The 121,896-nt window shown below is 42.3% G+C and overlaps 4 protein-coding genes across 5 annotated transcripts in view; 2 read left to right on the plus strand and 2 right to left on the minus strand.

Moving 5' to 3' along the window:
- Nucleotides 1-3,061, plus strand: part of LOC128834413 (GTP cyclohydrolase 1-like) — an 11,702-nt gene extending 8,641 nt beyond the window's left edge. The window contains exons 3-5 of the mRNA XM_054023124.1: nt 931-986; nt 2,116-2,147; nt 2,973-3,061. Of these exons, the coding sequence (XP_053879099.1) occupies nt 931-986; nt 2,116-2,147; nt 2,973-3,061 (177 nt within the window). The remainder of the gene's footprint in view (nt 1-930; nt 987-2,115; nt 2,148-2,972) is intronic.
- Nucleotides 3,062-21,495: 18,434 nt separating this feature from the next.
- CRIPT (CXXC repeat containing interactor of PDZ3 domain) lies at nt 21,496-28,963 on the minus strand. The gene is made up of 5 exons (XM_054024573.1): nt 28,845-28,963; nt 28,309-28,374; nt 25,885-25,939; nt 24,339-24,442; nt 21,496-21,969 (listed from the first exon to the last, which is right to left on the minus strand). The coding sequence occupies exons 1-5, from the start codon at nt 28,858-28,860 to the stop codon at nt 21,905-21,907; spliced, it is 306 nt and encodes a 101-aa protein (XP_053880548.1). The 5' UTR covers nt 28,861-28,963; the 3' UTR covers nt 21,496-21,904.
- A 147-nt stretch (nt 28,964-29,110) lies between these two features.
- PIGF (phosphatidylinositol glycan anchor biosynthesis class F) lies at nt 29,111-73,440 on the plus strand. The gene is made up of 6 exons (XM_054024570.1): nt 29,111-29,197; nt 30,511-30,761; nt 32,414-32,505; nt 33,715-33,831; nt 55,362-55,470; nt 73,101-73,440. The coding sequence occupies exons 2-6, from the start codon at nt 30,534-30,536 to the stop codon at nt 73,212-73,214; spliced, it is 660 nt and encodes a 219-aa protein (XP_053880545.1). The 5' UTR covers nt 29,111-29,197; nt 30,511-30,533; the 3' UTR covers nt 73,215-73,440.
- Nucleotides 73,441-73,535: 95 nt separating this feature from the next.
- On the minus strand, nt 73,536-105,431 carry RHOQ (ras homolog family member Q). Of its 2 annotated transcripts, none has more exons than XM_054024571.1 (5): nt 104,860-105,431; nt 104,214-104,272; nt 77,885-78,049; nt 74,419-74,514; nt 73,536-73,788 (listed from the first exon to the last, which is right to left on the minus strand). In XM_054024571.1, the coding sequence occupies exons 1-5, from the start codon at nt 104,999-105,001 to the stop codon at nt 73,633-73,635; spliced, it is 618 nt and encodes a 205-aa protein (XP_053880546.1). In that variant the 5' UTR covers nt 105,002-105,431; the 3' UTR covers nt 73,536-73,632. The 2 variants fall into 2 exon arrangements, with proteins under 2 accessions (XP_053880546.1, XP_053880547.1); XM_054024572.1 differs by having other exon boundaries at nt 73,667-73,784.
- Nucleotides 105,432-121,896: the final 16,465 nt, after the last annotated feature.

Below are 121,896 nucleotides of genomic sequence, written 5' to 3' on the forward strand. Positions count from 1 at the left end.
ATTAAATAAATAAATAAATAAATAGTTCCATGTATCTTACTCCTGCCTCTTCCCAGCTCCATCTTCCTCCCTTCCACATTGCTTTTTCTCCTGTAACAATCTCCTTCTTTCCTTTCTCCAGTTTCTCTCTCTCTCTCTCTCTCAATAAACCTCCTCTCCTACTTGCTGCTTTCCCCTCTCGTGCCTCTCTCCGACACTTTTTCCATGAAGACTGATAATTCTTGAGAGCTCAAACTGTTTGGAATGTACAACAACATGAACGACTGTCTTCTTCCTGACCAGTAAATCTACTTGCTCTACATATGCCCATAAGCTACACAGCATCTAAACCAGGGGTTCTCAAACTGGGGGTCGGGACCCCTCAGGGGGTTGCCAGGTTATTACATGGGGGGTCGCGAGCTGTCAACCTCAACCCCAAACCCCACTTTGCTTCCAGCATTTATAATGGTGTTATAAGTTAAAACACTTTTTATATATTTAAGGGGGGGGTCACACTCAGAGGCTTGCTATGTGAAAGGGGGTCACCAGTAAAAAAGTTTGAGAGCCAATGATCTATACATATGCACCTTTTCCATCTACTACATGGTGCAGGTCTGACATCACAGGGCACTTTGTCTGCATTAAGGATCCAGTCCTGCTCCCATTAAAAGCAGCACTGAAACTCCCATTGACATCACTAGAGGAAAGATCAGGCCTGAAGCCGGCAGGTTTAGGTTCTGGGAGCCCTGATCCTGCAATTTCCACTGGAGTGGGCAGACTGCTATGAATGTGGAGACCCATTGACTAGGCTAGGGCTCCTCACAGACACAGTCATGACTGTGCATTGTACATTGCACCTCAGAGCCCTGAGTTTATACAGACCTTCAACTTTCCTGCAGAATCAGGTGTGTAGTAATCATTCAGCACTTAGATTCCTGTTCATATTTGCAGGTACATATTGGATACTTACCTGTAAAGAAAGTGGTTGGACTAAGCAAGCTTGCAAGGTAAGTGCATCTATGCAATGCTATAGTGATGTGAAGGTGTAAAGGCCAAACCCTGTTCTCAGTGCACAGCCCAAGTGAGGATGCCATGTACTGGGATGCTCTGCAGAGAGAAAGAGACAGGAATACTTCCCCTGAGATGTATGATAGCAACAAAGTTATTGCCCCCCAACCACTGAGACCCCTCAATCTGTGCATACAGAGCACTCCTCATCACTGCTAATAGAAGGGGGCTAGTGGGAGAACGTTCTCTTTGAGGGGCTGTCAGTTTTGGCACTGCCTCTCCACTTGGGACTGAAACAGCCTTGTGGGCATGCTGCAGTGCTTCGGCATTGCTTCTCAGGAAGGAAGGGCTTAACCGTGGCTAAGGATTGGTGTGAATAGTTCAGCTAAGAACCAATGGCTGGCAGTTTTATGTTTATTGGCAGCTGCTGCAAGTGGTGCTGCCTTAGCTTTTGGGTTTAATTTATTTGTTTTATATATCAGGGTTGCCTGCAGTTTTCAGATATCTGCCTCTTTTTGTATAGGAACATTTTTTATAAATGAAATTCACTTTTCTACTTAACAGGCTGAGTTTGTTAAGTAAAAGTTGACGGCCTATACATCTTAAAAGTTCTGATGTCAATAGGCAGACTATAATTAAGTGTCTAGTAGTAGCCCTGTTATAATCTATGATCGTGTCTTCTGCATTCTGAGCACCAGCATGTTAATGATCGATCAGAGGCTGCTTTACAAATGTGACACACAGGCTGATAATCCACAGATTGAAAATAGATTATAATGTGGTTAAATAAGATCTTTTTGAGGCAGTACTTAATTTAAAAAAATGTTTTCTATAAGAGATTCTAAATCCATATATAAGGTACTTTGGTTAAAATAAGTGGTACAAAGTAGAATATATTAATACTCAATATATAAGGTATTCTAAAATGGACTGAATATCAGCTATATGTAAATCACATTACATACTGTAATGTAAAATCACTTATACTACATTATATTTAGCCTTCTAAATAGCCAAGATAACATCCTACTTTAACACCTGTGATACCCAGAAAGTCTATTAAGCTCAACTGAAATTGTGTTTAAATCAGGAGGAAATATTTATTATTCTTACATTTTCCCCCCCCAGAATTGTTGAAATCTTTAGTCGAAGACTGCAAGGTGTGTATCCTTTCTACAATATCTCTCTGTTCTGCTGGACTATATTTCAGCTAGATGATGCCCAACTGAAGAAAGTACTTAAGTGTATGCCTAATTTTAATTATGGCACTAGTTCTGTTGAAGTAAACGTATTTAAAGTAAGACATAGACCTAAGTACTCTCCTGAACTGGGACCATAATCAGTGTGGCATATTTGTTAAAGCTGTCAAGGGACCAAGCAGAAAACATCAAACTAAAGCAGCCTGATCCTACACGTCAACAGTATATTGACTTTATTGGAAGCTTGAGGCGTCTAGTCCTAAGTCCAGAACCTTGGTATTTACAATTCAACAGCTGGGTCGGTATAATGGGGAAGTTATGCATATGAAATAAGAAATGTGTTGGGGGCCCTTTTTCTGAAAGAATGAGGAAGTGTACTCGGTGCATAGGCCACCTCTGATAAGTAGCCAAGGAGGACAGCAGTCTCTGCAGTGTGCGGAAAACTGACTTTGGATAATGTGTTTCACAGGGAGTGAGGGCGGTTTTGTTAACTATTAAAAATCCTGCGGGCAATCAAGGTGGATAAATATTTGCTCACTGGATAAAGAACAGATTTCAGGGCTCCAAAGTTGTCATTCCAGCACTTTTTACAAGCACTAAATTCACATTGAAAAAATAATTAAAAAAAAACATTTTTAGCACAGGGGCTCATTTTATTTTAGTTAGCCAGTGGGAGAATTTGATGGACTGTATTTAGAGCACATTAGGAATGTATTTTCTTTGAGTTTGCAAGGAGTACCAAGAGTGGCAATTACATATAGAAAAATCATACTGTTCTCTTTCCAGTTCAAGAGCGGCTTACCAGACAGATCGCTCTGGCAATTACTGAGGCTCTGAAACCTGCCGGAGTGGCTGTGATTGTAGAAGCATCTTAAGTAATTCATTAGTGTTAGTCCCATTAAAGTCAACCTCTAAGAACAGTTACCACACTATCTGAAATGTCATCGTTACCTAAACAGACTTGAGAGAGTTGCGTTTCAGTTCCTACCACAGACTTCCTGAAGGACCTTAGACAAGTCATTTAATCTCTCTAGCTCAGTTCCCCATCTGTAAAATGAGGATCCTGATATCACTGCTCTTCACTGGGCACATCAGGATGCCTTCACTAGTAACTGTGAGGTATTCAGATGCCACGATGATGGGGCCATTTAAGTACCTGGATAGATAACTTCTATATTACAGTACTTCACATACTAGCTGATCAGAAATGGTGACCTCTGTCAACATCATCCTTTCTCACACACTCCAACAAATGCTGCAGGGTATGTATGGGTAACTTAGCTTGAAGTGACCATGTAGGGTATAAAAGTAGGGTATACAGATTTTGGCACATATTCCACTGTATGTCACTTTGTGTGCTCAAATTGGTACAAGTCTTAGTAGTTTTTTCAGGCTTACCCCAAAAATTGTCCAAGTGTATTCTAACATGTGGACCAGTCACATCTGGCACCAATACATTTAGGATATGTCTACCCTGCAGTTAAACACCTGTGACTGGCCCATGTCAGCTGACTCGGGCTTGAGGGGCTTGGGTTAAGGGGCTGTTTAATGGCAGAGGAGACATTTTGGCTTGGACTGGAGCATAAGCTCTGGGACCCTCCCTCTTCATGGGGTCCCCAAGCCTGAACATCTACACTGCAATTTTAGAGCCCCGTAGCCCTAGTCCCATGAGCCTGAGTCAGCTCACACAGGCTGGCCATGGGTGTTTAATTACAGGGTACACATACCTTTATTGGCCTGGTTTGTGCTGTTCTGCAGGGCAAAATTGGTGAACGTAGACAGAATAGTTCAAACACGATCTGCTTAAGCTTCCTGTAAATATTTAATCATTTATTTCAACTTCAGTCACTATGTATGGTTGTAAACAAACAACCCCCCTCACTAAATGTTGTTTTGAAATACTACAACATTTAAAGAAAATAGAATTCAAGAATGATTCTCCTATCAATAGTTCTGAGTGAACTCCCAATAATATTTGGACATGCTTTAATTAATCAGAGGCATTACTTGTCACACAGTGTATTGCTGATTATCATAATGGTAATTAGATCCAGTTATCCCAGTGTGCTGGTTATTAACATATTAAACTAAGGTTGGCTATTTAACTAATTACCTTGTAGGCACATGTGCATGGTTATGCGAGGGGTTCAGAAAATGAACAGCAGGACTGTCACCAGCACCATGCTCGGAGTCTTGCGAGAAGATCCAAAAACCAGAGAGGAATTTCTTACACTGATCAAGAATTAAATGGAAACAGCTTCCCACTCACTGTTTGTTGGCTCTAACAGTAAAACCAATTGCCAGAAACTAATTACTGTGTGTGATGCAGGACTGTTTGTAGAGTCTGTGTTTAGAAATAGCTGTGTGACAGCTTGGTTCTCACTAATGCCTTGTAATGTCATAAAATATGTGGGAGAGAATGAATGTGCCTAAATCACAATTACTGAACTGAAAAGAGATTAGCTGTTTCCCAATGCTAACCGTAGAGTGCTATGGAAAGGTGTTGCTAGATGGGAGCTAAAACAAGCCACCACCCCCTCAAAAAAAAAACAAAAAACAAAAAAAACCAAACAAGCCGCCACAGGAAGGTGAAATTAAGCACAAAAATCCTGTGGCCTTTATGACTCAATCTTCAGCCTCTTTGTGTTCCTGGTATTAGACAAAGGGGGCAGAAAGCCAGCAAATCTCCCCAACTGGGGATTCATCTGGTGTAAGGGGATGTCTGGGAGGCATGGAACTGTTGTAATCTGATCCTACACCATCCTCTTCTCTCATGCGCCCTACCCTTGGGGCCAGAAGTATTGCCAGATGGGAAGGGGCACAACCACTGTGCTCACCAATTCCTATCTGGTGAATGGCCTTTGGGGGCCATAGCCAGCTGGGTGTAGCATGGAGTAGCAGAGAGCCCAAGGCCTGGCTGATCCCCACAGCCACCATTAGGGATATGAATGGGAGGCAGACAGTACCCATGGATGTGCCACACAATAGTGTTTCATTAGATCTTAGTGACCCATTAGTGCTGCATAATATCCCAATACCTCTCACCCACCACAAAGATCTGTTGTTTATGGCTAAGTCCCAGTTCAGCTCACTCTAAACCTTGCTTTGATCCCTTCTGAAGAAAAAGCAGGAGATGATATGGTACTAGGATTGTTCCTTAAGGTTATGATACAATTTTTGATACCATAATCTGAGTCAAGAATTGTCTCTGGGATTGAGTAGTTTTTCAGATCCCCATGCACAGATAAAAGATCAGCTCTTTTTAAACTGCAGTGTATGTATAATGCTGGAGAGCTGAATTCTTATAAAGGCTTGTTATTAACCCTGCAATGGAACTGACATTTGTTTTGATAGTAAGCCTCATAGCATTACTTAAACCAGTCAGAACAAAGATGTAGCTATGGAATTTCCTCCTGGAGATCATAAATATAGAACACTAGAGGGCCATTTTCTGCTACCCTTACTGTGCAGTTAGTTCCTTTCATTTCAATGGGACCACTCGTGGAGTGAGGCATTACTACTCAACCTGAGTAGGGTTAGCAGAATGTGGCCATAACAGCGTTTTAAATAAAGGCTTGTTTTCTTTAAATGCTTTGTCCCCCATCAGACTGGTGCTCGATTTTTAATATCTACTTTTCAGTGTTGGAATAATATCATTTTACAGACACTTAAGCAGATTTTTACCAAAAAAATCCCAGGTTTTACAGCAAGTATTTATTTTCTGATTTTCACCCTACTTTTGTATCATTCAAATTATTTATATAATATAGTATTATATTATATATAAAAAACCAACCCTGGTTTTATTAGGAAAATACAATCCATTGCATGAGATATATGTATTACGATAATACATTAGTCTGTATGTATATGTAAACCTGCCTGTTGAAGTAAGGCTATGTATTAGTTTAGAAGATACACACAATCAACAAACAGGCACGCATGCAAGCTCTGAAGTGCATGTGCATGTGAACATACTGATGAATCTCACGTCCACCACAAACATTTCAAGCTGTTAGCAGATAACAGTTTAAAAATTTGACAGACTAAAATAAATATCCACCAAAATAAACCTTGATATTTACCCAGAAAAATTAAGTTTTTTTGCACCAATTTTCATCTGTTTTTGTTGTTGTAGTAAAAGACTGATCAATTCCCGGGAAAAAATAAATAAAATAAAAACCAAAAAGGGCCCTACAGATACTATTTTTCAAGCAAATGTATTTTGAGATACATCTGTGTATATCCTAAATGTACTGTAATGATATCATACTATCCTCATGCCAAATCAACTTGGGAATGTGCATTAAAAGCAGTATGTGTCTGAGTAAATGTGAGCAGTAAATTAAACGGATAAGTATTGGTTTTATAAATGAAATGTTCAATAGAGACAAACATTTTGTAGCTCACTCTATTCAAAAGTAAATGTTGAACAGTCTTAGAGAAGAAGGTTTTATATCAATAAGAGCTGCATAACTTAGTGTTCAATAGTGGTGCTAAAACATATATATGAGTGTTTTGTGGAAATTGCATTAATGCATTTTAAAAAAAATCTTTTGGCAGATAGTTATATTTTAGGTATATTTTATTAGCCTTTTGCTTTGTTACATGGGGATTGTGGGGGCAAACTCTTATATGTCCTATTCTCACATGTCGTTGTAGCTGTGTTGGATCTGGAAGTTAGCAAGACAAGGTGGGGAGGCCATATCTTTTACTGGACCATCTTCTGTTGGTGAGAGAGACAAGCTTTTGAGCTTACACAGAGTTTTTCTTCAGGTCTGGGCAGAACTGTGCGAGCTCGAAATCTTGCCTCTCTCACCAACTGAAGATGGTCCAGTTAGAGATATGACCTCCTCCATCTTCTCTCTTTATTCTCACATATCAGACTTGTTATTTTTAGGGCTGTCAATCACAGTTAACTCTAGCGATTAACTCAGAACAAATTAACTCGATTAAAAATTAATTGTGATAATTGCACTGTTAAACAATAGAATATCAATTTAAAATTATTATAAATATTTTGGATGTTTTTCTACATTTTCAAATATTGATTTCAATTACAACAGAATACAAAGTATACAGTGCTCACTTTGTTATTTTTGATTAAATATTTGCACTGTAATAATGATAAACAAAAAATCATATTTTTCAATTCACCTCATACAAGTACTGTAGTGCAATCTCTTTATCATGGAAGTGCAACTTAAAAACAATTCTGCATTTGTGTTACATAACTGCATTCAAAAATAAAACAAAGTCCACGCAGTCCTACTTCTTGTTCAGCCGATCACTAAGACAGACAAGTTTGTTTACATTTCCGGGATCCTACTTGTAATTTTCCACCCAGTAATGCACTTCCATGATAAAAAAATTGCACTACAGTACTTGTAAAAGGTGAATTGAAAAATGATTGCTTTTGTTTCTTTTTTACAGTGCAAATATTTGTAATAAAAAGGTGAGCACTATACACTTTATTCCGTTTAGTAATTGAAATCAATATATTTGAAAATATCCAAATTTATTTAAATAAATGGTATTCTATTGTTTAACGGTGCGATTAAAACTGCGATTAATTGCAATTTTTTAAATCTCGTGATTAATCATGATTTTTTTTAAATAGTTTGACGGCCCTAGTTATTTTGCATTAACAGAAAGCAGAGACGTGTTTATCTAGCAGTCTAGGAGCCATGAATTTTCCATGAGTTTTAATCCCAAAGGAAGATGCTAACTTCCTTTGTAGCCTTGGACAAGTCACTGTGCCTCAGGTTCCCTTTCTGTAAAATGGATTGAATGCTACCTTGCAGTGGTGTTGTGAGGATAAGTTAATGTTTGCAAAGTGCTCTGAAGATGAAAATAGTCAGTGCTGAGTGTTACTGTTGTTATGCTCTACTCCCTCAATTTGAGCCCTGATTTTACATTACAAATAGAACAGAAAAATAGGAAACAAAATACAGCTAGTGCACATGGTAATGTAGGATGGAAATTAAAAAGAAAAAAAAAAACAGCAAACACCTCAAATCCAGCAGTGTGTGATATTTATGCTAAAATATGGGTAACCCATAAATTCAGATCCAAATGATCCTGCAGTATTGGGGGTCTACATTTCAAATGATCTGATACTTTCTAAATATTTTCATAAATACAGAAGCCTAATGATTACCCCCCCCTTTAAATACACCGGCCCCCAATTCCATGGTTTTGAAGGTCATCACCTTCATCTAATCTTTCTAGAGATCAAAATGAAGTGGGTAATTAACACAGGGGTTTTTAAATGATTTTATGTACTTTATAATATTAGTATGTTTGGTTTTGGTTTTTAACCTGAGCTCAATAGTCAAAAAATGTTTTCAATTTTATAATGTATGTAACATTTTTAAAAAAGATTAATATACACTACATCTACCATAATGCTGAGTTGTCTACTTCTTTTCTATGCAGCTATCACTGTCTTTAGTCAAAGCCCAGTGTTAACACGTGTTTCTCACCCAGCTGCTGAGAAAGCAGTGATAATGAAAAATTTGGATTTGATTAAAAGAAGCAAAGTGGAGTACTATAAGGCTAAGATTTTTGTCATGGTGATTTTTAGTAAATGCACGGGCAATGAACAAAAATTCAAGGAAGCCATGATCTTCCATGATTTTTGCTGCTGCAGCTACATGGTTTCCCCTGCCACCGTGGTGGCTGGGAGCTGTGGGGTTCCCCTTCTGCCCACAGCAGCTGGAAGCTGCAGGGTGACCATATCTCCCAGGGAGAAAATGGGACACCCTCAGCTGCTCGCCCAAGGCACTCACTTTTCTCCCCCCACTCCCTGTCAGGCTGTCGCTTGGCGCTGCAACCCTGAGGAGATCCCCCTCAGGATGCTGTCGCCCGTTGCTGGAACCCTGCCAGCACAGCCACTGGGGCTGAAGCCAGGGCCGGCTCTAGCTTTTTTGCTGCCCCAAGCAGCAAAAAAAAAGCGCAGCCCCCCCCCCCCCAGCCGAGTGCCGCGCCGCCCCAGCCGAGCGCCCCCCCCGCCCAGCGCCGCGCGCCGGAGGCCCCCCCCCCCGCGCCGAGCGCCACGCCCCGCGACACCCCCCCCCCGCCGAGCACCATGCCGCCGGATCCCGCCCCCGCCCAGCGCCGCCGGAACCCCCCTCCAGCGCCGCGCCTGTGCCGCACCCACACCGAGCGCTGCGCACCGGAACCCCCCCCCCCGAGTGCCGAGCCCCGCGCTGCCCCCCCCCGCCGAGCGCCGTGCTGCCGGAGCCCGCCCCCGCCGAGCGCCGCCGGAGCGCCCCCACCCCCCACGGAATGCCGCACCGCGCTCCCCCCACCGCCCCTTACCAGGTGCCACCCCAAGCATGTGCTGAAGCAGATGTCACGGATTCTGTGACTTCCATGACCTCTGTGACATAAACGTAGCCGTAGCCTTAACCATAAGCAATGTGACAAGAGTGAAGCCTCTCTCACAATACCCCTTATGGTGGCCTCATCTATGGGGAAAGTGGGCTTCAGAGGTTCACCCACCACAATTCCCCATACAGACTACCACTTGTAATGCCACACATCATCAGCAGTAGTCATCAAACCTGGGACCTCTGCATCTTAAAGTATGAGCTACTGCAGCCTGAGATAAAAGCCTCATCTCTGGTATCTCATGAGGCAGGCTGAGACCTTCTCTATGTGGCCCAGCCGTCATTAGAGCCAAACACCACACTGAATGCATGTGAGGTACACATACACATTGAATAGGAAAGCTGGTGTAACAGGATGCTGCTCTTGGGGAGAGTGAGCAGTTGTACAACAGCAGTGTCTGTGATCTCTCTGAGGGGAAGGCGTGAACCAGCTTGAAAAAGGGCCACCCTACTAAAGCACTGCAATGAGTTAAAAATATCTCATGATGGGTGACATCACAGGCTGCTGACAAACTGAATGAAAGCAAAATGGACACTTTTTCTAGCTCTATCCATCACCAGAAGATAATTAGTCTTCAACAAGAAATTGTCTCTGTTCCATACCCACCTCTGAAAGCAGACTGTTAGGGATTTACGACACCGTCTTCCAAACTTTGGAAATCTGAGCTCTCTTTCAATCACACCCCTTGCAGCCCTGACATGTGTCATTAGAGATCTATCCATGTCAATTTATACATCTTCCACACTTGCTCCCCCAATTAGCCCTTCATACATTCCTAGGGGAGTGTGCACCACACTTAAGAAAGGAGATCTATAATCAGCATTTGCTAATGTGTTTTGATGAGAACTGATATAGTTAGCTATATTCAGGGCCGGCTCCAGGGTTTTGGCCACCCCAAGCAGTCACAAAAATTAAAAAAAAAATAAAAAAAAAAAAGCCGCGATCGCGATCTGCGGCGGCAATTCGGCAGAAGGTCCTTCGCTCCTAGCGGGAGTGAGGGACCGTCCGCCGAATTGCCGCCGAATAGCTGGACCTGCCGCCCCTGTCCGGAGTGGCCGCCCCAAGCACCAGCTTGCCAAGCTGGTGCCTGGAGCCGGCCCTGGCTATATTGACATTTTATCATCCTATCTGAGCTAGCATGCATTGGAAGAATGGGGCAATTACACCTCAGAGCTATTGTTTCATGCTCTCTGCAAACTCGGGCACACATCGCTGAATGGTAACACTCACTTTGTATTTTGAGGACTTTCTCTGCAACTGTAACAACTGCAGATTAACTTTAAACAAAGGTAAAAGCTGAGACTCTGGCGAATAGCTGAGAGATCTATACTGTATACCCTATAGGGGAACGTCCCATACTGTAGAAAACAATGATTTAGGAAACTGGTGGAAGCCAAGTGTTGCAGCTGCCCTACCACCACTTTCTCAATAAAGTTCCCTAAAAAGAGAGGTTTGAGACAGGAGAGTAATTAGCAATGGTCCTTGTTTTTTATTCTATTTATTATTTAGATGAATAAAAAGATAACCAGGTAGGGCCAGAGTCTGATACTGTAATACTTTAGGGTTCAACCCAAACCAGTAAGGGGTATCATTGCCTGCCCTGTGACTCTGGCTGCCTTCAATGCTATGCTACTGTGGCTCACAGTTTTGACATCAAAAGCTTGTAAACAAGCATGCAGGTCACAGGCTAGCTTCCACTGCCCAGTTACATTTTGAAGAGTGACCCCAACTCCCTCCCAGTTCTGAATTTGCCCAAACTCATCTGCCAACGTGACAATCTGCGGAGGTTCCCAGAATTGTGTTACCATATTACTCTCTCAGCCTCAGCATGTGACAGTTCCCTGACACAGTAACTTATCTGCCTAGCCAGCAAACTCTGCAGGACTCTGTCAGTCCAAACCTTGCCTTGTAGGTAACAAACAGTGAACCCTAACACCCGAGCTTCCCAGAGATGTCTACTTGCAGTGTTCAGCCCTTTCCTGGAACACTCCCAGAAGTTAGTTGCTCCTTTAGAGAGACAATACACTGTAGCTCGTTAATTTAACGTGGGTTTGACAAACACTGTCATATCAATCACAGCACTGCACTGGTTTATAGCAGGGGTAGCCAAACTTACTGGTCCTCCAAGCTGCATATGATAATCTTAAGAAGTTCAAGAGCTAGGCGTGTCTGCCAGGGCTCGGGGCTTCTGCCTTGCAGCAGGGTGGTGGGGCTCAGGGCTGAAGCCTCAGACCCCTCTCCCAGTCTGATAGGCTGGGGAGGGGCTCCCCACATGGGAGGGCCTGCAAGCTGCACTATAACTGTAAAAGAGCCACATGTGGCTCATGAGACACGGTTTGGCCACCCCTGGTTTATAGTAAAAGGACAAGGTGATACCAAGTATCAAGAATAAAGATAGATGTTCAAGGATTACCCCAACAGAGTGCATGGCATCCACCAGCCCCATGTGGGAAATCAAATTAAAATGTTATTTGAAAGAGTCCTAGCTTCTCCAGTGAGGCACACTAAGGCTCACATGCCTATTCATGCATCCGAAGAAGTGGGTATTCATCCACGAAAGCTCATGCTCCTATACATCTGTTAGTCTATAAGGTGCCACAGGACTCTCTGCTGCTTTCACAGATCCAGACTAACACGGCTACCCCTTTGATACATGCCTATTCATGCGCCTAATGGATTACACCAAATGTCTGTTCTCACTTTCTGGTGACAAAGAAGAAGAGGGCAGCATTATATTTACAGGAGATAAACAAACTTGTTTGTCTGAGCGATTGGCTGAACGAGAAGTAGGACTGAGTGGACTTGCAAGCTTTAAAATTTTACATTTTTTTTTTGAGTGCAGTTATTTTTGTACATAATTCTACATTTGTAAGTTCAACTTTCATGATAAAGAGATTGCACTACAGTACTTGTATTAGGTGAATTGAAAAATACCATTTCTTTTGTTTATCATTTTTACAGTGCATATATTTGTAATAAAAATAATAATATAAAGTAAGCACTGTGCACTTTGTATTCTGTGTTGTAATTGAAATCAATATATTTGAAAATGTAGAAAACATCCAAAAATATTTAAATAAATGGGATTCTATTACTCTTTTTAATTGCGCAACAGCCCTAGACCCAATGACTGAACAGTAACATCCCCCAAAAATCTGAATCCTCACTGTTTTGTCAGTCTCCAAAAGTAAATCAAGGAAACAGGCCCATCTCTGGCAAAGAAAACCTTACAGAAGTGAAGAAAAACCCTGACTTAAGTCCAGGGAAGCTGATGACACTCCAGTTCTGATCCCATCCCCAAAAATCAGATTCTAAGTGTTCTCATCAGTGGAGGTTGGGTCCCAAACTAAAACATTACCATGGAGAATATAAAATGCTGAGCCAACATAGAAGAGCCTTCATGCAGACACTGAAGTCACCCAGAAATAGTCTTGGTGACAAAAACACAGTCTATTGTAAATGGTTTTTATTAAATAAACTTCTACCCACACAAGACTACAGTATTAGAACCTTGTATCAGAATAAACTTAGAACTGTTATCACTTAAGTGATCCAGTTGCAATACAAAGGTTTGAAACATTAGTAATACCTGTAAGTTTGCTGTGGAGTTCCACAGATTGACTGTGCATTGTGAAGAAATATTTCCTTTTGTTTGTTTAATTTTAATTTGCCTATTAATTTCATTTGGTGACTCCTAGTTCTTGTGTTATGAGGAGTAAATAACAATTCCTTTTTTACTTCCTCCATACCAGTCACGATTAAGGCTGTGAATCATTCACGGAGGTCCCAGCTTCCGTGACTTTCCGTGACCTCTGTGAACAGGGGCGGTTCTAGCTTTTTTGCCGCCCCAAGCACGGCAGGCAGGATGCCTTCAGCGGCATGCCTGCGGGAGGTCCCCGGTCCCGCAGATTCAGCGGCATGTCCGCCAGTCTCGCAGCTTCGGCGTACCCGCCGCCGAATCCGCAGGACCAGCAGACTTCCCGCAGGCATGCTGCCGAAGGCTGCCTGACTGCCGCACTCACAGCGACCGGCAGGGCGCCCCCCGCAGCTTTCTGCCCCAGGCACGCACTTGCTGCTCTGGTACCTGGAGCTGCCGCTGTCTGTGAATTTTGCAGTGCTGGTGTGGCTGATCTCAGGACCACCTGGAGCGGCAGCAGTGAGGCCCCTGGGCCACCACTCCCACCTGGAGTGGTGGCGGCTCCCGGGCCACCCCCCTGCTTGAGTGGCGGCAGGACCCTGGGCTGTCCCCCCCCCGTATTAGGGGGCCCCAGGCCATCCCTAGCTGCAGTGGGGCCCTGGGCTCCTCCTCCTCCCCCAGCAGCAGTCTTCAGGAGTACTCCCCTCCCAGCAGGTAAGATTTAGTCACTGGTATTTTTAGTAAAAGTCGTGGACAGGTCACAGGGCTGTGACTTTCTTTTTTAATTGTTCATGACTTTTACTAAAAATACCCATGACTTAGCCTTAGTCATGATTTTATAGGCCTCTATCATATCCCCCCTTAGTCGTCTCTTTTCCAAGCTGAAAAGTCCCAATCTTATTAATCTCGCCTCATACAGAAGCTGTTCCATACCCCTAATAATTTTTGTTGCCCTTTTCTGAACCTTTTCCAATTCCAATACATCTTTTTAGAGATGGAGCGACCATATCTGCACACAGTATTCAAGATGTAGTTATACCATGCATTTATATAACGGCAATAGGCTATTTTCTGTCTTATTATTATGTAGCATGCTGTCCTGCCACAGAACAGTTCAGTGGCAGGGGAAGTGATTCCTTCATCTAGTCTGTGAAGTGCTTTGAGCCCCTTTGGGATGAAAGAATGGTCATGGCTTGCAGCTAACATGCATGTGAAGGAACTAGAATGCACTGTGGATTGAGTAAGGACACTTCCATTAACATTTTCTATTAGGGTATCATTTGGTTAACTCATGTGTGCAGAGCAACACTTCTTGCATTATAGCTTATCCTTTCTTTTCTCCCACTAATCTCTATCAAGCCATGATTTACACTTTGCTCAAAAGTAGCTCTATCAAGTGATCATGGAGTACACAAGTAGCAGAAACCATATAGAAATTCAGCAGCACTGGAGAAAGCACTAATCCCACTAAATCTGTCAATACAATTCTCTTATATAACCTTAGGGAATTATATGGTAGGCTGATCATCTCTGGAAAGAGTACATTAAAAACAAACAGCAAAATCCCATTACCGGTGTTCTTTTATTCTCCATTGCACAATATGCTAAGAAAAAAAGAATCTTAATATTCAAAAACTGTTTGTATTGAATGGTTTCATTATCTTTAACCTCTTCATTGCCTACATGGAGTTAGTGCATCTCTCCTTGATGCTTGGGACCTTTTTCTCCTTGATCCTAGGGACTCCTAATTTACATTATTATTTGTTGACTGTGCCCTAGCTGCTGTGTGGCACATACAGGAGACATGGCCTTGCCCTGAGGAGCTTACAGTTATAAGTAGATAATGAATAGATACTATTCAGAACAAAGCACTGGTTGATCATAAAGTGGATTTATCACATATCACTGTCAGTTTTTCCATTTACTAATAAACAGCTGCACCTCCTTAAATTCTTTGCACAAGAATTATGTTTTTAAGAGAAATTGGAAAGTCGACGTTTGGAATACCAAGAAGCTAGTCACTTCTGTGAACAAACCTGTCAATGTGGGGGTCTGTAGATGGAACACTCTATGAAGATCCACTTACGGAAACGGACACATTTCAGTGAAACAGAGGAAGTTCAAAATGCACTACATCAGAAGATCAAAGTCAGAATAGTGAGGGTGTGATTAGTTAGATTTTTGGGCTCAAATGAAGGGTGGATGCAATAGGAGAGTTTTGCAATAAAGTTCAGGCCAAAGAATAGGGATGGGGGAAAAAATGAAGGAGGATAAAGACATGAGAGCTAGGGAAAAAGGCAAGCACTCTAACTTCAAAAGATTAGGCTACTACAGAGTCGGACCATTATTAGGAAATGCTACAAAACTTTTATCTTCAAAAATGCCGTTCCACCATAAGAAAGGCATTCACAACACGGACCCCTTCCCCAAACCTCTACCAACAAAACAAATATTAAAAAATCCTACCCACAGCAGAGTTTTCACGCTGAGAAGGGGAAGTGCCAGACACATCATGAAGTCTATTAGGAACTTTGCTACTGATTTTATGTAGAAAACACTCAGATACTACAGTGGTAGGCCACTGTGTAAATCTCTAAAATAGATAAGGAAGAAATGTGTAGAACATTGGCAAAATCAACGGGATCAAGGGTGGGGCTATTATAAGGAGTAGATATTGGTAAAATCAGAAAGGTGGAGTAGGGGGAAGAACAAAGGCTGGTAAAAGGGAATGGAGTGTGTGGGTGCAACGAGGAAATGAAGAAGAATCAGGAGTGGAGCAAATAGCAGGAAAGATTGGCTTTGAAAAGAATCCCCACACTCCTCAATACGTCAAACCAGAACAACAAGGATTGAACAAAACTGAAATGACACTGAAGATACTAAACCTTCTCCAGTAAACGAAGGCACTGGGCCACACGATGGTTAAAGGCAGTGTGCTCAAGTGGTTAGAGAAGGGGAGTGGAGCTCAGGACTCCTGGATTTTGTTCCTAGCTTGGACTCTGTGTGACCTGTCTGTGCTTCAGTTTCCCATTTGTAAAAGACCTTATCTATCTCAAAGGGCTGTTGAGGCTAAAGAACTTTGAGAAGCTCAATAACAGCTGCCATGCAAGCACCAGTTATTTAGTGCAATACAGCATTGCATACATGCAGTACAAAAGAGGAATACCCCCTACTTATCCTGAGATGTGTATTACCCACACAGCAGCATATTGTTCGGATGTCAGTATGTTTAGAGATATAGTCATAAAACAGATACAAACACAGTAAAACACTTTAAAAATAAGAATAATCATAGTGATTCTTAAGTGGGTAGCAAAAGAAATCTTAAGTACATTCAACACCAGCATTTACAGAATGCAAAAAACATTCACTTTGTATGACTGAGCAAAAAGCTATGGACAATCACATTTTGGAAGTAAAGATGGGTAAATATTAGGAAGACAAAAGAGGGTATTTATGTAGTGTAATGAAAAACACCCATTTAGTACATATCCACAGAATCCAGGAGTTGAGTCCATCAACTTAAGTCCCAAACTAGTTGGAAATCAAAACACATGTGGAGCAGGTTAATTTGGAAACATACTTCACACATTCTGATCCAATTGAAAGAAAAAAGGTGGGAATCACATTTCTACACATGGGAAATCCTACCATTGCCTTGCAGACTGGTTTATAAATACCAGAGTACACCAAACTGTAGGGTTTAACTTAATATGTACAAACTGGTTTTTGCAATAATTTTTGAAGTGCTTCTTTATTAGCATAAAGCTCATTTGTTCAAATACACATGTGACCGGGGTCCTCGTGGGGAGCCAGCTGTGGTCACTCAATTAGGGTGAACTGCAAAGAATGGAGGGTCCTGTGGCACCTTTGAGACTAACAGAAGTACTGGGAGAAGCTTTCGTGGGTAAGAACCTCACTTCTTCAGATGCAGGTACCTGCCTCTGGAGATTTCCATTACTTGCATCTGAAGAAGTGAGGTTCTTACCCACAAAAGCTTATGCTCCCAGTACTTCTGTTAGTCTCAAAGGTGCCACAGGACCCTCTGTTGCTTTTTACAGATTCAGACTAACACGGCTACCCCTCTGATACTTGCAAAGAATGGGGCAGCCAATCCCCAAAAAGCTAGTCGATATTTCAATACTTATATTTACCAAGCCAGCATAAAACAGCTTCTTTATTACCTCACTGGTTACTCAGAAGTCCAAGGAACGCAGTTCCCTTAAAGTGATCCAGTCTCAGGCTTCCATCCAGGTACCTAAGTCAAATATGATGATTTCTGAAAATCTTATTTCATCATATAAAAGAAAAGGTTCTACCAATCCCAAAGGATCGGACACATTACCTCCCAGGTTAATGAATGTTTCAGATCTTACCCAAATACACGCTACAGCCAATTCTTATTAACTAAACTAAATGTTATTAAAAAAACGAGAGAGAGAGTATGGTTAAAAGATCAATATACATACAGACATGAGTTCAATTCATTGAGGTTCAGATTCATAGGATAGATGGTGAGCTTTGTGGTTGCAAAGAGTTCTTTCATAAATCATTCATAGGTTATAGTCCAATGTCCAAATCTCATATTCAGGGCATACCAGCATAACTGGGACCTCAGTCTTGCGACTCAAACTTCCCCTGATGACGCCTAAGCAGATCTGAGATGACAGAATCAGGACCCAAAGATCTTTTATACAATTTCATGTCTTTTGACAAGTTGGAGTTCAAAAGGTAATTAACATGACTTTGAAGGAGGTCCATCACCCGTACTTAGCTACAGAATGAACATAAGGCCATTTGCTTGTTCCTCCACCCATTCACAGTACATTTCAAAGAGAGATGAATACTGAGCTACCCCGTGTTTACAATTCATTTAAATGATAGGATATTTTTTTGACCTCTGAATTATCAGAATACAGCACAGACAGGGACTGTTGATTACATTGTTGATCCTACTCAAACATATATAAATACACAAAAACACAAACATCATCTCCCCACATGTCTTTTGAGGGTTATTTATTTTGCAGGATGTTTAACACTTTCTAGCCATGCGTCACAACGCAGTATAAATCCAGTTTAATTCTTTCATGTGATTAGAATTACTCGGTTTGCAAGTCCAACTCCTAACACCGAGGAATCATGTGTGTAATCAGATCTCATCAGCACACTGAACAGGACACATTGAGGAATATAGCAATAATATAGAAATACCTTTTAACCTGGGGACAACACAGAAAATAAGAATTATATTACTAGAACTGGAAAAGGTACAGCCAGTAACAGGCATGTGAGCCAGAACAGACTAACTGAACAATCTGTTTTCAGACAGAAAACTGGAAATGAGCATCCTATAATCTCCTCTTGCTGTAGGAGCGTAATGTCTCTTAACATCATTGATTTTATCTCATCAAAGTAAACGATTCCCATTTATGCTATGTGAAAGAGTTGACTCACCGCAGCATGTGCCTCCACATAGCTGGGCAGGTGTAATAGCTTTTCCCACTCTAATACCCACTGCTGACAGTCACTCCAGTCCTGTAGAGTTTTCTTCTCACACCTCAGCCTTCTGGCCAGGTCACCTTTTAATCCCACCCTCCTGGAGTAAGAAAAGCACATCTAAAAGTCCAAAAAACAACCCAAGAGATCCTGCTGCCCCTTTCTGGGCTATTCCTCAGCCCATCCTTGAGGTGCTATCCTCAGCCTCACTCTGGGCTCAGTAGTCCTTGTATGCCCCTTCCTCAGGACTGATGGGGGAACCTAGTTTCATCCTTTCCTCTGGATCCAGGGACCCTATATTAAACAGCTAGGTCTGCTTTCAGATGCGCTACTGTATCCCTAGGCCACTTCCTATCTCTGAGTCCCTCATGGGGCTTCTCCACTCATTCTAGTCTTTCCTCTAGTTCACAGGTCTTTGGCTTCTCGATAGGTCCTGCCAACTCCTGCTCTCTCTTGAGTGGAACAAAAACCCTCACGACTGTCTCTCTTATCCTTGCCCCCTTTCCGGGGCCTTCATAGGGATTCCATCCCTATAGCCTTTTTCCATCAGCTTTCCCCAGAGAAGGAAATCCTCTTTACTGGGTCTCTTTCTTGGATTTCACCTGTAGCATTCACTGATTTCTTTTATGAAGACCCACCTCCCCTCCAGCTGGATCTAACAACAAATCAAACCTGACAAATCCTCTAGGTGCAGCAAAGTGGGCTGAGATATCAGACTCCTGTTAACCCTTCATTCACCTCTGTAGGGCAGATACTGCATCGCATCCTAGTTTTCAGAATATGCCACTTTAGCTTCTGCTCTAACAGTGAGCAGAGAAAACATACATTTCCTGACATACAGTACAAGATTTTTTTTTCAAGTTAGAGACTTATGTGCTGGAGTTGGTTACACAGAAAAAGGTGTTTCCTTATCTACCCTTAGTCTGAACTTTTAAATGGGTGAAACTTTTGACTAGGGTATGAAATGGGAGGTACTTTGAGTGTTACCCAATTAAAAAGATGCATCGTAGGTGTCTTAATGGACTTGATTTTACACTGTTCTTCCATTGGGCCCCATTTTCTTCTGGTGTAAATCAGCAGAGCTCCGCTGAATTTAATAACCATGCTTTTACCAGGCTTTCCCTAAAACAGGGAGATGGAAGATCCAAGACTGCCTCCAAAGAAAGTCAAGGCATGGCTTGGCAGAGGCAACGGAAGAAATTTAAAGAAATTACTGTGCCTATAAGATCTTGTGAATGCCAGTCTTTTCCCCATCAGTTTTTGATGACACATCGGTTCTGTGCAAACAAGGCAAACAGAAGTTTTAAAACTGTCATGTTAGTTTAATTTTTCTCTTGCTGTCACAACTATTACTGAAACAACTTCATGACTCACCCAAGAAATACTGCTAACTGTTGGTGGTGATATTTCCTGATGGGAGGTGGAGAAAACTGAGCTATGGATAAGAAGCTGAATATGAGTCAACAGTGTGCCCTTGTTGCCAAGAAAGCTAATGGCATATTGGGCTGCATTAGTAGGAACATTGCCAGAAGATCAACGGAAGTGATTATTCCCCTCTATTCAGCCACATCTGGAGTACTGGGTCCAGTTTTGTGCCCCCCACTACAGGAAGGATGTGGACAAATTGGAGCGAGTCTGGCAGAAGGCAACTAAAATGATTGGGGAGGTCGGGCACATGACTTATGAGGAGAGGCTGAGGGAACTGGGCTTATTTAGTCTGCAGAAGAGAAGAGTGAGGGGGGATTTGATAGCAGCCTTCAACTACCTGAAGGGGGGTTCCAAAGTGGATGGAGTTAGGCTGTTCTCAGTGGTGGCAGATGACAGAACAAGGAGCAATGGTCTCAACTTGCAGTGGGGGAGGTCTAGGTTGGATATTAGGAAAAACTATTTCACTAGGAGGGTGGTGAAGCACTGGAATGGGTTACCTTGGGAGGTGGTGGAATCTCCATCCTTAGAGGTTTTTATGGCCCGGCTTGACAAAGCCTTGGCTGGGATGATTTAGTTGGGGTGGGTCCTGCTTTGAGCAGGGATTTGGACTAGATGACTTCATGAGGTCGCTTCCAACCCTAATCTTCTATGATTAGCCACAGGCCAGTAAGAATACTATAATAAGGAAGAGCACCAGCCAAAGTTCGGACCTGTGTGCTCACGTTTACAAACATACCATTTCTAGATTCTCTCTCTCAAATAAGCACTCTCCTTCCCAGGAAAGTGGATGTACAGCTTCAGTCCCTCCTACTCAGTTTGTGAAGGTCACTTTTCATAGTTCTATTGAAGCATTTATAGTAGCACAGCATTCAAGAACCTTAGTTCCAAAATAGCTGTTTAAGACCACACTCCAGCTACAGTAGGACATGAAGAATATCAGGGGACTAGCATTAAGATTCATTTTATTGTCTTGAGCAAGTAGACATCCCTGTGCAAAATGGATGTAATAACTAATCTCAAAGAAGAGACTTGATAAGATATTCTAAAGCATTCTGCTATCTAACCTCAGCTGTAAAGGTAACGTTAATTAAAGTAAATTGGCAGTTATTTATTTAAATTACCGGTAGTAATGTGTTGAGTTTATTTTTTATTTAGCATTCAAATAATTTGTTGTAATTTGACCAACATTACTCCAGTTAATAAACCAATGAGAAGTCTCAACAAGAATGAAGTGTTGTTTATACCTACACAGCAACATTCCTCAGTGCAGGGCAAAACTGTAACCATTCATTTTTGAATGTGGAAAGTTACACATACATAAAGTTATCAGAAAATAAAGTAAATGAAAACTGAACAGAAACAACAACTTTAATGAGTTGACATGATCTCATATTTTAAGCATTTACAAAATGTTTACATTATTATGTAAGCGGTCGAGTCAAAACAGCGGACTAGCAGGAATACAAAGTCTGAGAATCTGAGATATGATGGTGGTAGTTTCGATCTGAACACTAAGTAGACATCTCATTGCAATTCAGTACTATATCAATATGTGTAAAACCATTATTTTTAAACATCAGTAAGTTCAGTGCTAAAATAATAAAACTCAGATCTCTTGGACTTCTGTTCAAATGTGTCTTTCAGTTTTTTCTTCAGACACATATTACTCTCTAATAATATTCACAAGCTATTTTAGATTAGAAGTTAAACTGTACAAAGATTTTCAGAAACACGTGCATAAAATCCTCACTTAACATAATTAGACAGATGTTTGTTTGTAGTTCTTGGTATCCAAGACTTTTTTCCCACACATTGAGCAGATGCCTAAAAATGAAAAATAAGGTGTTCAAGTCATATTAAGAGTCTTTTTTGGGTAAATTTCTTTTCAACAATTTTCGTGGCTGTAAGTCTTTATAAAGTGTGTCTCTTCCAAAAAGTTGTCAAACAGAAAAAGTTGACAGATGAGTAGAATGAGCTCTCATTCTCAAGTTGTTTGTGTACTCTCTTGATTTTTATAAGAAATGGCAAATCATGCAGTAGTGATATTATGTCTGCTAAAGGAGTTTATTTCTCAATGATACAGCTACACTATGGATAAATCACTAACATTTAAAATATTAACATATATAACTAATATAATTAGGGCTGTCAAACAATTAAAAATAATTGCAATTAATCATGAGATTAAAAATAGTCGTGATTAATCGCAGTTTTAATTGCACTGTTAGAAAATAATAGAAAACCAATTTAAATTTATTATAAATATTTTTGGTTGTTTCTCTCCATTTTCAAATATATTGATTTAAAGTACAACACAGAATACAAAATGTACAGTGCTCACTTTACATTATTTTTTATTACAAATATTTGCACTGTAAAAAAAGATATAAAAGAAATAGTATTTTGCAATTCACCTCATACAAGTATTGTAGTGCCTACAAGTCGAAGCATGAAGGGTCATACCAGTGTTTAGCATATCTGGCATGTAAATACCTTGCAACGCCAGCTACAACAGTGTCATGCAAACACCTGTTCTCACTTTCAAAGGACATTGTAAGAAAGAAGCAGGCAGCATTAACTCCCATAAATGTAAACAAATTCGTTTGTCTTAGTAAAAACTACGAGGAGTCCTTGTGGCACCTTAGAGACTAACAAATTTATTTGGGCATAAGCTTTCCTGGGATATAACCCACTTCATCACATGCATGGAGTGGAAAATACAGTAAGCAGGTATAAATATACAGTGAAAAGATGGGAGTTGCCTTACCTAGTGGGGGGTCAGTGCTAACGAGGCCAATTCGATTTGGCCCATTCCCAACAGTTGACAAGAAGAGGTGAATATCCACTACAAATTCTGCACTTTCACAATAAAAAGTTTGCACTACAGTATTTGTATCGGGTGAATTGAAACATACTACTTTTTGTTTATCTTTTTTGCAAATAATTATAATACAAAATAATATAGAGTGAGCACTGTACACTTTATATTCTGTGTTGTAATTGAAATCAATATATTTGAAAATATCTAAAAATATTTATCATATATTTAAATTGGTATTCTATTATTGCTTAACAGTGTGATTAAAACTGTGATTAATCATGACTTTTTTTAAATCTAGTATATTTGTTTTGCGTTAATCACTGGCAAAACTGCGATTACTTGACAGCCTTTAATATAATTGAAGGTCTGCTGTAAACCAATAAGAGCTAGGAAGTTTAGAGTCAGGAATGGAGCATCAACTGACCCCTGTGTGTGCCCAGCTCAACGGTATGGAAAAACTATTGTATATACCATAATGGATGCATTACAATAGTCTGCTTCTTTGTGCTGCAGATTTGATCTTTAACTTTTACTTCTCAGTTTCAGCTTAGTGCAAGTTTCGTTTACAATGGACCAAGTACTTGTATAACTGGGCCAATAAGTCTCCTTCAATAAAATTTGCATTATACTTCTACTGATTGTGGCATATGGTTGCTCCATCTGATTGCCACAAATTGCAACTGGGTTCATGGGAAGTCAGAGTCAGCCATAAAGACAGCCATTGACATCTGCTCTTCAAGAACCACCATCACTCAATTCTCTCACAAACTGGGTTCCCCTCTCTTCCTGAGGCCTTGTGAGGCTTGTATGCTACAGGCACCTAAAGATTATATTTAATAGTCTTACGCCAAAAGAAGTTAAGTAAAATTTGAGACTATATGGGAAAACTGCAGCAATGGTTGGAAATTGAAGCTGGACAAATTCAGACTGGAAATAAGATGTACATTTCTAACAGTAAGGTTAATTAACCATTGGTACACTTTAACAATGGTCATGGTGGATCCTCCTTCACTGGGAATTTTTAAATTAGGACTGCATATATGCTCTGGGGAATTTTGGGGTGGAAGTTTATGACCTGCATTATATAGGAAGTCAAACTAGACGATCATTATGGTCCCTTCTTGGCCTTAGAATCTATGAATCTCTAAATAAATTTCAAACACAATCACATTATTTTATATTAAGAGAGATCATGAAGTTGCTCAGCAACAGCAACCTTCAATAACAGTTTTCCATAAACCTACCAAGGTAAGTTTGAATTGTTCTTCAGCTCTACTATTTCTGATGCCTAAAATTAAAACAAGTGGAGTTCCATTTGTGCACTAAATTCAAGCTGGATGGGGAAGGAAAAGTCAAACTACATAAATCTCACCTTTTTTATAAGCACATCCCTGGCAGTAGTGAGACCCTGGCTGATGAACAGAACTCTTACAAATCCGGCATATTGAAAATTTGTTCTTCCCGTAAGGATCAAATCTAGGATGAAAAAATAAAATATTCCACACATTAGACGTTCATGTAAAAGTCATAGGAGAAAATACTCCCATCCGCCTCATCATGATAACTGCAAAATCATTGAACTTAGAGTGACTATGAACAGACAATGTAGAAAGACTATGGCCGAGGAGAGAGACATTCAAAGAGTCCTAAGGCCAAATATGGCATATGGAAGCTAATAATATGGCCCACTGCACACCCCTGCAGTGTGTCGACAAACCTGATTAAATGCAAGTCTTTATTTGTAAACTATTAATGATAGAATATTTTGCACTTCCACACCTTTCATCTAATGGTCTCTAAGCACTTTGCAAATAGTGAATTAAGCCTCAAAACTCCTGTGAGGCCAACAACTATCACACTATTTTACAAGTGGATAAAGAGGCACTCAGCGGTTTCTCAGTGACTCATGGTCTCACAGAAAGTTGTCAGACGCAATAACACAGGGTTGGGCAAACTACGGCCCATGAGCTGTTTTAAGCCGGCCCACGAGCCGCACCACATGGTTTGGCTCTGCTCCAGCCAGGGCGCTGGGCCGGACCACGCGGCTTGACCCCGCTTTGGCTGGGGTGCAGGGTCACGGGCCGCACCACGCAGCTCCCGGAAGCTGCGGCATGGCCCCTCTCCGGCTCCTACGCGCTCCAATGGGAGCTGCAGGGGTAGTGCCTGCGGATGGGTCAGCGTGCACAGCCGCCTGGCCGCGCCTCCACGTAGGAGCCGGAGAAGGGACATGCCACTGCTTCCGGGAGCTGTTTGAGGTAAACGCCGCTTGGAGCCTGCACCCCCTGAGCCTCTCCCCATGCCCCAACCCCCTGCCCCAGCCCTAATCCCCCTCCCACCCTCCAAACCCCTCGGTCCCAGCCCAGAGCACCCTCCTACACCCCAAACTCCTCATCCCTAGTCCCACCCCAGAGCCCACACCCCCTTCCACACCCCAACCCCAATTTTGTGAGCATTCATGACCCACCATACAATTTCTATTCCCTGATGTGGCCCTCGGGCCAAAAAGTTTGCCCACCCTTGCTATAACAGAACCCAGATCTCCCAATTCCTAAACAATATCAAACCCTTCCTCTCCAAATCTAAAAGAAGACATTAGTGCACAACTATGCAGATATATGAAAATTTAGGGCGGACTTAAGCATTGCAAAGTTTGGGCAGTTGTACTGCTATGTTCTCCTTAGAACAGAGCAATACAAGACGAGTCTGAAGATGCATACGTTTGTTTACAAATATTTATAGCATCATAATATTGCATGGTCCTTGCCTCAAATAGCTTCCATTCTGTCAGACAAATAGAAAGAGAATTGTATATCAGTTTTAAAAACTACTCAGAAATACATGAAACAAGTTTTGGCCCCAGAACAAACTTTATGAGACCTTTATTCTTATGTGAGTAAAATTAAAATTGCAATACTAACCTTGCCTTCTTTGAAGTCAGTGCCTTATTTTCATTTAGTTTTCGTCCGCCACTTTCTTTATAGAGGAAAGATAAACCAATGTACTGACTAATATCAAAGTCATTTGTAAAAAGTTTATTTAATAAATTAAAAAAAAAAAAAGACACACCCATATGCCCCCCCCAGACTTGATCAAATAAGGGGGAAAAGTTCATTCAAAACAAGAGCCCAGGAACGTCATAAGTCTTGAAAATCCAATAGAACACACATTGAGTTCTCATATTACTTAGTCATATTACTACTACTATACACTAAATGTAGCAGAGGTGCAATATATTATAAACAATGAAAAGTTATCTACAGGACATGAACAGTTGTGACTAACGTAAGACTCAGTTCAATCAGCTTGCCTGGAGACAGTGTATTAAAACATAACTCTTAGAGCAGGGGTGGGCAAACTTTTTGGCCTGAAGGCCGCATCGGGTTTTGTAAATTGTATGGAGAGCTGATTAGGGAAGCTGTGCCTCCCCAAATAGCCAGGCACGGCCAGGCCCCTGCCCCCTATCCCCCCCTTCTTCTCGCCCCCTGAAGGCCCCCCCCCCCCCGGGACTCCTGCCCCATCCAACCCCACCCCCTGTTCCCTAATGGCCCCCTGGGACTCCTGCCCCATCCACCACCCCCCTTCCTGTCCCCAGAACACCCACCTCTGACTGCCCCCCCACCACCCCATCCAGGAAGGAGGGGGGCTCCTTCCTGACTGCACCCTGCACCCCCTGCCCCCATTCAACCCCCCGTTCCCCACCTTCTGACCGCCCCGACCCCATCCACACTCCTGCCCCCGACCACCACCCCGAACTCCCCTGCCCTCTATCCAACCCCCCCGCTCTGTCCCCTGACTGCTCCCCGCCACCCCATCCAACCCCCCTCCTTCCTGACTGCCTCCCAGAAGCCCTGCCCCCATTCAACCCCCCTGTTGACTGCCCTCTGACCGCCCTGACCGCTATCCACACCCCAAACTCCCCTGCTCCCTATCCAACCCCCCCTGCTCCCTGCCCCTTACCACGGTGCCTGGAGCACTGGTGGCTGGCGGCGCTACAGGTGTGCCGCCCAGCTGGAACCAGCCACGCCACCGCGCAGCACAGAGCACCGGGTCAGGCTGGGCTCTGCAGCTGCGCTGCCCGGACGCCCAGAGCATTGCGCCAGCGGTGCGATGCGCTGAGACTGCGGGGGAGAGGGAACAGCGGCAGAGGGGCTGGTGACTAGCCTCCTGGGCCATGAGCTCCAGGGCCGGGCAGGAGGGTCCCACGGGCCATAGTTTGCCCACCTCTGTCTTAGAGGATGCATACTCAATATTTTGTACATTTACAGAAACTTCCATTTGAGAATCTCTACAAACCATAATTTGGCCTCAATATATGAATTCTCATTTCCATTGTACAGTTAATTTGATACAGGTTTTGGTCAAGGAGGAAAAAATGGGAAAAGGTCTAGTTCCTTTTCCTATTGACTTAAAAGAATTGGTATGTAAAGCCACAGGTGGATGGAGTATAGCACTGCACAGAGCTCACTGCACAATTGAGTCTTAGTTACTTGCCCAATATTAGACAGAAAGTCTGTGACAGAGCTGGAAATGGAACCAAGGGTTTCTGACTCCCACTTCTGTGCCTTAACCACCAGGCAGTCCTTTCCTTTCTCTCTTCCTTCCAAAAGGATGAGCAGTCATATTTAACTACACTCCAATACCCCATTTTAAATCTACTGTTTGTTAGTTTGGTGTTCAGGTTCCATTTAGCTGCTAAATATGTAATAGTTCAATATAAAATAAAACGTGTTTAATACTTATAAATAGCCAAGAATTACTAAGTGAAATACTGATCACGACTATTAGCCTGAAGGTGGGTGCAAAGTAAAATGTTGAGGGTGAGTAGACTAAAGCAAATAAATGGGCAGAAAAAAATGAATATAGGGTACCCCAAGGGTTAAGATGTGAGATGACAGGACCTCTTAGTCCATGTTGACACACATCATTATTTCGTACTGCAATATAGTAGAAACACATACAGCACCACCGAAAATCGAAGTAGTTATATTCCCAATAGAATGAATTATCAGGGGAAAGAATCTGACTTTATCTCCACTAACTTAAATTTTTAATTTAAATTAAAAAAAAAAATTTCTATCTCCTAGAACTGGAAGGGACCTTGGAAAGGTCATCAAGTCCAGCCCCCTGCCTTCACTAGCAGGACCAAGTACTGATTTTTGCCCCTGATCCCTAAGTGGCCCCCTCAAGGATTGAACTTACAACTCTGAGTTTAGCAGGCCAATGCTCAAACCACTGAGCTATCCTCCCCCCCAGAAGTGGGAGACCAGATTATCTACTGACATCTCTTTGTGTTATAAGAACATAAAATCTTCCTCAATTAAGTAACACTTTCAATGCAGTACCTGTAGTGTTTCTTGCTCCATCCTTCCATGTGTCAGGTGTAATCACAGTGCCAAGTTTCTTCTCACCTATAACAGAACATACAGCGGGGGGGGGGAGGAGAACGAGACCTAGTTTTCATTAAGGCCTCTAAGCAAATGCTGCTGATTACTACAAATGTCATTAACTATGTATTTCTGGAGCCAGTGCTCAGCAAGCTCCCTGTCAGGAGCCGGGCTGTGCTTGGTTCCCTTCGCGAGAGAGGCCTGTTCACGCACAGAAGCGATGACACAGGATCAGGACATAAGGCGAGAGCGGGGAGAGCCAAGAGGCGGTGGCGCGAACCTCGAAGGGGCGCCAAGGAACTGGTGCTCCACACAACCCGGGGCAGCTCAGCCCAGAGCTATGCCCGTCTCGGGCCGCACCTACCAGCCGGGGAGATGAGGCCCAGCCCGGAAGGGAGACCTGCCCCCGCGGGCCTATCCCCTGCTCAGAGGACGGGGAGGGGGAGGGGGAGGGGGAGGGGCTGCCCCAGGGCCCGGCGCCCGCGGGGACTCACACTTCTCGCAGACCATGCTGAGGCCGAACCGCGCGCCAGGCTCCGCTGCCGGGCAGCCGCAGGGAGACAGCAGCTGTACAAACGTAAACAAACCGCCGCTATCCGCTTCCGCTTCCGGCCTCCGCCTCGCCCTGCCCCCTGGACCCAGCCAACTGGTTTGCCCCAATCACATAGCAAGTTAGCCTGATTGGTCGCCACCACTTGTCAATCTCAGCCCTTGTTTCCACGGCATTGAGCAACGCGCGCCGCGCGGCCACCTACGCAGAGACTAGAGCAAAGGGGCAGGTGAGCTCCGTGGTCTCTGACCTCACGTTCGGCGTCGCCCCGCCCACTGCCTCATGGGTGAGACTCAGGTAAGAAGAAGAACGGCCTTACCTCCACCGGGCTTCTCCTCCCGCTGCTCCCCCCACTGCCTCCCCCCGCCGGCTTCTCCTCCCGCTGCTTCCCCCCCCCCCCCGGCCCCGGCCAGGCAGCTCCCCCACTGGTCTCCCTCCCCCCGCCAGGCAGCTCCCCCACTGGTCTCCCTCCCCCGGCAGGCTGCTGCTCCCCCACCTGACTCCTTTCTTCCGTAGGCTGCTCCTCCCGCTGCTGACCAAATTCGGGGATGAATCCTGGTCACGTGCCGGCTGAGGCACGTTGCACATAGGCTAAGACGAAGGCAGGTCATGGCATTTTGCTCCTCTGCAAATTGTCTGATGGCACAAAGCCTGCGGTGCAGACTGTCACTGCCTGGGGATGCAAACATCAGCAGGGCCCTTGCGTCAGATGTTGTAGCAGGAAACATTATCACAATCCGTTGCCAATTACAGGTTACGAAGAATAATATTAAGCAGGAACCCTTCCCCTCCCCAGTGTATCTTACAAGAGTGAGTAATTGTTTTGTCTTGGCAAACAAAACCAGGATTCCCCATATATCTGAGAAAATCAGGAGAGGGTGGGCTGAAGAGTTAGCTTCTTGAGTTTCTTTGTGGTTGTATGTAGTAAAGGTTAAATCTTAGTTATTTGAATGCCCTGCCTCTCAAACAGTTACAAATTTAGGTTGACTAGAAGTGGATAGTTAAGGTTGAAAATTGCATCTGCTCTTTAAAGGGTTTCCATCAATTTATAATTTATATATATTTTTCCATGGCCCCATGTTTTAACACTGTAAATTATGAAAGCAAATATTTTTTCAAATCTGCTTTTTGTTTTTTGTGCTGTTTGTTTACTTTTTGTTTACTCTGTGTGCTTTTGTTCACATGGAGAATGAAAATGCTGAGTTTCATTTTGTTTGTGTGTATTTTCTCTTTGTGCTCAACATGGGAACCAGTATATCACAGTGTTGTTGCAAACACTTCAGAGTTCAGAGTAATGTTTATATATAAAAAAATCAAAAATGTTTCTATTAGTTGTCTCAAAATCAAATTAATCAGCAGTGAATCAGCATCATCTAGGCTGTGTGAGTATTCAGTTCAGCTAGCTTTTGAACCATTGGGTAACCAATTTTAAAGTATTTTATTCTGAAACTTTTTTGGAATGAAACATCATGATTGCTCCTAAACTGAGTTTTCTGTTTTAGAACAGCACATAATTTATCTTGCTATGCATTCTAACCAGGAAAAATATTTTTCCTCCCTCTTAAAGTTTTCAATAATTAACTACAATAATGTTGTTTGCTTTATTGTAGGTGGATATTCAAGATAGAACACCATGAAAGATACAGAAATAAAGAGACTGCTGTCTGCCCACATTGTCTCTGTTTTGTCCATTATCCTAACAACTATTGTTCCACCTCTCTTCTTGGAGAACTTCTCAGTTTTGGGAACACACCTTATCTGGTTGTGCATCTGTTCTATTTGTGTAACTACTGTAAATATAATCTTGTATATAATACTTAAACCAAATCCATCTTCTAAGAGAATTTCATTTGCTCACAAGGTAAGACTTCGTATAGTTAGCTTAATGCTAGTAGCTTTGAGGGAGGATTGACTATCTTTTTACTGAAGGAATCAGCTAGGAAAGTGAAAGGACAAAATACATTCAAGTGCTTTGTTGTCAAATCTTGGCCTTTGTAAATGCTCTGAGTAAGTGTGTAGTAGGGATAAGGAGGTGCTGCTTCCGTTGTATAAGGCGCTGGTGAGACCTCATTTGGAGTACTGTGTGCAGTTCTGGTCTCCCATGTTTAAAAAAGATGAACTTAAATTGGAACGGGTGCAGAGAAGGGCCACTAGGATGATCAGAGGAATGGAAAACCTGTCGTATGAAAGGAGACTGGAGGAGCTCGGATTGTTTAGTCTGACAAAACGAAGGTTAAGGGGGGATATGATTGCTCTCTTTAAATATATCAGAGGGATAAATACAAGGGAGGGAGAGGAATTATTCCAGCTTAGTACTAATGTGGACACAAGAACGAATGGATATAAACTGGCCGTGGGGAAGTTTAGGCTTGAAATTAGACGAAGGTTTCTGACCGTCAGAGGGGTGAAATATTGGAATGGCCTTCTGAGGGAAACGGTGGGGGCGAGGGACCTGTCGGGTTTTAAGATTAAGTTAGACAAGTTTATGGAGGGAATGGTTTAATGGTAAAACATATTAGCTGAGGAATACCAAGCAATGGTAGGCAAACAGTATAATGGCTAACAAGGGTTAGGCTGGAGACTCTTGCCTACATGCTCGGGGTCTTACTGATCGCCATATTTGGGGTCGGGAAAGAATTTTCCTCCAGGGTAGATTGGCTGAGGCCCTGGAGGTTTTTCGCCTTCCTCCGCAGGATGGGGCAGGGATCTCTAGCAGGAGGGTTCTCTGCCAATTGAAGTCACTAAGACACAGGATTTGGGGACTTCATCAGCAGAGTCAAGGAAAGGGTAGGGACGGTTTTGTGGCCTGCAGCATGCAGGGGGTCAGACCAGATGATCATAATGGTCCCTTCTGACCTTAAAGTCTATGAGTCTATGAGTATTACCTTTTGAAATGAGACCTGTAGTTTTTATTGTCAGGAGGGGGTCGCAGTCCAATGAAGTTTGAGAAACCCCTATTACAGGATTGTAGAAAGTTAGATACCCATTTCTGAAAGTGGCACTGTCCTCTTGAAATCTAGTCAGTTTTAAAATGTAGTTGGAGTCAAATATAGTTTTATATACTATGATGTCTGAGTCTCTCTGCCAGTTTTTAAAATATTTTGTTTATTTTTTAATCTTCCGTGGTACTTTGTGGAAGATGCATTCCAATAAAAGAAGCATACAACGCAAAGGTGCACGGGAAACAAACTGGGAAACTTTTTTTTTTTCATGTTTTCCTTCTCAGTTATAGTCATTGTAGGTGTTATTTGTAATAGTACTACAGTAGGTAAAACACATTTTCAAACTGAAGTGTGATTTTATTTTTTTAAGCTGATAGTGCTTTAAAACATTAAACACAGGAAAACTTGTATATTAAATGATTAGTTTCAACCGTAGCACAGTGTAATAACTTCATTGACATGTTTCCAAGGCAGGCATAGTGGAACACTGTTGATAAAATGAAGAATATATATTGCTTAATGTACTATTTATAGAGCATTATCCTGATATTTTAGTGTTATTTTTTTTTAGGTAACCAAATTTCTAAAATGCTGTGTATTCTTCTTCATATCATGTATACTGTTTCACGGAATTATCGTTCTTTACGGAGCACCACTAATAGAGTAAGTCTGAAAACCCTATCTTCACCTAAAAGCTGTAAAGCTCCTTTCAAATATTGGTTAAAAGGCTTTGGATTAAATTCTGACCCAAACGAAGTTAATGGCAAAATTCCCATTGATTTCAATAGAGGCAGGACCTCACCCATTGTCTGTATACATTTTGAGGCAGGCACTAGTAGGAATTAAAAACAGACGGCTGACCACTTGCCTTTTAGTATGTGCTCATTCTGTTTTATAATCTACATGGAAAAATGATTTAAAAAAAAAATAAAAAAAACTGCATGGGAAAGTTGCAGTACAGTAGAACCTCAAAGTTACAAATACTTCGGGAATGGAGGTTGTTCTTGACTCTGAAATGTTCATAAGTCTGAACAAAACATTATGGTTCTTTCAAAAGTTTACAACTGAACACTGACTTAATACAGCTTTGAAGCTTTACTATGCAGAAGAAAAGGGCAGCTTTTAACCATTTTAATTTAAACAAAACAAGCAAAGAAACAGTTTCTTTACCGTGTCAACTTTGTTTTGTTAACGTTCCCTTTATTTTTTTAGTAGTTTATGTTAAACACAGTACAGTACTGTATTTTGCCTTTTTTTAGGGAGGGGGGGTCTTTTCTGCTGCTGATTGCATACTTCCGGTTCCAAATGAGGTATGTGGTTGACTCGTCAGTTCGTAACTCTGAGGTTCTACTGTAGTTGTATAAATGTCCCATGTTCTGCTGTCTTTTCCTATCATATTAGCATTTGGGATGTAAGTTATAGAGGGAAACCTGCTTTGCATCTGTCATGGCTGCTGTTTGGAAGTGGCATTGAGATGCTGAGTAATGACATCATCATGCAGGTAAAGCTCGTTATCTGCTTCCACAGTCAAACTAGAAAGATGAAAGGTTTGGGAAAGTAAAAAAAATCAGTGGATACTTTAGTTCAAAAGTGACTATCTGTACAAATTACCAGTGTGTCTGTTAAAGTTGTACAGGACCCAAATATTTAAGATCATTTACTACATTTTTTAGTTTGTTTATGGGGCTATCTGGGGATATTGTATTCCTTTCACTTTATTCCTAAAGGCTGAACAGAAGAAACTGCTCTTGCTAGATTAGTTTTAAGAAGGTGTGCACATTTTCTAATGGAGCTGGCATTTTTTTTTTTAAACTTTAGACTCATTGCTCTTAATCTTTTTTAGTTAATTTTGTTATATCCCTCCTTTTATAGGTCAGTGCTTGAGACATTTCTGTTTGCAGTACTCCTATCTACATTTACTACTTTACACTGCTTGTGTATGCTGGGACCAAACATCCAAGCATGGATAAGGGTATTCAGTAAAAATGGGTAAGTTTTCATTTTCCTCCTTACAATATAAACAGATATGATTGCAATAAAAACAACGAGGAGTCCGGTGGCACATTGAAGACTAAGGTTTATTTGGGCATAAGCTTTTGTGGGTAAAAAACCCACTTCTTCAGATGCATGGAATGAGAATTACAGATTCAGGCATAAATATATATTGGCACATGAAGAGAAGGGAGTTACCTTACAAGTGGAGAACCAATGTTGAAGGCCAATTCAGTCAGGGTGCATGTGGTATACTCCCAATGTTGAAGGCCAATTCAGTCAGGGTGCATGTGGTATACTCCCAATAATTGATGAGGAGGTGTCAACACCAAGAGAGGGAAAATTGCTTCTGTAGTGAGCCAGCCACTCCCAGTCTCTAGTCAAGCCCAAATTGATGGTGTTAAGTTTGCAAACGAATTGTAGCTCTGCAGTTTGTTTTTGAAGTTTTTTTGTTGAAGAATGGCTACTTTTAAATCTGTTATTGAATGTCCAGGGAGATTGAAGTGTTCTCCTACTGGCTTTCGTATGTTACCATTCCTAATATCGGATTTGTGTCCATTTATCCTTTTACGTAGAGACTGTCCAGTTTGGCTAATGTTCATGGCAGAGGAGCATTGCCAGCACATGATGGCATATATCACATTAGTAGATGTGCAGGTGAATGAGCCTCTGATGGTGTGGCTGGTGTGGTTGGGTCTTATTATGGTGTCGCTATAGTAGATATGGGACTGAGAAGGCAACGGGGTTTGTTACAGGGATTGCTTCCTGGGTTAGTGTTTCTGTGGTGTGGTGTGTAGTTGCTCGTGAGTATTTGTCTGTAAGTGAGGATTGGCCTCCCTCCCAAGGCCTGTGAGGGTGGGAGATCGTTTTCCAGGATAGGTTGTAGATTGTTGATGATGCACTGGAGAGGTTTTAACTGGGGGCTTTACGTGATGGCCAGTGGTATTCTGTTATTTTCCTTGTTTTGCCTATCCTGTAGTAGGTGACTTCTGGGTACCTGTCTCGCTCTGTCAATCTGTTTCCTCACTTCCCCAGGTGGGTATTATAGTTTTAAGAATGCTTGATAGAGATCTTGTAAATGTTTGTCTCTGTCTGAGGGATTGGAGCAAATGCGGTTGTATCTTAGAGCTTGGCTGTAGACAATGGATCATGTGATGTGTCCTGGTTGGAAGCTGGAGGCATATAGGTAAGTATAGCGGTCAGTAGGTTTTCGGTATAGGGTGGTGTTTATATGACCATCACTTATTTGCACTGTAGTGTCCAGGAAGTGGATCTCGTATGTGGACTGTTTCAGGCTGAGGTTGATGATGGGGTGGAAATTGTTGAAATCCAGGTGGAATTCTTCAAGGGCCTCCTTTCCGTGGGTCCACATGATGAAGATGTTATCAATGTAGTGTAAGTAGAGGAGGAGTACTAGGGGACAAGAGCTGAGGAAGCGCTGTTCTAAGTCAGTCATAAAAATGTTGGCATACTGTGGGGCCATACGGGTACCCATAGCAGTACAGCTGACTTGAAGGTATAAGTTGTCCCCTAATCTGAAATTGTTGTGGGTGAGGACAAAGTCACAAAGCTCAGCCACCAGGTGTGTTGTGGCCTCATCAGGAATACTGTTCCTGACACCTTGTAGTCCATCCTCGTGTGGAATATTGGTGTAAAGAGCTTCTACATCCATGGTGGCCAGGATGGTGTTTTCAGGAAGATCACCAATGCATTGTAGTTTCCTCAGGAAGTCAGTGGTGTCTCAAACATAGCTAGGAGTGCTGGTAGCTTAGGGTCTGAGGAGAGAGTCCAAATAGCCAGATAATCCTGCTGTAAGAGTGCCAATGCCTGAGATGATAGGGTGTCCAGAATTTCCAGGTTTATGGATCTTGGGTAGCAGATAGAATACCCCTGGCCGGGGCTCTAGGGGTGTGTCCGTGTAGATTTGTTCCCATGCAGTAGCAGAGAGTTTCATAAGCAGATGGTGTAGTTTCTTTTGGTACTCCTCAGTGGGATCAGAGGATAGTGGCCTGTAGAATGTGGTGTTGGAGTGTTGCCTGGCAACCTCCTGTTCATAATCTGATCTGTTCATTATGACTACAGCACCTCCTTTGTCAGCTCCTTTGATTACAATGTCTGAGTTGTTTCTGAGGCTGTGAATGGCGTTGCGTTCTGTACAGCTGAGGTTATGAGGCAAGTGATGCTGTTTGTTCACTATTTCAGCCAGTGCACATCTGCGGAAGCACTCTATGTAGAAGTCCAGTCTATCATTTTGACCATCAGGAGGAGTCCACGCAGAGTTCTTCTTCTAGTGTTGGTAGGAGGGCTCCTGTAGGTCAGTGCTCTGTTCAGTGGTGTGTTGAAAATATTCCTTGAGTCGGAGACGGCGAAAGTAGGCTTCCAGATCACCGCAGAACTGTATCATGTTCGTGGGGGTGGTGGGGCAGAAAGAGTCCCTGAGATAAGACAGACTCCTCTGCCAGGCTAAGTTTGTGGTTGGCTAGATTAACAATATTGTTGGGTGAGTTAAGGGTACCACTGTTGTAGCCCCCTGTGGCATGTAGGAGTTTAGATAGTTTACTGTCCTTTCTTTTTCCTCTGTAGAGAAGTAAAGTGTGCATTGTAAATGGCTTGTCTTGATTTTGTAAAGTTCAATCACGTGGAAGTTTGTGTGGAAGTTGGGGTTTTGCTCCAATCCCTCAGACAGACAAACACCAACAAGAGCTCTATCAAGCATTCTTAAAACTACAATACCCACGTGGGGAAGTGAGGAAACAGATTGACAGAGCGAGACGTGTACCCAGAAGTCACCTACTACAGGATAGGCAAAACAAGGAAAATAACAGAATACCACTGGCCATCACGCAACGATCTACAACCTATCCTGGAAAACGATCTCCCACCCTCACAGGCCTTGGGAGGCAGGCCAATCCTCACTTACAGACAAATACTCACGAGCAACTACACACCACACCACAGAAACACTAACCCAGGAAGCAATCCCTGTAACAAACCCCATTGCCTTCTCAGTCCCATATCTACTCTAGCGACACCATAATAAGACCCAATAATAACCAATAACTTCAATTAGAAGTTGGAGACATTGACATTTAAAAACTGCAAACGCGATAGTAGTAATTCTTTTTTTATTATGTATATCATACTATAGGTCTAGAAGGTTAGAGTCTGATCACACTTGTTTTTACGTTTAAGTGAATCACTAGTGACTTAAGTGGAGTTATGTCTGATTTATACCAGTGTAGAGAAGATCAAAATTAAGCATACTGTGTGTAATAGTTACATGTAATGACCTTTATATTAGCATATAAGCTGTGCATGGGCTTTGGTAGTCATTAATCATACTTTACAGGTCAGTTGCATAGGGCATTTTCTCCTTTCACTCTAAAGAGTAGAGGGAAACAGAAATTAAACCTCTGAAAGATTTAATAAAAGTTATTGAGTATTTTTAGTCAAAATAAAGTAAGGCTAAGTACTAAAATATTGTCAATCCACCCCATTGTGCTGGGTGGTTTTAGCTCGCCAAATGGTAGGTGAGTTTGTGACACACATTCTACAATGATTTCCTCAGTTCTACTAGGTTAGATTTCAGCTTGAACTCAGTTCCATTCTTTTCTAGGATTCAGTTTAGCTTTTTAATGTTGTTTTGAACATAATTATTTGTATGGCTGTACTATGCTTTAGGAGGCAGGCTTGTCTTGTCTTGGCATTTCCACTTGGAGAGACCACACTCCCTTCATCTCTTTTTCAGTGTCACAACATTTTAAAGTAAAATACATGTTTCATTCAACATAATGCAGCTGATTTGACTCATTATCTACTGGGTGCAAATCCATTGCAAAGAACTACTGTAGTAATCTTGTAGTCATCTAGTATCTCAATGATTTTCCTTTCTGGAAATTAATTGCTTAGTTTTTAATTTATTAACTGGAACCATGCTCGCAGGAGTGAGGTGGAAGTCAGGGGGACATGAGCTGAGGGAGGGGCTGATTGTGTGTGCATTGTGTTCCCAGATTGATTTATTGGGTTTACCATGTGGAGTGAGGAGTGGGTGATTTGATGGTGAGGGAGAATGGAGTGGGGAAGGACTCCCTCCTTTTTTTTTTTTTTAAAGGCAAAAAAGTTTGCCTTAAAGTTTTAGTATGTTGAGTTGTGGGGGAGGGGAAAGGGAGAGAATTTTGTACATAGTAGGAATGTATTTTAGAACAGGGAGCGGTAATCTTTTCATTGAGTTCATTGGATCAGGCTCAATAACTGTGATCTTATTTTTGTAACCCTCATCCACCTGTGTGTTTTTTAAAAATCAATAAACCAAGCTCTGTAGAAGGTGCATGTGTTTGTAATGAAAATGCTATAATTAATATTCTATTGCAATGACAAAAAAAAGCTTGAAATTAGAAAGCTATTAAAGTCTAGCTTAATGAATACAAATATCTATCCTGAAAAGGATTAGAGTTGTGTTATGCATTCATATTGCCAAATTATTCACTTTGGAGCTTTGTGAAATCTTTCCACTATTTTAGTATATACTCTGGTTTCTCTTCAAATCGTATAAATCTTTCTCCTAAAACAAAGATCCAGATGTGAATATCTTTTCACATAACTATTGTAACATCATGTTCAATATGCCCCACCATAGGGCTGAAAGGGCTTTTCAAGTGGACTACTTATCGCATGTAACCCTTTATATCCTATTGGTATAGTTACAGATGAGTCAACCCCTTACTTCTTACATAGTTGAACCTGATCCTGCAAGATTTGTAATGTTTCTTTGAGTGCTGGGCACCCTCAGTTCCCATTAGTATCGCTTGCAGAGGCATTCACCACTTTGCAAGATCACTTGTGAATTAAGTTATTATGACATCAGTTTTTAATTTAATGTGTCTCCTTTTAAAAGAATGTTTGCCCTTTTGTAATGACTTACATAATTTTTGAAGCCACATAGATCAGATCTGTGTATTATAAAATAATCAAAATTTGCTGCAGAATTTTCCATTGTGCAGAATTTTCCATTGTGTAGTGCACAGAGAAGAATTGTGGACATAATGTTCTCAAATAAAAATGTGACATTGGATTGTAAGTGTCAAATCTACAGTTTAAAATTGTGTAAAAACAACTTTTGTTAGTTTAGCCTTCTAGGATTTGATTTAAAATTGAACATAAATTGATACTTTAAGAGTTGGAACACTTAAGTGTTAGCACAATATTTATAGTATACATATGCATGGGATCTCTTTGAGATACACCTCTACCCCGATATAACGCTGTCCTCAGGAGTCAAAAAAATCTTACCGCATTATAGGTGAAACCGCGTTATAGCGAACTTGATCTGCCGGAGCGTGCAGCCCCGCTCGCTCGGAGCGCTGCTTTACCGCGTTATATCCGAATTCGTGTTATATCAGGTCACGTTATATCGGGGTAGAGGTGTATGTAAATAAGTTACTGTATTTTACTTCATGGCATCCTGTGCCAAATTTTAAGTAAACCCTAATCTGAGCTCCAGTTTTCTCTAATTCTGCATCCAAAGAATGGGTTGCCTAAGCCAGTTGCTTCTGGACTCTGTGTGTAGTGTGACAGCTAGTATTGCAGCTAATGTCACTAAACTAATCGCATGCTATCATATGCTGTCACAAGCTGATAGTGGGAAAGAAGACCTTTTTACAGTTTATCAGCATTAAAGGAGGTGGGGAAACTGCTATTTAAAAGGCTTTTCGGTAATTGTTGGCTAAAATAGCAGCCTGAGTAAAAGACTTTAGAAATCAGCTAGCAATTGCTGATTTTTACTGCTCCTGTTTGAGTCTTTGTTTCAAGCCACTAGTCTGACTGATCATGTTGAAAATCCCTAGCTGGCATTAGTTGCATTAACATCTGATACTGTACTATAGAAAATGAATTGAGAGAGAGTGATTTTATTTGGTGTTGATTCTGAAAACCGAAGTATTTAGTTTCCTGTAATATGTAACTTAATTATTCAGTTATGGTGTCATATGTTCTTGAGACTTTAAAGTGTCTTTTATGCAGAAGTGCTACATTAGAGCATGCCAAAACTAGAATTGCACATGAACATTCTACTCTAAGGTGGGATCCCCTGCCTACGAAAAGTGCAGCTGCACACCATGGGAGCAGACAGCCTCACCCAGAATTGCAGGGAGAGAGCTGGGCCAGACTCATCCTGTTAGCCCCTACTCCTGACCCACCCAGCTCATGGCCACAGTGGCCCATCCCTCTCTGGGGGCACTACATGGGGAAAAAGCTTACCCCACCCTCTGGGTGAAGGAACAGGGTCAAGTTGCCCTAGACTCTAGCACATAGCGATTATCATGGTGGGTGGGAAATGAGCCACTGGAGCTTTCTTATACTGCCAGCTGATGTAGTTAGTCTCTAGCTCAACTGTGCTGCAGGTCCAGGAATTGAACCCTACTGATGATGTGAGGTTGTTACTGTTGCACGTAATAGAATTTGTATTTATTTTTCCTTTTAAAATGAGGAAATTGCATACAGAAACCTCGTTAAAATACATTTAGGCTGTAGAGTCAAACATTGAAAAAAGTTAGGAAATGCCAGACTATAGATTGCCTATGCAACCTTAACTCTGCCCCTTGTCTGTATCATAGAAGATTAGGGTTGGAAGAGACCTCAGGAGGTCATCTAGTCCAGCCCTCTGCTCAAAGCAGGACCAATTCCCAACTAAATCATCCCAGCCAGGGCTTTGTCAAGCTGGGCCTTAAAAACCTCTAAGAATGGAGATTGCACTGTGTGATTGTATACTATGTCCTCCCCAGGACCCTGACTACTCATTCAGCGTATAGGATAAAAGATCCTCAGGGAATGAGTCTGCTATTCAAAATCTTTATTCAGTTATTGGCCCGTGCCTGCCTTACTGCACACCATCCAAAGCCAGCAATGAATACAGAATTATTCATTCCTTATGGTCTTTTCTAAAGCACTCATCACCCTGATATCTGAGTGTCTCACAGACATTAGTGAATTTGTTTCCACTTCAAGATAACAGAGTGGCAGAGCCAGACTTGGAACTCAAGATCTCCTGATTCCCAACCTTGTGCTCATTTCTTCAGACCACACTGCTTTACAGCCAGAGGTGCTGCAATACATAACTCCTGTCGACTTCAGATGCCTTTGCAAGTGCTCAGCACTTCAGCAGGTTATGCCCCGGTGTCTCAAGTTGGGTAACCAGAAATTGGGGAACATGCACTTACTGTCCACTTGTCAATTTTAGTTTTAAGCGACTTGCTGAGCATCACATGGTATCTATGTCGCAGAGGCAGGGATAGAACTGAGGTCCCAGTAGGGTGTTCACCTGCCTTAAGCAGAAGATCATCTTCCCTCTTACTGCAGTTCTCTACTTACCTCCCCGCTTCTGCAGAAAATGAGGCAAGGATCCTACAATCTCATTCACTACATAACCTTAATTCATTCCATGAGTGCCTTCCATCCTGTGTACTGAATGAGGCAGGAATCTTGTGGAAAAAATACATGATCATGTAATTAAAGATTGTATCATAATGCTTATGCACAAGAGGGGCAGATTAAGGTTGCGCAAGCAATCTTAATTCTGGCATTTCTTAACATTTGAATGCTTTACTTTGTAATCTGAATTTTCTTTTAATATGGAGTTTTGGTATGTAATATAATTTTGAGTGTATGTACAAAAGCATGCATGGGATTTGAGTTGATTTTAATTACTATTCTTGACAATGAAGTAGCTCTTAGTTTTAGTGTTTTTTTTTTAACTGAAATAGCTGTTTAGGTTCCAAATGAACATTTAAACATCTTTTAGTTATACAGTTTGAGACAGGTTCGGTCACGGAGATCCCCTTGGGACTGTCACCTGATGTGCTGAAATTACCTCTGAGCCCATTTTCCCTGCCAGCTTGGGACTTCCAGAACCCTGCCTTGTTGAGCCAGACACACTAGCCTGCTGCAACCCAGACCCAGGGTCTGGGCCATGCCCCCAAAGCTGCAGACTTTAACTAAAAACAGCTCAGCAGGTTACCTGTCTCCAGCACCCAGGCCCCAATGGGATCCAAACCCCAAATAAATCCGTTTTGCTCTGTATAAAGCTTATACAGGGTAAGTTTGTATTGTTTGCCCTCTATATCATTGATAGAAAGATATGCACAGCTATTTGCTCCCCCAGGTATTAATCACTTACTCTGGGTTTACTAATAAACAAAAGTGATTTTATTAAGTATAAAAAATAGGATTTGAGTGGTTTCAAGTAATAACAGACCGAACAAAGTAAAAACAAAAACACACAAGTCTAAGCCTAATACATTAAGAAACTGATTACAGGTAATATCTCACCTTCAGAGATGTTCCAATAAGTTTTTTTCACGGACTAGACTCCTTCCTAATCTGGGCCCAATCCTTCCCCCGGTACAGTCCTTGTTAGTTCCAGCAGACATCTCAGGTGGTAAGCACTCATAAGCATATTTCCATAAAACACATGGATTGCAACATCACACAATTGTTACCATTTAGTAAATGAAAACAAACTAAAGTGCACTGTATATATGTTTTAAGAAATGAATAATGAAGTGTGTTTATATCTAAAGTTGTCTAATGAGAGAGCCAAATTTTAGTAGTAGTAGTAGTATTATGTTAAGCTTTAAATGTGAATACTTTGCATTGACCGGTAATTTGCCTGTGATTTATTAAAATGATTATGAATGCAGATGGAATATTAACTTTTGTCTTTGCAGAGAAGTGTCACAATGGTAGAAAACTCAGCCCGGGCACAAGTGAGTGCTTCTCCATTGACTGCACTGGAACTCTTCCTGCTTACACCACAACTGCATTTGGCCCAGTGTATTTTTTTTTATAAGTGATTTAGTCTCTTATCATACATGTGTTCTGGGTTTGTTTCTGTTCTGTATCTTCAATGATTTAGCTAATGGCATAGAGAGTACACTTAAAAAGTTTGTGGATGATACCAAGCTGGGAGGGGTTGCAAGTGCTTTGGAGGATAGAATTTAAAATTCTAAATGATCTGGACAAACTGGAGAAATGGGTTTAAATTGCAGCAAGGGCGGTTTAGGTTGGACATTAGGAAAAACTTCCTAACTATCCAGTGGTTAAGCCCTGGAATAAATTGCTCAGAGTGGTTGTGAAATCTCCATCATGGAGATTTTTAAGAGCAGGTTGGACAAACACCTGTAATGGATGGTCTAGATCAGGGGTGGGCAAACTATGGCCCGCGGGCTGGATCGGGCCCCTCAGGGATTGCCCCCCGTGGCGCTGCAGGCCCTGCACTGCTCTGAGCAGCAGCCAACCCGACGTCCCTGCGGCCCCCGGGCCCTTGCCTCCAGGCACTGTCCCCCGCAGCTCCCATTGGCTGGGAATGGGGAACCGCGGCCAATGGGAGCTTTGGGGGAGGTACATGGAGGCACGGGAAGGGCAGCGCACGCGGAGCTCTCTGCCCCTCCTCCCCCCGGGACCACCCCAGAGTCCGAACCCCTCCTGTACCCCACCCCCAAACTCCCTGCCTTAAGCCCCCTACCTGCACTGTGCACCCCTCCTGCACCCCAACTCCCTGCCCTGAGCCCCCTCCTGCACCCCACACCCCAACCTCTGTACCCCACACTCCTCCTCTGCCCCAATCCCTTCCCCTGAACCCCTTCCTGCACACTGCACTCCCTCCCGCACCCCAACCCCCTGCCCCGGCCCTGCATACAATTTCCCCACCCAGATGTGGCCCTCAGCCCAAAAAGTTTGCCCACCCCGGTCTAGATAATACTTAGTCCTGCCATGAGTGCAGAGGACTGGACTAGATGACCTCTTCAGGTCCCTTCCAGTCCTATGATTCTGATTCTTTGTGCTAGCTACAATTATCTTAATCTTAACACTAAAAAAGAAGGCTAATAAGCATAATATTCTATATTCCTAAATTAAAAGGGACACCATTAATGTTGGAAAAAATTAGAGTTTCTCTCCTCTCCAACAAATGTCAGGCTTGCATTGTAAATATGTTATAGTCTATATTTGTGATCTTACAAACACACGCTTAACTTTTTGCATGTGAGTAGTCTTGAAATCAATCACATCAGTAAAGTTTATGTGCATTTGTCAGTGTTTGCAGGATTGGGGCCAAAGAGTCTAGATTCCTTGACATGAGGGCTGGAGTTAGTCAAAGTATGTTATGTAACCTAGACACAGCACAGGAGCATTTGTGATGCAGTCTTTGATCTGTCAACCTTGACAAAATCTTTCCTTAAAGAAAAAGAATCTTAATTTTTTTGACTAATGCTTGTAGAGAGCATTACTGTTCTTTTATCTTGGCTTCTTTCATACATTCACCAAGTATCATTTTTGATATCCTTGGGAAGTAGGAGAAGAATTTTCACCTTACCCATACCACATCTTAAAGAATTACCTTCAAGAGAGGATTGTTTCAGAATCTATCACTGTATACAGTCATCAAACCCAACACTACACAAATGGTAAACTCCTTGTTTAGAGTATTATTACTGAGCCAAAAATAACTTATTTTAGAAAAATATTTCTGGCTAAAAGTGTGGGAGGTGCTCATTCAATAATAATTTCTCAAAAAATAGCTTTTTCAGTGTGGTCAGGTAATACAGGATGTCTAAAGCAAAATACTATCTTGAAATGGAAGTCAAATTTCAGTGGATAAATAAACAGTGTAGCTCAGGGGTAGGCAACCTATGGCACGCGTGCCGAAGGCAGCACGCGAGCAGATTTTCAGTGGCACAAACACTGCCCAGGTCCTGGCCACCAGTCCAGGGGGCTCTGTATTTTAATTTAATTTTAAATGAAGCTTCTTAAACATTTTTTAAACCTTATTTACTTTACGTACAACAATAGTTTAGTTATATATTATAGACTTATAGAAAGAGACCTTCTAAAAAGGTTAAAATATATTATTGGCACGCAAAACCTTAAATTAGAGTGAATAAATGAAGACTTGGCACACCACTTCTGAAAGGTTGCCAACCCCTGGTGTAGCTCCTTCCACCAAATTACAACAATTCTACTATGTCTGCCTTTCCTCCAACCTTTGAGTTACCTCATTCTTGGTACATCCTGACTAGATTTGGCAATGCTTTCTCATTTGAACAAGAAAATCTTTATAAAGCTTTTAAGAAAATCAAATATCAATAAACCAAAAAACGAAGAGACTATATATGAAAATGAGTTGGCAGTCCAGGGACACTCTGCCTAATCATTATTGCTAGGAGACTCCCTGTGCAAACTCATGTCAAGAAAGTGCTAATATAATTCTGTTAAATGCAAACTACTATGTAAATGCAATGTAAGATGTTCCACAAAATGTCAAGAAATGCAAAATTAGTGTTGCATATCGTTTGTTGCATGGGGTAAACAAACAGGATGTACACACTTAAGACTAACTAGTGATGATAGAACGTATGTGCATCATGAAGCATTAACATGAATTTTTAACCTTTAGTCTTTTCATTTCTAAAAATTTGTTATTTCAACTAGGAAGTCATACTATTGAAAACAGATCTTTTGTATTTGATTTTCTTTAAGTTAAACGAAGAGCGAATCCAGCGTTGTTTAGCATGTGGAATTTATGGATTAGATTTTGCCCTTGGTACCTACAGAGATGCTAGAGGCGGGGTAGGGAAGACTCTCTAGCAATTTTCTTTGCCAATGGACCTTGTAAGTTCCCCGAAGCAATACTGATAAGGCAGAGGATATTCTTGGTAGAGAAGAAAAGCATCTACCCAGGAGAGTGTTTGCCCTTATGATGTGAGGAGGTTTCTTCAACCTTTGTCAAGGAGGCTCATAATTTAGGAATATGTACAGATTGCCAGCTGCTCTTGCAAACTGGGTTGGCCACAGCATAATCTCCTGTGCAGGTTTCAGATGATAATTGTGATCGCTTATAGTCTATCTGATGTTGATCTGATCACAGTTATGTATGCATTTGTGACTTGATTAGAATGTGTTCTTAAAGTTACAGTTGAAGAACACTCAGATGCTACATCTGGTTCAGAACATGGCAGCAAGTCTGTTTAGTGGATTAGATGTGGGAAGCACATTACATCTCTTCTCAAACAACTGTATTGTCTCCCTGTTTGCTTCTAGGTGCAGTTCAAAATATGAATATTGATCAGTAAGGCCTTGAACAGTGTGAGTCCTAACTGCCTGAGAAAACACCTTAATCACTTTCATGACTGCCAAGATCACTTGTGTGCTCTGGTTTAGAGACTGTGGTGATGGGCATAAATATAAAACCTGAAAATTAAGATAGGCAGTATTTGATAATCTCTTGCAGAGGAGGAGCCTACATTTTGTAATTTTTCCCCATGTGGGTCTGACATAACCCAAATTATTGGTTTTCAGGGCATGCTCTGAAGGTCACCTTTTCTCCTGAGCAGGAGGTTATGCGGTGTATTTTTCTGAAGGCTTGTATTAATATTGGACTACCAGCTAGTTTTTCTTTGTTTCTATGCACTATTTTATAAATTAACAACCAAATGCTCACTTACATAGTTGAACTTGCAGACATCACTCATTTGAGTCCACAGACTTAAATATAAGAAACATTTTCAGTATATACACTCAGTAAACACTTTTCAGGATTAATTAACTGAAAGAACTTTTTCAAACCTTACAAAACCACTAGTATTTACAACACTGTGTTTAAGCAGAGTTGCAGACTTGTGTACTCCATCCTTGTCCAAAGAAGTGTAGTTAGGTTTGTTCTTTTACAAGAACACAGTCCCTCAAATTTACAAAAAAACCTTTTGTTCTTTAAGAAAGGAGAAAAAAATACAATAAACCCCCTTTGGTTAGAGAATGGGCAAGAAACATTCAGCCTGAAAGGTGAATGGATCAGAGAATTGTATGTGAAAGCAGAGGATTATAAAGGAAAAAGATTTATAGTTGAAAACCGTTAACACTAACTTTTTCTATAGCAAGTGTTCTGACATCACAGAATCATAATTCTAGAAACATGTGCTAGACTGTCATTCAGTTGTTTCAGCTATCCAGACTCTTGTCTGCCTTTTGATGACAATAACTTTTTAAATATATTTAAGTGGCAAAAACATACTTACAGGCATTTCTTCCTGAATATATCCTTCCCTAACAGGTATCAATAGTATGAAGTCCTGCCCCAGGCCTGCTAAGACAAATCCACAACATATTTTTTTGTAGCAGCAATCTGTTTGTATGATAGGAAACAACAGACCATGAATCCTTAAAAATTGCTTCATGTGCTGAGATCTGCATAAGCTGTATAAGTTAAGCAAAATTCTTGCTGTCTTTTTAATAATCTGTCTTCCCAAGTGGTAACAGTCTTGGTGCTATTCGGTAGGCTCATAATGCCTCAGACAGTTGTGTTAAAAGACTAACTTCAGAATTTTGGAGCCAAATGCCAAACCATCTGAATCCTAATTATGTGAACCCAGGACCTCAGTTCATTATACGTGTGATGGTCCAGTCACGGTAGCAGCTGGTTGTGAAGAAAAGGAGACTCTGCAACTTGTTTTATTCCTTCACATGCACCAAATGTATCCTTCAGCCTAAGTTTTCCACAGGTTAGAGGCTATTGTGGGCCTTCATTAAGGGGCAAAACCAGTGATCAAGCATGACCTTACACCATCTTTCCCTACCTGCTCCTGTCTAGGTTTCTATCTCCACCCTTTAAGGGCTTCAGGTGTCTGTTGGCAATTAGCCCTAATAAACCAGTAGGTGTTAATTAAAGGAATGTTGGCAGTCCTAATAAGAGACAGCTGTGGGACCTCTGTGTCTCAGGCTGGCTTCAGCCCTTGGTTTGACTGGCAATGTGCAGGATCCATTCACCTTGTCATGGTATTCTTTAATTAATGGAAGTTTGCTTTGAGATAGTCACATGGCAACCTTTTTTTAAAATTTAAAATTCCATTTCACTCATAATTAATCCCCAACAGAGTGGAGTACTTTGTTGCAGCTTTACGTGTGATTTCTTACACAAATTAAAAGAAAAACCAAACAAACCATAATCACTGCAGTAGTTAGCGTACTTAACTTTGCCAAACTAAACCATATTCCAAGCTAAAGTAATCTGAGGAAAATATCCAGTCCAATTGTATTGCAGTCCTAGGAGCCCTTTCAGGGTTTAATGTTTGTGTATTTTTTATGAAGCATTACTATTGGGGAATTGTGCTCTTGCATATGAACTAATTAGTAACAATAGGAGATCAGAGCCCTCAATGATGCTTTGAGCAGCAAAATCTTCTTATCCCCAGATAAGTCTCAAAATTGTGGTCTGTTAAGGGAATAGTGTGTTGTGAAATATCCAGCCTTTTATTGTTGTTAGGCTTGTTGATATCCTGCAACTTGTGAAAAGTGGGATCATTCACATGTCCCATATGGTGAGATACATGAAGTAATGGTACCAAGTCATTTGTCTTTGTTGGCATAGGTTGATTGAATTACTACAATTTGTCACTTCGGTCTTTTTGTTTTTGGCATGTTTTCCTAAGTAACTATTTTCTCAATTATCAGAGGGGTAGCCGTGTTAGTCTGAATCTGTAAAAAGGTGCCACAGGACCCTCTGTTGCTATTTTCTCAATGGGACAGAAAGAAACCAAACAACTTTTTAATAAAAATTCAGCAAGTAAGAAGTAAACAAAAATTAATTCCAGCAGAGCTCATTCTAGACCCATCTGGCTCCAGTTCCTGAAAGCAAGAGCCCCTGATGATTCCTCACTGGGAGGCCTGTTGAGGCAGTATTATTATAACAATTACATAAGAATCTTGATTAGACTAAAATTCTAAGATATTAAAAATACTAATCTTTTTTTTTCTATTAGAATTACTTAGCTGTGATCCTTTTTGTGTCTTGTTGAAGTTCATTAGGAAATTTATACGGCAGATGAGAACTGCAGAATGCTAAAGGAAAATTGCAGTGGAATATGAAAGATTCTATCTTAACAGATAGAAACCCAACAGAGGGTGTGCCAGAGCACAGGCATGGTGGGAACTGCCTAAAGTAAAAAGTCTAAGCTGTGCTACCCAGAGGGGCATGCTGCTTACTGAGGTACTTGCGTTGCCTCTGGTGATCAGTTCGATTCTCTGACTGGTGAAGGAGCTCATATGGGACCACAATGGCTGATTAAATCCATCCTTTTGTCTCACTGGTGTGTTCTGTTAAAAAATGAACATCATAGCAACCAAAACCCAACATTTTTTTAATTGATTAACTGGTAGAGTTTGGGGATATTCCTGATGTTTATTCTTGTGGGGCTTATATGCGCCCTTCAACTTCTCAAACAATTTATGGACATTCAGTGGCATTGTCAACACACCTTGGGAATTTTTTGCCTCTTTCATCTATTCCTCCATAAGGTGCTCCGGAGGGGTCATTTGCATCATCAGCATACCTAGGCCTTTGGGCTCACGTGCCGTGCATTCTCCAGAGTGACATATATCTCTGGACAGAGTCCTTGGGCAATCGTGCATTACTGGAGCACTTGTGGTCACTTCCATGTCTCTCTTCATGCTGCCTTGGAAATTTTGGTTATTGGCATCGGTGCACCATCTACTGACGTGACTACTGTGCTTTATGCCCGAGAAGGGACCATGACTGGCCAGCACATGATATATGTTCACAAATGTAACGTGTGCCACTCAGTCCTAGAGCATACTCCTCGAAGTCTCCCTGGCCTTCTCCAATTGGTCTGTTAAGATCGCCATGAAGCCAGCCTGGAAAGCCTCAGAAACTTTGTTTTAAAAGGAACCAAGGTAAGACCTCATACTAGGTGTCAGAACCCTGCACCAATGCTACCTACAATCATGCAAGTCCCACAGAGAGGAGACTGTATAGCTTTATATCCAATCCTGTGTAAAGTGTCCTGTTAGACCTAATGTGATTGTTACCAGACTGTGGTGAGGTTTTCTCCCTTGAGCAAGAACCCAACCAGTGATGTTCAACCTGGCTCGTCAGAGGGTACATGTAGACAAGGAAAATAGATCATGTTTTCCCCTTAGGATCAACCATGACCAGTGAACACATTTGTCAAGGTGTTAAACTGTGTCTACAGTAGGTGCAAAGTCATGTTTAAAAAAATTTGTTGGCTAGCAAGTTTTCAGACACAGTCTATTTTCCTAGTCATCACCACAAAGGCATCATCTTCTGCCAGTGCCAAAAGGGAACCAGACAATTCCTCATTTTGCAGCTGACTTTGCTGTCAGCTCTTACGAACAGCTGCCTGTGGTTTCTGGCTATTCCTTTCCCAGACATGCTGTCACAGATAAGCTACATAATGGATCCTCAGATGCAGCAAGACATACTGCATTCATAGGTGTGATGCTATCTCTTGAGAAATTTGTTTCCTTAATGTGTGATGGTCTTTTCACTGATCTTAATGCTCCAAAGCAATGTCCTAACATGGACATTTGTTGGAGCCCTTGTTAGCATGGAGTTTTTGAGAGTCAATGTCAGATCTATGCTTTGGAATCACTTACGCAGTTTTAGATTACCTGAACACTGATGGTTTCAGCACAACCAGTGTACATGCATACATTAGTAGCATTGACACTTCCACCACCAAAACTGATTTGGCATATGATGAAAACTTGCCTGGGATGGTGGATGTATTGCTGAGAAACAGGACTATTACTTAAATATAAAAAATGAGATTCCTCTGAAGCAAAGTATTTTTCCATTGGGAAGTTGGAGAAAGGTGATTCTCCCCAGGATTATTTAGTCTTTTCCCGTTTTATGAAGAAGATGCTAAGATGTTTTTCCTTTTGATTTGGAGACTGCCCAGGAAAACCCAAGGGCTTTTATTTCAAGGCATGGGGTACTTTCACAGGTATGGCTGCAGTGCCCTTATGGAACAATCAGTGAAAGAAGTGGGTTCATACAGTCCCAACTGTATCAAAGGGGGTTGATACATCTTTTTACACAACTAACTAAACCATCAAAAGCACAGAACTTGGTGGTGATGGGGGACTTCAACTACCCAGACATCTGTTGAGAAAAATAATACAGCAAGGCACATATTATCCAACAAGTTTTTGGAATGCATTGGAGAAATTTTTTTATTTCAGAAGGTGGAGAAAGCAACTAGGGGAGAGGCTGTTCTAGATTTGAATTTGACAAATAGGAAGGCATTGATTGAGAATTTGAAAGTGGAAGGCAGCTTGGTAAAAGTGATCATGAAATGATAGAATTCATGATTCTAAGGAATGGTGGGAGGGGAAACAGCAGAATAAAGACAATTGATTTCAAGAAGGCAGACTTTAGCAAACGTAGGGAGTTGGTAGGCAAGATCCCATTGGAAGCAAAGCCTAAGGGGAAAAACAGTTAGAGTTGGCATTTTTTCCAAGAGACATTAATAAGGGCACAAGAGCAAACTATCCTACTGCGTAGGAAAGATAGGAATTATGGCAAGAGGCAACTCTGGCTTAATTAGGATATCTTCAATTATCTGAAACTCAAAAAAGAATCCTAAAACTAGATCAAATTACGAAGGATGAAAATAAAAAAAAAAAAAACTACACGAGTACGTAGGGACAAAATTAGAATGAACTATCTAGAGACATAAAAGGTAATAAGAAAACATTCTACAAATACATTAGAAGCAAGGGGAAGACCAAAGACAGGGCAGGCCCATTATTCAGTGAGGGAAGAAAGACAACACAAAAGTGCTAAATGCTTTTTTTTGTTTGTTTTCACCAAAAAGGTCATACCGATTGAACATCTAACATCAGTGAACTCCATAGGATTTGAGGCTAAAATAGGGAAAGAACAAATTAAAAATTAGCCAGACAAGTTAGATGTTTTCAAGTTGGCAAGGCCTGATGAAATACATGCTAGGAGCTGACAGAGGAGATATGAGCCATTAGCGATTATCTTCGAAAACTCATGGAAAATGGAAGAGATTACAGAGTACTGGAAGAGGGCAAATATAGTGCCAATCTATAAAAAGGGGCGTAAGGACAACCTGGGGAATTACAGACCGGTCATCTTAACTTCAGTACACGGAAAGATAATGGAGCAAATAATCAAGCATCAATTTGCAAACATCCAGAAGATAATAAGGTGATAAGTAACAGTCAACATGGATTTGTCAAGAGCAAATCATGTCAGTCCAACCTAATAGCTTTCTTTGATAGACTAACAAGCCTTGTGGATGGGGGGAAGTGGTAGATGTGGTATATCTTGACTTTAGTAAGGTTTTTGATACTGTCTTTCATGATCTTCTCATAAACAAATTAAGATCATGTCTATATGTACAGTGGTGCAGCTGTACCAATACAGCTGCGTTCATGCAGCGCATCTGGTGAAGATGCTCCATGCTGACGGGAGTGACCTCTCCTGTCGGCATACAGAAAACACCACTGTGATTGGGTGTGCACATGAACGTTTATGTTGGTGTAATTTATGTCCTTCGGGGGTGAAATATTCACACCCCTGAGCAAAATACATTTTTGCCGACATAGGCTGTAGTGTAGAAATAGCCTAACGAAATATAACCTAGGTGGAGCTGGTGTAAGATGCGTGCATAACTGATTGGAAAACTGTTCCCAGGGAGTAATTATCAGTGGTTCACAGTCAAGCTGGAAAGGCATATCAAGTGGAGTCCCGCAGTGATTGATCCTGGGTCATTTTCTGTTCAATATCTTCATTGATGATTTAGATAATGGCATAGAGCAGAGGTCCCCAAACTGTGGGATGCGTCCTCCTAGGGGGGCATGGAGGTATGTTCGGGTGTGTGGCCAAGGCCCGGGGCAGGGAGGGAACACCACCCAGTTCTTCTCCTGGCCCTGGCCCCGGCCCCGGTTGCCAGCTCCGGGGCCCTGACTGCCAGCTTCGCCCCCTGTCCGGGGCTCTGCTCCCACCCCCAGCTGTGGCTCCAGCCTTGGCCCCCCTTATCCCTGTCCCTGCCCCCAAGCTGTGTGGGAGGCATGGATGGGGCAAGTGGGGGGTGCAACCCTGAAAAGTTTGGGGACCACTGACAGAGAAAGTACACTTATAAAGTTTGCAGATGATACCAAGCTGTGAGGGGTTGCAAGTGCTTTGGAGGATAGGATTAAAATTCAAAATGATCTGGGCAAACTGGAGAAATGATCTGAAGTAAATAGGCTGAAATTCCATAAAGACAAATACAAAGTACTCCACTTAGGAAGGAACAATCAATTGCACACATACAAAATGGGAAATGACTGCCTAGGAAGGAGTACTGAGGAAAGGAATCTGGGGGTCATACTGGATCTCAAATTAAATATGAGTCAACAGTGTAACGCTGTTTTAAAAAAAAAATCATTCTGGGATGTATTAGCAGCAGTGTTGTAAGCTAGGTACGAGAAATAATTCTTTCACTCCACTCTGCACGGATAAGGCTTTAACTGTAGTATTGTGTCCAGTTATGGGTGTCACATTTCATGAAAGATATGGACAAATTGGAGGAAGTCCATAGGAGCGCAACAAAAATGAGTAAAGGTCTTGAAAACATGACCTATGAGGAAAGATTGAAAAAAATTGTGTTTGTTTAGTCTGGAGAAGACGACTGAGAGGGGACATGGTAACAGTTTTCAAGTACATAAAAGATTGTTACAAGGAGGCCATTGAAAATTTGTTTTACTTAACCTCTGATGATAGAATTAGAAGCAATGGGCTTAAATTGCAGAAAGGGAGGTTTAGGTTGGACATTAGGAAAAGCTTCCTAACTGTCAGGGTAATTAAGCACTGGAACAAATTGCCTAGGGACAGCAGGTTGTAGAATCTCCATCATTGGAGGTTTTTAAGAACAGGTTAGACAAACACCTGTCAGGAATGGTCTGGTTATTACTTACTCTTGACTTGAGGGCAGAGGACTGGACTAGATGACCTGCTGAGGTCCCTTCCAGTCCTACACTTCTGTGATTCTATGATAGAAAATATCCTTTGCCTAGAAATACCTCCATCTAGTTCTTACCAGTTGTTGCGGCTCTTAGCCAGTTCTGCCTCCAGTTATAACTGAATTTCCCCTCCCTATTAGCATGCCCATTGATGTGATACAATGGTAGTAGCCTGAATCCTCCAGTGTGATTGGAAGTTGCATGCTAGAAAGACCTACACTTACAAAGGGAAAAAGGTTGCTATTGTGTGAAGTCCCTTGTGTATTCTCTTATAGACGCCATACAAAATCTACTCCACTTCTTTCTTCTCCTGTCTGAGTTTGGGTTAAAAATAATCTCCCTAATGGCTTTTCTACCCTGGGAAATTATATCATGTTAGACAACAATCCTGAGGAGTCATGGTAATTAACATGGTGTGAAACAGTGCACACAGGGACTGTTGTGTTTAACATTGTGTCAGCTGGTCATGGCTAACCTTATGGGTCACTGGCTCAAAAGGTTAAAATAACATTAATTTTTGACACATGGAGGCTTTTTCATCACAGCTTTCAAATGCAACTGGCCTTTCCTAATTTCAGTGATGACAACTGCAGAGGAGGTATCTATCTTTAATATGTTAACAAAAGGCTGAAATATATGAGGCTGCTAAAGAGACTTAGACCTATGTGTACTGGGAAAGTACATCATATTAGAACCCTGGGGAGTTGTGGTAACTAACACAGTGTTAAACACAACTGGGGACTCAGCATAGACAGAGAATATTGTGCATACCGTAGCATCAGCTGGTCTAGGGTCTACCACAGTTCTGGTTTGGATTTGGCTCAAGATAGTGGAAATATCTCAATAACAGTTCACTGGACATTTAGCTTCATCAGCTTCAAATCCAAAATCTGAATCCTAGCCAAAACCTAATACAGATCTCTGTTCCACATCTTCAGCCTACCTATAATGATATTCTTCAGTCTGAAGGCAAAAATCCAAGTAACCTGTTTGTTATTGCCAAAAGGAATAATTAAGTATCCTTTGGCAAAAATAAAACTTGCTTTAGGTCCATAAAGTTTTATTAAATAACTTCTATATTTCATCATGTTATGCTTCCATCAGAAGACTAAAGTTGTAGTATTCAGTAAAATCTGCTAGTGGGTTGAATATTTTTGTCTGTCCAATTTCCATAGGGATTGGAGTTGAATGTAGGCAGTAGCACTAGTAGAATTCTTAGTCATAACATTATAGCAGTTTTTATATTTTTAAGTACAGCGTACAAAACTTAAGTTAGTTTTGCATGCTGGAGCCCAGATTTGGTGCCTGAAATGTAACTCTCATGTTGTCAGGGCCTGGAAGTGGTATGGAGATATTGCATTCTGCCCCTCTATGTATGATGTGTGGTTAAGGCAGGGAAAGGGGAAAGTGATACATGCTCCTTACTAACAAACCCCCTTGGAAAAAAATGGAAAATGCAAGGGGTGGGGGAAAGGTTGCTACAGTGAGTGGGGTGTGGTAGACACATACCCCTATAACCACCTTCACCCAATAAATCTGTGTGTTATATATAAAATGTCAATTGTACTTTTTTTTAAAATCTGCTGTTTGACTTGCAGAGCGTGGCAGAGATCCGATCAGTCAGTCTAAAGCTGTGAAAGGATGACTTTTGTGCTGTTAAAATCTTGTAATATGTGCTAATCTTACAGAGCTATGTCCATCTGGGATAACAGTCTACAGATTACCACAATGTGTAGCATAGTGGGAGCATGGCTTGGAGCATTTCCTATTCCTCTGGATTGGGATCGGCCTTGGCAGGTTAGTCTTCATACCTTTTATTATAAGTGTATACACATTTGTTTGTTGCAGTGTGAGAGATGAATAAAAAGCAAGGAGACAGTAAAAGTGTATTAGAGGTGCTAGCATGAAGCTGCTTATGTAATGTAGCCAAATCCCATTTATAATAAATATCTCTTTTCCAGTATACATGTATCATGCAGCGTTTTTACTGCCTCTTTCAGTTGGTTTGAAGTGTTTTGTGTGCATGTGCTGATATTATCAGTAGATGCTTGAAGAAAATATCACTGAAAGCTAATATTCAGAGTTTGATATTGAGGAGCTACACAAGCAGGAAGAGAAGAGCAATATGACAGGGAGTGTATCCATGTTCAGTTTGTGGATAGAAAGCATTGCTTTTATTGTTTATGGGGCGGGGAAGAGAGTTGCTTTCCAAGGGTTTCAGCTTCCCTGCACCTTCCATTAAAGCACTTAACGAAATGCATTTAAAATTGCTATTGGCTTAATATTGATTTGTGTAGTTTGTGTGGCCAAATACCTCTGCTGAAAATTTACCTTATGATTTCAAAGGAAACACTGGCAAGTAGCAGCTACTTTGTTGCACAATAAAAAAATGGGAAGCTGGCACTGCAGAAAAATCTGTAAATTCAGCAGTCTGCACTGTTCCATTTGACGTTAATTGACATGCGGAAATGATCTCTCTACTGTTACCTAAATATGTAAATGCGCTGATATGATTCTTAGTAATAGCTATTGGTGTAATTAGAAAGAAAACACTGCTGCGTTCCATCTTAGTGAGGTGCTAACTGTTTACAATAAATCCATCAGTATTTGCCAACCCTATAAGGCTATTGATCAGATGGAGTTCAGAAGTCTCCTCTTCCAGAAATTTGTAGCGCTGTCAGCACGCCAAGTCTCTCTCATCCTCATGAAACCTGGTGATTTATACTCCTGTTGGAGGGTTTTTCCCAGCAGCAGCTGAGCAGGTTACCTTTGTGTCAGAAGTCTTCTTTTTTTTTTTTAGATCAGTATAATTACATCTTTATTAAAATATTTTAAATATCCCAAGAAATCAGAATAGCAGATGCGTGGTTTAGTAGCTTAAGAATAAAGTTTGACTTCTTGCAGCTACATATTCTAAACCTTGGAGCATGTTTCACCCTTCCCTCCTCTTGAGGGTAGGTGCTTGGCAGCATCATTTACTGTATCAATTACGTGGTTTCTTTGATGAGACCTTAAAATCAATGGGCTCAATCCTGTAAAGTGTGCCTTGTGCAGGGCATCCTCATCTCCTGCTGACTTTAGTGGAGGTTGAGAATGCTTGGCACTTTGCAGGAGTAAGTATGGGGATTTTGCTTTCCCTGCTTTGACGTTAATTAACATTCCCCTGTCATTTTCTAAAAGTCATGTCCCAGTGCCCTAGGTCAGAATCCACCCCAGCCTAGAGACCCATGTATCTCTCATCCTCCTGACCAGGTTTTTTCCAAGCTGCATAGTTCCCTGCCTATACTGAGTTTCCCAGCAAAATAGAGTGCCTAAGCAGGCCTGCTTTGCTTTCTCTTCAGAGGCAATAAGCAGCATAATTGCCCACAACTGAAAGTTACCACAGAGTTCTTTCTAAGCAAGCACATTTACTCTAAGGTGAAAGCATTACAGAGAAAACATATTGAAAACAATAAAAGAACCTATATGCAGGCTGCTAAACTTACCAGAGATCACCCCCAACTCCAGCAAGGGTTCTGGCACGTGATCAATCCTTCAAACTCTATTAAGGCTTTTTTTTGTGGTTACGAGTTCATTGCAACTGTTAGCTCAGAATAAGCACCTCTGTTAATCATTCATTCTTTCCTTTATGCAGTTTGAGCCTTTGAGCTTGTTCTCATATAACAGATGATCAGCAGACAAAGGTCCCCTCCTCAGGGCAAAGCATTACTGGAGGGGGGTACATTAGCATGCACATTTGCCCAGAGATTTCCTGGGAAATGCTGTTTAACTTTTTGTCCCAAAAGTTCGTTCTTGTCTGGTAAATTGTTTAAAATAATCTTTTGAAATTCATAACACTTCCCAGGGTTTACATTGGCCACGTCTCCCTTCTACAGAAGTTACATACAATCCCACAACAGTATAAAAACTCGGCATTTATAATACTATGGACTCCAAAGCTATTTAAACTTAATTCATTTAGCGCTCTCAAAGATATTGCAGGAAATTGCCATATCTGTCACAATGGGCACCAATCGATGTGGATACAGCTCTCCACCCCAGAGAAAACTGCATTTCACTGTGTTTGCATGTTGTATGTGTAGGGACAGATTTTTGCATTTCCCTGATCTTTGTTGTTTACACCCATGCAAAGAGTGTATATTGCTACCAAATCAGCACTGGTCTAATCAAGTTTGCAAGGTGGAGTGCAACAGAGAATCTGACCCTAACAATGTACTTTGGTCTCCTGTGGGATGAAAATTGTTGTATACTTGAAAAATATTTTATTAATACAGTATTGCACAAGATCTAGGTCAGAATAAAGACCTTACATTAGATAATGTATGTCTTGAAGACTTCACTAATAAATTATATATACAACTTCTCATAAGTTGTGTAATATATCTGTATCTTATATACCAATAGTATGAGCTGAGATATAAAAAATGAATAGATTCTGATGAACAAGACACACATATTAATTAGATAAGACCGATAATGTAAATAAATGTAATTCTTGATTATACAGCTCCAAATGTTGACATGTGGGAGATCCAAGTTTGGAAGTATCCTGGCAACTTTTTGTGTGTGTGACTAATATAGACTTGGGTCAGAATTTTCAAACGTGAGTGGCTAAAGTTGGGCTTCTGAATCTATATTCAGGCATCTAAACAGGTGTTGGCAGCTATTCAGAGATGCTGAGTGTGACAGATATTGCGTCTGCATGCAGCATCTTTTGGAGAACATATTGTATTAAGGTAATAAATAATCTCTGTATTACTGTGGGCCAGGCATTGTATGCAGCTCAGGGGAGGGGGATAATGGTTGCTTTTAGCTCCTCCAGGAACTAAAACCAGTGGGGGATGATTAAAGTGAATCACTCAGGTTGTAAATACCTCTAGAGGTACCATCCCTTGGGAGGCTTGCATATACTTGTTCAAAGTGGGTTTTCCAGAGACTAACAGAAAAAGAAAGGGCTTTAGATATAAAAAGGCTGCATTTAAACTGACTTAGGGCCTCCTTTCTGATACAGCTAACAGACAGGTCTTTCTATCCAAAGGAGCCCCTTACTTTGGCCTACTAGGGCCCCATAAGTATGACAAGTGATTCTGGTATGTTTAGTTTTTGTTTAAATCTGCTTGTTTTTTATATATTTTCTCTCCAATGCTTTTACCTTGAGAATAAATGTGCTTGCTTGGAAAGAACTTGGTGGTAACTAGTAACTGCTAGTAATGCACTGTTCATAGCCCTCAGAGAGAGAGAGCCAAGCACAGGTGCTGGCCTTTAGGCAGACTGGCTTGCCAGGGATATCACAGTGTAATGCAGGGAGCCTTGCAGTCTTGCGCTCCCCTCCTCCCCGCCCCTGTCACAAGGGATGGGACAAGGGTCCCTGCCCACAGACAGGTGATGACTGGAGATCTGAGACCTGACTGGGCACTCCTGGAATGGACCACAGGAAGTGGGGGGGGGGAGGGCGAATACAGGTGCAATTATCCTGAGACTGTGACACTGAATATCTGCAGTTTTCTAAGTTACAGTAGCTTGTCACTGGATGTCTTTGGGCAGCAGTACTGTGCAGAACCTCTGCAGCGCTATGCACTGTGGCTGCACACCTCCTTGTCCCTGACACTCACCTCCCCCTCCTACCCTCACCTCTGGTATGTGCCTTATACTGGAGCTTGGGAGGGAGTCCACAAAAGACAACCTGAGGCTATCTTCCTCCTTTCCTGTGCTAGGGGAATTCTCCCATGCCCATATCTAGGGTTTTCAGAGCTCCTTTGTCACTCTGGCCCCTTTACCCAGCATATGGCAGCTTCAGCAGGGGTGAAAATCTCACTGAAATTTTGGGCTTAAAGTACTTGAGTATCCTTTTTAATCATCTCTTTCTGGGGAGTTTATGGAGTAACCATAGGGCAGGCAGCTTATCAATCCTGTAGGCCATAGATAGGAGACTGCTTGTGGGGGACAACATTTTTAAATGCTAATGTTCTTTATGGTCCACTTTATAGGGGAAAGTGAAAGAAACCTTTTTAATACAAAACAGCTTGTATATTTGTATTTATCTCAATAAATATAGTCAAACACAAAAATGATACTGTCAGTGGGGTAGAAACCAGTCTTTATAGGCTGGTTTTTATTAACCTGGGCTTGACTTGTAGAACTTGACAAATATCAATTGAGAGATAATATGAACAGGGACTTCAAAAATATCTGGTCACTAAATTATAAGAGATGAAAAAGGTGTCCTGGCCAAACTTTTGCGGTGTTTGTAATGGAAACATTACCCCCAGTCCGGTCAAGCTGAGATGTCCCATGGAGGTGATGTATTGGAGTTGGACTGTTAGCATTCCCAGAGAGCTGATTCAAGGAACAGCATTAACATTGGTCTTTTCCTTCCTCCCACCCAATAGAGCAGTGGTTCTCAAACTTATGTGATCACACCCCCTTCTTTGTGTCTGTAGCAGTTTATGCCCCCTCACCACACAAGTACATATATCGATAAAAACAAATCAACATGCAGCTCACTAACTATTAGAATATGTAAGGCATTGATTCAAACAGAGCCAACAATCCGTTGCAATAAGAGCAAAGCAAAACTGTGATTGTGGTCAATTCTTACAATTAAATGTACACACCACATTGTAGCAAATGGATTAATGTACAGACAGCAACGACTTTGTATAATACGATGCAAGCTTAACAGAAATCCGTCAATATGCACAGCACCATCTAGAGTCAAATACACAGTGCCACCTGAGGACCTCCTATGGCTGGAGGAATCAGCTTTGTTAGTCAGTGCTATGGGTAAAATGCGCACAGTACATGGTTTTTTTTTGGGGGGGGGGGGTTCCCTTAAAGCTTTTCATCCTCCCCCAACACATTCTGTGCCCTCTAATTTGAGAACCTCTGCAATAGAACACAGATTTACTGCTCAGCTACTTGAGTTGTATATGGTTCTTCAAGGCCCTCATGGAATCTTTAGGTCTGATAGACATTCCTGGGCACCAACAGTAAGAGCATTCCTTACAGGAGTATTCCCTGTGCTGCCACTGGTCACATGGGAAGCGAGAGAAAGTGATGAGATCTCCTTTCCCTGTAGCTATGAAAGAGGATGGACCCTTCACTCTCTGTCTTCACCTGAGAGTACAGAGGTGGGAAGAGAAGAGGCATTGACACAGGATTGTGATGTTGTATTGGAACACCAGTGTTAAATCACCTTGATGCAGTGTTGTTACATATTGACAGTCCTGATGCAACATCACAACACACTGCCAGGACAGTCTGTTGTGTCTTCATAACTGCAGTGATGAAGTAGCTCTCCAGCTGTTGAAAGCTTAAGTATTCCTGTAATACTGATGATTGGATCTATGTAAAATGATGATCCTTCCAGAATGGAATGAGAAGACAACCGGAAATTTCTATCAGAATTGCTCCTCAGAATAAGCTGAGGCTCAGTGTGGCAGAGTCTAGATTATGATGTAGCAGGTGGAAATCTTTTACTTGTACTTGTTGACTCAAGCCAAAAGTAATGTCACCACTCAAAGTAAGCCTACAACATTTCTGCTTTTATTCACTAAATTGTACAGATAAATGAAGTGTGCCTCTGTCAACACCATAAGCAGCACTACTTCCAGAATTATCTTATGTTCTCTCAATCTTTTCATTTGTATGTTGCCACATGTTTACAGCATTAATGAGCTACTCATATAGTCATTATCTGTATAGTTTACTTTGGGCTCTCTCTTATTACCAAACCTTAAGTTTTGTTAATGGACTGGGTTTCTATAAAAAGCAAACTTGGACATCTTCTTTTAACTATGAGAGAGATTTACACAGAAATGATGTGAGTGATTTATAGTTAAAGTATGATTAGCATTAAAATGATAGCACATGCACTGCCATACAGCAAACCTGGGTTTGAATGTTAAAGCAAAGATGGTGACTCTCCTCATTTCCAGGATGCTGATCCACCCTCACCTAGAATCTATATAATAGGCCAATTAAGGGATGCCTTGTATTTTTCATATGATGTTCAATGGTCTATTAATGAAGATAACCTATGTATCTTTCGGTTCCATCGGATTCTGTTTCAGTACTTTCTGAACAATATTACACCTGTGCTCCATTCAGAACACAAGCGTCCAGTTTGTTTCCAGGTATAATTTAAGATGTTGGGGATCACCTCTCTCCCAGTTTGATACCAGCTCTGTTACTCAAGCGAAAAGCCCTATAGTTTAAGCAGAAGGGGGTTGGAAGCAAAGTGTCTTCCAGATTTGAGGAGCATTTATTGTAACTTCCTTAATTCTTCACCAGAGCCATTATTTGTTGCCCTTCAAGGCCATATTGCAAAAGTCATCTTTTTTTTCCCCTTCTCAAGCTAGGTAAAGTGGGAGAGTTGGTTGTTTTGGATAGTGGATGAGGTCTAATGTGGCTGGAATTAGGGCAACTTCTTGTAATTTATCAGACTTGCATTTCTTTCTATGCTAAACTTCCTTTAATTACTAAGACAATTTCATATTACCTCTGTGCTATTAGAGCTCCTTGGCCTCAGTGTAGGAGATTAGCTATATTTAAATTCTTGTTGTTATGAGTAAGGATTTGCATGGGCTTTACACTTAGAGCCTTTAGCATAATTCATGGTTACAATACATAGGTCTCTTCTAAACTATGTTGTAGTAGTTTCTGATGCAACTGTGTAGTAATTAGATGGGCAAAGGTTGAATTTATAAGGGTGTTGGAAACCAGCGCTTTGAAAATTGATCAGAATTGTGTGCCAACAGCAGAGGGCCACAGCCTATTCCCTCGTATCAATTTGTTAACTTCTCAGACTTACATACAAAAGAAAGTTAAGCTATGAAACCCACAAATGTAGGCAAAACAACTCTTTACCCGTACAAAAACTTACTCTTTGCTGAAGACTGCAATTTTTTATTTTCTGTAGAGATGGCTATTTATAATGTGACATGAGCTATGAAATAAGTGGTAATAAAATTAAATCAGCTAAATAAATCATTTTCCTTATAAAGATGCATCATACTAGATATCACAATCTGTTTTCAATGATAAGTTGATGCTGAAAACCTCTTCCTCAACTAATGCACACATCTAGACTGTGTACTTCAGCTTTATTAAATTGCGATCATTAGGGTTAGTTATATAAAAAAGAAAACCAAAGATCCAAACATACATATAAACCTGTGACCTTTATTTGCTTTGAAATTATTGGTAGTGAAACACTCCTGTAAAAATTGCCATACTGTGATGCTTATACAAAAATTCATTAAATTCTGCTCACTTTAACCCTAAGAATGAACTAAATTTAATCAGAAACATTACTTATTTGGCTTGTCCACAGCAAGATTTGAAACACTGTTAGTACTTTCCCAGTGAACTGCATTTAAACTTGGTTGTTGCAAAAAGGTGCTAACAGATTTCCGCAAAAAGAACAGGAGTACTTGTGGCACCTTAGAGACTAACAAATTTATTAGAGCATAAGCTTCCGTGGACTACAGCCCACTTCTTCGGTAGCTAAGGTTTGTCTGTGTTATAAAATGGCTTACAGAATTGTGGTCATAGAGTAGGATTCGGACTAGTCTTTCTTTAATGGATGTTGTAGGCAGGGCCAAACTGTACATTAATAGTAAAACATGTTTAATCATGGTTGAGGAGAGGCATCACAAGCTGAATTTAAGTGCTGATCTTTGGCTCTGTGACAGTCCTGGGAAGAGGTAACCTCAAATCAGCTACAGTCTCTAAAGTTCAACAAGTTCGTAAATGTACTGCTTTGATTTAGGATAGGTATTAAATGGTATCTAGTGAAGTTAGAGCTGTTAAACATAAGCAGATGTACATATCAAAATAAGCTTTGTATAATTGATAGATGTGTATTTCCATTAGCTCAGGATTTAGCAAATACTTCACCAAGTCCAAGTTCCTCTTCTAGACTATCTGGACTTGAGAGCCAGAATAAGTCATCTCCAGATCTACTTCTGAAGTTCCCATCAGGCATTTTCCTACAGAAGTGGCCCCAAGTCAAGTTGTCAGTTTGAATGGGCAGTTACTGCCATCTTTTTCCTTCTCTCTTCATTTGCATTGTTTAAATAGAAGATTCCAGTGTACTTATTTGAGTAGAGTACTCTTAGTTTTCTCTCTGTCATGTGAATGGGTATGCTTCTGCAGTCAACACAGGGATGCTCACGCTGCCACTGAAACACCACTTCCATCTTCCTGAGATCCTTTCTTTAAAAGTAATTTTTAAAGTGACTATGTTAATCTAAGTCTTTGTGGACACCTGTCCACATCAACATTGGCACCCTCATCAGCAATCTCAGTTGAAAGGCTGAGGAATGATTGGTAGAGAGGTTTCCTTCAGATGTGTTGCCAGTGGCTATGTGGAGGAAGTTTATAGTGCCACTATTTTTATGTCTTACCTGTTCAGTGGTTAAGATTAATAAGTAAATAAAGAATGCATATTTCTTATAGGGCTTTTCATCAGTAGATCTCAAAAGTCCTTCATAATTTTTGAGTGTATTTATCCTTGCAACACCCCTATGAAGTAAGTATCCCTATTTTACAGATGGGGAACTGAAGCATAGAAAAGCTAAGTGATTTGCCTCAAGTCACAAAGGAAGTCCATGACTGAACAATTAAATCAAGATTGGATTTTTTTTTTTTAGTATTTCACCAGAATTAACTAACTTTTTAAATACTACAAACTTTCACACACTCTGGATTCAAATAGGAAAGATTTGTATTCTCAAAAGTCCAGAAAGCTGGACACATCACTGATCTTAGACAAACAAATTACCTCCTTTCCATGCACCACTTGTCATCTAGACAGCAATACCAAGATTTTTAAATTAAAAAAAAAAAATACAAGTGTCTCCAAAAATCTCCATTTTATTTTTCAGATTTAAATTTTGAAAAAGTATTGCATACAAGGGGCTATGCAGACTAGTGGGCCTGTCTATATATGAAAAAATACATGAAAATGCATTTTTAAAAGCATACATTATATTCTAAACAATTTAATCATCAGCGTCACTAACAGGAACAAAATATAGTATTAAAAATAAAATGTCAACATTCTTTCACTGTCTGAACAATTTTTCAAAATGTAAAGCATTCCCACTAGACACAAAATACATGGTGGAAAATCACAATTGGGATCCTAATGATTAAGTGTCTTTCTATTAGACCCTCTGTTAATCAGAAATATGAAATTTAACCAAATTTCTGTGTGATTTGGTGCCTTACATTTATTTGAAAATATTGGAATCTTCTTGTAAGTGTGTAAATAGCAAGGTTATAGGCTTACAATGTTTGATGGGTGTAGGGCCCAATCTTGCAGTCCTAATTGAGGCAAAATTTCCATAGATGTAAGGATTGCATATCAGACCTTTATTTTGTAAATTTCATTTCTGTAAAATCCAAAGATATCTGCAATATGTTTCCCAAGATAAATCTTTCAGCACACAAGATTACCAGAATAGTAGAATAAGTGTTTGACATATGTCACAAGATTTTTTTTAACTTAAGATTTATATGGTGCAGTGTTTTTCGGAGAATTGTATTCCTTTAAGTAAAGCTACCCTAAGTTTTGAAAAGATTCAAAGAATTGTGTATGCAAAATCTAGTTGCCTCTAACCCCATGATACAAGATGGTAATGTAGTGATAGCTCTAGTCAATAGGAAAGAACTTCCTTTTCTACAGTTTGTTGACAGTGTCAGGATACACACAATTCTTTCCATCCCAGGATTTCAAGGCATATTACAAACACTAGTTAATTACTGTGAGCTTCACAAAACCCTACTGCGATAGGTAGGGGAAATGTTTTTACCCACTATGGACGTATCACCACTGAGGTGGAATGTGATAGCTGTTAGCACAGAGAAGCTCTACACAAAAGTCAAATATGGTGATTGGATAGTGCAGACTGTTGGAACAGGTAGAATTTAAATAGGCAAAATAATTATTGTAGTTGGAATTTGCCCAGACATTGAGTTAACATTTCTAGTCTAACAAAAAGTGCTGTGAGATCTTTAAAAGAATACAGTCAGCTTAAAAATCTCACTGGTGTCTGGATTTTTTTGTACCTGTTACAAGTAATACTTAAACCTAGAGACAAAATTACTTCAGTATTTTTCAGTTTATTTACTTTGTCTTTGACAGCACTTTAGGTATAGTCAGTTTATGTAGTCTTGCACAGCAACAGGAGTGAGGGAGAGAAAACATTAAAAATAGGAAAATGGGATTATAATAACAAAAATTGGCAGGAAAAAGATTTCATACCCAAAGCCATTTTTAATTTTCTTTCAAAATTTGCTGCATTTCAAGTTATTCGTTATTAGAAGGACACCCTAGATGATAGGCCCTCTGTTTTATGTTTCACTGGAAAGATGGCGTCTAGAGGAGCACAGTGCCCTTTAACACCATAGACCATAGATTCAGTACTGATTCAAAGGAAAGAGTTCCACTTCAAGCATCAGCATGACTTTTTGCTGCATCTAGGTGTTGCTTAGAGAGCTTACTGAGCCACCTCTATGCTGAAGAGCTTGAGAGACCCAACAGTTGTAGCACAGGGTGGTGTGGCTACAGACCAACACCACAGGCATGTTCTAAATGCCATACAACTAATAGTCCCAGCAACACATACTTCACTGAGGGCTGGTTTACACACCAAAAAAAAAAAAAAAACTTAGACCGGCACAGCTGTGTCTCTCTGAGAGACGTAGCTATGTCAACTTAACCCCCCTTGTAGGCAGCGCTAGCTCAGTTCTGTCGACATAATTACTGCTTTTTGGGGAGGTGGGTTAACTATAGTGACAGGAGAACCCTTCCCATCACTAGTGGAGTGTCTATACTGAAGCGCTACAGTGGCGCAGCTGTAGTGTTTATATGGCTTATCTACACTTGAAACACTACAGCGTAGACGTTACCTATGCTGACGGGAGAGTTTCTTCCATCAGTGTACGTAATCCACCTTCCCTGAGAGGCTGGAGCTAGCTTGGCTTAACTATGTTGCTCAGAGGGGTGGATTTTTCACACCCCTGAGCAAAACAGCTGAGTCAACATAACTTTATCGTGTAGACTAGGCCTGACAGAGACATATCCTGACAGAGATTGGATTTTGAATGTGACAGTCTTGGTTTTATTATATTTTTCAACACCAAACTGTTAAACTATCAGGTCTGTTCCTGAGTTAACATACATACCTGGTTTTACTTAGTGTAGTCTTTATCTAAGTTGACTTCATCACTGTTGGCAGCTAATAGAGGATCTTGAAACAGATATTTCACTTAGGGTACGTCCACCCGAATGAAAAGAGTAAGTTAAGTTGATGGGAGAGTGTCTCCCATTGACTCAGCGCAGTATAGACACCGCAGTAAGTCGACCTAAGCTATGTCGACTCCATCTATGTGAATAACGTAGCTGGAACTATGTAACTTAGGTCAACTTAATCCCTTAGTGTAGACGTGCCCTTACTATGGTTACTTCTATCATAGAAACACCAGAAAGGAATGAAGAGACCCTCATGGTTCCTGTTTATACAGTATGACTTTTGGGTCCATCTAGAGTTTGTGATGCTGCTTTTATTCAAGTGAATTGATTGCCATCAAGCTTGATTTAACTAACTTGACTGTAAATACTAGCCTAGATGCCCCCTGGAACAAACCTCTGTGGAGCATCTCAAATAAAGCTGTGTTTGTTAACTCAAGTGGAGGCAATCAATCAAGTAGCGTTAAAACTGGACCACAAACTCTAGACATACTCTAATTCAGTGATACTCAGACTGAGGCTCGTGAGCTGCAAGTGGCTCTTTAATGAGTCTCTCTCAGCTCTTTGCAGTGCATGATATTAACATTGTGATTTAATTATTAACCAATCAGGATACTTTTAATACGTTAGCCAATTGTAGTTGATAAAATAATAATGCTTGGTCAGTCATTTTTCTGAGAGAATAAATATATATGTGTATAAAAATAATAAATGAAACAATGAATTCACACTACTGTGGCTCTTTTGGATAATCACTAATTTGACTCCTGAACCACTGAAGTCTGAGTACCGCTGCTCTAATTCTTAGCGCAATACTGCTGAGCTCAAAGGGTTTCTTTATGGTGTTTACTTCTGGGTTTACTACCTAGCGTAAAGACTGTTTTAAAAGGATGTTGGATAGAAAAAGTGAAAAGCAGGACCCAAATGTACTTTGAAATGCAGTAGGAGGTGTGGACCTTATTTTCCTTTAATGGGGGTGGATTTGTTTTTTAATGGTTATATTTTCTTAATTAACATCAGTTTTTAATAATGGGAAATGGAGAACTTGCAGAGCCCATTAAATTTCTGTGAATTAAAAACAACGTTTAATAGCCATAACTGCCAAATAAAAAGTTCTCTCTTCACCACTCATCGTGTGCTGTACATATAGCATGTGACCGGACACATGGTTTAGTGAAGAAATGCATGCAAACCCTCCTCCCCCCCCCCCCCCCCCCCAAAAAAAAAAAAAAAGTTAAAGCATATATTGAAATAGCATTACAAGTTAAACATATAAGCCTGTAAGGCATCTTAGGTGCAAGGGGGAAAAAAATCACTGTGCACATTTATTTAGTCAATTTCTAACTGAAACCTGTGTAATCATATTACTTACATAACTTCCTAATTGACAGCTCTAGACTGGATCTTGTAAAATAGTATGCACAAAAAATTAAAGTTATAGTTCAGGAATCAAAGAAGTGCCCTTATACAATGTCTAAAGAATAGGCTTAATGTATTAAAAATTGTATCTGCTATTTGCATCTTTAAAAATAAATCCCTGTTTTCCTAGTAGGTAGCTGCCCACTTTATATACACTACATTGAGCAACTTTAACTGTAAGTGTTGCTGCTAGCATTGCCTATATGCAACTCCCATTCCTTGTGATGAGAGTTACATGTTAACAAAGGGCAAAATAATCATGCAGTCATGATGCGTTCCAATTTTATTGTCCAGTTATATGGTTTTGCAGTGCTACTTACTTTGATGTAATACTACAACCTGCTAAGCCTTCTCTGTGCAATACTGGGCACCCTCCTCTCTCATTGAAGGCAGTGGGAGTTGACAAGTGCCCAGCACCATACTGGACTGGACCCTGGCTCAGAATCTGAATGCTTGCATGTTTTTGTAGAAGACCTAATACAAGTAAGAGAAGTTACTAACCAACATAACATTTTTACCCTTTGTGCGATCTTAGGCCAAATCCCCAGCTGCAGACAACGAGCATACAGTGCAAGTAGGTGCATGAGGGGAGCAGTATTTACCTTTGCTCTCCCCAAATCCTGAGGCTTCTGAGTGCAGGGCCAGATATCCAGTATAAGTCAGAGCAGCCATATATGGGCTGCTAACAGTCCCTCGGGGCCAGTGCACTGCAATGCGACCATACCATACAATCCAGTCTGCAATATGCTTAGTAGTAGGTTTTCATCTTAACAATGAGTCTATCAGATAGTAACCTTGCATTTCTATAATGCCTTCTCATGGGGATTTCTTGAGTCAAGTACTATCTGATTTTTACAGATGGTAAAGTAGAGGCGCAGAGAAGTTACTTGCCCAAAGTCACAGAACAAGTCAGTGGCCAGGCTAGGAATAGAATCCAGAATGCCTGTCTTGTGCTCTAACTACTGGACCATGCTCCCTCCCTTAAAATAGTGTCTTTGTGCAATAATTGGCGAGTGGATGCTAGATTTTTTTTTTTCCAAGCAGCTGTTCAATTCAGATTCATAATTACACACACCTTAGAATTGGCCATTTTTCACATGTATACCATATGGAAACTGGCTGCTTTCATGGGTTTTGTGGGGATGCTGATTGATGTTTATTCGGGCATCTCAGAAGCAGGACAATTTGTGATAGTTGTCTGAAGGAAGTCATAGCTTTCCCTGTCTCACAACCAGAAACTTTCCCCTCTCTCTGACCTGAAGTGAGGATGCAGCCTACCTTCCTATTTATGTGTTCCTGACCCAACTTTCATGTGGGAACCAGTGAGGGTGTGTAGATAGGGGCTGCAGAGAAAGGTGCCTAACTCCTGTTGGGCAGAGAGTAGAAAATAAACTAAATTGTGTACAGTCCTCTAAATTCTCTGAGGACTAGAATGAGCTTTGAGAGGGGACTGCAATCCGCATGATCTTAATACTTCCATACATTTTAAAAGTAGAACAAAATCTTTTATTTAACTAGACAGAAGTATTTACTGCTTAGATTCTATTTTGTCATGTCCCGAATGGGATAGTTGATACATGGTATGGGGAAGTGAAGGGAAGCCAACTCAAATACAGAGGGCAAATGTAGAAACCACGGAGAATCCAGCCTGACCAAGAAAATTAATTTGATTCAAAAAGGCAAAGCAGAAAATGATTTGAACCTATGGGAATTAGAGTCCAGGAAACAATCGAGAGCAGTGATACTCAGCCTTGAAGATCAGGAGAGCCCTTATGGAATCAATGAAGTTACAGTTGCTGTGTGTGTTGTCATGAGTGTTTTTGTGGGTCTCTTATGCCATGACACATCACAATTGGAGGAAGTTGCACTGTGATTGTTTTGTGGCTCCAGTTACCACAGTAGTCCAGGGGGGCAGAGGCCACTTTGTTATCTCTGCAGTTTCTCAGTCTTGGGGCCAGCCAGCAGCTAATTCAACCTAGAAGAGCCTTTGGGCTCCTGTAAATTCCACCTGGCTGCAAGTCAGCTTCAAGGGCCATTCCAGCAGACAAGGGTCAGAACGGTGCAGAAGGGCTCTGACAATATTCTCAACCCCCCATTTCACTCCTTACCCTGGAGGCTATGAGGAAGATGAGCACAACATAGCTAGGCTCAGTCTGTACATGCTGCGGATTTTCCCCCATGTTCGGGGAATCCACGGGAGGCCAAGTAAAACTGGCTTTACAGCTCCTTTGTGCCATCAGAGCAGTGCAAAGGGACTGCAGTCAGGCCGAGCATCTGGCCCAATATCCTTTCCTTCTGTGCCACTGGAATTGTGGCATTCCTTGTCTCTTTGCCCCCTTCCACTTAGTTGCTGGGAAAAGTAAGAGTGTGTCTGTCTGTCTAAAATCCAAGGGAGGATTGCAGAGGTCTGTCAAAGATCTCTGGATTGAATTTTGATGGCATGGTCTATAACCTTCAGTATACTAGCACAGATTTAAAAGGAAGCAAGGAAGAATGCTTTTGAAGTTAGGAAGAAAGTGATGGCAGTATTTAAAAAAATAAAGTTATGAAGTGCTGGACAATGATTGAGAATGCAGGAGGGTTTTTAATGTTGAGCTTTACACCAGGTTTGATGTAGTTTACAATTGGACCAGGAGAAGCTATAACTATCCCCCACAATTCCTTAAGTCATAGTAGCAGTTGATTGACCCAGTAAGAGCATGGATGGGGCAAAAAAAGAGTTGCTGTAGATTGTGAGGGATATTGATTCACAAGGGGAAATATGAAAGATTCCAAAAGCCACGAGGAACAACATGTACTTGTGACAAGCAGATGAGGACCTACATACTTGAATTCACTTAATGTAGCTAAGATTTTTAATAAAGGGTCACTGATCACTTAGAGTTAGTGAACTGGACACAAAGAAAACTGCCAAGTTAATCAAGCCATTGTGAGGTATTTGACTTGGCTGAAATACAAATGGTTTCTTCTTACCATTAGTGGTACTGCAAGAGGCACTTTCATACAGAAGGTAACACATTTGTTATATCATTGCAGAGATTTTTGCTTTGTAAACATGTATAATGACCTGTACAATTCTGATTTCAACCTGATAATGGAAATGCAAAGCATCAACTGAAGCATGATCTTACCCAAAGCCACAAAACACACTACACTATTTTTAAATGTATGTAATACCTTATTGTGTGACGACATCAAGACTTTATACCAAAGAGATGCTGTGCCGTTCTTAATGAATGAAAATGACCAAATCTTTGGTTTAAAAGAGGCAGCAGTTATGACACTGTTGAACAAAATTACCTAATACAAACAGGGGCCATGAATGGAAAGTGACTCAAGGTCAATAAAGAGTACCTAAGGCACCTCATTTATAGTCAGTCATCTTTGCTACACTCCTAAAGACCTCCAAATAATGCTTACAAAACTGCACACAATAAGGAAGGTGAAACAGCAGAGGACCAAAGTACTTATTCGAGTTAAACTTCTCAGGGTCAGAGGATAGGAGGGAAATATGCTTCCCCAAACCTGAAGGATGTAATGGACAGAATCAAAGCTAGGAAAAAGCTGACTTCAGAAGGAAGATGAGTACCATAAAGAGCAAACACACTCTTTGCTGCTCATGAAGCACAAGCCAAGACCTGGAGCGAAAAAGCTAGAAAGTGATAGTTTCTGATGCCCAGTTTTCTCCTCCACCTTGAAGACAGGAGAAGAATAGTACATTGTATACTTGCCTCAAAATGGAGATAATTGTTCTGCAGACATAGTAAGGGTTGCCCTGGCAAAAGATGGAGGAATCATAAGAATAGGAATTAAAATTTATCTTTCGTCACCAACATAGTGAGGCTCTTCATTTGATGGGATGTTACTGGGTGGTAATTACTCTCTAACCACCACGTCCTAGGCTAGATTAGGGCTTTAATTTAAATACTTTTTTGATTTCACCCTCTCCCCCCAGGTTCAACTATGGGAAAAAAAAATCCACTCTAGTACTTGCCCCATTACCGGAGGCAGTGTGAGAATGAGTTGACCATATTGAGCCAATTCTGCCCTTGTAGTAGGAAATGAAATGAATTTCTAAGCAGTAAATCCCAGTGGGGCCTGCATTTAACTGGGCCTGCTTTTTGATTGCTGAACTGTGTGTAAAATATGCAGTCAGCATCCATACTTCCCCTTTGACTAGCAGTAGGAAGGAACTATGAAATTCCCCTGCCTGCTTTTCAAGTCCATGCTGGTATGTGTAGTCAACCAAACCCTGTCCCCATCTTGGTATGTAGGCTCATTTGGAATTCTTCATTCTTTTCTGCACACTTATCCAACAGCTTAGAAGGTCCATGTGGAGAAAGAAGGCAAAAGGTACAAGTGTATGTTGTAAAATATGCAGGTTTTTTTTTTTTTTTAAGTCTCAAAAGGGGTGCAGAAAAATTGAAGAATACTTTTTCAATAAATCTGGCCCAAACTTCAGGTAACACAAATACTTAAGTTTCTCAGATGCTTTTGTGAGTATCACACTAAGCCTGCAGTAGGCAAAAGGCTGGTTACATTTTAATGCATATTAGTTAACTGTACAACACTTAGTGTTCATGATAAATGCATGTATGATTGTTATACTTTTCGCATTCTTTAGGAAAGCACGTCAAGCTTTAAAGAGAAAAAGGTTGTACCGCCTTTCAGTATTTCGATTACACTGAACTTGTGCTCAAACAATATTTTCCTTGTTTCTCTGTTTTTACTGTATGTTTTCTGCCCTCAGATATGGCCCATTTCCTGTTCCCTCGGAGCTACCTTTGGCTATGTGGCTGGCCTCATTATTGCACCTCTGTGGATATACTGGAATCGGAAGCAGCTTACATACAAAAGCAGATAACTGGGGCAGAGAGAGAAGGTATTTCTTTGTGCAGATTCCACACAGACTGGGCAGAAATTTTTATGTGATCACAGCAAGAGACTATTGAAATATTTTCAACGTGTTTTTGGGCCAAGCATCTCCACTTAGGGCATTATTTATATGCTGTTGTTGCCGGCTCTACCCTTTTTAACCCCTGAGAGATTGATTGTATCTTCCAGTCCAAATAAAGTATTTGTAAAAGATGGTGGCTGCTTCTTACGAGAGTTTTGTTGATTTGCTTGGTTTTGTTCCTCTGAATTTCACTGATTTCAGAGGTTAGATTCCTAAGTTTAGCTTACAAACTTCTATGATCTATAACAAGTTCTGTGTACTTATGAACTGTATCATTTACGTTTGATAGAAATTCACAGTAGGCCTGGCCATTGTCAAATGTATCTCACGTGATCAAACAGCAGTTTATGCATCTTGATCCTATTCTTTTTTTCACTGTGTGTTTCTTTGGAGTTAAAATGGCTATTATAGCTTCGTCAAAAACAGTCTTCAGTCCTTTCTGTGTTAAAGCTGAACACTCCACATAGCAGCAGGCTCCTATCTGTCCAAAAAAAAAAAAAAAATGAATTTAATAGCTACATAAGTATATATTCAGATCTATTCGTTAGCTCTTGAGGTTTTTTTGTTTTTATAGAAACACCCCAAAGTCTTGTTTAACCTAGAAAAATCATCCCAATATGTTCCATGTCCTGTAAAGCAAATTATTCCTTTTCTTTGTCTTTTGATGATAGTTTTGGAATTCATTTCTTTAGATTCTGCTTCTGAAGAAAGCATGTTACAAGCAGCTTGTTTTGGGTTGACTGTACAGTCCTAAACCCTTCAGCTAAAGAACAGGAAGAAAAAAAAATTGTTGCCAACTTGTAGATTCGTTTCTGAAAATGGGCTATAAATAAAAATGCCTAGCATCTTCCTGACATTTAAAAAAGAGTTTGTTTTGTAATGATTAACAGCCTACAGGTACATCCCCCATTTGAATTAATTATCTGACTCAATCATTATTGACTTCTGTATTGAAAAGATTTACACTGTTATTAAAACGGAAACATCTAAGTGAGGCTGGTTATCTAGACTGGTGAAATAAGTATGAAAATAGCACATAAGGAGAAAAGAATGCAATCAAGAATAAGTTGGGTAGGAGCAGGTTTATTTCCCCCCCGAGTGTCTGACTTACCTCTTTTGCTAACTTCTGTCCCTGCTCCATAGATATAGGCTTCTCCTTCAGATCATTCAATCTTGCTAACGTTTTTGGATCATCACGAAGATCAATCTAGTCAGAAAGATGGTAATAATATTGCATGATGATTATACACATATTTCAAATAGAAATCATTGAGCCATAACATGTCCTCAGTTCTAGGGCCTGATCCAAAAACCACATGAAGATGTAGATCAGGTCCCCAATACCTGCGTATCCAAAGGAAGGGTATGTGGGTTATTTATTCTCAGCTCTTTTTCCTTAACTTCAGTGTGACACTCCAGAATCACCAATGAACACAGGAGGGGCAGGATTAATCCAGTACACACTGGGGAAAACTTGAGCTGCTTCTGCTTAGACCACAATCCATGGGACTAGAACCTGGCACTGTGGACCCTAGGTCATCTGACAGTCTACGGAGAGGCCATGCAGTGCCATATCCAAGGGGCACTATGGCGATTGGGCACCTCAGGAAGTACTGCCCACAGGGTCCAGAGTGACAGCACCCTGTGGCCTTCTGATTGGTTCTTGCTCACTATTTAATCCTGGAGGGTGCCCCAAGAAGTTGTCTAGATAATCATGCAGACTTCTGGCATGCTGTGACTCCAGACCTCACCTTGTTTTCTGATCTCTGGCCTCCAACCCCAGCCTCCTGCCTGTTGATACCAGGTCTAGTGACTACTCTGATCCTTGCTCTCTAACTACTGCCTCATGGCCATCCTTGATACGTGGACACCAGCACAGCCATGACCGCTAAGCCAGACTGCCTATGCCCTGGTTCCCTATAAATCCAATGTCCGTTGAAATCAAGAGAAGTCTCTCCATTTGTTTCAATGGGTACTGGATAGGACTATTAGTTGTGGCACAGGCTTATGCTACTACTGTGGGGCCCAATCCTGCAGTGCATTCTGGGACTAGTAATCTTATTGATTTCAGTGAGTTACCTGGAAGAGTAATGCTTGTAAACCCAGCTCCCTGCTCAATAGCCTCAACTGCTTGTGTAACATGATGCATTTTGTTTTAATAGAATGAAGGTAACGCTGGAGCTGTGACACACTTTTTGGCCAAAACTTTTCACTGAAAAATGCAGATGTAGGTTGATGGAAACATTTTGCAAATTCATGGGGAATTCACCATATTGATGGGGGGGGGGGGGGGGGGGCGCTAAAAATATTCCCATAAATTTGAAACATTTTGTTTTGACATTTTCTAAATGAGGTGTATACAATCTAAACAAATTTGTTTTGAAATTTACTGGATTTATTTTTTTTAAAGATTTTAAAACCTCAAACTAAACATTTTGTATGACCTTGAAACAATAATTTTCTTTGACTCTTCAGTTCACCAAAAATTTAGAAAAAAATTCATTTAGGTCTACCCAAAATCTAGTTTTAATTTTTTCAGTATGGCCAACAAACTGAAGAATCAGTTATTCACTCAGGAATACTTAGAACACAAGTGACCCTGTTTTCCTACTATTGGATGTGAGCAAGATCATGTCTACACTACAGCAGCATAGTATAGATGCTTCCTACATCATTGACGTAATTAATCCACCTCTCTGAAAGGCAGTACCTAGGTCAGTGGGAGAATCTTTCCATTGAACTTACCTGCATCTACATTGGGGGTTAGGTTGCCTAATAAGAGGGAAGGTCTGAAAGAAAATAGCATAATGCCACTACATAAATCTACAACCACACCTTGAATACTGGGTGGAGTTCTGGTCGCCCCATCTCAAAAAAGATATACAGTACTCGAATTGGAAAAAGGACAGAAGGACAACAAAACTGATTCAGGGTATGAAACATCTTCCATATGCAGAGAAGTTAAATACTAAGACTGTTCAGCTTGGAAAAGAGACAACTAAGGGGGATATGATAGAGGTCTATAAAATCATGAATGGTGTGGATAAAAAAAGTGAATAGAAAAGTGTTATTTATTCCTTCACATAATACAAAAACCAGGGGTCACCCTATAAAATTAACAGGCAGCAGGTTTAAACTAACAAAACTACTACTTCACACAATGCACAGTCAACCTGTGGAACTCATTACCAGGGGATGTTGTGAAGGTCAAAAGTAATACTGGGTTCAAAAAAGAATTACCGTATATACTGGATCATAAGCCATTTCGTTTATAAGCTGACCCCCCCCAGGGTGGGTAAGTAAAAATGGAAAATGTTCATAAGCCGACCCTATAATTCAGGGATCAGCAAACTTTGGCTCCCAGACCATCAGGATAAGCCGCTGGTGGGCCGAGATGGTTTGTTTACATCGAGTGTCCGCAGGCATGGAGGTAAAGCTAAGTAAACAAAGTGTCCTGGCGCTCCAGCCTCTTACCCTGACGGGCCGGGACAGCAACTGGTGGGGAAATTTGGGGGGTGGGAGAGGAGAAGCTGGGAGTCAGGGGAGTAACTCCTGTGACCACCCCCCACATGACTCCACCCCTAGCCCAGGACCCCCACACTCTCCCCATTCCATCCCTTCCCACCTTATCTGGGGAGGGCCAGGAGAGGATGTCTCTAACCTGGCTGGAGCTGCTCCAGCAGGCTAGGCAGCGCGGCCGGAGCATGTTCCAGTGGGCCAGACTGGGTGGTGCAGCCGCAGCATGTTCCAGCGGGCTGGGCCGGGCGGCACGGCCGCAGCGTGCTCAGGCGCCCAAGCGGCACGGCTGCAGCCTGCTCTGGGGGGCGGGGCTGAGCGGCACGGTTGCAGCCTGCCAGCCCCAGAGCGGCAGCTGCTTTGGAGGCTGGGGGGAGAGCAGTGTGGCCAGAAGCGGAGAGACTCTGGCCCCATCTCTTCCCTTCTGTCTCTCCTGGCTGTGCTGCCTCTCCTTGCTCCCTCTGTTGGGGGGAGGGGCTGCGTCCCACCTCTCCCTCGCTACACCCGTTCATAAGCCAACCCCCGTCTCTGGTGCTTCCCTTTTTTACTAAAAAAATTCAGCTTATGAACGAGTATATACGATAGATAAGTTCATGGAGGGATAGGTCCATCAATGGCTATTAGCTAAGACCGTCAGGGACGCAACCCGATGCTCTGGGTATCCTCAAACTTCTGACTGCCAGAAGCTGGAACTGGATAATGGGATGAATCACTCAATACTTGCCATTACAATACAGTTTATTCCTTCTGGAGCATCTGGTACCAGCCACTGTCAAAAGACAGGATACTGGGCTAGGACCACCACTGGCCAAACTGGGTCAGACCATTCTCATGTACTGATGTCTTAACTACAGTGCTCAGGGCATGAAATATTTCACAGCCCTGAGTAACGTAGCTAGGTCTACGTAAGTTATAGGTGTAGGCTAGGTCTAACTCTTCCAGTTGAAGTCAGAGAAGGAGTTATTTGGATCCTGCTGCAGGGGCCTTGGGCCCAAAGAAAGCACACACGTTAGATGATCTGGATTATTTAAATAAAACAAGCAAAATAAAACCAGACATACCTGGGTTCCTACTAATAAAAAGGGTACATTAGGTGCATATTCCTTTAGCTCTGGTACCCACTCCTCCTTCACATTTTGAAATGAGGCTGGATTTACCACTGAGAAGCAGATAAGGAAGACATCTGTCATAGGATAAGATAACGGTCTCAGACGATCATAGTCTTCCTGAGGAAGAAAAATGTTATCAGCAATCCTGAACTGAAGCTCATATTTTGTTCATTGTAACAGTTACATTCAGGGACCGTGCTCAAATATCTCAAAACTTATTTAAACAGGCTCAGTTTACTTGGCTGTTTTAGTGGTACCCCCAGTCAATTAACGTGGCTTTAGATTAAAATCCACACACAGGACGTAAACATATACATGAAAGCACGTGAAAACCCTGGCAGTGTTGCTACCAGTAGTTACACTGTTACCTATGCAATATGATAATTATGGAAAGCTAAACTTCTTTAAAGCCTCATTTTAAACGTTCTTTGCCTATCTGCAACCTAAGAACTAGCTTTTGCCCTGGCATGCTGAGGGGAGATAAGCAGACACATGCTGATTCCACAACCATTCTGCCTATAGAAAACTAAATGGGTGAGGCAAATCAGAGAAATCCATAGTGCTGCTTCTGACTATCCACCTAACCAAGAAACCACTCCCTCTTGGATCTCAGGTGTGAATGGTACCTGAGCCCTCTCCTAGCATTTTAAAGTGGCAGCAGGAAATTGTGTCCTATTACTGAGGATCTTGTCCTGGAGGACAGAGTGGGATCAGAGCTCCTTTATCCACACTCTCCTTTAGCCCAGTGCACCCACCAAACACCAGGAAAGATTTGGCATTGAAGAGTACTGACATTTTCTAAAGGAAAAGACCACCCAAAAGCACTGATGCTCCTTTGAAGGAATTCTCCGGGTGGATGGACAAATCACTGAGGTGTTAGTTTTTTAGAGCCACAGCATCAAAGCCACTTGGCCATATTGGGAAGGTGCACAGGCACACTAAGCTTGTTCTGCTGGATGGCATTGAAGAGAGCAGGCTATGCTGGTGCCATTCCTATTTTAGAGAGTTTAATGTACATCACTAGCCTCAGAGCCTTTGCACCGAGGACTGGCATTATGCCCACATTTCACAGGGAAGGATTTTGGTCCCCTCCCCTCTACAACGAGCACCAAGGCAGGGCTAACCAGTCTGCTGCAAGCTTCTTGATACAAATTCCCATCTGAATTACATCCCACAAATATTAGATCGGTTTATTCATTAAATAAAAACAGCCTGATGTAATTCAACACTACCTACACTTTGGGAAATTCAGCTATAGTTTTTTCCCTGGCAACCGTAACTGCCAGATTGTACATATTTACTTGTAAATGCAAAACTTAATTAGCAAATAGTTACAATTGAAAGCATGTCAATGGAATCCCAGAGAATGTGAGAATTTCCACAGAATAGTTCTACCAACCCTGTTTCCCTCAGAAGTCTGGAAATGAACAGCTAAAGGCAGGGGCGGGCAAACTACGGCCTACGGGATAGCCACCCCTGTGGCACTGCAGGACTAAGGCAGGCTCCCTGCCTGCCCTGGCCCAGCGCTGCTCCTGGAAGCGGCCGGCACCATGTCCCTGCAGCCCATGGGGAAGGGGGGGACAGAGGGCTGTGTTCGCTGCTCCCCCCCCCCCGCAGGTACCTCCACCAAAGCTCCCATTGGCTGGGAACGGAGGCTGCTCAAGGCAATGAGAGCTGCTCAAGGTAAGCTGCGCCGGGCCGGAGCCCACACCTCGAACCTCTCCTATGCCCCTGGTTGGTCGGCCAATGCATTTTCAAGTCAGGGACTTTTTGTGAGCATGCCAATCCCTCCCACTGTGTACACAACTGCAGTAAATGAATGTGCAATAGAAAACATGCACATGTGTACAAAAATAGATGCAGCTCTCAGGCCACAGTCTATGAAAAATCAAGCCCCAAATATTTGAAATTACTAGGAACAGAGAATAAAAAGGCACTGTTACCATGAATTATGTAAAACCTCCTTCAGTTTCTGATAGAGCCTACTTTAAACAGAATGCCCTGATACACTTTCCACCCTCCCCTCCTTATACATGAAAGGTGTATAAGGGATTTTTCTCTCCCCTCTTGATGTTTGATTATAAGGGCAGAAGAGAAACTAACTCCCACTATTTCCATGCATGTAAACTGACTGTGCCCAAAATGTTGCCAAAATGTAGGGATTAAACAAAATGAAAATATAGAGAATATTCTTCCTAATACACTTCTTTCAGTTCTAGTAATTTACTTGTAACTTTAGTAGATACAAAATTTTGAGGGAGAAATGTAACTGAAGTTAATGTCCCTTTTTACAATCTCCCATTTCCTTATAAGCATACATTTTACCTCTCTACCTCTACTACTATATACAATCAGAGCCTATTCAGGGAAGCAACCACATTTACTGGGTGGAGATCAAAATCCTAAAAAGAAACTTCACAACTACAAATTAGACTGGTCCCTGGAGTGTAGGATCTTCAAGCTAGTACATAAGAAAATCAGCTAAGCAGGTTAGTCAGTCATTCTCAGATTCAGGACTACTGAAAACCTGTAAAAAACAATTTTTTTTTTAAATTACAAATCAGTCACCTTCTTCTGCCAGCAAGAAGTCACTTTACTCTGGCTCAACCTAACATTAACACATGAGAATGTGTCTTAAACAAAGGGGAATAAAATATTTCATTAGCTGTTAGCATGATAAACACACACCATCACCCCCCCAAAAAAATTAAATTAGTTCAATGACCTTAAAGTCTAGAGATCTACTTCCAGACAATGAACACTAATTATTTTCCAGTTGCAAAGTTGTCTTACATTTGCATACTTTGTTGGAAAACTTGCAGTGTGCATGAAAGTTTAGACTAACTTTTTTTTTGTCTTAGACACTATTCCTTTTACAGTTAGATACATCTTGGTACCTTGCATTCCTTCTGAAAAGCTGGCCAGCAGTTGTTTTAGAAATGAGCACTACTACTGTTCCTTTGGTACTTATGCAGACAAACTTCTCCTTTCTGCTCTCTGCATCCATTTATATAACTTTATACTCTGCTTCTTCTACAACAGTGAGGCCTACGTGTCGCAGTCCAACCTGTATAATTAAGGTGTTAACTAAAGACAAATATCATTTGTTTGGATATTTTATGCATCACAATCAAATTGCCTGCTAAAGTACATAGTATCAGCGCCATTGACTTCAATGGAGTTCTGCCCACTTACATCAGCAGGGAATTTGAGTCTATATATACACACACCATATTCCACTTGAAACAGTCATAATGTTGTCATGTCTCTCATATTAGAGCCTTGTCTATGCTATGGAAATTCTTCAAAAATATCCCACTGTTGCTAACACTGGTTCAGCTCCACCAGTATTAGCAACATGGGTAGCCCAAATGGAAACAGATGGCCAGCTGCTTCCACCAGTTTCAACACTATGTCAATTAGACCAGCTCTAAGCAAGGTAAGATGAGGTGGTGCTTAAAATGTTGTCAGCAGCCAGGTTCCCATCTACACTATGATCCCCAACATTGCTAGCACCGACTGAGCTAAACCCATATCAGCAACAGTGGGAAATCTGGGGGAGAAAATTCCTGTATTCGGGCCTAAATAATGGCTGAATTCCATGGGATCAGCTAGAAATACTGTCAGTCTAAACACTGACCATTTGAGAAACATGGAAAAAATCAGTGTGCCACAGTATATTTTTATTACTTGAATTCATCAGTGTACAGGAGAGAAATTACCTTTATTCCAAAATTAAGTGCAATGGCAAAATCTAACTATACTAGTCAGAAGTCAACAAATTCCAGTTTGAGTGCATGCACTCACACTCTCTCAATTAAAACTTTCATTCTAATTTGGGGGAGGCAGTGGGTAGATTTAGGCATTAAAAACATTTGAAGAATCTGACTGGAATATTTTAAGAAACAAAGATATGAAGAGAAAGGTGGTGACCAAGGACCAACATGGTGCAGTACAATTGCCTAACATTCAAAGTGGAGAGAGTTGTATTATGAGCTTTAAAAAAAAACAAAACAAAAAACCAAAAAAACCACACCCTATTTGTCATCTGCCAAAGCAGCCAAACACAAATGGAGAAACAGGATAAGAAAATAAGAATAATAATTATTTTAACTAAGCCAATACCATTGCATCCTATTTGTTTAATGTCTGCAAAGTGCTTTGAACGCCTCCAGTGGAAGACACTAGATCAGTACAAAGTATTTTATGTTGTTAATTGCAGGAAGAGACTGACCATCACTTGCTGGGTGTCACTCTGGTAACCAAAGAAAGTGGCAGCCAATAGGAAGTGAAAGGAATAAAAAGACAAGGATATAAGGAACTGTTGCTAATAGTCTGTCTCAGCAACTCAACTACAGACATGTTTATTGATGCTGACAGATTTGTGTATGCATAGTTCTTTATTCAAAATACCCCTGCAGTTGTTTTTAAATGCATTCCAGGAAAGAGGAGGTTATTTACCTGTAACTGGAGGTTCTTTGAGATGCGTGGTCCCTATCTGTAGTCCACTGTGGAATTACACATGCACACCCTGTGCCCAGAGTTGGAGAATTTGAAAGTAGTGTCTATATACACCTCTACCCTGATATAACGCTGTCCTCGGGAGCCAAAAAATCATACCATGTTATAGGTGAAACTGTGCTACATCAAACTTGCTTTGAGCTGCTGGAGTGCGCAGTCCCACCCCCGGAGCACTGCTTTACCACGTTATAGTCAAATTTGTGTTATATTGGGTTGCCTTATATCCAGGTAGAGGTGTATATGGAGATATACTTATCATAGAACTGGAAGGGACCCTGAAAGGTCATTGAGCCCAGCCCCCTACCTTCACTAGCAGGACCAAGTACTGATTTTGCCCCAGATCCCTAAGTGGCCCCCTCAAGGACTGAACTCACAACCCTGGGTTTAGCAGGCCAATGCTCAAACCACTGAGCTATCCCTTCCCCCGTTGGTCCACACATGTGCCCTGGCTCGCCTCATGCCTACGACCAAGGTGATAAAAGGTGGGGCAGACCAACCACCTCTGCAATTCCTTCTCCACTGCCAATCAGAGAATATCCAAAGCAGAAGGGAAGGCAGGCAGATAGTAGAATCAGGCAAAGACCACATATCTTGAAGAAACTGCAGTTATAGATAAGTAGCTTCTTCTTTGAGTGATGGTCTCTACTGTATTCTATTGTGGGCGATTGACAAACAGTTCCTAAGTAGGAGGAGGGTGCAAGGATGAGGACGATAGGGTTGAGCGGAGAACCACCCTCCCAAAGGAGGCATCAGCAGCTGCGTCTTATACCAGAATCAATTGGTTAGTGGGTGTGTGAAGATGGAGTAGTCCAGAGGAGGTGGACGGACTGCACTGACTGTCACTAAGTGGACTCGCAAAGAGCCAGAGGGGTAGACCCGATGTCTTCAAGGATAGCTGTAGTTTCTGGTAGAACTCTTTGTTGTGCCCAGGATGCGAAGCGTTTTCCTTTAGCTAGGTAACTTTTTCTAGTTGAGTCCTTTCTGCTATTAGAGAGGCTGTCTCATACAGCTGAGGAGCGTGCACGTTCTAGGGATGCCGCCCATCCAAATACCACACCCTGAGGTAGAGCGGTCATGGATTTGGGGTGTTTGAGGCTGCTGTTGCACTGGACCAAGAGCTCAGGAAATATTGGGAGGGTAATCAACGGCCAAGGTGACATGCACAGGAGGTTGGGGAACCAGAACTGTCTGGGCCACAAAGGGAAGATCAGGATGATTGTTGCCCTGTCCTGCCATATTTTGCATAGAACTTGTGGTAGTAGCAGCAGTGGAGGGAAGTTGAACTGGTCTGGCCAGGAAAGAAGGAGAGCATTGCCCTGGGAGCAGTAATATAAGGCTCCTCTGGAGCAATATGTTGTGCACTTCTTGTTGGCCTAGGAAGCGAAGAGCTCTCTGGTTGGGGTTCCTCACTGTTTGAAAATGTCACGCAGCACCATGTTGTGAGCTTCCCACTTGTGGTAAGTCGTGAAGTGTCTGCAGAAGTATTCGAGCACATTATGCGTCCCTGGAAGGTAGGCTGCAGATAGGGTGATCTGACTGCTGACAGTCTCTGGAACTGGTGTGACTGTCTCTGCACACAGGGAGGCAGACCTCACTCCCCCTTGCTTCTTGGTGTAGAAGACAGTTGTAGTTGTCTGACTGTATCAGGACATGGTGAGAGCAGATGAATGGAAGAAAAGATTCACATACCTTTCTTACTGCACATAATTCCAGTATATTGATATGCATTCTAGACTCTTGAGATGGTCCACGTTCCTTGTGCCGTGCAGTTGCACACATAAGCGCTCAACCTAGCAGGGACATATCCTATTAAAATTATGAACTATTTGCAACTGGATTAATATGGTTTTGCAGAATGACATGAGACCTGAGGATGCTAAAGATTCTGACCCAACCCATGCGGGGTGAGAAGGAACTGAAGACATGGTCGGTCCACCCCACCCTTTATTACTTCAGTCAGAAGCATGAGGTGATCCAGGGCACATGCGCAGACCAATGGACACGACTTTCAAATTCTTTGACTCCGGGCGCATGTGTAAGCCCACAGTGGAATACGATAGGGACCATTACTTGAAGTAGTTCATTTTCTCTGCTGCTGTATGGGGTAGCTCTTCTTGTGGTCTGGTCTCCTTTTCTTTATGGGAGCTGGCAATTACTCTACCTGCACATCTGACATTGTGTGCCCCCCTGTGGTGGAGCACTGAAGCAGAGCGTTGCTGCATTCACATTTTGGATGGATTTGTTTTAACTCATCCAAAACTTGATTATTTCTCCAGTCTACAGCTTGCCCTTCCCTTTATTATCCAAAAGCTTTTAATGTGAGGGATTGGCTTGCAATTCTGCAGCAGAGTAGTATATTTCAAGTGTCAGCTCAGACTAATCATAGACTGTATTGCTTGATTTCAGGGGAGTTCTGTTAACACTGTGTAAAGTTGATTTTAAATTGAGATTTTGCCTGACTCGACAGATGTGAGATGGGACGGGTGCTCTGTGGGTTAAAACAAGAGGACAGAGTCAGGAAATGCAAGTTTTGTTCCACCTCTGTCACCAACTCGCTGTGCAACTTGGAGCAAGTTACTATCCACTCTGTACTTCAATTTGTCCACCTGTAAAATTAGGATGCCTCAGGGAGGGTTGTAAGGCTTAATGCATCAGGGTTTGTGAAATGCTCGAAGGTCCTTTGAAGAAAGGAGCAATAGAAGTACACATTTTCTTTAACATCAGGTTATACTTAATGGAAGTTTTTTTATTAAACAAATTAAAACCTCTAACAGCCCTGGACTTCTGGACAGCCCTCTAAGACTGCAGTAAATTGTGTTTCCTAGTACCTGCTACATGGCTGGACTGAGAATCTGGGGCCTGAGGCACACCAAGACATTGGGCCCCTATGGCTCCCCCTGTGCCATGGCCCCAGCCCTCAACTTGGAGTGGTGGTGGCAATGGGCCCCACTCTCCTTCCAAAGAGGCAAGGGAACAATGCCCTCTTCTTCTCAGGCGCGCCATCAGAGGTCCTCCTCCCTTTGTGACCAGAAGAGGTGTTAGCAGCAGTCCCCGGAAGCCCCATCCCCCAGTACTTTCCCCCAACTACCAGGGTTTATCTGCTTAGCAGGTGAGTCTGGCCTGCTGCACTCATCTCCTTATGTCCCATGCATATTGCTCTGCTTTAGCAGTCTTGCACTTAACACCTCCACTGAGATGCATGGAGTAGTTCACACCTCTCAGAGCTATTGTCTCGGGCTGTCTGCAGACTCAGATGTCACTGAGCTGGTTATATTTAGGTCACTTTTTCCAAGCTTTTCTTCACAAGGATGAGGGCTAGAAACTTTACTTTAAATGAAAGCTGACATTCTGATGTAATCACATGACTCCAGGAACTAGGGCCCTAGGCACAGGCCTAATAGCGATTATGGCTTAATCCAATCTACTGCATCTCTTTTGGCACTGAAAATAAAAAGCTAATACTTTCCTGTGACAGGATGTACCAGGCCCTTTGAGTACCCCTGCTGGAGGTCTTGCAGTCCTACCATACCCCACCCCAGAAAAGGAGCAGTAAAGGTGGGTCCTCCAGGCCTGCCTAGACAGGTCACAGGGAAGCAGCCAATCAGAGCACAGCAGGCTCAGTTAAAAGGCGCTGCTGGGCCTGAGCAGGAAGAACTTCAGCCCTGAGGTAAGGGCAAGGAGAAAGGGGCTACATGGGAAGCGGCCCAGGGAATAGCAGCCATAATTATTAAAGAAAGCAGCATGTGGCTGCTATTTGTAGGGTCCCTGGGTTAGGACCCAGAGTAGTGGGTGGAGCTAGATCCTCTCTCCCCCCCCCCGGCCCCTGGGGGAGTGGCCTAAGCCCCAAGAAGGGGATTAGGCTTATTTAGAGGCCCAAGTGAAGGACAGGACTTAAAGAGTCTCCAGAGAGGAAGCCCCGGGGGGAGTGTGCTATACCAAGGCAAACATGGACTTTAAGCAAGCCCAGAAGGGGCTGAGAACTGAGCCCAGAGACAGGGCTGCAGACATTACCAAGGGCACAGGGAAAGGCCCTGTTGATCTTTCACCCCAGAAGGGTTCCTGCATGTGTTTGGGATATGTATGACTTAGCTGGAAGGCTGCGCCACTGATGATCCATATGACGAGGGCAGCTGCCAACAGGGGGCGCCATGAGCAGAGAGAGAGAGAGCAGGTTTGCACTCACCTGACAGGAGGCGCTCAGGAGAGGTGAGTGCGCACCCTTACGCTTCCCTTATACAGTCAGGCCTGAAGTTACACGGGTATTTTTGCACAGTTTCAGTTACGCACGGTCAATTAATTATAACCCTTTATTTTTGTACATGGTAGGGATTCACTTTTACATGGTGCAGCGCCGTCACCAAGAGGCACAAATCAGTGGCATAGCCAGGACCCAACACTTGGGCGGGCCCCGACTTCAGGTGGGTGGGTGAGCAACGATGGGGGTGGGGGAGGGGAGGGAAGGCAGGAAGGATGGGGCAGGAGGGATGGGGTGCCTCCCCTCACCCCCTCCAGCCGGCCTTGCCGGGGGCCACAGAAACTCCGGCCAGGGGCCTCCCAGCCCCAGGCACGGGGGCTTGCCTCACCCAGCGCTCCTGCCAGGGAGTGGGACTGGGGCAGGGGGACTTGCCCCACTCTGCCTGCCCAGCGCTCTTGCTGGGGAGCGAGCCATCCTCCGCGCCCCAACCCCACTTCCTGGCAGGAACGCCAGGCAGAGTGGGGCAAGTCCCCAACCCCACTTTCTGGCAGGAGCATTGGGGGGGTGGGCGGAGTGGTGCAAGTCCCCGCGCTCCAACCCCTTGCCAGAGTGTCCATGGCCCCTCGCAAGGCCGGCTGGAGGTGGCCCTGATCCTTCCTGCTTCCCCTCCCCCGTCATTGCCCATCCACCTGAAGTCAGGGCCCACCCCACTGCTCCACACTCCCCGGACCTCCCAGATGAACACGCAGAGTTCTGACTTCAACAATATGATGATAATGCTGATACTGTATCCAGTTCATCCTCAACATCAGTAAAGATTAGTACCTGTACTGTAGTAAGTTTAAATTTCATTAAAAAAATTAATAAAACCTGTAGTACTGTATTGTGTAAATTAGGGAAGTCATTTTGTGAGCCTAGAACCTAAAACCTTGTTTCCCATAGACCCGTGGTATCTTTTTACATGATTTCTATTTGCATGGTGTTTTTTAAAGAACATAACCACAGTGTAAATCGAGGCCTGACTGTATTGCAGTCTAGGGGAGGAATCTAATATCTCCTATCATATATTATATAACATTAATGCAGGGTCTACTTTGACTATTTCTTATACCATGGGAATATGTAAAATGTGGAATAGAAGTTTCCTAAGAGTGTAAAACTTGCATCACTGTGGAAAAAAATTTCAACTTGACAACTCTGGTTTTGTGATCTGCTAGTAATCATCTGTTGCTTTCATGGCTTATAACAGCTATCATAAGAGGAGGCTCTCAATCAGAACCATCTGTTTTTAGAAGGCAAACCAAAAATAGATATCAGGCAAAGCTGCTGGAGGAATCCAACCTTCATCCAGTGAAGGGTAACTGTTACTGCTGCTCAAAGGGTATCAGTGAAGCACGCACACTTACAAGAGCTGGCTTCTGAAGAGAAGTCCCTGCTACAAATCTAAATTATAATCCATTTCTCTAGTAGTACCTGGTAATGACAGTCTATAAAAATCCTCACTTGGTCCGAGTCACTTTGCTTTACTTTTATCATTTCAGAGTTCGTTTCAAAGCTATCCTTGAAGAGTTAAGGAAAGATTACACCACTGATAGTTTTCTTCCTGGATAAGAGTATTTCCATTTAAAAAGAGCTGGTCTGATATTTTTAGATCTGTTCAACAATAAGCAAGTGGACAGTACTATCTCTAGTGTCTGTTGTGCACACCTGACAGCTAAATTGGACTGAGAGTTACACCAGGATAGTTCCACTGGCTTCAAACCTAGTTACCCAGAATTAAGGGCTAAATTGCAGTTTTGCTACAAACGCTGAACAAGGATCAGTGTGAACAAGACTGTGTTTCAGCCAGTCACAATCTGGTTTCTGGTTCCCCACTTGTTCTGGAGAGGAGGGGGAAGAAGTAGTCTGTGATAGCTCTATACCTAGCATAAGTTACTTGACCAGGTGCATAGGCTCATCTGATCTTGTTCAGCCTTGGCTCTACCTACTCCCGCACCCACCTGTGTGGAATGGGGAGACGCTGCCACATGAGGCCCTGCCAGAGGGAGAGCAGCCAAATATTGAACTAACTAGGCAGGTCCCAATCTGGCCCTAAATAAAAGCAGAATTTGCCCTGATGATAACCTGTGTTATTCCTATTATAGCCGTGTTCAGAGGCACCAATTTGGCACATGGCCCCATTGTGCTGGCTGCTGCATTTAGTTTTCCTACTTCCTGAAATCTTCAAACTTTATTTCCTATACATGCAAAACAAGTTCTGTTGACCCACGACAAGTGTTTGGGGAAAAGAGCACACAGCAAATCCCATCTATTTTCACAGGTTTCTGATTGCGTTTATGGAGCAAGTGATCTGTTTGCCCAGATTGTGGTCTGTTAATATTAGATTCACAGGGAAGGCGAGAGGCTGCCAATTTATGGCAGTCATGTATTTTTAATTTATGGCAAAGACACTGAGAGCACAAGAGAAGTGCTCTCTTACTGTATTATAGAAGGAAATAAATATACCCAAATCCACCTCCAAACTGGGATGAGCAGAATTGTTCAGAGCAGGTATGAATTATACATTGAAAAAGCCTAGTTGAATTATGATTTTTGATACAATTTTATTCTGAAGCATCTGTAAGAGTGGGATTGCTTACATGCCTGAGTAGCTGCTTTTTCCAGCTGGATATTTGTCCTTTATACAGAAGCCTGTTAAGCTTAGTTTCAATGTATTTAACAACTGGAAGAGACCAATGGCATTTATAATAATCACAGTGGGTGAAACTTACCCACCACCACCAGTGACAACAGAAGACTCCCCAGTGCAGTGGAAGAGCCATGGTGCTGCATAGCATATGAGTGGGTGGGATGGCCATGAATCAGGAACACTTTGCTCCCCTCTATATGGGGTGTGGCTGACCTCTGCAGCTGCTGTGCATGGCTCACCACAAAAAGAACTGGGATGGGCTGTAGGGATGGGGGCTGCTTCCTGCATTCACCATTATGCAGCCCCAGTAGTCACACATCTCCACAAAGGCAAGGGTCACAGCTGCCATACCAGTCTATAGATTGTTAGAGTGGTTTGCAGAACTGCCCCTACCCTAACCCTCATGTTCAGAAGTGGATTCTATTCCCAACCTCCATGATAGTCCCCAGAACAAACCTTGTTTATTTGGACTGTGAATAGAATGAAAGATAGTTGCGGGAGGTAAATTTAAACTTTCGGGTCAAGTCCAGCCACCTTCCTGACTACAGAGGAGGTCCCCTGCCAGTGAAACTGGTGAGATTCTCTGGGCAAGGAGGGGAAATGAATGCTGGGGTGGAGGCTTGCCCTCTCTGAATGGCATAGACCTCCACTCTGCCTGAGCTTCCTTCTCAGTGGGGGTGGAGGGAGCCAGACGTTCTGTTCCTGCATGGATTTTCCAGTCCTTCCTCATGTGGGGAGACACAGAAGGGCCACCAAAGTCTACTTTGGTGTGAAGCAGCTTTCATAGAGCATCTACAGCACTGCTGTCAGAGCATGAGGGAGGATTATTTCTGCCCAGCCTGAGTGGTGCTGGACTTGGGATTTGGTCCTTAATATACAATTTCATGTGAATGTCACTTATATGGCATGTATTTCCACCAGTGTTAATTATAGACAGGCACTAACAACAGAATCATAAAAATCCACAGTGACAGATTTTTTTTTTTTTAAATGTTGTGTTGTAGCCTGTAACACAATGCAAGACCAAAGTGAAATCCATGAGGATCTGGCCCAGAGGAGCTATGGCCATACTCACCACTTGAGGATCGAGACTCATGCAAATAGCTCTATATTATTTGAGAGCTGGAAATGATGGAGCAACTCTTAAGGATACTGTTCAACCTAAAGTGGACAGCTAAGAGAGGAGGTCAGTTTAATGCTTCTATAGATATTCTACATCATGGCTGGCTAACACCAAGCAAGTACTTCATGTGTGGGACTACTTCTAAGTGTCAAACCTATACGAAGACTCTCCAGTACTATGATGGTGGGGGACAATTTACACCAGCACAAAGTGAATTAGTCTGCAGCTTCCTAAAACAAGCTGTTAGCCTCAGTGGTTCAAATGTTATGTTTGAGCCTGCAGCCTTTCTAACAAGACTGGCACCAACCTGAGACAAGCTGGGGGAGGGGGAAGCATGCATAGAGTCAATGCAGTGTTGCCAACCCTCCAGGAGTCTCCAGGAATCAAAGAGTAATCTTTAATTAAAGAAAGACAGTCATGTGATGAAACCTCTAGGATTACATCCAACCAAAATTGGCAACTCTAGGTTAATGCTAGATGAATTCATTCAACATCCAAGCAAAGTTGTTTTTTTTTTTTAAAGAAAGGAAAAACAGTAGGATCCCACTGAGTTCTGTGACATCCCCCGTAAGAACCTCACACTAGCAACCATTACTCCCTTGGACTTAAATTTAAATACTTGACATTCACCCAGTAGTTCAACAATATGGCAAAAATGCTATACTCTGAGAATAACGGGATGGTCAGAAATTTAACTTTCAGCTCAGTTGTTTTCTCCTGGGAGATTGGGTGCACTGCAGACAACTCCTTCTACTGTACCAGCACTCATTACAATTTGTAGTAGGGCCTGGAGGCAAGTAGCCTTTTCTAGGGGGAATGGGGAAAAAAAAGTGTGCTGGGGTAGTGTATTGTCTAATATTGGACACATCTGCTGTTTGGGTACTATATCCTACACATGCCGGACAATGGACTCAATGATCTAATAGACCTTAACAGGGAAAGGACCTATTACAAATAAAGACAAAAGTGATTGTTCCAACACTAAATAATTTAAAATAGGGTTACCATATTTAAAAAATAAAAAAAAGGACACTCCGCAGGCCCTAGCCCTGCCCCTTTCCCACCCCCAGCCCTGCCCCAACTCCGCCCTTTTCCCGCCCCTTCCCCAAAGTCCCCGCCTTAACTCCCCCTCCTCCCTCCCAGGCACGCAAAAAGGGCTGCCCGAGCGCTACCGGCTTTACGGTTTGCCGGGGAGCCTCTAGACCCTGTGCCCCCAGCCGGCGCTTCCCCAGCGCAGCTGTTGCCCGGGAGGGGAAGCGCCCAGCCGGGGGCGCAGGGTCTGGAGGCTGTCCGGCAAACCATGAAGCTGGTAGCACTCGGGCTTTGGGCAGCCCCTATGCCTCCGGACCCTGCGCCCCCCGCCGGGCATTTCTCTTCCCCGGCTCCAGCTGCTCTGCTCCTCCCTGGACTCAGACTTCGCCTCTGTTTAAGAGCCAAGCTGCCCGAGCCAGCGCTACCGGCTTCGGGCAGCCCCCTTGACTCCGGACCCCAGCCGCTGGCTGGGCACTTCTCCTCCCCGGCTCCAGCTGCTCTGCTCCGGCGGCGCAGGGTCCAGAGGCACGGGGGCTGCCCGAAGCCGGTAGCGCTGGCTCGGGCAGCTTGGCTCTTAAACAGAGCCGAAGTCTGAGTCAGGGGAGGAGCAGAGCAGCCGCGGGAGAGGAAGTGCCCGGCTGGTATTTTTCCCAGACATGTTCTGCTTTTTGGCAATTCCCCCCGGACGGGGGTTTGATTGCCGAAAAGCCATAGGGACGTATGGTAACCCTATTTAAAAATTGTTCTTATAAGGTAAATGGACCTAAGTCTTTATACAGACTCCTTACGATTAATTTCTGTCATTGTTGCGCATCAGCAGATCTAGAATGGCACTAAAGTTGTAAGAGACCAGTGCCACCCAGTGTTTTATTTGTAATGAAAGATGTGCCGGGGAGCAAGCAATTTTTTTTTTTTTTTTACATTCAGAACTGATGCAGCTGAGCCTTGGCACCTCTGAAGCACTGATGTCACCTCATGCACATTTTAGAATACATCACTATGAAAAACTTTCAGGAATTAAAGGGGATGTGTTTTTTGGAATTCTTCTGCACAATGTGCTAGGGGGTGTGGTTTCTCAAGAGTGTTCAGCATCAGCCTACCTTCAAGAGTTCATGGACTTCAGTAGAAGCAGAACTAGCTTAACATAGGATTTTCAGATGTACTCAATCCCGGGTTTCCACTATTCTGTTAGCAAACCTCTCACTGTTTATGCACAGTCTCTACCTCTGTGTTAAATTACTAATAAAGGCAGCCTGTGTCACCTCTGAGCTCCACCCAAGCATTCACTCCAGACATTGTATCCAAATTTCAATGAAAAGTAATACCCAAGAGGAACTAGCAAGATGCATACTTAATACTCAGCAACACTGATGATCACTCAGCATTCACTCTTATCTCTGGCCCTTGCTAGGTCTAATTTAGATTGCAAGCTGCTTGAGGCAGGATTCTGTCTTTGTTTTGTCTATAAAGCACTATGTTCACCTATGATGCTGATAAATGTGCCTTTGCTCTGGAGGATAAATAGTGTTTTGTTATATGCAAACCACCAAGTGCTGGCTATTGCAAGAAGAATTACTGCATTTACTGCCTCAGAATGATGCAGTATAGAACATTAAAGAAGAATTATTACTGTAGTAGCTACATGAGTCAAATGACAATCTTTCCATAACTCTTTTATAAGTGTTACTTTGGTATTCAAAAGCATTTTTCATAAACAGGTTATTCAATTCCAAACTAATATGAAATGGACTTTTCTTTTTACTGCTCTCCCATTCTTTCCAGTTTCTCAATAAGATTATAAAAAGAAGCAGTGATGGTGGGTTTGGTTTTTTAGTTAAAAATAATAAGTCTTGAGGCTCTGTTCAAAAGCATGTATTCTAGGAATGGTAATATTCATATGTGTTGCTAACTCCTGTGATTTTTATTGCGAGTCTCATGAAACCTAGTGTTTTTCTTAAAGCCCCAGCAGCTGGGCCTGTGATTACATAAGAATCACAGCTTTAATTTGAAGGCGAAGGTGAGCTTCTAGCCCTTATGGGTGTGGAGAAAAACTTGAAAACATTAACCCAAAAGACTCAAATGAGAAGACAAATGAAAAGAACTTCAGAGTGGATTTTTTTCCCCAAAGGTGTCATGGATTGGGGGAGGGATGGAACTGACTCATGATTTTTGAATGTTTAGGATTGGAAATTAATATTTTGTCAAATTAAATTGACCGTCATTTTGTTAGTGTGCTCTTGATATAGGACCTGATAGAAAGGCCATAGAAGTCAATGGAAAGACTCCTGTTAACATCAAATAGTTTTGGGTTAGCCCCTAATATAGATACTAAGAAGACAAGTAATGTGATCTAAGGTATTTAACTATGGAAAGTAGACAAACTGAAAAAGATGTAGTCAGGTCCAGATTAGGTTTAGGCTGGGGTTCAAAGTTGGCTCCAGAAAATGGGTCCCTTCTTATTTTAGAACCAAAGTAAGCAGAGATTCAGATCAGGAGAGTCAAACCTGCCGGAAATTCTCAAAGTTTGGTATAATCTCTATCAGAATTTCTAGACTTAATTAAATCACCTTAACTCAAAGAGGAAAGAGGGATGAGATTGGCCCCTCTATTTGATATTTTCCTTTATCGAATGAGTGCAGATGTGACAAGTTAAAATCAATGCAGAAAAACAAAAACAAAAAAAAACAGGTGGAAATGTTTTATTGGCAGATCAATCATTATTGTTTGTTTTCAATATTGTCTCTTTAATTTATGAGAGGTGCACAGAATATTAGATAGGTGTCACAAAAACCTAGATGTCATAATAAAGAATCGAGTTCATATGGATGTTGGTCTCAAATTCAAGGACACCTAGTTACTAGTAATCTAAAATGTGGATTTTTTTACTGTATTTCACACTGACTATAGTCTGTTTAGTAGTAGGGTCTCTCAATCAGCAGAGATTCCAGAAATATGTTTCAAACATTTCATCTGTATTCTTTAGTGTTAAGAGATTTTACAGAAGGGCCTCTCACGCTGGGTTAATTGGCTCTGAGGTCTTTACTAAGCTCTGCCACTGACTTTGGTCAAATCACTTAGGTCTGTAGCTTCCAAAAGCATCCATTACATTTTGGTACCCAATTTAAGATACCCAGGGCCTGATTTTCAAAAGGAACTGTTACCTCTGAACATAAACTGGGGGGTGGGAAATGCTTTAGGTGTCTCAAATTTACCACCCAAGTTTAATAGGCACTTTTGAAAATGTAGGCGTTAGTATCTCTGATCCTCAGTTTTCTCCCCATCTATATACTGGGGATAGTGATACTTCTCTACCTCACAAGGGTGCTAGGAAACTTGTTTAATTGATGTTTATGAATCATTTTGAAATGATTAAATGGAAAGCGCTGCACAAGAGTTATTCTTCAAAAAACATTTTTAAAAATCAACCTGTAGTTTTTAAGTGTTCCCTTTACTGTTACTGAGGAAATCTGGTTTGCATTAACAACTCTTCCCTATAATTCTCAGTCTGATAAAAGAATTAACAAAATTATGTTTGACATTAGTCTGTTGCCCTGTAGATACTGTAAGGCTTAAATTGCACACAGCATATTAGGCACATTTTCATTTTAATGTCATCTGCACACATCCATTTCCACAGGCTAGTTGCTGCTGGAGAGCTCCATACGTTCTGGCTAGGGACATCATCCCCATGCACACACCAACCGCTCAAGGGAGCATGTCCTGGGCTCTACACAGACTGAGGTGCTGAAATACACATGGGGCAGTGGGCACCCAACAATGGGCACGTAACTTCCCAGCTGCAACTAGCCTAACTAGAAAGGGAGAAGAGATAATTGCTATAATTTATTTTTTATCTACTAAAATAGCCAGTTTTTTCAAGTTTTACAGTAATTGAGATGCAAGCTGTTAACTGTTATGGGCCCAGTGTTCGATGGATTTGCACTTGCATGCTCCAGGGCTGCATTTGACCCAAGACGCCATTTCAGGGCCAACTAAGAGTAAATGGGCTGTAAGGGAGGAAAGCCATATCTCAACACACATCCCTGTAACTAGCCAGAAAAGATGTGTTGCATAATCAAGTCAGTACCATGGTGAAAAGAGAAAAGATGGCTGAACTGGATCATCAGATAATGGCTAGAGAGGTGGCCAGCAGGGATTACAGATATCACTACTATCTCTCAGTTTATATATAGCAACAACAACAAATCTCATTCTGCAAATTGTGTATGCAGCTTGTCAATGTAACCATGCCTTTCAGTCACCCTCATTCTCCCTCATGCATGCCCCCAGCTTCTTAGTTACTCACTTGTTTTTGTGCCTTGTCTTAATTTAGGCCCCAGTCTTGCAAACACTTATACACGTGCTTAACTTTTAGCACCTTAGTCATATTGACCTCAAGAAAGAAAAGGATTTCCAATATCAGGGCCTACATTAAGACAAGATATAAGTGCCTTTGACTTCAGTGAGAATACCCAGATTTAAGTATGCACTTAAATATTAGCTAGTCCAATAGTGCTCAGATCCTGACTGAGGCTGCTGGGTGCTACTGGAATACAAATCCCCATCATTATCTAAACTGGGTAAACAAAGTGCTCAATACCTTCAACTTCTGTCGGTTTCAGTGGGAGCTGAAGAGGAGCTCAGAGCTTTACAGCCTTGGACTCACAACATGGTCCTTACTCAAAAGGGAGGGGCAGCCTGTGTTCTGAAAAGAGGCTGAGTCTCAGCAAGGAAACATGGAGGCAGTAATAGGGTTACCATATTTCAGCAAGCAAAAAAAGAGGATGGGAGAAGCCCCGCCCTAGCCCCCCCCCCGTCCTGCCCTAGCCCCGCCCCTCCCACTTCCCCCCCCCGCCCCCCCCAGAACCCAACCCTCCCACCGCTCCTTGTCCCCTGACTGCCCCCTCCTGGGACCCCTGTCCCTAACTGCCCTCCAGAACCCCACCCCCTACCTAAGCCTCCCTGTTCCTTGTCCCCTAACTGCCCCCTCCTAAGACCCCCCCCCAACTGCCCCTCAGGACCCTACCCCCTACCTGTACCCTGACTGCCCAAAACCTTATCCACACCCCCACCCCCAGAAAGCCCCCCCCGAACTCCCGACCCCCTCCCCCCCATCTCTTGACTGCCCCCTCCAAAACCTCTCTGCCCCTTCTCCGACCCCCTGTCTCCCTTGTTGTTGGCCTTCGCCTAGCGTCTCTGCGAGCTTGCTCAGGAACAGCCGGAGCCGTTGGTCCCGGCACACTGAGGAGCGGGGAAGGAGCTCCAGACTGCCGGAGGCGATCTGTGAATGCAGGGAGGGAGGAAGTGATCTCTGCTGCAGGGGAGGTGGAGGACGGGCTCTCTCTGGCTGTCGGAGCCCCATGCAAGTGGCACCATCTGGCCGGCTGCGCTGTTAGCCGCGCGTGCTCTGCATGGGGGCGGGGGGTGGAAATCCAGACATTTACAAATTCCCCCCGGACGCTATTTTTAGTTCAAAAAGCCAGACATGTCTGGGGGAATCCGGACGAATGGTAACCCTAGGCAGGAACATTAACCTCTAGATCAGGGGTAGTCAGGGGTAGGGTTACCATACGTCCGTCCCCAGGAATCGGGCCCCGCTCTTGCTAAGGCCGGCCCTTGTCCTAGGGGTGGGGGGTTCTCAGCAGGGGGCAGTCAGGGGACAAGAAGCGGGGGGGGGATTCTGAGGGGGGCAATCAGGGGGCAGGAAGTGGGAGGGCGGGGCTGGGGCAGGGCGGGGCTTCCCCCCCCGCCCCCTCGTGTCCTCTTTTTTGATTGTGGAAATATGGTAACCCTAACCTATGGCACTTGTGCCGAAGGCAGCACGCAAGCTGATTTTCAGTGGCACTCACATTGCCCGGGCCCTGGCCACCGGTCCGGGGGACTCTGCATTTTAATTTAATTTTAAATGAAGCTTCTTAAACATTTTAAAAACCTTATTTACTTTACATACAACACTAGTTTAATTATATATTATAGACTTATAGAAAGAGACCTTCTAAAAACATTAAAATGTATTATTGGCACGCGAAACCTTAAATTAGAGTGAATAAATGAAGACTCAGCACACCACTTCTGAAAGGTTGCCGACCCCTGCTCTAGATGAAATCCAGCCACCCTGAAAAACAGTGGTCCCCTAATAAGCACCACTGCAGCACACTGTTACTTGTCCATTGTACACTGGCATATCCTCTCAAAGGGAGAGGTTGCTAGAAAGTGAGAGAAAATAAAGATGAGGGAGGAAATCTAGGCAACTTAAAAATGGGTGACATTGCTACAAATCCTGAGGGCCTGATAGGAAACTCAGATGGTCAAAAATAATTCTCCTCAGCTTCATTGAATTCCTATACACAGCAACAGGGCTGGGTGGAGCAACAGACTGCGCCTCTGAGAGGAACTGGCTGTGGAATGCCTTATCTGGCATGGCATGGCCACTGGAGAGGCATAGTTATCACCCTCCTCCTGGCCTAGGAGCTAGAACAGCTGCAGAACTAAACAGGCTACTAGAGCTTCTACTGTCCAGCAGCTGTACTGGCTATTTTCTGCTGAACTAGGCCCTAAATATTTTCAGTCAGAGGAAAGCCTGATGGGTGGGTGGGTGCACGCATCACCTACAGAGAAATGTCTGTCTGTGTATAGAAAGAAGTTTGTGTGGGTGAGATCCTAACCAGTCTTTTTGTTCTGTATATTCACAACTTCGGACCAACGTAACTTTTATCCTCTCATCTTTTTATGAAGATATCAGAATTAGTCTTTCAAACCATTTTACTTCAACCTAGGTCTGAGGGATTAAGTGATCTGTAGTAGTTTGTGGTGATTAAGAAACCTATTATTAGTTTCCAACTGGCTTCTTCACAGCACACTCAATAACTTGGAAGCGTACTGAACCTTCCATTGAACAAAAGCCTCTCATGGGTGGATAAGTGTGAGAATAAGTAAAGAGACACTTGGGTTGACAAGAGAGGTCAGAATTTCAGGCCTACAAAGAGTGAGGACATCAGGAAAGGGAGGAGGGCCCAGTGGTTAGGGCACTAACAAGAGACCCCAGTTCAATTCCTTGATCTGCCACAGACTTCTTTGGGCAAGTCACCTAGTCTCTCTGTGCCCCAGTATCCCATATGTATAATAGGTAAATACTAAATCCCCATCTATAGGGGTGTTATATGGATAACTATATGGTAAAGGGAGGGCCACGTACGTGACAAAGCTCTGAGAAGATAGGTGTTATAGGGCTGACACAGTATTTCATAGCGAACCAATTTGGAGGCGGAGGGAGAGGAAATCACCTGCATCACTAAGTCAGAATGTAAGGGTCGATCCTCTGCTGGTGTAAATCAGCAAAGCTTCAATGGAGCTACTCTTATGTACAGCCACTGAGGATCGGGCTGTGAAGTATATTGTTAAATTAGCAGTCAGCAGCAGACTTATTTAGGAAGCCGCCTGCTATCACACTGACGTGGAGGAGACACCCAGAAGCAGTATCTATAATGCTTTAAATATTTTTATTTTATATTTTAAGAATATTGTTTTAGAAGCCTTTCTGTCCCCCTACTCCAGAGGTTCTTAACTTTTCCTTCTGAGCGCCGCCCCCCACCCCACCATGCTATAAAAATTCCACAGCCCACACATGCCACAACAACTATTTTTCAGTAGATTAAAAGCCAGGCCTGGTGTTAGGGCGTAGCAACAGAGCAGTTGCCAAGAGCCACACCACAAGGGGCCCTGCAAAGCTAAGTTGCTCAGGCTTCTGGGAACTGCAGCCAATGGGAGCTGCAGTGGCAGCGCTTGTGGGCACAGGTAGTGCGTGGAGTCCCCTGCTCCCCCCAAGAGCCACAGGGACATGCCAGCCGCTTCTGGGAGCGCCCTGGGGCCAGAGCAGGCAGGCAGGGAGCCTGCCTTAGCCCTGCTGCACCGCCGACCAGGAGCCGCCCGAGGTAAGCGCCTCACGGCCAGAGCCTGCACCCCAGCCCCCTGCCCCAGCCCAGAGCCCCATCCTGCACCCAAACTCCCTCCCACAGCCTGCACCCCAACCCCCTGCCCCAGGTTCAGCCCGGAGTCCCCACCCACACTCAGAACCACTCAGTCCCACACCCCCTCCGGCACCCCAACCCGCTGCCCTATCCCGGTGAAAGTGAGTGAGGGTGGGAGAAAGCGAGTGACAGAGGGAGGGGGAATGGAGTGAGCAGGGTGGGGCCTCAGGGAAGGGGCAGGGCAAGGGTGTTTGGGTTTGTGTGATTAAACACCCTACTTTGGCTTCAGCCCAGGAAGGGGGGGTTTAGGCTTTGGCTTTCTGCCCTAGGCCCCTGTGAGTCTAATTTTGGCCCTGCTCTCTGCTTTATTTTGGTGGACCCCCTGAAATCTGCTCACAGCCCCACAAGGGGCCCCATACCCCTGGTTGAGAACTGCTGCTCTACCCCATTTCTCTTGTTCCATTTGGCAAACACTGACCTCGTCACAGTGCCACTACTGTTTTCAAGGAATTGAAATAAAAATGACTATTTTGGCTTAAAAACCTCCACTTTATACAGCAACTCATTGTAGCAAAGATCTGTATCTTCATGCACCAGCATAATCCCAGATGACATCATAACTCCGGGAAGAAGGGCTTGCCAGATAACTGCTTCTGATGAGCCAGCAGACAGTATAAACACACCAGGCTGGGTTGACTGGGAGGGGAGCACAGAGGAGGAGAAGCCTCTACAAAGTTCCCCTCATGCAGTTCCTCTCTGATTTTTTCTGATGGAGGAAGGATTTGCTGCTCTTCCTACCACCCCACCATTGAAAAAAAAAAAAAAAAAAAATCACAGAAACCCATCCAAATGTCCTTGGGGAAGCCATAGGAGGCCAGGGCTACTACCCATGCAGAGATCCATGGTAATGCTGTAGGCCTGGCCACCAGCACCTCCTAGCACAGCTATCAGGTACTCCCCTTAGTTATAACAGCCCCTGGGTATCCCTCTCCAACCCTTTAAAGGGGACTCCCAGCCACACAGGGGACCCTGTAGAAAGGATCTCACACACCTAGGCTTTATGACCATTTCCTCACAATCTTCAGAGGAGCAGCAGGAGGACACATCCCTGCCCCCAGCCCACTTTCTCTTCTTCCCCTCCCTTGTGCGGATCCTGGACCTGGTGGGCACATTCCATGGAAGTGGAGGAACAAGAGCGTGGGGGGCAGTGATATAAAGGCAGCTGAGCTCTCATCACAAAGGGGAGATGGGGGAGGGGGGGATCTGCATGTGATCTGGTAAGGGAGGGGAGCCAAACACAATTTCCTCTTTTCACCCATTGTTAGACACCTTACAAAGATACTGCAGACACTACTTTTTTTAAATGGGCTGGTACACTTAAGAAGCTAGGGCCAGATTCACTGACCCTAAGTCAAGTGAGTAACCGTGCTTGAGTAAAGGCTGCAGGATCTGGTCCATCAGATAATAACAGTTTTAAAGTTTAAATTTTGAGGACTAAAAATCTTAACAGTTTATCTGACTTAATACTCCAAGGTCTGGACACCTAACACTAACCAGCTTTTCCTGAGATAAATCAGGAGTAACTGAGTTTATCTGACTGCTTTGTATTAACTGGTGCATCCCACTAGTTACACAGGAGAACATAGGGTGCCCAGCTTCTATACTGGTATGCTTGCAATACATAAACATACAGAATACTGCAAGACTGAGACAAAGCTGTATGCACTCTGTTAACCCCCCAAAACAGTAACAAACTGAGACAGTGATTTCAGATGCCACCTAACACTAAGTTCTGTTTAAAACTAGTAGTCCTACATTTTCTGTACTGTACTTTAAATAGGTTTTAGAATGTTAATAAATGTTTTATTAAATCAAATGCCCTGTTTTCTTGAATGTATTTTTTAAATGTTTCATATATTAGCGTTTTGGCATTATAGGAGAGGCCTAATTCCAGTCTGACAACAAAACATTTACAGAACAGTTGAATGTTGGATAATAGGACTATGATAGAGGAAACATTAAATGACTCTTTTATTTGTGCACTACTTGCCTGTATTTACATCAATGACATCATAGTCACGAATAGGGCCCTACCAAATTCACTGTCCATTTTGGTCAATTTCATGGTCATAGGATTTTAAAAATAATAAATTTCATGATTTCAGATATTTAAATCTGAAATTTCACAGTGTAATTGTAGGGGCCCTGACCCAAAAAGGAGTTGTGGGGGAGAGGGCCTGCAAAGTAATTGTAGGTGGGGTTGCGGTACTGCTGCCCTTACTTTTGTGTTGCTGCTGGCAGCGGTGCTGCCTTCAGAGCTGGGCAGCCACAGAGTGGTGGCTGATGGCCGGGAGCCCAGCTCTGAAGACAGAACTGTCACCAGCAGCAGCGCAGAAGTTAGGATGGCATGGTATGGTATTGCAATGCTTACTTCTGCACTGCTGCCTGCAAAGCTGGGTCCTAAGTCAGCAGCCGCCACTGTCCAGCCACCCAGCTCTGAAAGCAGCAGCACAGAAGTAAGGGTGGCAATATCATACTGTGCCACCCTTATTTCTGCACGGCTGCTGGTGGGGCGCTGCCTTCAGAGCTGGGCACCTGGCCAACAGCTGCCACTCTCCGGCTACCCAGCTCTGAAGGCAGGGCAGAAATAAGGGGGGCAATACCATCAAACCCCACCCCCCTAAAATAACCTTGCAACAACCCTGCAACTCCCTTTTGGGTCAGGACTGGTCTGTATAGTATAGGTTAAAGCCACACAAAAGACCAGATTTCACAGTCTGTGAGGCATTTTTCATGGCCATGAATTTGGTAGGGCCCTAGTCATGAAACATGACTTTCTGGTTTAAAAACAAACAAACCAAACAAACATCCTTCAGATATAGATATGACTTTTGCCTAGCTGGAAATGAGGCCAGTTCAAATACTTATTTCTGTTGCCTCTGCTAGTAGGAATTTTGCAATTCATTTCATGCCCATTTAAAGCATATTATATATAACTGGGTGAATAAGAACATAAGAATGGCCATACTGGGTCAGACCAAAGGTCCATCCACCCAGTATCCTGCCTACCGATAGTGGCCAATGCCAGGTGCCCCAGTGGGAGTGAACTTAACAGTAATAATCAAGTGATCTCTCTCCTGACATCCATCTTCACCCTTTGACAAACAGAGGCTAAGGACACCATTCCTTACCCATCCTGGGTAATAGCCATTAATGGACTTAACTAGATAAATTCATGGAGGTTCTCTTTTAAACCCTGTTATAGTCCTAGCCTTCACAACCTCCTCAGGCAAGGAGTTCCACAGGTTGACTGTGCGCTGTGTGAAGAACTTCCTTTTATTTGTCTTAAACCTTCTGTCCATTACTTTGCTTGTTTACTTTGAATGTTGTTTACTTTGCTTAAGATGGATGTCTGTCTGAAACATAGACTCTAGTTCAAACACTAGTTGTTGGGCTATATATAGAAATCACAGGATGAAGTCTATGGTCTGTATTATGCAGATCAGACTAGATTATCTTAACAGGGAAAAAAAAAACCTTACATATATTTGAATGAAAAACACAGTCGTCATGTCCCTTGCGGTTGGGAATTTTGGACCATTTAAAAAAGAAATTTGGCCTCAATCCTGCAGTATGCAGAGTGCCTCCTTGTGAGAGGCTCAAGACATTGCAATGTCAACCTTTATGAATTATTTTGTTTAGATAAGCCCCCCAAGCAGCTCCATGTCATTTAACTTGTAACAGTTTCTTCGTCTGCAGATTTGGAGAAAGTAGGCGTTTTTAATGTAAACTCAATAGTTATTGAAATCTTTTCTTGACATCTTAACAGATGCCACAAATATCAATACAATAATACCAGGGATCCCCTGCACTTCAAGCAGGTTTTTTTTGCTGTAAGCAGTTTTAAAATCTACAGATGGACAAAGCATCTTTCACCATAGGATTGGTATTTGGAGGCTTGCTAGCACAAATTATTCAGATTGTGCTGTTTGGGCACCAAATAAATGATTACAAATGGAAGTGGCGGAGAGTGAGAACACTTAAAATGAGGCAGTCTTTTTTATAAATTGCAAAAAACTTTTAGTTATTTAAATTTTCCTAATTAAGCATGATCAAGAGAGACTGCAATAATCTGGGTTTCTGTCAGATGAGTGTGCTTGAAAAGGAAGAGAAACAGATCTCACACTGCATAAAGCCATTCAGAATACTAATCAAAAGAGGGTTTCAAATCTAGACAGGCTACAAAAGTCATTGCAATTGTTTGGACTCAGAATGATGATTTCAGGAATTCAAGTGACGTGTTGCCATGCTGTAACAAACCGAACCAGACAAAATGCCTTCCCATAATATTAGATGATGCCATTAGCCACCAATCAGAACCCTACAGTCATGTACTTCAGTCACCAATAAGGGACTAGACAGAGAACTCAAGAGGACCTGGCCATTTAAAACTAAAAATAAAGTCTATCACAGCTGACTGGAATAAGAGTTTGATTAATGATTTTTTTTAAAACCCAACATTCCTGTTTTTATCATTGGTTTTAAAAACATGGCAACACATGGAACTTGATGGAAGCAGGTGATTATTACAAATCAGTGTAGCGAGACAGTCCAACATAAACAAACACCCCGAATTAATCAATGTGTACACACAACCATGAAAATAACTAAGCTTTGGAAAACACTTCAGGCTGGAATAATAAAAAACCTCCAGGTGTTGGATTAGCGTTTTGGCTGGATCTGAAAGTACTCACCTGTCCTGCAGTGTCATACAGCCCCAGCAGATACTGCTTCCCCCCAACCGTAACAGTGACTGTAAAAGAGGAAAAAATAAAGATGTCCCTAATAATGTTGCTAAGGGGCATACAAAGCAACCTTCTGACACAAAGGCAGAGAAGTGTTTTCAGTTATACAAGCAGACTCAACATTAAAAAAAAAAAAAAAAAAAGGAGGTCTAAAAAAAAGCTAGTACAAGAACACATCTGCAATGCACTTGGAGATGCAGAAAGAATGGGTTTAATATTTATGTCGTTTCATGTCAAGCACCCAGAGCCAGTGGCAGTCCTGTTTAAAGCCTTTCCAGGCACTTTTTAATGTTTTGGTCTTGTTCAGACATTTCTATACGCCGGCACCGCCCCCCAGCAGTTAAAGCATACTGGGCCAGGCTCCTTTGTATGTACTTTCATCTGGAAGCTCCTTTCCAAGGGGAGATGGAAGTGGGCAGGCAGGCAGGACCGGCACAGAAGGGTTAAAACCAGACTCTGTGAAGAAGGTCAAGGCAGGAGGCTCAGTGTTGGAAAATGGCAAAGTTCCGCTAAAGTTCTTCTGTTGCAGAGGAGAAGCCTCTTACTCAGCACTTCTAAGCCCCCACGTTTACTACCGATCCCGAGCGCCCCTCACCTGCATAGTGGTCAAACACGGTGGGCACATACTCCTCTGGAAACGCGTCGTTGGCGTAGCTCATCAGCAGGCAAGTTTTGCCCACGGCCCCGTCCCCCACCACCACGCATTTCAGCATGACCGTCCCGGTCCCATTGGCCATGGTTCGGGGCCAGTCGTCATTGTCAAGGGTTCAGCTGAGCTCCGAAGGGCGATTCCGCATCTTCGCCGCCCCCGGCTGCGGGTCGCTTAGCAGGCGCCGCAGCTCGCCGGAGATGGCATTTCTCCCCCGGGCAGGGCCAAATTTGGCTCGGAGGGATTTTCCTTCCTCTCGCCCCTGCCAGCTGAGCGCGATGACACAATGGATCATAAGACTTGCAGCTCTGAGAAAACAGGAACTTTGAGCAGGAAAACCAGTACAAAGCACGGCACTTTTCTCCTCTAGCCCAGGCGGCCACCCAGGTGCGAGCTCGCCCCCAGGCTGCAAGGACAAACGCCCCCGAGAGAGGGGCCAGGACAGAGCTCCCCAAAGCAAGTGTTCGGCCACTTTCCTTCCCGCCCCCTCCCCCAACTTGTCCCGGCTTCAGCCACCACTTCGGAAACCCTGCAATCTCAGACTAGCTTGATTCGGAGGGGAAAGGAGGAGCGAAGCCAAATTGCTAAAGAGCAACTCAGGGCTCCTCTCCAAAGAGCCAGCAGCTCTTAGAAACGTTCAGGGCTTTGCAAGTGCGCCCAGGGCTTCCTTCTGGGAAGGAAAAGAAAAAGGGGAATCCCTTCCTCCAATAAAACCATCGTCACATGCCCGCTGATTTGGGAGCTGATCGTCTCGTAGATGAGCTGTCTGTCTGAAAGAGGGAGTTTTAAACTAGATGGATTAGCTAGATGGATAGAGATGATGATGTACATACATATACATGAACCTATATTAAACAAGCACATTAAAATTTCATCTCTATAGAACATGAGATTATAATGTCTCATTTTCTCTCTTTTCTGCCACACACACACACACACACAGAGAGCAAAATCCTTTATCCGAAAGGGGTTGATTTTAAAAAATTACTTTTGAATTGAGAGAGCCTCCTTTCCAGTGAGTAAAAAGAAGAACAGGAGTACTTGTGGCACCTTAGAGACTAACAAATTTATTAGAGCATAAGCTTTCGTGGACTACAGCCCACTTCTTCGGATGCATATCTGTTCCCAGTGAGTGTGATTTTGACAGGTTAGAAATTAACACCAATTAATTTTCCTGTTGTGAAGAGTTGTTGGGATCTTTTCTCCCTTCCCTCCACAAAATGAGAACTTATCCTCTATGGATAAGAAGAAAACTTTTAAAAACAAAGTGGTGTCAGGTTGAAATGGGGCTGACCTGCGAACACCAGTATGAAAAGAATCAGTCAGAAAAGGAATGTTTTTTTCAGCACTGGATATATATTAGAGATGTCCTCGAACAGAAGCAAATCTGTTCTTGGGTCTGAATTTCATGACTGTGTCATGTGCATACATTCGGGACATGTGTATATGTCTGAGTCATGAAATTCAGTCCTAAATACAGATTTGCCTCTGTATGAACCCATCTCTAATATATATCCAGTGCTGAAGAAACCAGGCCTTTCATAGCTATTAAATTAAACCACAATAATCCATATATCCAAACAACCACACATGTTGGGTCTTCAAACAACAAGCAATGCCATCCAAGCTAGGGGGTGCTGCTAACTTTGCCTCAAGTTTTAAACCATCATTGAGAAGTCTGGATGCAGTGCTGAGCTGCCAAGTACTTAATACTTAACAGGGCCCTGGGATTTATTGAGTTCCCAGGTAGTATCTTGTTGGCCAACACCCTCACATTAGCTTGGCAAGAACTAATGATAAAATATATTGTATAAGACAGGGTCGGCAACCTTTGGCATGCGGCTCACCAGGGTAAGCACCCTGGCGGGCCTGGCCAGTTTGTTTACCTGCTGCGTCTGCAGGTTGGGCAGATCGTGGCTCCCACTGGCCGCGGTTCGCCGTTCCTGACCAATGGGGACCGCGGGAAGCCGCGGCCAGCACATCTCTCGGCCCGTGCCACTTCCCGCAGCCCTCATTGGCCTGGAGCGGAGAACTGCGGGCAGTGGGAGCCACGATCCGCCCAACCTGCGGATGCAGCAGGTAAACAAACCGGCCAGGCCCAGCAGGGTGCTTACCCTGGCGAGCCATGTGCCAAAGGTTGCTGACCCCTGGTATAAGAGATTATGGGTGAAACCCTGGCTTCATTAAAGTCAATGACAAAACTTCCATTGTGTCAAGTATCAGAGGGGTAGCCATGTTAGTCTGAATCTTTAAAAAGCAACAGAGGGTCCTGTGGCACCTTTAAGACTAACAGAAGTATTGGAGCATAAGCTTTCGTGGGTGAATGCCCACTTCATCACTTGCGTCTGATGAAGTGGGTATTCACCCACGAAAGCTTATGCTCCAATACTTCTGTTAGTCTTAAAGGTGCCACAAAACTCCCATTGGTGCTCAGAGTTCACCCCCTACTCAATTTTTTAAACTGCAGATTCCTTAAATGCAGGAGACCACACTGATAGTGAATTCAGTGATAGTGAAACTCAGTTACCTTTTATTTAGGCTTGGCAGAATCAATTTTTATTTTTTAATAATTTCAATTGATATCAATGTTTATTTTTAAGCATTTTTTCAATTTTTATCAAATTATATTTTCACAATTGTGCAAAATTATAAGGTTTAATTTTTTTTTCTTTTTTTATTAGTTTAAATTTTCACAGTTGAAGGAAATTATGTGGAGGTTAGACAATCATTATTTAATGACAGCAGATGTTGAGATTCAAAAAGTTAAAGCTTTATAACTATTAAACCACAAATTGTTAGTGTCACATGTCAAAGTATACACAGTAAATATCCTTCATCAAACTCTAAGAAGTACACAAGTAGCATTTTTCTTACTTTGCCTATGTGTAAATTTCAGTAATTATCGAAGGAAATATTTTTTTGCTGGTTTGTGTGTGTACAGTGAAATCAACATTTACTGATAAGAAATATAGTCCTTCTAAGTCTACTTTTTATTTTATTTATTTATTTTAAGACTTATTCCCAAATCCCTGAGCACCACACAATCATGATAAAACATACCACTTATTGTATCACAAAGCACAAATAGCCTGCCTTATCATCCAAAACTACCTGCTCTCCACCCCATCCTTATGTCAGCCCCATCCCCCCCGATAAAAGAGACTAAGGGCAGGTCTTCACTACGGGGGGGAGGGGGTTGATTTAAGATACGCAAATTCAGCTATGCGAATAGCATAGCTGAATTAGACGTATCAGAGCCGACTTACCCCGCTGTGAGGACGGCGGCAAAATCGACCTCCGCGGCTCCCCGTCGACGGCGCTTACTCCTACCTCCGCTGGTGGAGTAAGCGCGTTGATTCGGGGATCGATTGTCGCATCCCGACGAGACGCGATAATTCGATCCCCGAGAGATCGATTTCTACCCACCGATTCAGGTGGGTAGTGTAGACCTAGCCTAGGATAGCAAATGGGCCTCACAGCATATTCTGAAGGAATTAAATCCAGGCTTTGGCAGACCCAGAAGTATGGAAGCATATTCTAGAGCAGTCTGTTACCATTCCCACCCTTTTTCAACCCGGGACTGTCATCTTGAATGTCTGAGCTGACAGAACCTGCCATAGTGTCACTCACGTAGGGAAAGAGATGGTTCCTCAGGTAACTTGAACCCTATTGTTTAGGCCTTTGAAAGTCAAAGCCAACCCCTTAAACTTTACCCAGAATTCATTTGGTAACCACTGCAGATCTCAAAGCACAGGTACAATCTTCTCCTTCCGGGAAGTGTTGTATAATAAGTGGGCAGCCGCATTGCACACTAGCCAAAGTTCCAGGATGAATTCTGGAAGTCACTCCATGTGTCGTACATTGTAGTAAACTGACCTTGTAACTTTTAACTTTTGAGAAGCACCACGCACTTCATAGTGATAGTTCCTAGATAGATTAGATTAGGTGTGACAATGACCTGGGTGATCATGGTGGGGTTCAAATCCAAGAGAAAAGCCCATAACTTTTTTATTGAGCTTGCCAAAAAAAAAAAAAAAAAAAAAAAAAAAGAAAGTGCACTTAGCAACAGCTATTAGCTAGATATCCAGGAGGAGCTGGGCATTTCAACCAGACCCCAGGTTTTGAACCTGAGTAACAAATGGCCTACATATATGCCATCAGCCTAGGGTGCTTTGTGTAATTGTCATAATTTCTGACAGTTGCTTCCCCTACTCTGTAAGCATTGCTTCAGCCTCATTTGGGTTACATATCCTGAATACACCTCTACCCCGATATAACGCTGTCCTCGGGAGCCAAAAAATCTTACTGCATTATAGGTGAAACCGTGTTATATTGAACTTGCTTTGATCTACCGAAGTGCGCAGCCCTCCCCCCCCCCCCCCCCCCCGGAGTGCTGCTTTACCGCGTTATATCCGAATTCATGTTATATTGGGTCGCGTTATATCGGGGTAGAAGTGTATTTGAGGAATGCAGGCTCAGGTACTGCCTTATATGTGTATACCAATCCTGATCCTGATCCTGCAAAAGCTTGTGTGTGTGCTTAATTTTGTTCACAGGAGTAATTCCCATTTTAGTCATTTGAACTACTAACCTGCTTAAAGTTAAGCACATGGATGTGTTCGCAGGATTTGGGCCATAGTTTATTATTCGCTAAAGCACACTTAAGCTTGCAAAAGGAGTTACATCATTTATGAATCAAGCAATCAAAAAAGCAGTATTGTCCATGTAGAATGTTTAGAGCATATTATAGTTTTCCTCACAGTCAAATGAACCTCCTACATTCAAACAAAGCCCTCCTTGTCTTGTGCAAATGCCAGAAGGCAGTACGGTAATCACAAGCTCTGGACCAAACACAGGTCTAGAATTCAATCAGAAGGATTTCCTATTGTCATAAATGGTGCAAAAACTGTTTGTATTTACGAATTACAAATTAGGAATCAGACAATTACCATCCTGTTATTCTGACCAAGATTGTGTAATTCAGAAAATTATTTTAATTTCTTGCTAAATATAAAGGAAATATTGATGTACTGCTAATGTGCAGAGATGTTCAGACCATAAAATAGCTGCAGAAGTGATTTTTTTGGATATTAAAATCTACTCCATCCCAATATGTTTTCCACTATTTAGAAGAACCAGTTTTCTCACCGTTTATATGCTTTGGACTGTGTTTGCTGCACCAACTATGTTTTCATAGCATACTTCAGTATCACGGCACACCATAGTAACAGTTTCTGTTTAAATACCTATGATACCTAAAATCAGGTTCAGAGATGATGAAACATATTAGGTCATTTACAGAAGCCATCACACTGCCAGAGCATGCTTGGTCTTGACGGTGTTGTTTCTAGTTCTCTTTCCACTCTACTTTGAAGGTTACAAGCAATGGGGCTTTCACTCCTCAGGGATGACTATTTCACAACCAGAAGGGTGCAGTGTGAGGAAGGCTTCCTGATACCTATCTTAAATTTTCTCTTTATTAATTTTATCCCATTACTTCTAGTGATACCCTATTTACCACCCTAAATAATTTCCTTTCCCTCCTTGGTGCTGATTGATGGTCCTGATCTAAAGTCAGTGGGAGTCTTTCCATTGACTTTAATGGGCTTTGGATCCACTCCTGTGAGATTTAATAATTGTAGAGCTGGGTGGAAAATCTTTACGGAACCATTTTCTGTTAGACAATGCAGTTCTACTGAAGTCAAAATGCTTGGTGTCAATTTTGCCAAATTTTAATTTTGGTGGAAAACTGAGAGCAAAAGTATTGACAATGTTGAAATGCTCTGTTTTGAATTTTCTGGAATGAAATGCTTCAATTTTTCATCTTGAAATGACATTTCATTGTGAATCATTTATAAAATAATATAAAATTAAAAATGAGAAATCAAAATGAAACATCTTGATTTTCCAAAAATGAAACATTTCAATCAACCCAAAATGATTCCACCACCCAGAACTTTCTTTTGTGGAGAATTTTGGAAATTTACATTGTGACGGGTTGGATCACAGAAACCCCCGTGGGGCTGCCAACTGATGTGCCAAGACTACTTCTGCCCCTGCTTTCCCTGCCAGCTTGGGACTCCAGCACCCTGTCTTGCTGAGCCAGACACGCCAGTCTTCTCCAACACCGACCCAGGATCTGAACCACGTGCCCCAAAGCTGCAGACTTAACTGAAAGCAACTTAAGAAGTGTTCCTGTCTTTAACACTCAGATGCCCAACTCTCAATGGGGTCCAAACCCCAAATAAATCCGTTTTACCCTGTATAAAGCTTATACAGCGAAAACTCATATTTTTTTTGCCCTCTATAATACTGATAGAGAGGTATGCACAGCTGTTTGCACTCCCCAGGTATTTATACATACTCTGGGTTAATTAATAAGTAAAAAGTAATTTTATTAAATACAGAAAGTAGGATTTAAGTTTCAGAGTAACAGCCGTGTTAGTCTGTATCCGCAAAAAGAAGAACAGGAGTACTTGTGGCACCTTAGAGACTAACAAATTTATTAGAGCATAAGCTTTCGTGGACTACAGCCCACTTCTTCGGATGCGTGGGCTGTAGTCCACGAAAGCTTATGCTCTAATAAATTTGTTAGTCTCTAAGGTGCCACAAGTACTCCTGTTCTTCTTTTTAGGATTTAAGTGGTTCCAAGTAACAGCAGACAGAACAAAGTGAATTACCAAGCAAAATAAAATAAAACACGCAAATCTAAGCCTAGTACAGTAATAAAACTGAATACAGATAAAATCTCACCCTCAGAGATGTTCCAATAAGTTTCTTTCATAGACTGGACGCCTTCCTAGTCTGGGCACGATCCTTTCCCCTGGTACAGCCCTTGTTCCAGCTGAAGTGGTAGCTGGGGGATTTCTCATGATGGCTCTTCCCTTTGTTCTGTTCCACCCACTTATTTATCTTTTGCATAAGGCGGGAATCCTTTGTCCCTCTGGGTTCCCACCCCTTCTTCTCAATGGAAAAACACCAGGTTAAAGATGGATTCCCGTTCAGGTGACATGATCACATGTCACTGTAAGACTTCATTACCCACTTGCCAGCACACAGGTATAGAGGAAGACTTACAAGTAAAACAGAGCCATCTATAGTCAATCATCCTGGCTAATGGGAGCCATTAAGGTTCCAAACCACCATTAATGGCCCACACTTTGCATAACTACAATAGGACCTCAGAGTTTCATATTTCTAGTTTCAGATACAAGAGTGATACATTTATACAAATAGGATGACCACACTCAGTAGATTATAAACTTTGTAATGATACTTTACAAGAGACCTTTTGCATATTTTAGTCACATTATATTCACGCCCATCAGCATACTTTCATAAAATCATATAGAGTACAACGTCACATACATGTTTTGTTCCTAATCAGAATGAAGACAAACATTGAAATCCTTAATGAAATGGAATTTCCATCCTCCACATAGCTCTGGTTCTCAGGTCCACACTTTACTCATGGCTTAGCTAAACTACAGGAGGGACAGTTTCTCCTTTAACATTTATCATAAGGCAGTCCCTTTAGCCCCTGAACATTTTAATTGCTGGATTCCCTTGACTTGTCAAAATGCTTCTAGTAGTGAGGTGCCCAGCATTGAATGCACTGCTCCAGGTGTGATGACACCACAGTGCAGAGTGCTTATTACCTTCCAGCTCTGTGATGTGATGCTTCTGAGTATGCAGCCCAAAACTATATGGACTTTTCTGCAGCAATAATGTATGGCAAACTCCATTTTTAAGGAGTATTAATGGTATTACAGTACAGCCTAGAAGCCCTAATCAGGATCAGGGCTCCATTTCACTGGGTGCTGTTCAAACACAGAACAGAAGATAGTCCCTGCCCTGGAGAGTTTACCATCTAATTTAAGAGAAAATGCAACAAGCAGGCACAACAAACAAATGGAGAAACTGAGGACAGGGCTAAAAGTGATAGGAACATGTGTATGTATAGTAGCTACATGCCCTGCTCATGTTGTCTTCTATCACCCACAGTCTTTTCAGCATTGCTGCTTTCCAAGTTCCTCTTTCTCCCTTTGAATAACTATACTTTGGATTATTTTTCCTCACATGCATTTCTCCAGATCAAATTTCATTTTGTTATTTTCTGCCCATACATGAAACTTCTCTGGATCCTTTTCCTCTTCTGCCTTCAATGGCATTCACAACACCTCCCAGCTGAGCATCTTCTGTGAGGTTCAATAGCATGCTCTTTATCCCCACTTCTAGATCATTAATGAAAAGGTTAAAGCAGACAGGCCCTAACACTGAACTCTGATTCTACACTACTGGAGACTCTCCACTTCAGTTCAGTACTTTGTCATTTAGCATTAGCCTTTGTCTATGGTCTAACAACCTGTTGTCAATCCATGTGACAGGGTTTGTAACCAAGCCATCTTGAATTAATGTTGAGATAGCCTGACGCTGTATCAAGCATCTCAGTAAATTCCAAATAGTTTGCATCTATTGCATTCCGTTCACCCATTCATTCTTAGCAGACAAGAGGAGGGTACTGGGGACGAGGGAAGAAGAGATGGTTAGGGAGAAGAGTTTGTTGGGGATGGGAAGATGAAAGAGAGAGATGGAAGTGGAGAAACAAGGAACAGGGGAGAAATGCAACATGGAGACATGAAAGGGAAGGCAAATGAGGAAGATGGAGGAAAAGAGAATGAAAAAGAATGGCAGACACTGAAAGACGGAGGAAGAGATACAAGATAAGGAAAGAAAAACGGAAGTGGGGGAGGGGAAGGAGGATGAGAAAAAGAAGGAGCAAAGACATAGGCCTTGATTCAAGAAAGCACTTAATGGGACTTAAGCACATGCTTGAAGTTAAGCACATGTTTAAGTGCTTCCCTGATGGGGCCATAATAAGTTAGAATTTTCTTAAACAATTAGGCTGGGAAATTTCAAGGAGCCAAAGGGAATTAGGCACCTGTGTGACCTTGATATTTGGTGGTATTTGGGTGCCTAACTCCCTTGGGAAATCCCAGCATCAATAGCAATTTTCCTCCTCAAGCCAACTGGTTGGTGCAATTGCTTACAGTTCACAGCACATCTTATTGGAAAAATGTCTGTCTCACTATGGTATTTATAGGCACCAGTCACTACAGTACCTAGGCACAGAGAAGAGACCCAGTCAGGAAAAGTGTCAACTACCTTCTCTGAGGCACTTAGAGTTCTCTATACAAGGTACTTGTCTAGTCCCTATTACGATAGTGTCTGAGCACCTCACAATCTTTAACGTAATTATCCGCACAACAGATGCTGGGGTGTCTGCATTTTTATAGAGAGGGCCGAGAGGCACAGGGGTGACTTGCCCAAGCTCACAGAGGATATCTGGGGCAGAGCTTGGAATAGAACACCACTCTCCAGAATAGGAGGCTAGTGACTAACCATTAGTCCATCCTTCCTCTCTTGTCTTTGGGGGCATTAAAGGCTGTCAGCACCTTGCAGGAGGCACTTGGCCCCTTGGAGCACAGGGCTGTAAGTTCAAAAACAACAAGGAGTCTGGTGGCACCTCCCAGTCCCTATTCAAGCCCAGATTAATAGTGTTGAATTTGCAAATAAATTTTAGTTCTGCTGTTCCTCTTTGAAGTCTATTTCTGAAGTTTTTTTGTTCAATGATAGTGACTTTTAAATCTGTAATAGAATGACCAGGGAGATTGAAGTGACTGGGAGTGGCTGGCTCATTACAGAAGCAGCTTTTCCTCTCCTGGAATTGACACCTCCTTATCTATTATTGGGAGTGGACTACATCCACCCTCATTGAATTTGCCCTGTCAACACTGGTTCTCTACTTGCGAAGTAACTCCCTGCTCTCCATGTGTCAGTATATAATGCCTGCATCTGTAACTTTCACTCTATGCATCTGAAGAAGTGAGGTTTTTACCCACGAAAGCTTATGCCCAAATAAATCTGTTAGTCTTTAAGGTGCCACCAGACTCCTTGTTGTTTTTGTAGATACAGACTAACACGGCTACCCCCGCTACTTGACACCATGCAGGGCTGTAAGTGTGTGTCATATAAAGGAACAGGTAGCATGATGGTGAAAAGATGCATTTTTCTGCATCAGAGATGCCAGTAAATAGTCCTTAGCAGTGAGAAATGCCATTGGTACATGGTCAGTGCCAGTGAGATATGTAGTGGGAGTAGATTCCCTCCCTGCAGATAAGTACAGCTGTACTTAATGAGAGCTACAGAAGACAATCACTCCTGTTCACACAAACCTGGAGTAATTGGTCTTTTTGTGGGAAACTCAGAAGGTCTGTGTGGGATGGAATTCCTCTCTCCATCTTGTAGGTAGACCCCACAAGTGCAGATCAGCCTTTCTGCAGCTGTTGCTCCCATCTAACAGGCAGAGCCCCATAGAATTGGATCTGTAGAGTTCATGTCATTATGGATCTGGTGTTCCCTTCCCCAGACTACTCTGTCCCCCAAATTATTCTTTGCACAGGGCTATTCAGAGCCATCAGGCAGTCCCTCTTCACAGCATGAAGAGCTGCAGAAGCCCTCCTATGAAGTCAGCTCCTGCCCACAGAGCTCTATCCTGGGGATAAACTGGGATAGAATCATAGAATATCAGGGCTGGAAGGGACCTCAGGAGGTCATCTAGTCCAACCCCCTGCTCAAAGCAGGACCAATCCCCAACTAAATCATCCTGGTGTGAGTTTCCCTACCAAGAGAGCAAAACTGTGTGGTACTTTATTAAATGCTGTTGGGTTTCAGTATATTTTCCCCTCGATATACAGGTCTGACTCTGAGTAGCATCCATTTCATTGCTATAGTCTAACCGAGGAAAATAAACTTCTCTCCAGTGCACAAAGGTTTGTAGTCCAACCTGGCTATTATGCATCTTGGTATATAGGGCGGGAGAATGTACTAGGGTCTTGACCCCAGAACTGAGAATAGACAGGAAAAGGAGGATTTCTTGTTACAATAATGGAACAATATTTACCTGGAGAACTCTTCACTCCTTTCCATTCGCATGCATTTTTGAATGCAGCTAATCTTATTAAGGGACTGATCTTGCAAGGAGCTAAGCACCTTCTGTATCGTGATGAGCACCCTCAAATGCCACTGGCTTTGCTGAAGTTGAGGGCACTCAGCATCTTGTAGGATTAGGCTCCAAGATTGTAGGCCTCCTGTTCCCTACATCTCTGTGCTTTAGTCTGCCAAAGGAGGCCCACTTCCCAGCTGTTTCTTGTCTCAGCTGCTCCTGCATGCCATGGATCATCTCAGCGGTGACTCTTGGAGGAATGAGTCACCCAGACATTTAATTAAAAAAACAACCTTTTACAAGCCATAAAGTCCATTTGTAATATAAAGGGCGGCTGTATGGTCTGAGTGATCTTTATCTTAGACAGCGGCTTTATTCATTCGTACCAATGCAGATTGTTTCCCTTGGATGTGATTAAGTGTTTATTGTTATTAACAAATTCTGATAAAGATACCCCGCCCCCTGCAAAATAAAATAAAATAAAAATCCTAAATATGTGAAGAAGCCCTGATTATTTTCTATCTTTTCTATGTTACAGATGAGCCCAAATCAAAAGCCCAGAACAGGTTACCCCCAGACTTTTGAGAGTTTCACAGCTAAAAACAAGGTCAAACAGATAGTTTAGCATAACTACTTATGCTAAACTATCTGTTCAATCTTGTATTAAGCTGTGACACTCTGAGTACCTTTTCCAGACCTGAAGAAGAGTTGTGTGTAGCTCAATAGCTTGTCGCTCTCACCAACAGAAGTTGGAGCAGTAAAAAATACTACCTCACCCACTAAAAGAACAGGAGTACTTGTGGCACCTTAGAGACTAACAAATTTATTAGAGCATAAGCTTTCGTGGACTACAGCCCACTTCTTCGGATGCATATAGAGTGAAACATATATTGAGGAGCTATATATACACACATACAGAGAGCATGAACAGGTGGGAGTTGTCTTACCAACTCTGAGAGGCCAATTAAGTAAGAGAAAAAAAACTTTTGAAGTGATAATCAAATTACTTACACTGCAAAATAAATAATCTGTGGCAGTCCAGCTCAGAGCTCAGGTTTACAGACTCAGGCTCACAAGGCGGGCACTACTGTGCTAAAAATAGTCATGTAGATGTTCTCACTCAGGCTGGAGATTGGGCTCTGAGACCGACCTTCCTTGCTGAGTTTCAGAGCCTCAGCTCTACCCCAAGTGGAAATGTCTACATGCCTATTTTTAGCACCATAGTGTGAGCCGGAGTCTGCAGATCCAGGCTCTGAGACTCACTGCCACAGGGGTTTTCTACAGTGTAGACGTATCCTAAGAGAGGAAGCTGCCAGAAGGGTGTTGTCTGTGAGGGCCCCAGGCCTTTGGAATTCACTCTGCTTTTACCCCTCATGGTTCAAAAAGCCTGAGTGTATTGGCCCTGCAGAGCCCATGATTCTGGGCAGGAGACTGAGGAGTGCTGAGGTTGTTGGAGTCCTGAGATTTCTTTTGAGAATCTGGTGGATGAGGAGATGGTATTTTGTTCTGTTTTCTTGCTGACTGGCTGTTTAATGTTGGGTGGAATTTGCTGCTGTTTTGCTATTATCTTTATCGTTATGAATTCTATTTTTAATGGCTGTCAGGAAGCTCAGTGCCAGGCATAAACAGGCATCATATAAATTCATGAAACAAATAGATATAGACAGAGGCAATCTCTGGCACACATAAGAAACTGTGTGCGGCCTCAAACCAAGGGCTAGATTTTCAACAGAACCCAGCTCCCATTTAGGAACCTAACAAGCTACCAGATTTTCCAAAGTACTCAGCACCCAGCAGTCCCATTTTGGGCAGATTGTCAAAAAGAACTCAGATGGGTTCTTCTGAAAAACTAGCCACTTATTTTGTGATTAAATGGGAACTGAGCTTTTTTGAAAATTTGGCCCCAAATGCATATAGAGGGAGGATGGTCTTATAGCTAGGGCATTGGTTGGGGGATCTAAGTTAGGAGACCTAAGTTCTATTCCTATCTCTGTCACAAGCCCACATTCAAGCTTCTCACTTATGGTATGTCTACATTGCAATTAAACACCTGTGTCTGGCCTGTGTCAGCTGACTCATGCTGGGGCTGTGGGACTGTTTAATTGTTGTGTAGACATTGAGACTCGGGCCGGATCCTGAGCTTCAGGACCCTCGCTCCTCACAGTATCCCACACCTACGCCCAAATATCTACACCACAATTAAACAGCCCCTTAGCCTGCACTCTGTGAGCTCTAGTCACTGACATGGGCCAGTCACGGGTGTTTAATTGCAGTGTATATAAACCTTTAATTCCTCAGTCTTCATCTGTAGAATGGGAATAATATTCTTGAACATCTCAGGGAAGGACAAGCTACATTAACGTTTGGGTGCAATGAGATACTACGGTGGTGAATTCGTAGAAAAGTCTCTGAAGCAATTAATTAATTTTAAAATGAAATTCTTAAAGCTACAACATACAAAAGGAGTTACTGTTGAGTCAACTGTCAATATCATGACACGTTTGGATTAATGATGAAATACCTCAATAGTTGAGGTATTCAAGAATTCAATTGTTTCAAATGCATTTGGGTGCCCAAAAGCATACTGCTTCCAAATCCATTGCTGCTGGTGTCCCTTGAAACATCCTCAGAAAGTGGCAATCTATAGCTCGTCATAGAGCAGTAACAGCAAAGAGCTCAAGGAGATAAAAGTGCTACTGTAGGAATCACTAAACACTATTACTATGCTTGCTTCATAGTAATAGACCATTGGACAAAATTCAGCCCTGATGTAAGTCAGTGGAGTTTCACCTGATTACACCAAGCCTGAATTTGGCTCTTTAAGAGGGATCCAGAAGAAACACATATTGGTTTAGAAAAAGACTATGGCCTTATTTCTGTAGAGCACTATTGGGGGGCACAAAAGGTGTTCAGGAATACACCACCTCAACACTTCTCACATCGAGGGCACAGCACATTTATTCAACCTTGCCTTCACTAATACAAACACAGAGCAGTGTGTACATATTAAAAAAGCTCCAAACCCTACTAAAACAAAACACTCCACTCTCCTTTGAGGGAGAGATCAAACCACATAGGGCAGAGGTTAGCCATGTTGTATAATGCACCATTGGTAGGTGCTCAGATACTATGATAATAAGGTGGTAATAAGAACCTGAATAACGTAGAATCAAACAGTGGGGATCTATGTGAACACAAACAAATAGATGTAGGTGGAATGAAATAAATTTCATGCCAGATGTTAACAGGCCACAATTCTGCAAGCACTGATATATGTGGCTAACTTACACATGAATAGTTCCATTTTGTCTTGATGATAGATGTCTTCTACTGCATCTTTAGGAAGAGACACATCACATAGCCACATGGAACAAGTTATACAATATTCCCTGGGTAAATGTTAGGTGATTAGAACTGGGCAAAATATTTGTCAGAAAAGTGTTTTTCCTCCATCAAATTATGCCCCTTTTCTGAGTTCACAAAACCTTAAATGAAACTGAATGTCATTTAATAAACATTTACATTTTTGAAAAAAAAAGTCTCATAAAATTTGTTTTTACTAAAACGAAGTGGAAAAATTTTGGGATAAATGCTTGTTACTTTTTGAATTTCAAACTTGTTGTTTTTTTATTGGTCACATAAGTCACATTGTATTGATTCTGGTTACATGATTTCCCAGCCTGTAGTCAGGAAGGTGAGCAGAAGCCATTTTTTTTTACTCACTTTCTCAGAGGAAGGAGCTGCATCTTGTGCCTCCCTGACTGGCTCCTGTTTTAGGATTCTAATGCATCCTCACAGGCTGTAGGATGAAAAGATGCTCTCTGAGTGAAAGGAACCATTGTAGGACTAGATGAGGAAACCAATGCAGTAGAGGAGGATTGCCCATGTCAGCTGCCTCCTCCACATTGGCACCCTGACACAAGCATTACTAACTGCACAATGTCAGCCTCTGGCTGCCGGTGGCAGAATGCACCGGTGGCAGAATGTGAACACTTTAAATGACATCTTCATTTTTAAAACAAAAAACATTTTGATGAAAAAAATTTGTTCAAAATGTTTTAACCATCTCTAGTAAACACACATTGGAGAATATTTGTGTAAAGTGAACTAAGAATTAGTATTCCCCCAGCTGTCTGTATCTTGTCATAGTCTTAGTTTGTAAGCTCTTTGGATCAAGGACAATCTTTTTGTTCTGTATTTGTACAGAACCTAATCCAATGGGGTCTTGATCCATGTCTGCGGTGTCTAGGCCCTACTAATGATAATCCCAAATATTTACACTAAACCCTGATTTGGATAATGATGTTCAACTTCTCAAGGAACAGAAGTGTATCCAATGACCATTTGCCCCAGCAAAAAAAACCCCATGCACCTTGAATTTCGAATAGTGAATACCAGCAATGCCTACATACTTGCTTGCATACAATCTGCTAAACAAAGGTTATTTGCTGAAGGTATTGGGTGAATTATTTTGAAGAACAACTATATGAGTTAAAATTGTAAACTGCATGTGGACAACTCACAGAACTCCTTGACTGAGGTATGTGTTGTGAGTTGTTTGCTCAGCTCTATCATTCAACCAGCCACATTTGGGTGAAAGTTGATTCCCCAATAGAAAGCCAGAGTAACCTGGTTTTACACAGGTGCCATGCAGGAGGGTTGAGCAAGTGTAATGCACCTCCATCTTGGGACCAGTACGATACAGAGTTCTAGCCCAGCTCCTCCTCTGTGGACATTACTTCTGCATATAGGGTAGAATGTCTGCTGAAGTTTCTCTGCCCCACTGTGTGGGATAATGGGGCCATTGGATATAGTGTGACCTCTGCCCTGGCCCACCCCCATCCTCTATTAGTCTATGCGAGGCCAGTGCAAAGACTCCATGAGGGTGCATTCTTCTCCCCCCTGAATGATATATGTCTGTGATTCTAATTTTGGAGCTCTCTCTTGATTGACCTGCTTCCTCCCCCTGTGTCTCCTCACATCATGTCCTGCTATAGTTGCCACCATCTCTCCTTTGTTCTCTCACTTCAGCCTGCTGTTGCATTTCCTTCTGGAATGTTTGTATACTGCATTTAACAAAATATTTGCTTCTCCCCCTCTCTCCATTTTACCCACACATCAGATGGCTTCATGCTACTAGGGGTGAATGCTTCCAGTGGTGCCAGTCAAGGCTAAGCTGAGGGCCACATGAATGCAAAAGAGAAGCTTTGGTTGGCTGAGAATTTAGGTGGGTACATGTGAGCTACTCCCACAGCCAAGCTAGGTTAGGAATCACACTGGAAAAGGGGTGGGAACAGGAGGTATTTAGGAAACAGCATGTTTGTGGGGTGTGGGGGTTGCAGCAGAGGGAGGATGTTGTTTTTTTTACAGTAGGGCCTAGAGGCCCCACCTGCAACTGAGGCACCATTGTACCAGAAACTATATAAACATAGTAGGAGGCAGTCGGGGCAGGGACAAAACAAAGGCACGGAGAGAGGTGAAATGATTTTCCCAAGGACACAAGAGCATGCAATAGCACTCAGGTCTCCTGCGTCTCTGTCTAGTTCCCTATCCAGCAGATCATGCTTCCTGTCTGTGTGGGTATCTTTAGGTCCCTCAGCCTTCCACCCTCACACAGATCCAATCTTCTGCCCCTCACCTTCCCTCAGATAGTCCAATATTGCCAACCCTTCTTGTTCTATCATGAGTCTCATGCTAGTTGTTTTTCTTAAAGCCCCAGCTCCTGGAGTCATATGATTTCATAAGAATCTGAGCTTCCTTTTTTTAATGACAGTTTCTAGCCCTTGTGGTTGTGGAGAAAAGATTGAAATTATGAACCCAAAGGCTCAAAAGCAGAAGACAAATAAAAAGAACCCAAAATATATCATTTTAATCCAGTCTCATGCTGTTTTAGAGCCTGATTCATGATTTTGAATGTTCGGGGCTGGCAGAATTACTAGACCCAAGACGTTGAAAACATTGGCTTAACGTTGCATGAG

Source organism: Malaclemys terrapin, chromosome 3 (genome assembly GCF_027887155.1).
Source record: "Malaclemys terrapin pileata isolate rMalTer1 chromosome 3, rMalTer1.hap1, whole genome shotgun sequence".
NCBI classification, from domain to species: domain Eukaryota; kingdom Metazoa; phylum Chordata; order Testudines; family Emydidae; genus Malaclemys; species Malaclemys terrapin.

Coding starts and splice junctions, on each gene's coding strand:
- CRIPT (XM_054024573.1), bottom strand. Junction 24,443..25,884: donor CTGACTTCAAAGAAGGCAAG/GTTAGTATTGCA, acceptor TTTTCATCCTAG/ATTTGATCCTTACGGGAAGA. Junction 21,970..24,338: donor GGGATGTGCTTATAAAAAAG/GTGAGATTTATG, acceptor TTTCATTTTTAG/GCATCTGCTCAATGTGTGGG.
- PIGF (XM_054024570.1), top strand. CDS start 30,534: ATGAAAGATACAGAAATAAAGAGACTGCTGTCTGCCCACATTGTCTCT. Junction 32,506..33,714: donor TACGGAGCACCACTAATAGA/GTAAGTCTGAAA, acceptor CTCCTTTTATAG/GTCAGTGCTTGAGACATTTC. Junction 55,471..73,100: donor ATTGGGATCGGCCTTGGCAG/GTTAGTCTTCAT, acceptor TTCTGCCCTCAG/ATATGGCCCATTTCCTGTTC.
- RHOQ (XM_054024571.1), bottom strand. CDS start 105,001: ATGGCCAATGGGACCGGGACGGTCATGCTGAAATGCGTGGTGGTGGGG. Junction 104,273..104,859: donor CGTGTTTGACCACTATGCAG/GTGAGGGGCGCT, acceptor CCTCTTTTACAG/TCACTGTTACGGTTGGGGGG. Junction 74,515..77,884: donor TTTTATTAGTAGGAACCCAG/GTATGTCTGGTT, acceptor CTTTCTGACTAG/ATTGATCTTCGTGATGATCC.